At 37.6% G+C, this 144,179-nt stretch overlaps 5 protein-coding genes and 2 long non-coding RNA genes across 8 annotated transcripts; 1 reads left to right on the forward strand and 6 right to left on the reverse strand.

Moving 5' to 3' along the window:
• Positions 1 to 1,942: 1,942 nt before the first annotated feature.
• Positions 1,943 to 2,852, forward strand: LOC134823737 (plasminogen-like). Its single transcript, XM_063835271.1, has one exon. The coding sequence runs from the start codon at positions 1,943 to 1,945 to the stop codon at positions 2,807 to 2,809; it is 867 nt and encodes a 288-aa protein (XP_063691341.1). The 3' UTR covers positions 2,810 to 2,852.
• A 5,425-nt stretch (positions 2,853 to 8,277) lies between these two features.
• On the reverse strand, positions 8,278 to 15,444 carry LOC134823738 (solute carrier organic anion transporter family member 4A1-like). The gene is made up of 7 exons (XM_063835272.1): positions 15,308 to 15,444; positions 14,886 to 14,992; positions 9,647 to 9,785; positions 9,358 to 9,493; positions 9,043 to 9,218; positions 8,592 to 8,753; positions 8,278 to 8,368 (listed from the first exon to the last, which is right to left on the reverse strand). Exons 1-7 carry the CDS (start codon positions 15,442 to 15,444, stop codon positions 8,278 to 8,280), a joined length of 948 nt encoding a protein of 315 aa, XP_063691342.1.
• A 12,367-nt stretch (positions 15,445 to 27,811) lies between these two features.
• On the reverse strand, positions 27,812 to 32,440 carry LOC134822882 (von Willebrand factor-like). The gene is made up of 11 exons (XM_063834145.1): positions 32,137 to 32,440; positions 31,925 to 32,021; positions 31,685 to 31,809; positions 30,383 to 30,596; positions 30,115 to 30,216; positions 29,787 to 29,972; positions 29,365 to 29,567; positions 29,058 to 29,162; positions 28,684 to 28,927; positions 28,344 to 28,571; positions 27,812 to 28,178 (listed from the first exon to the last, which is right to left on the reverse strand). The coding sequence occupies exons 1-11, from the start codon at positions 32,302 to 32,304 to the stop codon at positions 27,955 to 27,957; spliced, it is 1,896 nt and encodes a 631-aa protein (XP_063690215.1). The 5' UTR covers positions 32,305 to 32,440; the 3' UTR covers positions 27,812 to 27,954.
• Positions 32,441 to 32,534: 94 nt separating this feature from the next.
• On the reverse strand, positions 32,535 to 34,998 carry LOC134822883 (uncharacterized). Of its 2 annotated transcripts, none has more exons than XM_063834146.1 (6): positions 34,926 to 34,998; positions 34,132 to 34,227; positions 33,794 to 33,964; positions 33,501 to 33,626; positions 32,964 to 33,092; positions 32,535 to 32,781 (listed from the first exon to the last, which is right to left on the reverse strand). In XM_063834146.1, exons 1-6 carry the CDS (start codon positions 34,968 to 34,970, stop codon positions 32,545 to 32,547), a joined length of 804 nt encoding a protein of 267 aa, XP_063690216.1. In that variant the 5' UTR covers positions 34,971 to 34,998; the 3' UTR covers positions 32,535 to 32,544. The 2 variants fall into 2 exon arrangements, with proteins under 2 accessions (XP_063690216.1, XP_063690218.1); XM_063834148.1 differs by having other exon boundaries at positions 32,663 to 32,729.
• A 1,602-nt stretch (positions 34,999 to 36,600) lies between these two features.
• Positions 36,601 to 69,851, reverse strand: LOC134823739 (IgGFc-binding protein-like). The gene is made up of 12 exons (XM_063835273.1): positions 69,614 to 69,851; positions 66,975 to 67,116; positions 66,602 to 66,735; positions 66,320 to 66,451; positions 65,912 to 66,035; positions 58,313 to 58,407; positions 50,227 to 50,389; positions 49,461 to 49,683; positions 49,227 to 49,373; positions 49,086 to 49,136; positions 36,984 to 37,089; positions 36,601 to 36,761 (listed from the first exon to the last, which is right to left on the reverse strand). Exons 1-12 carry the CDS (start codon positions 69,849 to 69,851, stop codon positions 36,601 to 36,603), a joined length of 1,716 nt encoding a protein of 571 aa, XP_063691343.1.
• Positions 69,852 to 78,555: 8,704 nt separating this feature from the next.
• LOC134822872 (uncharacterized) lies at positions 78,556 to 82,157 on the reverse strand. The gene is made up of 3 exons (XR_010161229.1): positions 81,824 to 82,157; positions 78,880 to 78,962; positions 78,556 to 78,699 (listed from the first exon to the last, which is right to left on the reverse strand). It is a non-coding gene; the product is annotated as an uncharacterized LOC134822872 (long non-coding RNA).
• Positions 82,158 to 83,348: 1,191 nt separating this feature from the next.
• LOC134822873 (uncharacterized) lies at positions 83,349 to 96,063 on the reverse strand. Its single transcript, XR_010161230.1, has 4 exons — positions 95,973 to 96,063; positions 94,735 to 95,716; positions 94,418 to 94,498; positions 83,349 to 83,654 (listed from the first exon to the last, which is right to left on the reverse strand). It is a non-coding gene; the product is annotated as an uncharacterized LOC134822873 (long non-coding RNA).
• Positions 96,064 to 144,179: the final 48,116 nt, after the last annotated feature.

Raw genomic sequence — 144,179 nt, forward strand, 5'->3', positions numbered from 1 at the left:
ATGGAGAACACTCCAGCCCAAACGGCTCTCTCTTTTTCTATTGAATCAGATAATTTATTCATTGGGAGATGGGGGAGACCTAGAATGAACTTGTTATCAGTTTTAAGAAGTGATTTAAGTAGTAGAAATTTGCGTATGGAAAACTCGTATGAATTGAACGAAATTAGAGATATAGCTGCATGCAACAGATGTTGGGAAAATCTTTTTCAAGGGTACAGTTTACCGCATTAAGGTATTTTTAAGAATCATTTTTGTCGGTAAGATCCTGTTTTATAATAATAATAATAATTGAAAGATATTGTGGGACTTCCATGTCCAGTCGGACCACGTTATCGAACACTGCAGACCGGATCTCCTCCTGGTAGACAAGGTAACCAACGCAGCAACCATCATTGACGTTGCAGTCCCAGGAGATACCCGGATCCTGGATAGAGAACAAGAAAAGATACTGAAATATCAAGACCTAAAAAGAGAAATTAAGAAGAACTGGAATTTACGAAAGGTCACAATCGTCCCTGTGGTGATAGGCGCATTAGGAACTATCACCATTAACTTTCGTAAACACCTTGACGCAGTCCACTGCAATCTGAGCATCTCTAATCTCCAGAAGACAGCTCTGCTTGGATCAGCCAGTATTCTCAGGATGGTCTTAGACATATGATATTATTGAGAGTATAATACACTGTAGATACTCTATATTTAGTTTATTCTTCACTGGATACTGTAATAAACACTTTTTACCTGGTCCTCTTATATCTCTTCCCTTGCTATGCAAGCCCTGTCTCTTGTTTATACAATTTTTAACTCGTATATTGGGTAGACTGTGTATTTGTTATGTATTTCATATTATACAGTTTTGTGTACAATTAATTATTGTTATTTACTGGACTAAGGGGTATACATGTGTTGGAGTTTCTCTCTTATTTTTCTTCTCTTGCTCTGCATGCCCTGATTCTTGTATAAACATGATGTTTGTTATATTGTATATTCTTGTATTGATTGTGGTATTTTGTGGGTCAGATTCAGCAATACCCAATGGGTACTTGCTGAATCACTGTTTTATACACTCTGTAGCCAGTTCCTGTGTTCCGTCCCTTGCCCTGCAAGCCCTGTTTCTTGATTATACAGCATTTATTTATCGTGTATTACATTGTAGTATGTAATAAACATTTGTAGTAGTGTAGGATTGTTTGAATTTCTTTTTGCTAGGTTTTATAATTTTTATTTGTATAATTTGTGATTGTTTCTCCCGGTTTTCTTCCCTTGCGTAGCAAGCCCTGTCTCTTGTAAAAACAACCTCGAAAGATTTGTAGATACACATAGTCTCTACACCTTTACCCTCTGGTCCCTAGGGTCAGCTGATCCCGGGCCAGAGGAAAACTACCGACTGCCAAGGTTTGACGCCTAGGCAGTCGAGACCTCTTATTGAGACCCTTTATAATAATAATATGTAAAAGTGTAAATCTAGTACTCTGCTACCCCTTCCATAGACAATATGATCCCCAATATTAGGGCCCATAAGATGGATAAGAATTAGATTGGCTTCGTTCCAATAAGCTGTATATAAAACTAAATAAAATGTGTTGGTAAAGCAATGACCTTGCTATATATGTGTTAACCATTCTATCCAAAAACAATAGTTTAAAACGGACCCTTGTTGGCACTACAGTAACCAAAAAGGTAGCTATTGTGAACAAAACAGAAACCAAGACTGCCGACGCGGCCGCCGATAACCTGACCGCTAACAAGAGAGCAAATTGTTAAGTCAGCTTTGTTAGACACACACTGACAATGCTTCATTTAAGCTGGCCTTTTGTTACAACCGAACGTTTTGTTGTGAACAGCGGTTGTCGTTCTTTAACGTTTTGCCTTATAGGCAAACAGATCACTTTACGTTCACTTCAGTTGCCTTAGAACAGCAAATATTTCTATTTAAGTTAACATGTTGAGAATTGGTATACTAACCCTGACTCTAGCTGCTATCAGCTACACAGCGGACCCAACCCAGACATGTTCGGATGGAAAGCAGACAGACTACCGAGGAACGAAGAGCACTACACGAGGGGGACTGACATGTCAAGCCTGGGCCTCCCAGACACCCCACAAACACACTCGGACTCCCGAGAAATACCCCAGTCTAGAGGAGAACTACTGCAGGAACCCTGATAATGAACCAGCTGCCTGGTGTTACACTACTTCCAGTAAGAGGTGGGACGTGTGTGGGGTCCCTACCTGCGCAGAACAGAGGGCGCAGGAGGTGTTGGAGACGGAGAGGGCCAGGGAGGAGGACGTGTTCCTGTTTGGGGAGAGTAAAAGGGCGAATGTGACTCTAGAGGGGGCTGGTGTGAAGCTTACTACTCGTGAAGATCTGGGAAGTTTTTACTGTGGGGGTACTTGTGAGTGGGTGTTCACTACCGATATAAATGATGATGCCTTGTGGAATATCATCTCCTTCAAGCAGGATGATTACCAATGTTACAAGATAGAGAAAGCCAGTGGTTACCACGCCGGGGAGAGCATGGCACCCGGAACGTCAACTAATGACTTGCGTAAGGGGGGACTTCTTGAGGGTGAGTTCCTGGTCCAGACTGATAGGTGGAGTGGGACAGAAAGGGAGTGTTGGGAGTTCGTACCTGTAGATGGGGAGGAGGACTCTTACAAGATCAGGAAGAGGTTTGGAAGTCAGAGTGGTAAGTTCTTGAGGGCTCCCCCTTTCACCTTCAAAGACGCTGATGTTCCCAAAACGAGGAGATTTGTGAGAGTTTCTAGCGAGGACTCTGATAATGTGTGGAAAATAACAACTGTTTAGATTTTTCTGACTTTTCTGTTTAAAACCGAAAATTTACTTTTAGATGGACATTAAAATAAAATGTGCATGTTTCTTTCGAAACATTGACAGAGTAAAAATTTCCGGGTCATTCGTATTTTAGCGTAAACTTATAAAAGAACTGAGTAAAATTTAGTTTGATTTGAAATCTTTCAATTGTGGTTTTGCTTCGCGGTTGATGGAGTTTACCCAAATATTTTGATGTTATTCTATTAAATAATATTTCATGTATATGCTTTTATTTTGTATAATTATACAAGCAAAATCACAAAAGTGTTCCACCTCCATCTCATCTTCCACAACATCGTACACCTGACTCCGAATTAGGGCCGAACACTCCAGAGAGCTTCCATTTACAGGAGAGCTCTCGATCGTCTCTGGGTTCATAATAGAACTGAGGCATCGATGAGAATGAACTGCAGTTGAAATTAAGAAGCTCGTGAACACCACATATTTTTGATTTTATTATCGTGTCGTAAATAAAAATTCAATACACAATATTATACACAAAACTAATAGACTTATTATACTAAACGTGAATCAATTGTGAACGATCTTAGTACTAACTAAAAGTACAGCGCAATACTGCAGTATGTCAAACTTCACAAGAATATACTATGTAGAAATAGTAAAACAAAATGGACACTAGCTACACCTCGCGCTAAGTTGATTAACTGAAGCTCACCATCTGCTCAAATGACGTCAGATGAATTCCGAATGGATGAATAAAACAACGAAAATTTAGCCAACTGTAACAGGGGAACACCAGTTGCAGATAGGGCCACTGTAACAACGCTCACAAAGGTGATACAAATAAGTTTACTGAATTTCTGACTTTGAGTTCATTGATCATCAGGTCCTTTTCCGACAAATATTGTTTTTTGTCCTCGATTGAGTTGCATTTTGTGATTTGAGTATTGACGTTTTTTATCGTCTGGATGGAAGCCTATATTATTTGTATCCTTAATTGTGCTACTGCTAAGCATACACAACGTGGCTGAAGCTGGAATCCGAGGAAAAGAATAAAGTTGTAAATGTTAAGATGATACCGTCAGTCAAAATAATAGTAAAAACTGGATCATATTCAAATATCATTATCATATCAAGTTGGCCTTTAAAAGTTTAAAGGATAAATTTGAGCATTTCGTCCCCAAAATCCAAATGAAAATAAAAAGTCCGTCAATATTCGAAGTGACAACTTAAATTGTCCATTAACTAAACCATGACATTGAAATTAAAATGAATGCAACTCCTACACAAAATATGTAACGATGTGTGTTTCAAAATATGTTTAAGAATTGAGATTAAATAATAAGATAAGATTTAAGAGTTTAGAGTTGATTTGTCAGCTACGTGTAAACCAGCTCATTCTGGATATAGTCCAATGCAATAAAGATGCAGATAGTTCCTGCTATTCTGGATACAGTCTCCATGCAATAAAGATGCAGATAGTTCCTGCTACTCTGGATATAGTCTCCATGCAATAAAGATGCAGATAGTTCCTGCTACTCTGGATATAGTCTCCATGCAATAAAGATGCAGATAGTTCCTGCTACTCTGGATATAGTCTCCATGCAATAAAGATGCAGATAGTTCCTGCTACTCTGGATATAGTCTCCATGCAATAAAGATGCAGATAGTTCCTGCTATTCTGGATATAGTCTCCATGCAATAAAGATGCAGATAGTTCCTGCTATTCTGGATATAGTCTCCATGCAATAAAGATGCAGATAGTTCCTGCTACTCTGGATATAGTCTCCATGCAATAAAGATGCAGATAGTTCCTGCTACTCTGGATATAGTCTCCATGCAATAAAGATGCAGATAGTTCCTGCTACTCTGGATATAGTCTCCATGCAATAAAGATGCAGATAGTTCCTGCTACTCTGGATATAGTCTCCATGCAATAAAGATGCAGATAGTTCCTGCTATTCTGGATACAGTCTCCATGCAATAAAGATGCAGATAGTTCCTGCTACTCTGGATATAGTCCAATGCAATAAAGATGCAGATAGTTCCTGCTATTCTGGATATAGTCTCCATGCAATAAAGATGCAGATAGTTCCTGCTATTCTGGATACAGTCTCCATGCAATAAAGATGCAGATAGTTCCTGCTATTCTGGATATAGTCTCCATGCAATAAAGATGCAGATAGTTCCTGCTATTCTGGATATAGTCTCCATGCAATAAAGATGCAAATAGTTCCTGCTACTCTGGATATAGTCCAATGCAATAAAGATGCAGATAGTTCCTGCTATTCTGGATATAGTCCAATGCAATAAAGATGCAGATAGTTCCTGCTATTCTGGATATAGTCTCCATGCAATAAAGATGCAGATAGTTCCTGCTATTCTGGATATAGTCTCCATGCAATAAAGATGCAAATAGTTCCTGCTACTCTGGATATAGTCTCCATGCAATAAAGATGCAGATAGTTCCTGCTATTCTGGATACAGTCTCCATGCAATAAAGATGCAGATAGTTCCTGCTACTCTGGATACAGTCTCCATGCAATAAAGATGCAGATAGTTCCTGCTACTCTGGATATAGTCTCCATGCAATAAAGATGCAGATAGTTCCTGCTACTCTGGATATAGTCTCCATGCAATAAAGATGCAGATAGTTCCTGCTACTCTGGATATAGTCTCCATGCAATAAAGATGCAGATAGTTCCTGCTATTCTGGATATAGTCTCCATGCAATAAAGATGCAGATAGTTCCTGCTACTCTGGATATAGTCTCCATGCAATAAAGATGCAGATAGTTCCTGCTATTCTGGATATAGTCTCCATGCAATAAAGATGCAGATAGTTCCTGCTACTCTGGATATAGTCTCCATGCAATAAAGATGCAGATAGTTCCTGCTACTCTGGATATAGTCTCCATGCAATAAAGATGCAGATAGTTCCTGCTACTCTGGATATAGTCTCCATGCAATAAAGATGCAGATAGTTCCTGCTATTCTGGATATAGTCTCCATGCAATAAAGATGCAGATAGTTCCTGCTACTCTGGATATAGTCTCCATGCAATAAAGATGCAGATAGTTCCTGCTACTCTGGATATAGTCTCCATGCAATAAAGATGCAGATAGTTCCTGCTATTCTGGATATAGTCTCCATGCAATAAAGATGCAGATAGTTCCTGCTACTCTGGATATAGTCTCCATGCAATAAAGATGCAGATAGTTCCTGCTACTCTGGATATAGTCTCCATGCAATAAAGATGCAGATAGTTCCTGCTACTCTGGATATAGTCTCCATGCAATAAAGATGCAGATAGTTCCTGCTACTCTGGATATAGTCTCCACGCAATAAAGATGCAGATAGTTCCTGCTACTCTGGATATAGTCTCCATGCAATAAAGATGCAGATAGTTCCTGCTACTCTGGATATAGTCTCCATGCAATAAAGATGCAGATAGTTCCTGCTACTCTGGATATAGTCTCCATGCAATAAAGATGCAGATAGTTCCTGCTACTCTGGATATAGTCTCCATGCAATAAAGATGCAGATAGTTCCTGCTACTCTGGATATAGTCTCCACGCAATAAAGATGCAGATAGTTCCTGCTACTCTGGATATAGTCTCCACGCAATAAAGATGCAGATAGTTCCTGCTACTCTGGATATAGTCTCCATGCAATAAAGATGCAGATAGTTCCTGCTATTCTGGATATAGTCTCCACGCAATAAAGATGCAGATAGTTCCTGCTACTCTGGATATAGTCTCCATGCAATAAAGATGCAGATAGTTCCTGCTATTCTGGATATAGTCTCCATGCAATAAAGATGCAGATAGTTCCTGCTATTCTGGATATAGTCTCCATGCAATAAAGATGCAGATAGTTCCTGCTACTCTGGATATAGTCTCCATGCAATAAAGATGCAGATAGTTCCTGCTACTCTGGATATAGTCTCCATGCAATAAAGATGCAGATAGTTCCTGCTACTCTGGATATAGTCTCCATGCAATAAAGATGCAGATAGTTCCTGCTACTCTGGATATAGTCTCCATGCAATAAAGATGCAGATAGTTCCTGCTACTCTGGATATAGTCTCCATGCAATAAAGATGCAGATAGTTCCTGCTACTCTGGATACAGTCTCCATGCAATAAAGATGCAGATAGTTCCTGCTACTCTGGATATAGTCTCCATGCAATAAAGATGCAGATAGTTCCTGCTACTCTGGATATAGTCTCCATGCAATAAAGATGCAGATAGTTCCTGCTACTCTGGATATAGTCTCCATGCAATAAAGATGCAGATAGTTCCTGCTACTCTGGATATAGTCTCCATGCAATAAAGATGCAGATAGTTCCTGCTATTCTGGATACAGTCTCCATGCAATAAAGATGCAGATAGTTCCTGCTACTCTGGATATAGTCTCCATGCAATAAAGATGCAGATAGTTCCTGCTATTCTGGATACAGTCTCCATGCAATAAAGATGCAGATAGTTCCTGCTATTCTGGATACAGTCTCCATGCAATAAAGATGCAGATAGTTCCTGCTACTCTGGATATAGTCTCCATGCAATAAAGATGCAGATAGTTCCTGCTACTCTGGATATAGTCTCCATGCAATAAAGATGCAGATAGTTCCTGCTACTCTGGATATAGTCTCCATGCAATAAAGATGCAGATAGTTCCTGCTATTCTGGATACAGTCTCCATGCAATAAAGATGCAGATAGTTCCTGCTACTCTGGATATAGTCTCCATGCAATAAAGATGCAGATAGTTCCTGCTATTCTGGATATAGTCTCCATGCAATAAAGATGCAGATAGTTCCTGCTATTCTGGATATAGTCTCCATGCAATAAAGATGCAGATAGTTCCTGCTACTCTGGATATAGTCTCCATGCAATAAAGATGCAGATAGTTCCTGCTACTCTGGATATAGTCTCCATGCAATAAAGATGCAGATAGTTCCTGCTATTCTGGATACAGTCTCCATGCAATAAAGATGCAGATAGTTCCTGCTACTCTGGATATAGTCTCCATGCAATAAAGATGCAGATAGTTCCTGCTACTCTGGATATAGTCTCCATGCAATAAAGATGCAGATAGTTCCTGCTACTCTGGATATAGTCTCCATGCAATAAAGATGCAGATAGTTCCTGCTACTCTGGATACAGTCTCCATGCAATAAAGATGCAGATAGTTCCTGCTACTCTGGATATAGTCTCCATGCAATAAAGATGCAGATAGTTCCTGCTACTCTGGATATAGTCTCCATGCAATAAAGATGCAGATAGTTCCTGCTATTCTGGATACAGTCTCCATGCAATAAAGATGCAGATAGTTCCTGCTACTCTGGATATAGTCTCCATGCAATAAAGATGCAGATAGTTCCTGCTACTCTGGATATAGTCTCCATGCAATAAAGATGCAGATAGTTCCTGCTACTCTGGATATAGTCTCCATGCAATAAAGATGCAGATAGTTCCTGCTATTCTGGATATAGTCTCCATGCAATAAAGATGCAGATAGTTCCTGCTACTCGGAATCCTAGCTGACTCATCGTAAACGTCACTATCATACTGAAATTGGATGAATATCAGTGGCAAAATGATAAAGGAACCAGTTCAGATCTGTTTCTACAGGTCAGTATACAGACTCAGATCGAGATGCGCTGAATTATCGATCCTTATTAGGGGTTGGATATAATGTGATAATTCAACCATGTCAGTGAGTGTGTTGCAACGAAGTGGTACTACAAACAGTCAATAATGGTGTGCTTTTTGAGAAATTCAGAACACATACTCATGCAGATCGTAGAGCCAGCAGCTTCCTCCACCTCTCCACACTACGCAGTAGTTGTCAATGATAGCTCCAAACAAAATGGGTCCTAACACGAATCCAAACGCTCGTGTAAAGAACTCTTTCAATCCCTGTGCTGCGGACCTGTCGATTTCGGGAACCACTCTGAGAATTTTCAAAGATTAGCCGCCAGAATTTTGACTATAATGTAAGATTAGTTTTGCCATATCAAACTTGGCTGTGATTTTGAGGAATTTAAAGCCTCTTGGAAGTGGAGGTAAACACTGCTTCTTGCGAACACATTATATCAATACTCAATAGTTGTATAAATGTGATTTGCAATTTGTGATTAGGAAAAACCATGTGAGTAACCTAGAACAAGATTTCAACCACCGAGCTTCCAAGCTTTGATTTTCATAAATATTTTAGTTTTGTTGAACAAAATTCTGCTCACCTGAGGTAAGCCACACTTATGGCAGGGTAGTGACTGAAGAAAAAGAGGGCTCCGAAGAATTGCTGAATTACAAAAACTATCCACTTCCTCGTCGAACAGGAATCTTCTGCTGGACATGCTCCCGGGACTAAATCTGCCTTACTGCACTCACAATTCTCATAGACCTTCTTTTCTTCCTGCAATAAAATAGGAATTATCAGAAACAATCCTCTGTATCATCAAACAATCGCTTATATGAGTAGGCTAAAATTAAACTTCTTAAACATTATGACCAAGAACATTTGATGTAACCGCCAATAAAGAGCTAAAACTTACGTTATATGAAGAACAGCCAGCATGGCAGGGGGAGAAGTAGGTTATCTTACTCTCCAGATCACAAACGGGCTCGTAGAAATCTGTTGAGCAACTACATTCACCGTTACACTTGTCTGTCAAGTTCCTGCTTCCCTTGCTGAGATTATAGTTTTACATTTAGTCGACCTCTACTGCTGCTTAAGATTCTCAACGATATAGCGAATATGAGTATAAGAATTAACAAGAGGAACTAAAAAGCTCAAAAGCCGTGTCTTAACACATTAAAATTGAGAATTGATTTTGCTTTTACTTCCAATCCAGGGAAAGGTCGGTCGGGTAGGAAACTGATATACCAGCAACATTGTCAGTTTCACAGTGATGAAGTGACATCGGTGGTGCAGGCAGTGCCAGAAACTGTGTCACTACTACGAACAGCAAACACGTTTTTCCTGAGTGATGTGGTCATAACTGATCTCGACAACTCTTTCAGATCTCTTATCACTACTTTCAATTCGTTTTAAAAATCTTGCTCTGCCTGTTTATTGAAATTTGAAGACATGTCTCATCATGGCAATTCTCAACAAAACTCGGATCGCCGACAGAGCAAGGCTTCCCGTAATTCCTACTGTCCCGTGACTTCTCAGTTTGGCAACGGTTATCAGCACGATCAGATGCCACGTCAACAACTACAACAGCCACAGCTACCTCACTTTTCCAACGGTGAGTCAGAACTAAGATCAGTTCAAGAGTTATGGAAATTTATGCAACATCTAGAAACCGAACTTAGTATAGCTCGTAGTGATCATGCTAAATTGTTGGACGACTTCGTGGAACTTCGACACGTTAACTCAAAGCTCAGCAAAGTTGTCGATCGTCAAGCGGATGCGATCTGCAAACTAGAAGTGGAACTAGATAATTTAGATCAATACTCACGTAGGGAAAACGTTTGTTTTACCAATTTGCTAGTTAATGAGAGCAATAGTTGTGAGGACCAAGTGGTCTTGTTGTGTGAACAGTTAGGTGTGGACATTGTTAAGGATGACCTTGTAGCCGCTCATCCCTTGAAGGGCAAGAAGGGTAAAGCCCCTAGGTTTATTGCTCGCTTCAAAGATAGATCAACAGCACAGAAAGTGTTTAGAAATAGGAAAAGCACTAAAAACATTTCCCCAGATAAAAAGAAATTGCTGTTTGAGAACCCCGAAAAGGGTGTCGGGGTACAGCCCAATATAACATATAAACGAGCGGCATTATTAGGGCAGGTCAACGATGCTGTCAGATTTGGTGGACTAAACTCTTGTTGGGTTGACTACAAGAATGGGAATGTTTTATTGAGAATGAATGCTAACGGTAATCCTAAGCTGATTAGGAATACTGCTGATTTGTTGATTTGTGTGCCTACTTTTGAACCTAAAGAGTTTTTGTTTTGTGAGAGCCCCTTTTTGAACAATACTGAATTCACACCGTGAGATGAATATTTCTAATACAACTATTTTTCAGATTTTAATATTTCTAACAGAGAGTTATGGATGACGGAGTTTCAAACATGACCCTTCCCAACATCCTCATTCCCTCTGACCGTAAGCAATGCGTCTTCTGTCATAAAATTTTGTACTTTCACCAATTCATTCTACGTTGCAACAACTGTAAGGACATATATCATGGATCTTGTTTAAAGCTAGACAATAGTACCATATTTATACTTCAGCAATTTGTATGGTATTGTAAAATATGCTATGACGATTATATTGAGTATTATAAGTGTGTGACATGTTTAACAAATATTGATATATTTAATGAAAAGATTGCACAGTGTAAACAATGTTTCAAAATGTTGCACAAGAACTGTGTTAAGTCTAATATTTGTTCGTCATGTATGCCCTTACCCTTACTCGACTTAAACACTGCTACTACCAGTACTGTTGAATATATTGAAACTGATTTTTATTCCGAACAACCGTTCTTTGCTCCTTTTGAATATTATTACAATGAAATGATAGATTTTATCCCGGATGTTGAAACTCTTAGCGAGAATTTACAAGATTGCAGCCAGATACTGCGTCAGTGCGTCTATTATAAGTTAGATGATTTTGAAGAAAAAATGAACGACAATGGATTATCGTTATTAAGTTTGAATATTGATGGATTCAGATCAAATTTTGACTGCTTTTTAGTGCACCATGGACGTTTCAAAGCTGATGGATATTTCCTTTGTGAAACTAATGTAACAGAACATGAGTCACAACCATTTTACATACCGGGTTATAATAAATTTGTACTTAATCGATTATTGAAGGAGGATGGAAAGCTTAAACACAAAGGTTCTGGTTTGGTAACGTTTTTGCGTGACAAATTTAATAATATTAATCAAAAATTTGAGCTTTGTTATTCTACCGTTGATTTTGAATCACTTTGTGTTGAAATAACAGTTAAATCTGAAAAGTTACTAGTTGTTAATTGTTATAGATCACCAAGTGGAAACTTTGATTCATTTATCGATATGTTTGGCAGTATCTTAAGTAAATTGAACACATTTAAGGGACACAAAAGCTATATTCTTGGTGACTTTAATGTAAATCTATATAACTCCAATTCTAGTGTTGTTAGGAGATATTTAGACTGCATGTTTAGTAATAACTTTTTACCAATTATCTCACGTGCTACTCATTTTGGAGGCTTAAATGGCACATGTATTGATCATATACTTACTAACAATATATCTAACATAATTTGTAACGGCCTTATACGATGTAATATAAGTCGTCACCTTCCTACATTCGTAGTTTTGGACTATAATTTTGATCCTAACGAAAAGTGTAGAAATAGAAATAAAGTAAATATTAATGACTTTTTATTACAAGGGTTTTTGAATGATTTTAAATTATTAAAATTTGATCTTGAAAGTGATTCTGCCGAAAATATGTATTCCTTTTTTGACAGAAATTTTAGAACACTGTATGATAAGTGGTTTATTAAAAGTCAGAAGTCTAGTGGTAATAATTCTCTTCTTCGCTCTGATTGGATTTCAATAGGAGTGGCCAAGAGTAGTGACACTAAAAACAAACTCTATGATATTTGGGTTATGAATAAAACTAGAGTTAATTGGAACAAATATGTTGATTACAAACGAGTGTTTGATGCTATTAGAAGTAAAGAAAAATTTGAGTATTTTGATAAATGTTTTAAAGCAAATCAACATGATTTGAAAAAGACTTGGAAACTGATAAACGGTTTACTAGGTAGGAAGAGATCAAACAGATTACTAGTTTTTCCTAATCAAGATGCAGCGCATAATTTTAATTATTATTTTGTTAATATTGCTAATGATCTTTTACTAAAAACGTATGGTGAAAATGCTAACGCGGATTTAACAGATTTTAATAAATATATGCCTGAGAGGAACATAAGCGAGCTATCGGATATTAATTTTTCAAGTGAAGAAATAAATAATATTATAAGTAAGCTTAATAATAGCAAGGGTACGTATTATTCTCCTAGGGTCCTCAAACTTTTAGCTACCACTTTAAGTCCTTTACTGGCTGATATTTTTAATAAATGTGCAAATGAAGGTTATTTTCCGAAAGAATTAAAAGCAGCAAAAATAATTCCTTTGTATAAGAATAAAGGATCTATTTCTGATATAAGCAATTATCGTCCTATTTCAATGTTACCTGTTTTTGCTAAGATTTTCGAGAAGTTAATACATAAAAACGTATCTGATTTCTTTAATAAGCACAATCTTTTCTGTGATAATCAGTTTGGTTTCCGCAGTAAGCACTCAACCTTTCATGCACTTGTTTCAGCAGTAGAAAATCTTCATGATGCTATCGATAATAAGAATTTTACATTAGGTATATTTATAGATTTTTCCAAAGCTTTCGATACAGTGCGGCATAATATCTTGTTAGAAAAGCTGGAGAACTATGGTATTCGAGGAAATGTCATTAAATTATTAAACAGTTATTTATCAGATCGGTTTCAGTATGTTAGCTATGGGGGATTCGAAAGTTGTCTCTTGAAAATAACCTGTGGTATTCCACAGGGGTCAGTGTTAGGCCCCCTGCTCTTCATTATTTTTATCAATGATTTGGCAAATATTTGTGAGTTAGCTAAATTTATCCTCTTTGCAGATGATTTAAACCTTTTTCTTCAAAATAAAGACCGAAATTTACTCTACAAAAATGCTAATGAGGTATTATCAAAGATTCACGACTATTGCTGCTTAAATAGGTTAATCATTAATTTTGAAAAATGCTGTTTTATGGAATTCGGAAGTAGTAAAGTTCCTAAGAATCAAAAGTTTGTTGGAATACTTAACAACCAGTTTAATCAAGTGAATAAGTGTAAATTTTTGGGAGTCATTATTAATTCTAATTTAACGTGGAATGATCATATTACCAATGTAATAACGCAAGTTTCAAAATCTTGCGGATCACTCTACTCCATAAGTTCTATAGTACCAGCCAAAGTGTTAAGACAAGTATATATTTCACTTGTTCAACCATATTTAATGTATTGTATACCACTGTGGGGTGCTGTTTTTCACCATCCTTTGCTGCAAAAACTGTTTGTGTTGCAGAAAAAATGTATTCGTATTGTGAGTAGAAAAACAATAAAGATTGATCACAAGTTTCAACATACGAAACCAATGTTCTTTCGTTTGAAATTATTAACCTTGTTTAACTTATTTACATACTTTACTGGATGTATTGCAATGAGGCTACTTAAAGAACAAATTCCTGTTGATGTTTATCGCCGGTTTAGCAAGTCAAGTAGATCATGCAGACTGCTATATCCTAAATTCTCAATGTCTAAGACCAAGAATAGTAATTTTGTTTTTAATGCATCCAAAATTTTAAATTATCTCCTTGATCATGATGTACCGTATCATATTTTGTCAATTTCACTATTTAAAAAGAGATTTAAGAACCATTTGCTTCATATACAAAACCTAGGGCTAATTGGGGATCATGGATGGCTACCATGTAATCACGATATCTTCTCGAATGTATCAATTTCATAAAATAAGTTAATTTCAACTAGGGAAATATAAATTGAAGTTAATGTTTTGGGGACGTTTGTGTGTTTTTTGTGTGTATTTTATTGTGAGTATTTAAAACAAGATGGGGGCTATAATTGTAACGGTTTAAGTGTATACGTCTTTATTAATGTTGCCTCCGATTTCACTACACTGACAACATTCACTTTTTATTTTTTGTGTTATTTTTTACTTGAGATCTCATATCATAAAATTTTACCATCGCGATACGGGTATTAATTTACCTCCCAGCGGTGAGACACCGCTTCCCTCCATCGCCATGTTTGAAGCTCTCCCATCATCTGTTCTACTTCAGAGGGAAGTGATTTATTTTATATTTTAAAATTGTTATTATTCCAGTATAACAAATACATTTTCTAATCGTGTAAATCGTGTAAAACTGTAATCGATACAAGAGAGATACAAGAGAGGCCGATATACCAACTTTTTTGGTGCAAGTATCTACTTGCATGATGCATCCAAGACGACTCAATAACTATCAGTTAGTAGTTACCCGATGGAGAGAATTTTCCCATGAAAGCCCCACCTAGGGCTAGTCCTAGAAGACTTCCAACTATCTTCATAATCCCGATAAGCGATCCTGTCTCTGTAACTGATATCCTGTAAAGACATAGTTCTAGATCTCTTATTTTTCTATATATCACCCGAGGTAACAAATAAGCTGAACATCGCACTATTTACAAAGTATCACCGCACCTACCTTTGGATATAACTGTATGTATATTAATCTAAAAACTTATCTTATACATCTGATACATGCTAGAGGTTATAACTATCAGAAGGTAGAAGGTGAGTTCACATTTAAATCACATTTAAATGTACTGGTTAGTGGGAGATATCAAAATATAATGATAATAATATACAATTTCATTACACCAATAAGTTTCACTTATCGATACTTTTCCCCCGACTTACTTGAACAGTTGCGACAATAATTTGGTATCATATGCCATGGAAGAGACGTATATGTTGTTAAGAGCTTGTCCTGCAAGAATGAATAACAGAGCCTTGTTTTTCATGAGACGTTTCAGAGTAGGTAACAAGTCATTCATAAGGTCCTTGAGTGACCGGTTCAGTTCAGAGTCCTTTTCTTGCTGACTTGCCTTCCCGATATCTATCTTCTTTCGTAGAACTACCTTCAATGTAACTAAGTTTTCTTTAGTGTTTCCGTTTGCTCTTAGAACCTATCTGCTCTTAAATCATATATCATTTATGCCATCCCTAGAAATTAGACTATGTTGATTAATCAAACCTTAGCTGCTGGCATCTGTGTAGGGAACAGTATCATGGGTATCCCAGAAAGAGCAAGCAAGAGTCCAGGTGCTAGGTACCCCATCCACCATGCCCCCACCCAATGACTGCTCCCTAGTGTCACTCCATCTGGGGGTGTACCCAAGGTGACATACTGTGTCAGGAGATATGCTCCAAACAGATAGGAGGCTGTATACCCCAGCAGACCTATAATGCTACAAACAGCAATAGACGGACCAAGCTTCTTCTTCGTCATCACTTCGTCTAGATACGTTATGCCACTAATTGCTTGAGATGTTCCTATACCCTAATTTGGAATTAATACTTTTCACATATATTTTATAAATATATATATATTTATAGTCACCGAAAGAATCATACTATCGGTGGCATGCTTGTACACAATAAGTATCGTGCTAATGGAACTGTAAGCAGTGATAGAGAGGGAGAAGCCACTGCTAGTCAATTTCTTGAACCAGACGCTGCAATATTGCCGGCTGTTCGGGAGGCTGACAACGCAGGGTGCCATGCCTGTGGAAAATGCTATGTTTGTAAGCAAAGTTTCATGTCCCCTTGTTCCAAATTTAGTAGTCACCATTCCAAACAAGTTTTCCCTATTACTAAATATATAACTTGTCAGAGTAATAACCTTATTTATTTAATGGAGTGTAGAACTTGTAAACAGTCGTATGTAGGATATACTACTTCCAATCTCCCTAAGAGATTTTCTAATCATAAGAGCCACATTAAGAAAGGTATCAGGAGTTGTAAGTTAGTTAACCATTTTTTAGATATTGATCATGATTTAGATTTTAGTTCAGTAGCCTTCTATAACTCTTCACTTAGTACCCACCTTTCTGTTATTATAGTGGACGCTCTAGAATTTAAACCTGAAATCAGTAAAGCAGATAGGGAAAAGGCCATGGAAGCTAGAGAGGGGTTCTACCAGACCCAATTGAAAACCCTTGAGCGTTATGGGGGGATGAACACCCTCGATAGTAACCACATCCTTTTTAAATTCGCTGGAGCTTAGTGTTTAGTTTATTTATTTTATGTAACATGATCTTAGCCTATAAACCCGTGTTTAGTTTACAATATTGCTATCAGAGACGTGTTATATTCATTACTATTTTAGTATTTTTACTGCTTGATTCAGAGAAATCTAGCTTTTTCCGGGAAACTAATTTTTAATAGATTAGATAAGATGTACTCAGCCATTCTTTTCGTTTGATAATTACTCAGTATGTTTTAGTTTTGTATCGTTTTAAGTCACATAATTTTGTACGTCTTCCTAAGATTTGTTTTCCTTTCCTAGTTTGTAAGTTATTTTAAAGATTTGTGTAAATTCCAGTTGCTTTTAGAACAATTTTATCTCAGATAACGATGTTTAATAAATGATGCAAAGAATTTCGAAGATCTAATCAACACCGACTTTTAATGTGTAGGAGTACAGCAACAAAATATATATATATATACAGGGTGTTTCAAAAATAATGTCCTGATTTAAAAAAACAATAATTTTTTTATAAAGGAGCAAAATATCCTGATTTAAAAAAACAATACATTTTTTTATAAGAGGATCAAAATGCCCATTATTGGTTGCGATTAGTTCATAAAGCTTACAAATTTAATTTGTTAAGCTCATTTGTTCCAGCGATTCAACTTTGTTAATTTTTTTGCGCTCTGTTCCAAAAAGTCGAATTTTAAGAAAAATGGGGTTCGCAAAAGAAACAAAACTCGATATTGTGAAGACTTATTGGATTTGTGAAGCCAGTGTATGGGTACTGACTTTTGGCCCACCCTGTATATATATTTAATTTTCTATATATAGAAAATGCATATTATAGGTTTCGCGTACTTGTGTTTTTTGATAAGTTGGAAGGAAAACTCTGTCATGCACCTACCATACTTTGCTTCTTATTGTATTCAGATTCTTAAGACCATTTTCTTTAATATCTTTCAGTATTCTTACCTGCAATATTCCGGCCAAGAAAAGGATCCAGAACAATTTGTTATTCTGGACAGCATAAAACATGGACTCTATCACTGAGTTTGTATTATCTTCATCATCAAGTGTACACATCTTATCTTCTTTTCTTACGTTAGATCCCGTCACGTCGCTTGTCAGTTCAGGAAGCTAAGATGATTGAGAAAAGACAATTTTTTTGAGAAAAGACAATTTTATTATTTATCACCAATTCAATACATAATCAATAAATATATATCCGAATAAATTTGATTTAAAATTAAATGATACAAGTACATGCTAGCAGCTAGCGCGCTTGTATTTGATAAATATCCACGCTGTTAAAATGGGTTTTACCACACATTAGATGCTTTACCACACATTAGATGCTCATATGAGATTCCTGTTCAGATTATGATACTATTTTCAATTTTATCAAATATCAGCAGTTGGCATCGATCGAGCGACTTGTTACGACCATTAGATTGACTTAAGATCCAACTCACTATACCGACCATACATTTAACTATCTAGTTCCACATGATTTTATCATACCTTGACAAAGAGCTGTGTTCCACTTTGCAACAGATTTGCTATAAAGCTGACTATCACCCCGAAAAGTAGCCACCTCATCTTTCCTTTGCTGGCAAAATGCCCGAATATGAACGCCACAACAAGACCAGACAAGTCATTTGCGATTAGTATCAAACCTATGTGGAATTCAAATAAAGTTGCTAATTTTATTCAATTTTAAGAGCGTGTTCAAACTTGCTTGAATTTTAAATCCTGTTCGACTTATAAAGTACCCACTTGGTATTGTAACCATCTATAATCTATTGTAAATGTAAAATATTAAAATCGTCTTTCTCAATATCCTGAATTATCAATTGCTTACCAATTTGCTTTGAATTCAAATTGAACAGTTCCTGAAGGGTTGGTATCAGCACTTGGTTCATGCCCAGAGATGTGGCTATAGCGAAAGTGGATATGGAGAAGAGGACCAGGTACATATTAGGAGTGTTGTATATCTGAAACAAAAAGATTTTACAACTTTTGCACACCCTCCTAGTTTATAGTCGCAAAATAATTGATCAGTGTTATCTCTGTCATTTTCTGGAGAAGTAAATATTAACAACAGGTCATCAATGCCAAATGAACCCAGTTGGAATGTTGTCCAAACCTTTAAAAAAGATGGTCTCCAACCCCATAGCCCGCAATTTGTTACTCGTGGACTATTCATTTCAACTTTCATGTTGGCACCTGTTTTGTCTAAAAAATCATAAGACATCAGTTAGTTTAATAGGATGAAAATAACGATAATATAACATAATATAATACACAATATAATTTTAGGGCCTGTCATGATATCATGGATCGTTTAGGTTCCACCAGGATCTGGTAGTCCTTATAATTCGGCGGCCTCTATGTATCGTCATCTCGCACAACTCCGTAAGACCCTTGTGAGTTTGGCATGTGAAAATTTGCAGCCTTCCAGACATTGATTGGGTTAACGAGTTGTCGTACGTCACCTCAATATCGGGTGACAGTGGGCTGACTAGGCCAGAACCCAATTGATTGGGTCTGAGGTAACGTTATTAGGTACCTGAGGTTAAGTGACTGTGACGTCACCAGAGCTTGTTCTCCGTTTCCCGCTCATTGGACCAGGTGAGCTTGCATGCTTGTGAATGTGGGTGTAAGTACAGCTGTACTGTAGTTAATATCTAATTACCCTTATTATAGAAACCGTAAATTTATTTTCTGACAGAAAGCTAGAAATTTACCAAAATATCGACATTGTTATAAACTTATTTTGATGACCATTCCTAACCTAACATTGCACGAGAAATCGATTAAACTTGGTTTCAGAGCTCAACAATGCTTCCTTATGCCTTAAAATCCATGTTTTATCGATACAATCAACATTATGATCCTGTTGATTAATTAGTAACAGGTAACAAATACGCAGAAACAACCATCACACCTACATTGCATTCTTAACGGATCGATTTTGAGTGACCAATAATCGTCGTGATGATACGTCATGTGATCCTGATCATCATAAGCAATCAAGAGACAGGAGCGGCAGTTGCTTTAAATCAATGGTTTACGTTATTTTTGTGAATTCGACCCCTGTTGAAACAGTTATCAAACTTTGTAACTGCATATGTATTGAGGATAGCTTTACAATTAATACGTTCACAGGCTACCACGTCTCGTGTAACCCCAGGATTTAACATGCTCAGAGGCTACCACGTCTCGTGTAACCCTATGACTCTAACACTTAACAGACTCTAACACGCTCACAGGCTTCCACGTCTCGTGTACCCTAGGATTTGGTTTTGGATCGGACACTCAAAACAACGATAGAGGAGCGGTCTACACGCTCACAGGCTACCATGTCTCCTGTAACCCCAGGATTTGACACGTTCACAGGCTCCCACATCTCGTGTAACCCCAGGATTTGGTTTTGGATCGGACACTCAAAACAACGATAGAGGAGCGGTCTACACGCGGTCATTATAAGTTAGCTGGTCACATTTCAATAAAAAATGAAGTTTTCGTCCTTAGTTGGAGAGCCACTAGAGTTAGCTCAGACCAGTCCTTCTACTAGGAGAGTGTTGCAGTTGCTACTGCTTACACGTGACCAACACCCAAGGGTGCAGATTAACAGGATACTTTAGTAGCTGAGGAACTCGTTACCTTCTATGCTGAATCAGACTTTTTGATATCCTTGAACAGTAAAGCTAACATTTTCAAGTATGTAGTTTCAGTTTCCCACAGTTTCAGCACAGACAGCAAACGAAAAAGCAGAAGAAGTGAAGGTACAATTAATCAGATATACTGTATTTCTTACAACAAGATACAAGGCTAGGTCACTCCCGGTGTTGGGATGGCCTGAGGTGCTTATCTCCTTTTCATTAACCCTAAGCCACTCTGTACCCTATACTAGTATACAAGCTGAAGGGGAATTAGTCCTACAGCTACGAGCCAGGGAGTGTGTATCACCAGCCGAAGCTGTACCAAATCACAGCTTGGTAAGTGGTAACTGGCCGACTTGCATCCGACCGGATTTGAACCCGGACCTTCTGCTTGGGAGGCGATCGTGTTAACACTACACCACCCGGCCGATTATTTCTTAAGTGGCTCACAAATAGAAGAGTAGAAGCTCAACCATAATTTCTTGTATCGTCACAAAAAAGGTCTGTAGCTTAATTAAATTTCAGATCACATCATTAATGGGTTATAAATATGATTAAACGGAACATTAGCCAGATTAAGTGAAAAGTATTATTTAGGCTTTTAACAACCATATGCTTTATATCTCACACCCAAGTGACGGAAGTGCCATTGATTTAACCTGTCGACAACATGATTCCCACAAGCAATTATGTTCTTCGTTCTGCACTGATCCCTACTCTGTAACTAACTGCTTCGTTCTGCACTGATCCCTACTCTGTAACTAACTGCTTCGTTCTGCACTGATCCCTACTCTGTAACTAACTGCTGATCCCTACTCTGTAACTAACTGCTGATCCCTACTCTGTAACTAACTGCTGATCCCTACTCTGTAACTAACTGCTGATCCCTACTCTGTAACTAACTGCTGATCCCTACTCTGTAACTAACTGCTGATCCCTACTCTGTAACTAACTGCTGATCCCTACTCTGTAACTAACTGCTGATCCCTACTCTGTAACTAACTGCTGATCCCTACTCTGTAACTAACTGCTGATCCCTACTCTGTAACTAACTGCTGATCCCTACTCTGTAACTAACTGCTGATGGACTTTGGTACGATTCGTTGATTTTTTGTGAAAATGTGTGTGTTATATTTAGATAGTAGATAATGATCAAAATTCAAAATTGGTTAGACAACTTTGCATGTAGTTAAAATGTAATTTTCAGCGTTGACAAGCTTGAAAATTATTGTGTTCGATTAACCGTTCAAAGGTTGATAAGTGTGGTTAATTTTTGTAAAATTCCGATATTCTTCGTCGTTAAAAAAATTCCGAATCTTATGGAAGTAAGAATTTCCAATATGTCTGATCGAAAGTGAGTGAAAGAAACATTTGTGGCAATTTTATTTACTGATCCTCTTATTTGTAAAGCTATCATCAATACATGATATGCAGTTACAAAGTGTGATAACCGTTTCAACAGGGGTCAAATTCGCAAAAATAACGTAAACCATTAATTTAAAGCAACCGCCGCTCCTCAAGGACAAAATAAAATCGCGATTATTTAGGCCAAAAATCGCGGCGCCGCGACAAGTCAAACTAGGCAAAATCGCGGTGAATTTGCGGCGAAAGATAATGTATTTGCAGAGCTAAGTTGGATGTCATAAATTAGTTAACTAGCTTGTTAGCATAGATGGATAAGGGAGCGACAGGCTCGTCAGGCAAAACAATAGCATCTATATTAATAATCTTAAGTGTTAAGATTTAATATTCCACAACTAGTTGGTTTGTGTGTAGATAGTAAGTCTGTGCGGCTTCTACAGGGTGAGTTGAAAATAGTGTGTGGAATGTAAATATCGATAATTTATTTTATGAAGGAGCACATTTTGAAAGGTGTATTGCTATCAGTTCATAAACGTATTATTATAATATGTATATATTTTCATTACCTAAATATCCAAAAATTTAGTGCAAATGTCATTTGTCAAAAAAATGATCGATCTTAACATTCCACACACTATTTTCAACTCACCCTGTAGTGATAATAAATAATTATTATAATTGTTACGTAAGAATTATTATAAAAGTTATGTTTATTTAGAAACAAGGATAGTAACTTACATATTGAGGCACTTTCCTTGTACCTATCGAGACTGACTCGGACCGAAAATTTTCTAAATCGAAATTATTTTCAAACTTTTTCTGGAAACTACTTTTGTTTATGTTTCATGCTTCCCTGAGCATTATGAGCCGACTTTTTCGGTCCGTACAGCTACATTCGGAAGGCTGTGGATGTGATAAGTTCAATATAATTATAAAGAACGTGATATTTGGCCCTCGGATTTAAAGGAGAATGCGCAAATTTGGTCCTCAGAGAACTAGAATAATCGCAATTTATTGCGAAGATCTGTTTGTCTCGGCAAACGTCAAAAATCGCGATTTGTCGCAGAGAATGAGAAAACTCGCGATTCTGCACGTGCCGCGATTTCTTTTTGACCGCTACTGTCTCTTGATTGCTTATGATGATCAGGAACACATGACGTCGACGATTATTGGTCACTAAAAATCGACCCGTTATTGTTAAGAATGCAATGTAGGTGTGATGGTTGTTTCTGCGTATTTGTTACCTGTTACTTATTAATCAACAGGATCATAATGTTGATTGTATCGATAAAACATGGATTTTAAGGCATAAGTAAGCATTGTTGAGCTCTGAAACCAAGTTTAATCGATTTCTCGTGCAATTTTAGGTTAGGAATAGTCATCAAAATAAGTTTATAACAATGTCGATATTTTGGTAAATTTCTAGCTTTCTGTCAGAAAATAAATTTACGGTTTCTATAATAGGGGGTAATAAGATATAAACTACAGTACAGCTGTACTTACACCCACATTCACAAGCATGCAAGCTCACCTGGTCCAATGAGCAGGAAACGGAGAACAAGCTCTGGTGACGTCACAGTCGCGTGACCTCAGGCTCATAATCACGTGACCTCAGACCCAATCAATTGGGTTCTGGCCTGGTCAGCTCCCTGTCACCCGATATTGAGGTGACGTAGAACACCTCGTTAACTCAATCAATGTCTGGAAGGCTGCAAATTTTCACATGCCAAACTCACAAGGGTCTTACGCCCTTACGGAGTTGTGCGAGATGACGATACATAGAGGCCGCAGAATTATGAGGACTACCAGATCCTGGTGAAACCTAAGCGATCCATGATATCACGACAGGCCCTAGTGACAATATTATACACAACAGTAATATGTGAATCAATTGTGAACGATCTCAGACTTATAATAAAGTGATTCATGAAGGAAACATCACGTAAACCGTAAAAATGGAACATGCACAATCACTACAAGTTGGTGTCTAACTGAACTCAATTGTTATTTAGCATAATTGATAATTGTAGACTAAGCTGAGAGATATTTGTTCAGTGACATTAAATCATGAGATTTGGAACAATGATAACATTGATCAGCTTCTTACAGTAAGATTCATGACTAGCCCTTGGTTGAGCAAACTGGTTACGCGTACGCAGCTCCAAACAATTAAATCTATATCATAGCATATCTTAGCGAACTCAATATGGACAATAGATCATACGCTAATAAATATTGACCACGCACCACACACTTCTTGATATATGCACAAACTATATCAATCTATTTTCATGTTTGCCAGACCGCAACCAAGTGGCAACAGGGGAATTAAAATTATGCTGAAAGGTTCTTAAATTTCCAAACGCTGGTTGCTAGATGTCAGAAAATTGGTTTAAAAATTATCCTAAACGTTTTGAAGTTTCTGATGTCGTGCACCTGCCATTGAAACCTTACCTGTGATTTTGTGATAGGGACCCGGAAATAGCCGTTGGATCACAAGCAGAAAACACTCGTCGAACTAGAGTACGCTACCTGAACTCTAGTTTGACACGTACCGAAGTTGGACAGGGGTGATTTCTGACGAACTTAAGTTGTCCAACTAAAATACGTGTATTAGTATTTTAGATTAATAGTTTCGTTGAGAAATACCCCAGTCTAGAGGAGTACTACTGCAGGAACCCTGATAATGAACCAGCTGCCTGGTGTTACACTACTTCCAGTAAGAGGTGGGACGTGTGTGGGGTCCCTACCTGCGCAGAACAGAGGGCGCAGGAGGTGTTGGAGACGGAGAGGGCCAGGGAGGAGGACGTGTTCCTGTTCGGGGAGAGTAAAAGGGCGACTGTGACTCTAGAGGGGGCTGGTGTGAAGCTTACTACTCGTGAAGATCTGGGAAGTTTTTACTGTGGGGGTACTTGTGAGTGGGTGTTCACTACCGATATAGATGATGATGCCTTGTGGGATATCATCTCCTTCAAGCAGGATCATTACCAATGTTACAAGATAGAGAAAGCCAGCGGTTACCACGCCGGGGAGAGCATGGCACCCGGAACGTCAACTAATGACTTGCGTAAGGGGGGACTTCTTGAGGGGGAGTTCCTGGTTCAGACCGATAGGTGGAGTGGGACAGAAAGGGAGTGTTGGGAGTTCGTACCTGTAGATGGCGAGGAGGGCTCTTACAAGATCAGGAAGAGGTTTGGAAGTCAGAGTGATAAGTTCTTGGGGGCTCCCCCTGTCACCTTCAAAGACGCTGATGTTCCCAAAACGAGGAGATTCGTGAGAGTTTCTAGCGAGGACTCTGATAATGTGTGGAAAATAACAGCTGTTTAGATTTTTATGTTTAAAACCGAAAATTTACTTTTAGATGGACATTAAAATAAAATGTGCATGTTTCTTTTGAAACATTGACAGAGTATCAATTTTCGGGTCATACGTATTTTATTGTAAACTTAGAAAAGATCTGAGTAAAATTGAGTTTGATTTAAAATCTTTAATTGTGGTTTTGCTTGAAAGTTGAAGATTGATGGAGTTTACCCAAATATTTTGATGTTTATTCTATTAAATAATATTTCATGGATATGCTTTTATTTTGTATAATTATACAAGCAAAATCACAAAAGTGTTCAACTATGATCTCATCCTCCACAGCATCGTACACCTGACTCCGAATTAGGGCCGAACACTCCAGAGAGCTTCCATTTACAGGAGAGCTCTCGATCGTCTCTGGGTTCATAATAGAACTGAGGCATCGGTTCAGAAACAGTTGGAGTCGGGATTAAGGGTGATAACCCTATAAGGCAAACTGTTGCTCCTCATCCATCCAGTTGAATGTGCTGAAACCAGCACAAACTGGGTCCTCCTCCTCTCGTTCTCCACTCCAAACTAAGGTAAAGCACCCCAACGAACTGCTAATAGCAGGTGGACTACTCCTCTCGTTCTCCACTCCAAAAGGTAGAGCACCCCAACGAACTGCCAATAGCAGGTGGACTACTCCTCTCGTTCTCCACTCCAAAAGGTAGAGCACCCCAACGAACTGCTAATAGCAGGTGGACTACTCCTCTCGTTCTCCACTCCAAAAGGTAGAGCACCCCAACGAACTGCCAATAGCAGGTGGACTACTCCTCTCGTTCTCCACTCCAAAAGGTAGAGCACCCCAACGAACTGCTAATAGCAGGTGGACTACTCCTCTCGTTCTCCACTCCAAAAGGTAGAGCACCCCAACGAACTGCTAATAGCAGGTGGACTACTCCTCTCGTTCTCCACTCCAAACTAAGGTAAAGCACCCCAACGAACTGCCAATAGCAGGTGGACTACTCCTCTCGTTCTCCACTCCAAAAGGTAGAGCACCCCAACGAACTGCTAATAGCAGGTGGACTACTCCTCTCGTTCTCCACTCCAAAAGGTAGAGCACCCCAACGAACTGCTAATAGCAGGTGGACTACTCCTCTCGTTCTCCACTCCAAAAGGTAGAGCACCCCAACGAACTGCCAATAGCAGGTGGACTACTCCTCTCGTTCTCCACTCCAAAAGGTAGAGCACCCCAACGAACTGCCAATAGCAGGTGGACTACTCCTCTCGTTCTCCACTCCAAACTAAGGTAAAGCACCCCGACGAACTGCCAATAGCAGGTGGACTACTCCTCTCGTTCTCCACTCCAAAAGGTAGAGCACCCCAACGAACTGCTAATAGCAGGTGGACTACTCCTCTCGTTCTCCACTCCAAAAGGTAGAGCACCCCAACGAACTGCTAATAGCAGGTGGACTACTCCTCTCGTTCTCCACTCCAAAAGGTAGAGCACCCCAACGAACTGCCAATAGCAGGTGGACTACTCCTCTCGTTCTCCACTCCAAAAGGTAGAGCACCCCAACGAACTGCTAATAGCAGGTGGACTACTCCTCTCGTTCTCCACTCCAAAAGGTAGAGCACCCCAACGAACTGCTAATAGCAGGTGGACTACTCCTCTCGTTCTCCACTCCAAAAGGTAGAGCACCCCAACGAACTGCTAATAGCAGGTGGACTACTCCTCTCGTTCTCCACTCCAAAAGGTAGAGCACCCCAACGAACTGCTAATAGCAGGTGGACTACTCCTCTCGTTCTCCACTCCAAAAGGTAGAGCACCCCAACGAACTGCTAATAGCAGCTGAGGAGCTGGAGGACTGCATATCTGATCATCATCACTATCACTCCACTCGATTGACGATAAGCTAAGATCGGCGATTTCAATTTAATACATGATATCGATGAGAATGAACTGCAGTTGAAATTAAGAAGCTCCTGAACACCATAAATTTTTGATTTTATTATCGTGTTGTAAATAAAAATTCGATACACAATATTATACACAACACTAATAGACTAATACTATACGTGAATCAATTGTGAACGAGCTTAGACTCAGAATAAAGTGATTCATGAAGGAAACATCATGTAAACCGTAAAAATGGAACCTGCTTTTTATTGCAGCCATTTTCCGTTATCTATATTGCCCTTCAAATCGAATAACATTAAAGTTATAACATCCATATTGTTACCAGGCTATATTAAACAATAAGAGAGGGGGGAAGGAGGGGGAGGGGGGTTACACTCGTTATGTTCATAAACATAATAGCCTGGTAAAGATTCGGCGGAATGACTGAGCGCCGCCCAGTAACCAGATTGTAGCTTTATAACTATAAGTTACATTAGTATTTAAAAACTTTACGAAGGTCTACATACCAGGTCACCGTATTAAGTTTGGCATTGCATGGGAAACTCTCAAAGTCAAACTTGGTCGTGACGTTTGTAGTGAGCTATAGTATCCGTACAAAATTCCCACAGACAGGTTTCTTGGATGGATATTTTTTTGGATTAATTTTCTCACAAACATAGTCATATTTTGAGCAGTTAGGATAGTAAAAATTGGTGACAAATATTCGGTTTTATCGTTTTCATAAGCAGAAATTAATCACAAAAAAGCTTATCAATGCTGAGATTTGAGTGAGACCATAAATTTGCAACGGGTGATAGTATTGTTTCTCAATCGTGAGTCCAATAGTACAGTTCAGTTGTTTTAAATTTCGTTGATAAAAAGAGAAACATCGTATTTTTTAAATGCAGAAAAATCTAAATATTTCGAAATTTAACGTCAACATCTAAAGATATAACTATATCTTACTTTTGAAAAACTAAGTCTTACTTTTGAAATGTTTTCTCTCAATCTTAAAAATATTTACTCTCAGTCTTTCTTTGATACAAGTTGTAAACCTCTTTTCGCACAACGAGTATCATGTCCTTCTTATTTCCGAATTCTAGTCCTTGTTCTTTTTTGGTTTCTTTACTTTCTTTACTTTTTTTACTTTTTTTTCTTTCTTCTTCTTCTTAACCAGAGTTATTTTGCCCTCGGCCAACTTCTTTCCATCTGCGCTAACTCCAATGCAGGCGATCTCTGATGGTGCATTTTTGTTTCTCTTTGTCTTGAATTTAGCTACAGAATACGTTGCCTCTCCTTTGCTGTTGGCAAACTTTGGTTTATCTGAAATTATATGTTAACTATTATAATACCTTACCGGACTTTATGTGAACAGACATTAATTAAACGCTGTTATAGGTCCCACATGGCTTTCACCTATTTTTAAATGCCGTTCAAATAAAGTTTGTCCGTTTACTAAAAAAAATGTTTCTGTTGCTTTAAACTTACCGCTGATAAGGTCCCCTTGCTTTCCATTCTTTATCCAGTAAAACTTCACCTCAGCATCAGCATCAAAAGCAGAATCCTTTATTTTACATACCAGGTTAGCCCTGTTCCTCTTGGGTGTAACTTCGTATTCTCCAAAGGAAACCTTTTCAGGACCAGCCTCAACCGTTTTAACACTGGTGACCTCCTCTTGTGTTTTGAAGCTAGCTCTAGCTTTGCATTTGTATATACCTTGCAAAAAACCCTAATGTTAGTGATACTGATATTTTGGTAATGTTATTACACCGACAAAAACAACAAACTTTGTCAATATTTAATTAAGTTAATTTTCCATTTCTCTCACCATCATTTCCCTCTGTTATTTTATTAATAGTGTACTCGAATTCATTGGCTCCCTCGATTTCCTCCCAGTTTTCCCCATCATCATTGCTAAACAACCACTGGACCTTAGCCTTCTGTACGGCAGCAGTACAAGATATAGTGAGGTTTGACAGTCTCTCGATGTCCTCATAAGATTCCTGTTCAGTTGACAACCAGTCTTCCACACATTTTGGACAACATTCACCATCCTCATATACTGGCAGTTCCTGGGTGTGCTATTATAACATGACATTTAAGTTAGAATTGATGTTGTCTTTTTTATAATCATGCAAAAAATAGTTTTTATTGGAAAATTTACTGACGTTGATTTGGAATCTTATTATGACTGGTTTTTACCTGAGCGGGACATGTTTTACATTTCATCTTCTCGCAAACGACTATTCCACCGTCCCTACAGACGCAATCTTTGCAGATGTCTTCATCGTCCCAGCTTGAACCAATCTACATTTTAAATACAGTTAATATAAACCTAAATGACCAGAACGGTCTCTTTATAGCTGGAGAGAGTCAGAGACACTAGAAATCTTACCCGAAATCTAAGAATATGTCCAATTTGTCCATAAACCTATGTAGTTTTCTATTCAATAGTGACTTTACTAAAAAGTAAAATAGCTGATGCCAAACAATCTATATCACTCCTTACCTCCTTAACTTCACCATCATGTTCACACTGACACCCACTTTCATCCACACACTCATCTCCAACCAAGAACATTCCCTTAGGACAGAAGCAGCCCTCGTTACACTGTCCCTCCTGTTTACCGCAGTCTGGGTCCTTGTCACCGCATGTTGCGGGACAAAAGGAACCACATGAGTCGTATGAGAACCCTTCAGGACATGTTAGAGCTGAGGAAATGATTATGAATAGAAGTTAAGATATGAAGGTTAGAACTTTAGAAAGCGTTTCAAGAAAGTTATCTGCACCAAAACTTTTTATATTTGAATAGAGTAGATTTATTATTTGGTGTTTGTGGAAATAAGCTGAACGAAGACACTTCACTCCTAACTCCTAGTCGCCATTGTTTATCCCAGGCTCACTGCTCTGATTGATAATGATGTACTTACTACAGTATGGAGCCTTGTCTCTCCAAGCACCAAGAGTGGCAACTCCCTTCTCCTGGCACTCCTTAACATACTCCTTAACCGCGTGGCACGCGCACGAGTTATCATAACAAGAACATGTGTCGTATTTACAGTTGTACAGAGCAGTCTCCACGTCTACTACCCCGTGGCAGTCAGAGAATGGTGCCGCTGTTGGGGGAAGTGGTGTTGTTATGGTGTTATTGATTGGCTGGAAATTTATCTAAAATTGGCAGATGATAATTTATGATTTTTCTCGTTTTTCGGAGCTGAACTTCCTGTAAACCGATAAATGGTATTTCTCTCTTCTTACCCATGAGGATATCACAGGCCTGGTCTGCGATAGGCTTGGCAGTAGGGAAGAAGGTATCGTCACAGGGGTGCGGTGGCTGGGGTTCCTCCTCACAAACGTCACCTTTAAGAGGTATCTTTTAGCTTTTTGAAGGTTTGTACAATTAGACTTATTTGTGCGATTTAAATGACCGCCGCTTTAAAGTAGATACTTGTATTTCTGTGCATGAAAGTTGTAATGTCCTTCTAGATCTGCTGCAGTTTGCACTTTGCAGTCTAATTATAATCACCATCTATCTTCCAAGACCACCCGAACTCGTTAAGATCGTTTTCCTCTCCCGCGCTGCTAATCTGATCGTTTTCAGCGTTATCGTCCCAGGATCCACATAGCCCGGTAGTACCTTGGTAGTACATGCCGTGGATGGTGGAGGATACTGTGCTGTTACCGTCCCAGATCAGATCTAGAGCTTCTAATCCGTCGTTGAGTTTCAGTTTTACGATAATCTGGTAAACTTCAGTTTAAGGATAATTTGCGGAGTTTTGAACAGCCATCAAACATCATATTTCATCATTCATCTGTATTTATAGGTACACACTACACCGCATTCTCTAGTTCCACTCGCACTAATGAATATTAACATCGGCAATTTTTATTTTTCATAATATTGGTTGTTGGCGGGATATAAACTCAATATTTCATTAGTTGAAGTCTATTCGTTTGTCTGCTGTTTAACTAAATCTAATACTAAGATCAAATTTCAGAATCCCCCCTTTCCAACTTCGGTACGTGTCAAACTAGAGTCTAGGTAGCGTACTCTAGTTCGACGAGTGTTTTCTGCTTGTGATCCAACGGCTATTTCCGGGTCCCTATCACAAGATTACAGGTAAGGGTTCAATGGCAGGTGCTCGACATCAGAAACTTCAAAACGTTTAGGATAATTTTTGAAACAATTTTCCGACATCTAGCAACCATGAGCGGTTGGAAATTTCAGAACCTTTCATAATTGATAATTGTAGACTAAGCGGAGAGATAATTTGTTCAGTGACATTAAATCATGAGATTTGGAACAATGATAACATTGATCAGCTTCTTACAGTAAGATTCATGGCTAGCCCTTGGTTGAGCAAACTGGTTACGCAGTTCCAAACTATTAAATCTATATCATAGCATATCTTAGCGAACTCGATATGGACAATAGATCATACGCTGATAAATATTGACCACGCACCACACACTTCTTGATATATGCACAAACTTTATCAATCTATTTTCATGTTTGCCAGACCGCAAACCATGGTTACTAGATGTCAGAAAATTGGTTTACAAATTATCGTAAACGTTTTGAAGTTTCTGATGTCGTGCACCTGCCATTGAACCCTTACCTGTAATCTTGTGGGGGACCGGAAGCAGAAAACACTCGTCGAACTAGAGTACGCTACCTAGACTCTAGTTTGACACGTACCGAAGTTGGACAGGGTTGATTTCTGACGAACTTAAGTTGTCCAACCAAAATACGTGTATTAGTATTTTAGTTATATATATATATATATATTAGTTAATTAGTTAATTAGAATTCGACCAAAAAACTTACGCTTTCGCCGGCTCTCTTGATCGTCATTTCCTCAGCGGTGCCAGGCCATATTTTAGCGTAAGGAGGGGTCTTCTTTTTACCGTTTACCGTCAGTTCTCCTTCTGGTCCGAGATATACTTTAACCTCTGAAAGATGAAGTGGTGCTAAAAATATTATTTTGAGCAAGGGGTTCACAGGTGTATTTATTTGTGGCATTAAAGTTGTATATTTAGCTAAAATTATAATTCGAAGAAGTCATACTATTGATGATAATTTCCACGGCATCATTCCAAGCTACATTCTTGTTGTCACCCCTGTGTTTATTTGTTCCAATGACCTCAAAGTCTTCGGTTTTTATCTGAAATAGAAGCATTTAAGGACGAGTTGATTCCAGCTGTGCTTCCCTAGATATCAACAGTTCACTTTCTCAGAGATTAAAGATCAATAGTTTCGTTGCAATTGATATCACTTACGACGGTGAATCTGCAGTTTCCTCCCTGGAAGTCGTGTCTGTGTCCATCAAAACTCTTGTAATGGGGATCTCCTGTTACCAGACAAGTAGCTGGTTCTGAAGGGGATTGGATGGTCAGGATATAATTAGGAACTATTAACATAAAATATAAATGATTTTTCTTCATCATTACATTGCAATGTTGAGTGGAGTTAACTGAGTAATGTCTATAATAATTGGGATTACGCGACAAGATACACGAGTATCGGCATTCAATGCAATTACAGTTTCAACACCGTGTTTTGGTTCAGCCGAAATGAATTTTACAATTATTTTTTGCATAATTTTTTTCACTCCAGCTGCAGTCTGGTAGTGCTGAGTATCACGATAATTTTTAGCTCTCTTATTCCATGTTTTTGTTTGCCTCATATTAGATATTTTGATTTTTGTAAATGCAACTGTAATGCATTAATGTAAAATTTATTTGAATTTTGAAATAAAGAAAAGGTTCCCCGCCTTTAGCGCACAGTTCCTGACAGTTCCCATCAGTGTACAACTCCTCGCCCTCCTCACACGTGACTCCTTGTTCCTTACACTCACACTCTATCTCTCCCGCTGTATTACACGTGCACAATTCAAACTCTCCTTCATCCCACGACTCCGTCTCCTGCAAAGTTATTGTATGTTTTGAATTTAGCTTTATCTTTTGCAAATGCCAAATCGGCCCTCCCAAAAAGCAATTCCACAATAAATTTGGTTGATTGATTCGGGTGCCAGAGTGAATCAGTAAACGTTGTAATAACTGTGATTATGTATTCAATTATTTGTTTAATTAGTTACCTAACGAACCTCATAATCCCCCACATCAGTGTAACAGACAGCGATGACCTTTAGTTCTATATCAACACAATCTGTCACCTCCTCTTTAGTTACACACGCTTTGTATATCCCCTCTTCCTCATTGTCTGCATCACATACCTGTTGTGGTTTTGTATTCATTTTCACTCGGTCAGAGTTATTGGGATTTTATCATTTGCTGCGCTGGGTAAATAATAGATATCAAATAATAATTATCAAATAATAATATGTAATGGATGGGAATATTTTAGCTAGTTTCGAAACCTGACAGCAAAAGTAAGGACGCTTTTAACTATTTATTGAAAAGCCCAGAATTTTGTTTTTTTCAAACAAAAGTAATCTTTTGGTAAAACAAAACAAAACTGTTCGTAATAAAAATCAAAAAATTCAAAAAAATCAAAAAAAATCAAAAAAAATCAAAAAAAATCAAAAAAATCAAAAAAATCAAAAAAATCAAAAAAATCAAAAAAATCAAAAAAATCAAAAAAATCAAAAAAATCAAATTAAACGACTCGATTAACTCATTACCTTGAGAGTTTTTCCACCATCTTGTAGTGTAAACTTTCCACCCTCGAAGTCTACTGGTTTATCAGCAGGTCCCATAAACCAGTTGAAGTTTTCAGCTTCAAACTCATCATCACTCAATATTCTAACCTGAAACAAATCAAGAGATTACTATCGTATCCCTTCATTTTTTGTTTCAAATGAGGAAAGTTTATTTACTAAAATTTCTTCATTGGTATAAAATAATCATGAAAATTCTCTTAATAATTCAATCAATTATCCTTGTTGGATCCTCACAATAATCCTCCTCCACTCACCGACATAGTCTGACACTCTCCCTTTATAACGACCCTAGGAGACTCTCCATCAATATCAATGTAATCAATTGCAGGTACTGGAATAACCACCATGTCGAACGTACATTCTCCTACCACACCGTTAAACACTATTTCTGTTTTGTAGTCGTTATCATCGTGTTTGTACACTGGCTGTGGGGTTGATGGGTTTAGCTGTAGACTATTATTGTAATTATGCTGTGTAATTATGTGAATTAATTTCACCTTGACAGTAGTGTTTTTATTTATTAGATACCCATTTAAGCTTTGTATATGATAGCTTTAAGCCAGTCCATAGAATATGGGAATATTTAACTTACATCAACGGTAAGGGTAAGTCTATCTTCACTGAGTTTGAAGTTGTCAGGTAGGCCCTCTGGGTCCAGTACGTCTCCGTTACTCAGCTTCCATGTGATCTGTAGTTAAAAAGAATAAAAAATGTTGTCTGGAATATTCCATAATAACTCTATTCAACTTCGCCTTAAAACTAAAATATATGTCTGCTGAGTGCTGATTTGCTTTTAACAGCTTAAGATCAATATAGCTTGTATTTCACGGCTGGGATGATAAACCATGTGGGCAAATGTCAGCTACGACAGTGATATCTTTTGTCTACAATTTGTTATCGTTTAGCCATTTTTTGATTAATAATCTTTATGAGACAGTTTTCTCACATATTTACCAATTTTGTCAGCATGAATACACAGTTGTTACTTTGAAACGTCGTTTATCCTAACAGTGCAGTATCATTTGTCGCAAGAAATCAGAATAATCAGAAATTATTTGGAACTCTCAACAACTGTCTATGGTGATATCTTTGTTAAGCCTCATCAGATATGATATCCTACGATCTATTCAATCAACTTGTTGACAATACGAGAACACCTGGTCATCATTGGAAACTGTGCCTCTACACACTACACACAATACAACAATTCGGAGAACGATTGAGATAATCAGAGCTAAATTGAGGAGTTAAAAACATTAACAATAAACAAACTAAGAACAGAAACCAGCTATTTGTCATAAAACCATTTACCCATTGGCAATTTTGATTTTTAACTGAGCTGCATTCTTTATTAGTTAAAAATATTTGATAAAAAGTAACACTCACATCATCAGGCGAAACAAGTACACTTTCATGTAGCACACACTGCATAGTTGCAGGTCCTTCGTATCATATCAACCCTCCTCACAACTATCCTTGCTTACCTTGCGGACAATATCAACCCTTATCACAACTATCCTTGCTTACCTTGCGGACAATAGCAACCCTCCTCACAACTATCCTTGCTTACCTTGCGGACAATAGCAACCCTCCTCACAACTATCCTTGCTTACCTTGCGGACAATAGCAACCCTCCTCACAACTATCCTTGCTTACCTTGCGGACAATAGCAACCCTCCTCACAACTATCCTTGCTTACCTTGCGGACAATAGCAACCCTCCTCACAACTATCCTTGCTTACCTTGCGGACAATATCAACCCTCTTCACAACTATCCTTGCTTACCTTGCGGACAATAGCAACCCTCCTCACAACTATCCTTGCTTACCTTGCGGACAATAGCAACCCTCCTCACAACTATCCTTGCTTACCTTGCGGACAATAGCAACCCTCTTCACAACTATCCTTGCTTACCTTGCGGACAATAGCAACCCTCCTCACAACTATCCTTGCTTACCTTGCGGACAATAGCAACCCTCTTCACAACTATCCTTGCTTACCTTGCGGACAATAGCAACCCTCTTCACAACTATCCTTGCTTACCTTGCGGACAATAGCAACCCTCCTCACAACTATCCTTGCTTACCTTGCGGACAATATCAACCCTCCTCACAACTATCCTTGCTTACCTTGCGGACAATAGCAACCCTCCTCACAACTATCCTTGCTTACCTTGCGGACAATAGCAACCCTCTTCACAACTATCCTTGCTTACCTTGCGGACAATAGCAACCCTCTTCACAACTATCCTTGCTTACCTTGCGGACAATAGCAACCCTCCTCACAACTATCCTTGCTTACCTTGCGGACAATAGCAACCCTCCTCACAACTATCCTTGCTTACCTTGCGGACAATAGCAACCCTCCTCACAACTATCCTTGCTTACCTTGCGGACAATAGCAACCCTCCTCACAACTATCCTTGCTTACCTTGCGGACAATAGTAACCCTCCTCACAACTATCCTTGCTTACCTTGCGGACAATAGCAACCCTCCTCACAACTATCCTTGCTTACCTTGCGGACAATAGCAACCCTCCTCACAACTATCCTTGCTTACCTTGCGGACAATAGCAACCCTCCTCACAACTATCCTTGCTTACCTTGCGGACAATAGCAACCCTCCTCACAACTATCCTTGCTTACCTTGCGGACAATAGCAACCCTCCTCACAACTATCCTTGCTTACCTTGCGGACAATAGTAACCCTCCTCACAACTATCCTTGCTTACCTTGCGGACAATAGCAACCCTCTTCACAACTATCCTCGCTTACCTTGCGGACAATAGCAACCCTCCTCACAACTATCCTTGCTTACCTTGCGGACAATAGCAACCCTCTTCACAACTATCCTTGCTTACCTTGCGGACAATAGCAACCCTCCTCACAACTATCCTTGCTTACCTTGCGGACAATAGCAACCCTCCTCACAACTATCCTTGCTTACCTTGCGGACAATAGCAACCCTCCTCACAACTATTCTTGCTTACCTTGCGGACAATAGCAACCCTCCTCACAACTATTCTTGCTTACCTTGCGGACAATAGCAACCCTCCTCACAACTATCCTTGCTTACCTTGCGGACAATAGCAACCCTCTTCACAACTATCCTTGCAACCAACAGGGAAAGGATCGGAACAGGTAGCGAAACATCCTTTACCACAACTATCATATACCATAGAATCAGGGCACTCTTTCGGACAGAAATTACTGGATCTCCAACCTGGAGTGGTTATATTAATGCTTTTCATACAAAGTTACAACAAAGTCTTCATGTTATGTATCCTGGGTTTGGACAGGATATTAGTTTCAGTAAAAATGTATTGATCACGTGACAGTCCTCTAAGGGTTATTTCAAATCTGGTTATTTTGAATTTAATAATAATAACTGCTTCTCTATTAGCTGGTTCTAGCTAAAAGATCGTAATTCAGTAATCTGTCTCACCTACTACAGGGTTTCCTGAATCAGCACATTGCTTAGCATAGATAGCAGCGTTCGAACATACATTAACATCACTGGAAGGATCGATGCAGGTATCAAACATACAATTCTGAGAGAAGTTATGATGTTATTTGGACACTGTAATATACGCTATCAAAGGATTATTATTATCTTTGAAGACCTTGAAGAACCATTTTTTTAGCGCAATGTTACAAATCATTGTGAGCGTGTGAAATTCCTCTTCAGAAAAGTGCATGCAGAGCACCTCCCTCGGCTTGGCATTCTTCAGTGCGCGCAATGTTGCTTCAGTGTGCACAATGTTGCTTCAGTGTGTACAATGTTGCTTCAGTGTGCACAATGTTGCTTCAGTGTGCACAATGTTGCTTCAGTGTGCACAATGTTGCTTCAGTGTGCACAATGTTGCTTCAGTGTGCACAATGTTGCTCCAGTGTGCACAATGTTGCTTCAGTGTGCACAATGTTGCTTCAGTGCGCGCAATAATACTTTCAGCGCTGCTATATAACAAATAATTTGAGTTCAGGAATAGCATGTACTAGTACCCCCAAAGGGGAGCCGTGAGTAATTCGTTGTTTGTTTGCTGTGCTGTCTTTATTAGCTGTGTGTTGCTTGGCTGTGTGATGTCAGGTACAGGTATAAAAACACCATCTACCGGAAATAGACGTGGCTCTGTGACAGGAACAGGGCAAAACACTAAAAAAGAGCATCATAATGTTGATAGATGCCCATGTAGCCATTCGAATGCTGGAAGCTTCAAGCTAGTATGCACAGGATGCAAACAGAACTGGCATGCAGATTGTCTGGGACTAAAGGGTATCACGAAGCCGTCAATATTGAAGCTGGAACAGTGGTTATGTCCATTTTGCTACGTAGCACCTGTACCAACCAACTCACACGACAACTTCTGCTACAAATGTCGGAACACCCTGAGTCTACAACAGTCCAATAGTGATTATGAGGTACACTCTGCCTGTCAGAACCTCAAAGACATAGAAACCTTGACAAAATCACTATCAACAATTGATGTTGATAAAATGAAAGAGTCAATCCAGGTGATCCAAAACCTCGACCTTCACCTGCAACACCTGCTAACCAATGAACATGGTTTGAAAGACCACCAAAACCGGGTCAAAAGCATAGAAGACCACTGTAAAGGAGAACTAAGTGAAGATGTGAATGGTGTTAAAACGGCTATTGAGGACCTTCAGAAACAAATCACTGATCTTTCCACCAAAGGTCTTGTCTCATCTACTGCTCCCAAGCTTGACACTGAGAAACTGATACATGATATCATTGACCAGCTTGATGAACATACTCGGCAGGAACCGCACATTTCTCTTGAAGGATATCAAGCAGTCTCTAGACCAACTGTCTACCCAACAGACTACAATTCCTCACGATAAGCCATCATCTGGCTCTGCATTAAATGATAAGCACCTTCTATCAAAGACCATCTTTAAAAATGAAGAAAAACCTGTGGCAGACACAGTGGAAGAATTCATAGACAGTGATGCTGAATCAGATCTTCTCCAGTACTGCGAATCTCTTCAGTTCAGCCAGGAGAATGGGCACTCAGTGTGTTCGTTTGGAGAGAAATACAAATACAGTGGATCCAGGGATGAGAACAAGAAAAATGCAGAAATACCGGAGAAACTGGCTGCGCTCATCCTGAAAATTAATGAGAAGTTCTGTGCAGAAGAAAATCCTGTAATGAATAGCGTGTTGATCAACCGCTACGAAGAAGGCGAGGGTTACCTGCCAGAACATTCTGACAACGAACCAGTGATACATCCAGAATCTAGCATATTGACTCTTTCCATTGGAGGTGAATGCGAAGTCCTCTTCACTGAAATGAACAACTCAGTTCACACACACAAGTGTACCCCCAGGTCAGTTTACAGGATGACCAGAAGGAGTCAGGCTCACTACAAGCACTCTATCCAGAAGGGGTCAGTCACTGGTGCAGTACGATATAGTTTTACTTTCAGATCAATAGACGGAAAGAATCGTGCTAGTACTTGTATCTTCTCTGATTCAAACGGATCAGGTATGAAATTTGGAGAGGATCACAAGAGGAGCTTTGGTAAATGGCTGCCTGGTCGGAATGTTTGGACTCCGACAATAGATGACATTAACCCATATCTTGCATGTGGATACAAGAACGTTGTTATTATGTGTGGTATTAATGATGTTAGAAGACCATCTGTTAAATCTCAACGTGAAATTTTTGCTATATTTAGTCTTTTAGAATTCAAGATTGAGCAAATCCAAGAGGCCAATCCAACTGCTCAAGTATTTCTTTGTCCACTTTTACCAACTCGAAATACTGACTTAAATAGGAAAGTTCTATACTTTATAGAGCTTATTCGACGTGAGCTACTTCCCAAAAACTTTGGTGTCCAGTTCGTTGATGGCTTTGATGACTTCCTGGATAATAACACTGGCTTACTTTGCCCAACCTTGTCCAGGGAGTTTGACAAATATGGCCGGACGGATTACCTGCACCTTAATTGGAAGGGAGTGGCCAAACTTGCTACTTTAATCCGTAATACTGTCCTTGTTAGGATGCATGGAGGGACTGATAGGAGGAAGAGGGGTAGGAGGGACGGTAAGGTTGGTTCAACACTTTATTCTCATGCCGCCGGAGGACAGCCTCATGTTGAAGGCTATCAGCCTCCAGTATGAATGTTCTTAAAAAAGAGGTCTGTGCCCACTGTTTAAAAAGTATCTATCTAGGTCAATCTATATTTGAATGCTACAACTGTAACTGTCCCATTCACTCTAGATGCTATAACACCAGTGACAAACAAAATCAAAAAGTTGACTTGTACTGCAATAATTGTCTCCACCTAGCAGTAATCCGTTATAACCCATTCAAGCTTCTGAATGATGACAATGATGATAACACTGATGCAGATGATGTTACACGTAAAATCTCTGAGGTACTTGAAAGCTGTGACTCATATTCTGTAAAAGGCATAAACCACACCTTTGCTCACGAATTACAAGTGCAAAACTCACTAATATTTCAAAATCTTGATGGCAACAAATCAAACTTTGACTCGCTGGCAATTGAAATAGCTAGATTTACTAACAAATTCTCTGTAATTGGTCTCGCTGAAACAAATGTTGGCCCTGAATTGAAAAACTTGTACGAACTCACAGGCTATGAGAGCTTCTATCAAGATACCTTTGACTCGAAAGTAAAAGGCTCAGGAGTAGCTCTATATGTCCTTAACTCCTTTAATGCTGTTAAAAATAACAACCTGTCACAAGTAACAGAAAATCTAGAAACCCTCTTTGTAACCATAGGAAGTATAGGAAATTCTACTTCTATAGGAGTAATATACCGCCCTCCAAGTGGCAATGCTGAGCAAGCTCTCCAAGAATTGTCGTCAATCCTTGATAAAGCACCAAAACATACACAAATTGCAGGTGATTTTAACATTAATCTCCATGGTAAACACAGTAACATTATTGCACAGTATGAAGACGTCCTATTCAGTAGAGGCTTCTTCCCATTGATATCATTAGCAACTCATGAAAAGCCTGGATGTAATGCCTCATGCATCGACAACATCATTACAAATGACCTAGACTCTGTTACTGCCTCTGGAGTCATAACTGATCACATATCTCACCACCTCCCTATATTTAATATATCTGACTGGGAAATTAGCAAGACCAAAAATACTCATAAGCACACTCAATATTATGACTATTGTAAGTCAAACACTGATAAATTTGCTGAAGTCTTGGGTAATAAACTAGATAATGAACCAATTATAGATTTTACCAACTTTCATGATATCTTTAAAAACAGCATTGACGAAACCTGCAAACTAGCTGTACCCAAAACCACTAAGCGCACTATCCAGAACAACCCCTGGATTACTGGCGGGATTATAGCCTCAGTAAACCACTGCCATGGACTGTATGATGACTGGGAGTTGATAAACGAAGAGGACCGACTAGCAGAGTTGACGGGAGACCCTTCAGTCCAGTTGCCAGAGGAGGAGGCGGGTACAGTTACCAGGTATGGTAACTTTCTCAAATAAGGAAAAATGCAGTCACTGCCTTAAGAGCTTATGTTTAGGTCAAAAATTTGTTGAATGTTTTAAATGTAATTGCATTATACATGAAAAATGTTTCAAAAACTCTGAAGCAACCGTGATCAACTCAAATTACTTTTGTAGTCAGTGCAAAGCGCTAATCCTTAAACAGTACAACCCGTTTAAAGATATGATTAGTAAGTCGGATAACAATAACAACGACCCCTTGATTCTGAAAATGTCACAAGTTCTAGAATATTGTAAGCCTTACTCCACCAACAAATTTAATAACGAACTTAGTGCCGATCTTCATAAAAATGGTGGCTCTTTCTTCCTGAATATCGACGGCAATAAAAGCAACTTCGACCATCTCATATCTGAATTAGAGTGCCTCAAACACAATTTCCCTATCATAGGCCTTGCCGAAACCAATATTAGCCCAGAAGAGAGTTCCGTTTACCCTATTAATGGATTCAATAGTTTCTACCAGACTACAATGCATAACAAATCGAAAGGAACGGGCGTTGCAGTTTATGTTCACAATGCTTTTAATGCAGTCGTTAATGTAGATGTATCAAACGTCACCAGTAATTTAGAAAGCCTCTTTGTGACTATTCATCAAGAATCTAAAACTATAAACGTAGGAGTAATCTATAGACCCCCTAGTGGAGACATTGACGAGTTTCTCGCTGAGCTACAAGTAATTATGGGTAAACTCCCAAAGTTAAATGTACATGTAATGGGTGATTTTAATATTAACCTCCATAACGGCAATAGAAGATGCACACAAGAATTAGAAAACATAATGCTCGGATTAGGGTACTCACCAACGATATCTATCCAAACACACGAAAAGCCTGGATGTAAACCATCCTGTATTGATAATATTTTCACTAATGAAATCGAAAGCACGTTGTTTACAGGAACGTTGCAACTCAATGTTTCTCACCACCATGCCATCTTTCAAATCAATAGTTGTCTTAATTTTGTAGCTGATGAACCTAAACTTAAACACGCACAATATTACGACTATAGCACCTCAAATGTAGACGCCTTTCTCACATCAATTGATAATGAACTACATACCAATCCTCCTGAAAACTTCAGTAGTTTCTGCACTACTTTTCAGAAGCACCTAGACGAGGCATTCAAACTTGACAAACCGAAATTATCTAAACGTAACGCTTTGAACAACCCATGGATTACTAGTGGTATTGTTACCTCAATTCGAACGAAAGACTCGCTCTATGATTTGTGGAAAAAGTCTCAGAAGAAAAAATGTTTATTGCTAACTAATAATAATAATATTAAACGCGAGGAGTGTAATTGCCTCACTTGTATGAATATAGCAAAAAGATACCTTGAATATAAGGATTACAGGAAGCATCTCAAGGTACTTATTGACCGTGTCAAGAAGAATCATCATGCAGGTAAATTAACTGACTGCTCTGGTGATAGTAAGAAAACGTGGGAAATCATAAACACTATTCGTGGAAAATCCAGGCGTGAAATAAAGCCATGTTTTATCCTTAACGATCAAAAAATAATAAATCGTAGGATGATTGCTAATGAATTCAATAAATATTTTCAGTCGATTGCATCCAAACTAAATGAAAATTATTCTGAAGATTATATAACCCTGGATGCAATTCCCTCATTCTCAAACTTCTTACCTAAAACCTGTGAGTCAAGTATATATCTAAGTGATTGTACACAGTATGAAATTATAGATATTATTAATGAGTTCACAAATGGTAAATCTAGTGACATTCCAATTCACGTTATAAAAAAGTCTGCTAGAATAATATCTCCCTTTTTAGCCAAGCACTTTAACCATTGCATGCAACAGGGGATATTCCCAGATGAACTTAAATTAGGAAAGATAAGTCCCATCTATAAAAAAGATAATCAGGAACTATTTGAAAACTATAGGCCAATATCAACCTTACCAGTATTTGGAAAAATTTTAGAGAAACTTATTTATAAACGTATGTACAGCTTCCTAATTGCTAAAAGAATCATTTATGAGAACCAATTTGGATTTAGAAAGGGTCACTCAACAAGCCACGCACTGAACTTATCTGTTAGCCATATCGAATCACACTTAAAAGACAGGAAACACGTTCTTGGCATTTTTATTGATTTAAGTAAGGCTTTCGACACGATATCTCACGAGAAGCTTTTATTCAAATTAAATAATTACGGAATTAGGGGCAACGCACTGAATTTGATAAAAAGTTACCTGTCAAACCGGAGCCAATATGTTCACGTCTTAAATGAAAACTCCGATAAACTTCCTGTTGAGTGGGGAGTTCCCCAAGGCTCTGTTCTTGGTCCCTTACTATTCCTCCTGTATATAAATGACCTATGCAACGTATCTAATAAAGGCAAGTTTATCTTATTTGCTGACGACACTAACCTATTCGTTTCTGCAGACTCGAAAAAAGACGTTTATAATGTAGCTAACGATATTCTTTCGTCTATTTCTAGATACATGAAATGTAATCTACTACATATTAACGCTAAGAAGAGCTGTTATATGTATTTCTCCCCAAACAAACGTGTAAATGAATCGTCTACATGCAGTACACCCGATGATTTAAATCTCTCCATAGACGGCTCCATAATAATACGTGTTAAAACAACTAAGTTTCTAGGTGTGCTGATTGATGATAAACTGAACTGGAAACCTCACATCGAATCACTAAATAAGAAACTAAGAAGTGCTTGTGGACGTATTTACCGCATAAAAAACTGTCTACCTATAAAACTGCACAAGCAGATATACCACACACTATTTGAATCACACCTTACGTTCGCCATCTCAGTATGGGGTGGTGTCTCTAACCAAGTTATCAACCCTATATTCTTAACACAGAAGAGATGTATTAGAATAATTTTTGGAGATGCAAACTCATACCAAAACAAATTCAAAACATGTGCTCGTTCTAGACCTATTCAATGTAAAATACTGGGTAAATATGAGTCTAATGTTAATAACTCTGTTAATCCACGTATTAAACCATGTGCAAAGTGTGTCCGCTCTAAATCGGTAGTTCATAATAAACTTGTTAGACCCTTATGTTGTCAAAAACTAGGAGCTGAATTCCATTCCAAGGAATCAACCAAACCATTATTTAACAGTCATAAACTCCTTACTGTTCATAATCTTTACAAACTTCGTACTATAACTGAACTTTTTAAAATAGTGAAATATAGGGTACCCATATCTCTCTACTCTTTACTTAACATGTCTGAACTGAGGGATGACCGTCTAATACCACCAAAGCCAAGCCATAACTTTATTTATAAATCTTCTTGGCTTTGGAATCAATTCAAGGACTCCAATCCACAGAATAAACCTGACTTTGTGAACACATCCTGTAACTCAATCAAATCAAGGCTAAACCGATCTCTTCTAGATGCCCAAACCAGGTTCGATAATGAGTGGCATAATGACAACTTTAGCAGTTTTGGACCATGCTAGATTATTGATAAAAACGTGGAATTTATGTAAACAAATACTTAATTACTTAAATATTGCCGTTTCCGTACGGCGCTATACGTAATATATGTTAAAAGCGCGCCGCAGCTGCTCCCTACCTCAACATTTGCGCGGGTTTCTTAAGCGCGCACGTACATTTATTCTTGGCCGTTAATCAGACCCATGACATAACGCTATAGGTGGCAGTGACTGTAATTTTCTTCAACAATTACTGAATTATCCATCCATAAAGTGATTTACAAAATGACACCTAAACCTCGTGTTTCGGTGTTCACTTAAACGGTACTTGGCGGCTGAACTGTGGTGTCTGACGTTTGCAGCTAAATCGGACTCTGCATGATATTGTATTAGCAAATTTGTATAGTGTATAATTGTTTAGTGTTTATAATACTCTGCAACCTGGTAGCACGGCTGACACAAAAACAAAATGTTGGCCTGGCTTGTGCATAACCAAGTAAATAACACGCACTCCGATAAAAGCCGTCTGGAGAAACTCCGCAAAATGTTCATTGTAGTCAACGGGCACAAAGAAGCACTACTGGCAATTGTGTCCTTTACCCTCCTACATAATTTGAACATTTTTGTGGCTAACTCATTGAACAACATCTGAATTAAAATGTGTCTAGTATTAAAAGATTCAGTAAGTAATTTTTTCATGTACGCTGTACACTGTAGTTAGTAAATCAAATCAAACTTTTTCGATCAGCCGCGCGCTGAACCAGTGTTGCACTAGGTAAAAATTGTGTATATTTTGTTCATTTTTGACATGAGTGTAAATTAATTTATTAATTTATCACAAATTATTTTATTATAATATAACCACTTATGTGAAATGGTTATTTTGACTTTAAATATTTGAACTAAATATGAATTGATTGTGGGTATAAAATAAAATTTGTTTTACTAAAAAAAATTTGTTTTACTGGGCGAAAGTCAGGAAAGTTAAGTGTAAACAAGGCGAAACTGACACAAAAGGGGGCACATGCCTGTGTTCTATCTGCTGTAATAAAAGAAACCATTATGATGACTACAAAGAATATAGAAAGGCTCTAAAAAAGGTTCGTAAAATGGCTGTATCTGAATATTATTCTGACAAGTTTCTTGAAACTCAGGGAAACTCCAAGAAAACCTGGGAACTTATAAATAAAATTCGTGGCAAACAGAAACGTGAGATCAGACCTATATTTACCATAGACAATGAAAAGATAACTAATCGCAGAGTTATAGCGAATGAATTCAATAAGTATTTTGTATCCCTAGCATCTAACCTTAATGCAGCCTACACAGAACTAGGAGAAATACAAATTAATCAGCTTCCAAGTTTCTGTGACCTCTTACCTAAATCGAATACAGCTAATATATATCTACATGACTGCTCACCTGAAGAGGTGGCTAAGATCATATCGGAACTAAAGAATGGCAAGGCTAGTGATATACCAGTACATATAGTAAAGGCAGTATCAGGCAAAATTAGTCCACTACTATCGGTATTGTATAACGAATGTATGCAACAGGGAGTTTTTCCAGACGACCTAAAAGTAGGTAAAATAAGTCCAATATATAAGAAAGAAAATGCTGAGCTTCTTGAAAATTACAGGCCTATCTCAACCTTAGCGATATTTGGTAAAATACTTGAGAAAATTATATTCTCCAGGCTTTACAGTTTCTTCCAGTCGCAAGGATTATTATATGAAAATCAATATGGCTTCAGAAAAAATCATTCGACAAGCCATGCACTTAACTTCTCTGTCGACTACATTGAAAAATCACTAAGAGATAAAAATCATGTACTAGGCATCTTCATTGATTTAAGTAAAGCTTTTGATACAATCTGTCATGATAAACTGCTTAAAAAACTGAATGATTATGGAATTCGAGGGACTGCAAATAAATTAATAGCCAGTTACCTCTCTAATAGGCAGCAATATGTTTCAGTACTTGGAGAAGAATCCGAAAAACTGTCTGTAATATTTGGTGTGCCTCAGGGGTCAGTATTAGGTCCCTTGCTTTTCATTATCTACATCAATGAAATATATAGAGTATCAGACCTAGGTAAGTTTATACTTTTTGCCGATGACACCAACATATTTGTTGTAGATAAATGTATAAAAACACTTTACTGCAAAGCTAACAAAATTCTTAAACTTGTTCATCAATATATGAAGAGTAACTTGCTGCATATCAACACAAAGAAATGTTGTTATATCCACTTTAAGCCGAACTGTAGAAATGAACCAGATTCAAACACTAATGAATTAGAACTGACACTGAATAATATAATAATTAAAAAGGTAGAGGAAACTAAGTTTCTTGGAGTCATTATTGACCAAAAACTGAACTGGGATGCTCACTTGAGAGCGTTAAATCGTAAATTGAAATGTGAGATTGGTAGACTATGTGGAATCAGACGCTGTGTACCTAAAACACTCTATAAGGACCTGTACCACACCCTTTTTGAATCACACCTATGTTATGGAATATCTGTTTGGGGAGGTGTATCAAATAATAAACTAGAAGCCATATTTAAAACACAAAAGAAATGCATAAGAATTCTCTTTGGTGATAATGATGCGTACTTCAATAAGTTCAAAACATGTGCCAGAGTAAGGCCTATCACTAGGGATAAGACCGGTAAAGTTATCAAGCAGATGTTAGGCAAAGATTTCTTTGAACTAGAACACAGTAAACCAATCTGTAACGAGTATAACTTCCTGACTGTCCACAATCTTCATAAGTTGCACTGTTTACTGGAAATGTTTAAAATTAATAAGTTCCAATCACCAGTCTCAATGTTCTCTTTATTCAACAGGTCACCAAGACGAGACAACTACTTCATCCCACCCACTCCGTCCTCACTATTCATCTACCAATCAACCAGTATTTGGAATCACTGCCGTAAGTCAACGAGTGAAATAGACTTCTCCACTCCTATCAGTATATTCAAGAATAATCTTAAGAAAGCTTTGTTAGAACTACAATCTAAATATGACAGACAACTATGGTGCAGTTACAACTTTGATGCAAATGAATTATCATTGAAATAGGTTAATTAACTAAACTTAATCATATGAGTAAACCACGGTGTTATTGCAAAGAACCATGACAAGGGTATCAGACCTATATATTAATCTAAGAGACGAAACAAAACGAATCATCATACAACAAATTTTAAAATCCTGCGGCACAGGACCCTGTTGTTTTCCTACTCTGCCTCTCCCAAACCCCTCTCCTTCCCCTTTCTTCAGGTTTATTCTTCAATTTTTTAAATTAGATAGCAGATATATTTTCTTTCGAATTAGTAATGGCATTATACATTATTTGGTATCGTATGTATGTTGTGTTTAGTGTTTGCTAACTAGGTATGTGCTGTATATTTTAAAGAATTTTGAGGCTCACGACGTCTCGTCCCATGGGTTGAGTTGTAAGCTGAGTATATGTTCAAATCGCCTTACTTCGTATGGTGAAACATCGACAGGTTTGCCTTGACCTTTCGGACGAGTGTTTGCCCACCGGGGATCAAAAAATATGATCACCATGAACATTACTTTGACACGTGAACTTATCAAACGACTGTAATGATTCCATTAAATTTTCTTAGTATATTTAGCTAGTTTATAGTAGATACACACGATCACAGAATAGAAGAGCACAATTGGGCTCTTTGTTCTGCGACCGTGTTTCCTCGGTGGGCCGACAGGTTTTTGTTGTGTAGTAGTGCTGGGGAAAAAACACGCTTTAAATATCAATGAATGTAAATATTGATAATTGACGTTAGTGCCACAGTTTATGTGGTAAAAACAAATTTAAGGTCAAACATTATATATCGTAGAAGGGCATGATTTACCCACATCACTAAGCATCTGGATGGATAATTAGCACACAAGGATAAACTGACCTTTAAACATGACCACCAGCTATACCACGTAATCATAGCTCCAAAATAAATAAATTGCTCTACATAGAAACATCTGGCCTGATCTTATCACATTGTGGTCCCCTGGGGTTCGGTAAAGCCCTTACAGGCAACTGGGTCCTTTTGCCAGCCACAATAAAACTAGTCATGCCAGTACTGTCATAAACTGTAACCAACTATTTAAAAATAAGATATCTTTTGCTAGAATTTTACATTTTAAGCCATAGAGCAATCTTCTCAATTTTAAAATTTAAAAATAACATTTTACCCTAACTATGATGTGGTGGCATTTCATACTTAACTAAAATTCAACTTTGAAAGTCAATAGATTATTAGTCACAATGAAATTATAGTTTAAGACATCCATTTTGCATTGTGTTTCCAATATTAGAATTTATGATATGTATTGATTGAATAATTGGTAATAAATTTAACTTTTGTTTTATTAACTTTTGTTTTATTAAATGTTGCTTCAGTGCGCGCAATGTTGCTGTACAGTGTACATTCAGAAATACGGTGCTTCTATGACACAAACTTCACAATCGTACTTCACTCTTTCAGCTCTTACATGAACACAGAAAGTGTTGACAAATCCTACAGAAATATTTGGTACTTGCCTTAAACGACTGAGTAACATCCACGGGACAGCTCTTGAAAGGCTCCTGCTTGTATCTAGAACAATATTGTTCAACCCAGTTCCTCACTGCCCTCGTAACAAGATCACATGGGTCCACTGCTTCGGGTGGGTTCGGACAACCGTCGTCGTTGTTGGAGTATCTGAAAGCCGCTCCCATGATATTGGGGCTATTTACTATTTGTCCGTCCTTGTTCCTGTAGTCATGGTAAAAGTTTCCGTCCCAGATTCCGCACATTCCTTCTGTTTTTTCGTAGTACGTCCCGTGGATCTAGGAATAAAGTAGTAGGGAAAAGTCGTCTAATACTCAGAGCATTGTTTCTTCACTTTATGTCGTTTTAATTATTTAATTAATTACCCAAAGATAGATGGCATTTCCAGGGTAACAGGTAACCGTCAACATCTTCTGGTTTTTAATGTAGACAGAGCACTCAGTGTTCTGCACACAGTCAACGTAATCCTGTGTATTATAATATTTCTTGTAAGGAGTTAGAACGGTATTCTGTGTACCGCCGGCAGGAGTGTAGAGTATTTTATTTTGCATCTTGTACTCATCACCTTCGAAGATGAGGAGGCAGTATCTGAAAAAAAATAGTACATGATTGTTTGCTGCTGTATGTGATTATTTTACTGCTGAATGTGATTATTTTACTGCTGTATGTGATTGTTTTACTGCGGTATGTGATTATTTTACTGCTGTATGTGATTATTTTACTGCTGTATGTGATTATTTTACTACTGCTGAATGTGATTATTTTACTGCTGCTATATGTGATTAGTTTACTGCTGAATGTGATTATTTTACTGCTGTATGTGATCATTTTACTGCTGTATGTGATTATTTTACAGCTGTATGTGATTATTTTACTGCTATATGTGATTAGTTTACTGATGTATGGGATTATTTTACTACAAATATTCAGCCTACTGTTTAAAGAGAGAGACGGGTGGAAACAGTCAACAAATATATTTATCCTGCATCTTGGAAACTGACCCAGAGGGGTGAATAACAAAAGATATTTTGACGGGCTGAAACAGACGCCAGGCACAGGAGTGAGCAGCAGTTAGCAGCAATTTCTTTGCACTATAGTGCATATTTAGCATATTTAAAGGTAAAAACTTACTCGGTAATGGAAACTGCACCACTCCTATATTTTTTATTCTTTTGCATGACCTGGAAGTCGAGCGTCTTCACCATAGTGTATGTGCAACTACCCTGGTAATCAAAAGCTCTGCCGTCCCAGCTCCTGTAATGAGGATCTCCGGCTCCGTAACATTTTGCTGACGCTGAGAGAGAGAGATATACTATATATATATATTAGAGAGAGAGAGAGAGAGAGAGAGAGAGAGAGAGAGAGAGAGAGAGAGAGAGAGAGAGAGAGAGAGAGAGAGAGAGAGAGAGAGAGAGAGAGAGAGAGAGAGAGAGAGAGAGAGAGATAGAGAGAGAGAGATAGAGAGAGAGAGAGAGAGAGAGAGATATATATATATAGAGAGAGAGAGAGATATAGAGAGAGAGAGAGAGAGAGATATAGAGAGAGAGAGAGAGAGATATATATATATATATATATATAGAGAGAGAGAGAGAGAGAGAGAGATAGATCGCCATGGCTGATCCGTGTATGCTCTCTCGCCAAATTCTAGAGAGCAATATACACAGATAAGCCGTTTTGAAAAACGCTTGAAAAAGTTGAAATGGCTTATTTATGTATATTGGCTGAATTGTGTATCGATAGAGAGAATTTCAGAGAGCAGATTTTCGACACGAATACACAGATAAGCTCTTTTTGTAAAACATAATGTGATGATATTATGCTCAGCAAAGATAATGACTGGACCACAACAAGTTGAAGTAGATGAATTACCACTTTTTCCCAATGTCACTACGTTCAAAACCTAGCTTGACCTCCCCTACCCTTTTTCGAGTACTTTTGGCTTTTGAATAATATAACGACTCAAAACACTAGTAATCGCACTGTAAATTGACACCCTTATATCGCCGTACGATTTACAGTGAGAGTAGCGCACTGTAAATCGACATGTAAATCCAGTCAATATGATTATGATATGTGAGCCGCCGTTGCACTGTGCAAGGTCAGCTTTGTGATCTGAATCTGAGGGCAAGTTGACGGTTTGTCTACACATAACGCACGGACACTTAACGCACGGGTTAAGGTTACTCATACTGTTAATAAGAAATGTGGGTTCTTTTGCGATAGCGGATAGTCAAAACGCGACAACTAGCGCTGGATGGCGACAACTGCTACTAGCGCTATCCAGCGCTAGTTGTCGCCATCCAGCACTAGTTGTCGCTATTCATTTTCAACGCTGGATAACGCTATCCAGCGCAAAATATAAATTTTGTAGCTGCGTCGTTCACATATTACTTAATCAGATAGCTGTGGGGGGTTTCCAAATGATGACGCTAGTATAATTTGATATTACGGAGTGGGGAGGTTAAAAATGTTCCAAAAAAGATTACTTAACAATGTCAATAATATGTGAAGTGAACGAACGACCCCTACGGCTACACTAACTGGCGCAATTATATATATATATGTATCCTGCTTATATATATAATATATATATCCTGCTGCGCAGCTGTATCGTGGCTTTCGCCACAACACTTGGCGCTAGCTGACGAGTAATATCGCAAATATTTGATTTTGAGTTATTGCGCTGGCCAGCGCTAGCTGACGCGACAATTATCGAAAATTTATCAAAAATTTATATTTTGCGCTAGTTGTTGCTATCCAGCGCTAATTGTCGATATCCAGCGCTAGTTATCGAACTGTTTTCTGCGATGGCCATCACAAACTATCGGGTGCGACCGTACGTCGTATGAGTCGGACTTTTTAAAGTTGCGTACCGCCGTACCAATGTTTGATCACTGATGTATGGTGGCTCAAACCCGCCATCGTTTTAAAATCAAAAATGAAATGACATGAACTTTAACGGCCAGGTAGCGCAGTTTGTTAGAACGCCTGATGTGACACGACACTTTCAGCGGGAAATTAGTAATAAAAAGCGGCCAGATCTCGCGTATAAGGCCGAGCGTGAGTTTGAAACGATTTTACTGGGCGGCGCTCAGCCTGTCATTCCGCCGAATCTTTATTATGAACATAATAGCCTGGGGTCCCCAGGTAAGAAACGATTATGTTAGTTTGGAGGAGCATCACGGCTCTCGACAGTCAAAGTCACTCTAATACGTGTTTATTTTAGCTTACGACCTAATTACACGTCCCCCTCTTTTATAGCGGGACTGCCCTCACTTATAAATTATATATATCCTTCGTAAAAGGCCAGTAAGTGCCGAAACGTCAGGTGCACATGTCCGTATTATTTCCATTCTTGTTATCACATTTGCCTAGTTTCATTTTGTACTTTTACTGTCGAGAGCCGTGATGCTCCTCCAAACTAACATAATCGAATAAAAAGCGGACAAACCAGTTTTGGTGAAGGATGTAGATGTCAGATGTAAGAACTTGGGAGGTGACTGTTTTAAATTGATCAGATGCTTGCGTATGTGCCCTTATCCGATTGTCTGTTTCCGTTTGTTTGCCATTTTGTACTCCCTTTGAAATTCAAAAGACCTGCAATTTCCTAATATTGCCTAGTTCATTGCAATTTTGTTAAGATCCAGAAAAATGGTCCAACACCCATATCTTCTAAATATGGACCTAAATAACTTACCTTATATTTACTTTAAGTTACCATACCTTCCCGGCTAAGAAAGCCTTGACTGTTGCAGAAAATCTCTACGCTGGATACAAAGTGATGAGAAAACGTGGTTATGAAGAAACGGACATACTGGGGTTGGGCGGGCAGTCGAACTCGAATTCCAGTGATTCGGAATAGACAATATCTTTTATTGTATTTTTTTGGGTTGAACCCCCCCCCCAACCCCCTCCAATGGTGTATTTTATTCGAGTATTTATTTTATGTTTAACCCAAAAGATATGACTTTTCTTCTTCCTCTTCTTATGCCAACTTTGTTTGTACACAAAACGCATATATGCAACATACACTCAAATCTATACAAACGTGCGTTTTATTTGTTCGTGTGCGGATCCAAAGGGGTCAGTTAAGAACGAGCCAAAAATTTTATCTTGTCAAAAATTTTTTATTGGAGTTTCACTTTCAGTGAAACTTTCATCACACTTTCGCCTTCAGGTGGAACTTTCACATGAAGGCGAAAGTGTGATGAAAGTCAAGTTAATTATGACTCGGATCTAAGGTATGGTGCTTCAACTCATTGTAATAAGTCAGCAAAATTAATACTAAGCGTTCCTCTCCACCCATACACGGATCAGCCGTTTATACACAGATAAGCTCATCTAAGATCAGCCCAGACCAAGAGCTTATCCCTGTATGAACAGCTGATCTGTGTATGACACAGAGAGCAACACTGTTTTTCGTTTTATCGCAAAATTAAGTCAGTTGATAGCTTTGTCTTTCGTTTCGGAGATCCTCGTACTAAAACTAATGACATGGAGTTGTGGAGGAATCTCTGCAAAACATAAAATATTTTTGGAGAAATCTGAAGCAAGGGGTAAGTAACACTGGCAAAATTTTCTAGCCAAAAAATTTTTATTGGAGTTTCATCTTGAGGCGAAAGTGTGATGAAAGTCACGTTAATTATGACTCGGATCTAAAGTATGGTGCTTCAACTCATTGTAATAAGTCAGCAAAATTAATACTAAGCGTTCCTCTCCACCCATACACGGATCAGCCGTTTATACACAAATAAGCTCATCTAAGATCAGCCCAGACCAAGGGCTTATCCCTGTATGAACAGCTGATCTGTGTATGACACAGAGAGCAACACTGTTTTTCGTTTTATCGCAAAATTAAGTCAGTTGATAGCTTTGTCTTTCGTTTCGGAGATCCTCGTACTAAAACTAATGACATGGAGTTGTGGAGGAATCTCTGCAAAACATAAAATATTTTTGGAGAAATCTGAAGCAAGGGGTAACACTGGCAAAATTTTCTAGCCAAACAATTTTTATTGGAGTTTCACCTGGAGGCGAAAGTGTGATGAAAGTCAAGTTAATTATGACTCGGATCTAAAATATGGTGCTTCAAATCATTGTAATAAGTCAGCAAAATTAAAACTAAACGTTCCTCTCCACCCATACATGGATCAGCCGTAGTCGTACTCTAAACGAGTGGTCAAAACCTAAATTCGCACATTAACTAGCTCGCAACATTATACATACGGCATTTGAGTTCGTTGCTATGGCGACCTTTTTCCCATGCCGACTGAGCGCGGAAATTTCAAAACAAAATCGAATTAGGATTTCATTGTGCGGCGCGATTTATATAAAATTAATTGTCGCTACGTGCGTCATTAGAATTAGATATCTTATAATAATTTTAATTAAATAATTCCAAATTCATTTAAGTCACATCACATCTAATTTATTAAATTATTGCCACAAATTTAATTAATTCCCCAGTTTATGCTATGTGTGTTCATAAGTCACGGCGCGGGTGGCCTTACCTGGGCCGGGACCTCAGGCTATTATGTTCATAAACATAGAGATTCGGCGGAATGACAGGCTGAGCGCGGCCCAGTAAGGGTGGCCTAGATAATCATAAACTTGAAGGTTTTATAATTATAATTATGGCGATAAAAATATATCTATATATATTTTTATTCGGTCACTACTGCCAGTAAAACGCGTAATTCTTGTTAAAATTCGAATAGGAAAATCTCAAAAAAATATTTATTATTAAAAATAATTATGCAAGAAAAAATTAATTTTAACTTTAAAATAAACCATTAATGTTATTGTTGGTGCATCGCGAAATATAAATAGATTTTTAAATACTAAGTCATTCATCATTTGTCGCTTGTACTAATTTTGATTTAGTTTTTTTATAAACTGTAAATCGCTCGCGTCGCCCTAACTTTTTCGAAAATCTTATTTTTGCCCTATTTTCAATGAAACTTATTTTATTTTAATGAGACGTATTTTTTTACGCTAAAAGTAAAACTAAAAGTAAAAGGGGTAAAAATGCTTCCCTGGCCAACAACTGATTTGGTTACGTGACCCGCTATTTTTGTCGTTTATTGCATTTTAAGCCTTGAGTTAGGGTCAGGGATTGAGGGATAGGGTCAGGGTCAGGGTCAGGGTAGGGGTTAGCCTTAGGAAGTAACCTGTGGGTTAGGGTTAGGGCTTAAAAATAATCATATCTTTCGTTTCGGAGATCCTCGTACTAAAACTAATGACATGGCCGAGTTGTGGAGGAATCTCGGCAAAACTTACTGGGCTGCGCTCAGCCTGTCATTCCGCCGAATCTCTATGTTTATGAACATAATCTCTATGTTTATGAACATAATAGCCTGAGGTCCCCAGGTAAGGCAAAACATAAAATATTTTTGGAGAAATCTAAAGCAAGGGGTAACACTGGCCAGCGCTAGCTGACGAGTAATATCGCAACTATATTGCGCTGGCCAGCGCTGGCTGACGAGTAATATCGCAAGTATATTATGATTTCGATACATTGCGCTGGCCAGCGCTAGCTGACGCGTAATCTCGCAACCAGCGCTGGATAGCGACAACTAGCACTGGATGGCAACAATTAGCGCTGGCCAGCGCTAGTTATCGCTATCCAGCGCTAGTTGTCGCGACAATTATCGAAAATTTATCAAAAATGTATATTTTGCGCTGGTTAGACTAAATTAAGTCAGTTCATAGCTTTGTCTTTCGTTTCGGATATCCTCGTACTAAAACTAATGACAGGGAGTTGTGGTTTTCATTCAGTTGTATTATTCCAAGCGTAGAACGTATTTAAATGTACGAGTATTTGAAAGGTACGTGTAGTTTTGAATAAGTAAGGTGCGTTTACTTATAGAGTTATAGTGCAGGTATGAGCATTCTAATTGAAGCTGTTAGTACATAGGTAGTAAGTTGTGGTGGTGCTGAGTAAATGGAGTTACTGTTAGAAGGATTTAGGAGATAAGTTTTCTTAGTATTACAAGGAACGTGCAGTTCTAAAGCTCTGAGTCCTGCACGAATTGTAGTAGGGACGGTCGTTTAAATCTTTGGATAGTGACATTGTCCTGATCATTTGGTCTATCGATGCTAGGTCCCCCAGTAGTACTCCTGCTGTCTCCAGTACTCCACAGTGGAAACTCTAGTCCCCAAGCAGTACCCCAGTAGTACCCACCTATTCCTCCAGTGGTACCCCTGTTCTACCTCTGCTCTGTAGCTCCCAAGTCGTAACCATGTAGTGTCACTGTACTACCGGACCCCTGCAGTCCCACAGCAGTCCCCTAGTAGAACCTCGTAACCCGCAGTAGTATTTCTGCAGTCTCCAAGTATATATATATATATATATATATATAGTACTCATGTAGTCCTAAGGTAGTTCCCTTATAGTACCCCAGTAATACCCCTTTTTTATCGAATACTTATTTTACTTCGGAGACATTCCAACAGCCATATTGTTACACTTGCGTGTAACGGCCAATTACCGGAAGCCGAAGGATTCACATATATTAGGCCAGCGACGGTTAATGTAGTGTGTACAATACTTTCTTCGCCACAGACTTCGCTGCAATGGGCAGCTACTCATTTAACCCTCACACCCGATTTCTCGAGTATTTGGCTGACTGGACCGAGGGGCTGCATAGATCACTCGGGATCCTTAGCTGAGCGTCAAAGACGTTAGCCCCGTGACTGAGTGGCACAGCGGAGACCAAAACCTGCTACCAACGGATGAAATGCATGCATTTCATCCGAGCTGGCCGATTAACGAATTGAGCCACTCAGCCCTGTACTCTGTATTCCCCTGTACATGTAGTACCCCAGTGGTCCCATCGCCAGTAGTACCACAGCACTCAAAAGTCCCACCAGTAGTTCCCTGACAGTTCCTTAAGTAGTTTCTAGAAGTCAGGTTTGTCCAGTGACCATGGCCTACACTTTAATCATGAAAAATTGACGAATTTGTATGTAATAGTCAGGTTTTCCATAATCCAAATGGGGACTTATGGAGACTTTTGGGGACTAAATTTCATAAGGACTGCAGGTAACTAGGTAAAATCATTGACTTAATTTTACATAGTCCCCATTACTATAGTAGTATAAACTTTAGAACTAATGGTATAATATAATTCTTAATTTCTTAACGAAATGAAACTCTTAAATCTCAAGCATTCAAACACTAACTGTGTTCATCGTCAGGCTAATGACTAGTACCAACTGGTAAACAGTTGCCAATAGCACCAACTATTTCTGGCGCGACTATAGTCAGTTAATTCATCTACTTGTTTGGTCCAGTCACTACTTATACTGAACGGACAAATGTCCATCACCATTATGTAGGGTTTATAATAAAGGCTTATCTGTGTATTCGAAAATCTGCTCTCTGAAATTCTCTCTATCGACACAAAGATCAGCTAAATATACACAGATAAGCCTCTCCGAAACTCGACAAATTTATCATGATACACAGATCAGCCGTACGGCTGATCTGTGTATACGCGGTGAACAGCTCTAGAGAGTGATACACGGATAAGCTGTTCATACACGGATCAGCCTCCAACTCCATACACAGATAAGCCGTACGGCTGATCCGTGTATAAACGGCTTATCCGTGTATAGAGAGCATACACAGATAAGCCGTTTATACACGGATAAGCCAATGCGAGAGAGGGAGAGAGAGAGAGAGAGAGAGAGAGAGAGAGAGAGAGAGAGAGAGAGAGAGAGAGAGAGAGATATATAGAGAGAGAGAGAGAGAGAGATATATATATATATATATATATAGAGAGAGAGAGAGAGAGAGAGAGAGAGAGAGAGAGAGAGAGAGAGAGAGAGAGAGAGAGAGAGAGAGAGAGAGAGAGAGAGAGAGAGAGAGAGAGAGAGAGAGAGAGAGAGAGAGAGAGAGAGAGAGAGAGAGAGAGAGAGAGAGAGAGAGAGAGAGAGAGAGAGAGAGAGAGAGAGAGAGAGAGAGAGAGAGAGAGAGAGAGAGAGAGAGAGAGAGAGAGAGAGAGAGAGAGAGAGAGAGAGAGAGAGAGAGAGAGAGAGAGAGAGAGAGAGAGAGAGAGCGAGAGAAATAGAGTGTTACTGTCAGGGTTAGCTTTAGCTTTATAATCAGTTTGACATTGGTCGGATACCTAAAACGTTAGGATTCAAGTTGTACTAATCACGTAACAAATAACCCTTATCCTCGAGGAAGAAATAAAATCTGTAATTATTTACTCACGAGGAACACATCTGGCACAACAGTCATGTCCGACAGCGGGGATCATATTACTCGTACAAGAAACACCTTGTTCATCTGCAGACCTACATCCACACCTAGGATAACATGTGTCATATCACCACGTGTGTTAGATTACACGTGTCATATCACGTGTGTTAGATGGTTCACCGTGTCATATCACGTGTGTTAGATAATAATAATAATAATAGGATTATGGCCACATAGCCATCTCGACAAAACTTGAAACCCAACTGCACTCTACGCTATTGCAGTTCGCACAATATTTTCAAAAAGAAAAATGTTCCTATCCGGAACATGTAATGATTAATTATTTTAAGGACGTTAACATGTAGTTCTGAATTTAACAATCAAGATACATTGATTCCTCGGTATTTAGCAATCAATGGGTTATTAGACATGAAATATGCATATGAATCATGCTCACATGTATTTATTTTTGACATCAAGGTTTCGCTGAGATCCCAGAAGTGACCCTTTGACGATGCTCCACTCGCTATCAGTTCATTTTTATAACATTGAAGTCGAGCTTTGAATGCGTCTACTGAACTGGCTTCTTTAACCGAACTTGGTACTTTGTTCCAGTAATTGGCAACCCGGTTACTGTCAGTAACCGGGTCAGTAACTTACTGAGGACCTGATTTCCTCTTTTATCTTTTAGGATCTTGGTACCACTACGTGATATCCTGAAAAGATCTTGTCCATAGTCCACTTTACCCGTCGTTATTTTAAAGGTTTCAATAAGATCACCCCTCATACGGCGCTCCAGTAGTGTTGTTAACTGAAGGATTCTCAGTCTCTCGTCGTATGGTAGGATACCAATCCCGTCGATTATTCGTGTAAATTCTCTCTGAACATCTTCTATCTTTTTAATAGTCCTCCAGTTTCCGTGGTCTGCTGGTAGATTCCACACTTGCACAGCGTATTCGATGTGAGGTCGAACTAGAGTTCAGTAGACATTTAGCATAACAAATTTGTTACGGCAGATCAAGCTTCGTTTGATCCAGCCTATAACAGACTTTGCTTTTTTCACGGACTTATCTATATGGTCACTCCAGTCCAGGTTTCTGGTAGTTAGAACTCCAAGATCCTTTTCTGACTTCACTTGGGGGAGGCATTCCCCATTCATGAAGTACTCATGCATTGGATTGTTACGCCCAATATGTAGAACCTTACACTTGCCATCTTTCACATTGAATCTTAGGAGCCATTCCTTCTCCCACGCATTGAGTTTCAGTATATCATCTTGTGCAACACTGTGCTTAGCTGTGCTCGTTACTAGCTTAAGATCGTCAGCAAAGAGTGATACGAAGCTCTCAATTCCATCAGGGAGATCATTTATGAAGAGCAGGAAGAGCAGGGGGCCCAGCACGGTTCCTTGAGGGACCCCGGATGTTACAGCAAAGACTCTAGAAAATGATGATCCAACCCTGACGCGAAATGTTCTTCCTGTTAGAAAGTCTTCCACGACTGCAAGGGTGTTACCAGATATTCCAAAGGATTGCAATTTTCTCAGCAATCGTTTGTGTGGTACAGAATCGAAAGCCTTCTGAAAATCGAGATACAGTATATCAGCTGACCCGTCCTTCTCTAGTATCTCACTGACAATGTCCATACATTCCAGGAGGTTCGAGACGCAGGATCTTTTTGGTAGGAAACCGTGTTGTTCATTCACAATCATGGGGGATACGTGAGCTAGAATATGGTTTCTTAAAAACCTCTCAAAGATCTTGGAAAGAACACACGTTAGGCTAATAGGGCGATAGTTGCTGGCTTGGGATTTATCCCCCTTTTTATGCAATGCAGTGACATTTGCTTGCTTCCAGATTTCGGGAATCTTTCCGTCGTTGTAGCATTTTTGGAACAGTGCTGTGACTGAATCAGCAAACTGTTTGTTTTCGGATAGTGTTTTCAAAAGCTTGGGGTGTATATCATCAGGTCCAACGGATTTCCAGATGTTAACTTTACGAAGTTGATCTTGAACTTCACTTGTATTGAATTTCAGGTCAGGAATCGTCTCCTTTGCGCTGTCTCCGGGTAGTGGGTCAGGTATTGAGGCCTGATCCTCCTTTACAAACGTGATCTCAAAGAAAATCCCAAGTTGGTTAGCCATATCATGTGCTGAGTGGAGTTCATCCCCACTAGCATCTCTGATTCCAGATATTGCAGCCTTAATCTTGCGCTTGGAGTTCATATAGCTGTAGAAGGCTTTTGGATTTATTTTTAGCTGGGCTGCTGCTTTATTCTCATAGCATATCATGAGCTGCTGTTGCTTCTTCTCGTAAGCACCCTGCTGATGTAGTGCATGATTCAGGTTTTTTGATGTCGGGTCGCTTTCAAAAATAGACCACAGTTTTTCTTTTAGCTTCCGTGCCTTGATTAGACATGGTTTGTCCCAGACCGATCGTGATTTTATTGCACCTGCACGATTTATCCTCAATTTGACGACTGGAACAGCTTCAGCAATGGTGTTGGCATTGGCCTGAATCAGATTCCAGTGCTCTTCAATAGTCAAGTCATGATTAGCACTCCATTGCAGCGGCCCTGCTGTATCAATGATTAGGTCTTTGTTTGCTTTTGACCAATTCTTCTTCTGTTGAGTCACATATTCATCATGGTTAGCAATTGACCACTTACTGATAATTCCCACATGGTCTGATTTTCCCAGCGGTGCGGTTATTTGAACTTCCTGAAATATGGCGGGGTCTGAAGTCATAAAATTGTCAAGAGTTGACGATTGCACTGTTGTTAAAACCTTCCTTCTGCGAGTTTTAACATCGTCTCCGATAACCCAACTGAGATCATGTTTTGCGAAAAAATCAAGATAACACTGTTGAATCAGGAATTTTTGATTAATTGTATTATTCGGACATTTAACTACACCTAAATCCCACACAACATCAGGAAGATTGAAATCTCCCATCATGATCAGTTCGGTATTAGGGGCTAGATTTTCAATCGCTACGGACAGATTAGATAACATAGATTGACACTTATCGATTGTTAATGAAGGGGATAGGTATATAACAAATAACGCAATATCAATACAATCAGAATTTAGCATGACACATATGCAATCAGGTACATTTATTGTTACATTGTGAGATTGGATAGAATCATGCACATATATACAAGAACCACCACCTTTCCCCGTTAATCGATCTACTCTATACAGCCTAAAGTTCGCTAATGCTACCTCTGCATCATACACATCTGCACTGAACATTGTTTCTGTAATTCCCAAAACCTTGCAGTCGCTGGATTCGGCTACAATTTGCAGTTCACTGATTTTATTCTTCAAGTCATTTGCATTTGAATAAAAAACTTTCAGAAAATGACTAGCATTGTTTCTTAGTTTAGAATTATAACTAGAGACAGCTAACCGGTCGCAACGTTGTCGGAGTTTTCCGATTCCGTACCACCTGTCAATAGTCCCTTGGAATCACTGTTCTTCGTCCGCTCCCGTCTTCTTTGCCGCGCCTCGTAGTTCGCTCTTCTTTCAGCCTGGGATAAGTCTGGATTTATCCAGTAGTCCTCACCATCCTTGAAAACCTTGCAGCCATTTCCGTACTTGTGCTTGCTACGGGCAAGATCTGGTGTCGCAAGCACAACAACAAGGGGTCGTGGCTTTGTTCTTTCCTTATTAGAGCCAGACCCGAGAGGGGGACCAGCTCTGTAGCAGCGTTCTATCTGGTCGATTGTGACATCTAGAACCATGGCAGCTATAAGCTTGTCGGCTGCGATCCTGTCCTTTATCTCTGTTAGTGAGCTCTCAGGAACAGTAGTGATCACGACGTTCCTGATACGCTTCTCTTTGTCGAACACATCAGCTTCCTGTCGAGCTGTGGTCTGAGATACAATCTCAGACTGGCTTTCCTTAAGCGCAGAGGCTAAACTGTTCTCGAAACATTTCTTTGTCTCGCGGCCAATAATACTTTTTGTATTCTTCACAACGTCAGCAAATGTTTTTGTCATTTTGTCTGTTTTGACTATCGTGGAGACAGTTTCGGACATAATCTCTTTCAGGTGATCTTTAACGGCCTGATTCACTTCTTTCTTCATATCTATACCTGATACATCGAGATCTTGCTTCCAGTTTTCCAAAACAGTCTTGACTTCACCAACAACGTCACTATAGGTCCCAATTAGCGTGTCTGCTCGGGCATTCAAGCTTTCGTTTTCCGTTTGCAACTCTCTGATTTTGAGCTGAAAATCCTTGATCTCAGCCGATACTCGCACATTCTCCTTTACAATGTAAGTGTATGATGTAGCACCCTTATCAGTGATAACAGGCAGAATGCTTGTCTTCATGAGGTTGAAAATCTTCAGCTTTGATTTATCAAACGCCTTTTGACTGTCTTCCTTCGATCTGTTGCTTTTATTTATAGTCGGGAAACTATCCAATATATCGACAATTTCATTGTAGGCCGTCTTCGCCTTGGCTATATGGTCGGGCATCAGGTTACAAGTACAAGGGGTGCAGTACTGTTAGTGTTAAAACGAAGAGAGAGAAATTTGACGCAAAACAAAAACAGATTTTCAGAAAAAAAGGATGGTATATTATGTATCCTAATTCGTAGTTGTGAACTTACTAATACAATTGTTTATGAATAAATTATAAACCTTCAGCCTAAGTTCCAATGATTCAATGTTTGTCGCCAATTTCTGACGGATTAACGTACTCTAGTTCACTTATCTAATTAGACAACTTAGTCTAACTAGATAAGTGAACCACTGTCGAACTTCGGTATGTGTCAAACTAGAGTCCAGGTAGCGTACTCTAGTTCGACAAATAGTTTCCTTTTTCTGCTTGTGATTCAAGGGCTATTGCTGGGTCCTTATCTTAGGATCACATGGTTCTTACTTTGGTTACTTTGGTTGTGTTTATCCTCGTAGCAGGAAGGGTCATCAGATTTCTGACCACCTCGATGGCGAGTAGTCTACCAGGGAATTAGACCAGCTGCAGCTATAACCGGAAGTCGGAGGGTTGTCCGGTATCAAAGCAATAAACTTGGACAAACTAACTTTAAACGACTCAAAAGTAGCTTCAGCTTTAATATTATCAGGCACTTTGTTCCACAGTTTTGGTCCTCTTACAGCAAATGAGCTGTCGTAGAGTGTCTGGTTGCTCGAGGAACTCAACCTAGACAGGGAAGGGATGATTGCTCGGGTACCATGTCTGGATGTTTTTGTGAACCTTATATTGCTGCAATTAGGGACAACATTGTGAAGGATCTTCCACATCATCAGAATAGTGTACCGTTCCCTTCTGCGCTGCAGTGACATTAGCTTTAGATGTGAAAGCCTCTCCCAGTAGTTCATATTTTCCAGACCGCATATACGATCGGTGAATGTCCGCTGGACCCCCTCCAAAAGCTGGATCTCAGTCACCTTAACAGGGTCCCACAGCGGACAACAGTATTCTAGTAAGCTTCTGACCAAAGACTTATATAGGGTAGTCAAACTAGTCATTACGGTCCTATCACGAGTTTTGAAGACACTAAACACCCATGAAAGTGTGCTTAGCTTTCTTGACCATATTACCGATCTGTTTGGACCAGTTCAGATCGCTTGATACCATAACTCCGAGGTCTCTAACGTTCTCAACGGGATGTAGTATTTCCTCGCTGGAGACCTTGTAAAGTAGAGTTTCCACGTAAAAAGGGAGTTCAGAAAAGGTACTCTTTCTGTTGTGGAGATGATTCAGGAGCTCAAACTTCTGTTCGTGGAGCTTCATGTTGTTGCAGCGTGACCAGTCGAGAATACCGTACAGATCAGCCTGAAGCAGCAGACAGTCCTCAAAGCAATCGATACGTTTGGAGACCCTAGTATCGTCAGCAAAGAAGCTTACCTTAGAAGAGGTAACAGCTAGCTCTAGATCGTTAATAAACAAAATGAACAATAGTGGTCCTAACACACTTCCCTGAGGGACACCACTTAGAACCCTGGCACGGTCAGAGAGAAATGACTGGATCCAGCTTAAAAGTTTGCCATGGAATCCGTATCTCTTTAACTTTAACAAGAGAAGGTCCAAGTCAACTTTGTCAAAAGCCTTGGCGAAGTCGAGGTAAATGGAGTCTGTGTCTTTCCCCTGAGTAAACCCTTCAAAGATGTCATCAAAGTGATCGAGCATTTGGGTCAAGCAGCTTCTGTTCGATCTGAAACCATGTTGTTTGTCAGATAACAAATTTGTTTCCTAACCACTCTTTCATAGACTTTGACTACATGTGAGGTCAGAGTAACCAGTCTGTAGTTAGCAGCATCACACCTGCTACCTTTCTTGAAAAGCGGTGTGACATATCCAGTCTTGTAGAAAGTTGGGACTATGCCTGTATACATGGACTCAGACCAGAGGACATGAATCGGAACACTCAAGCTCAATGGCAGGTACACAAGATCAGAAATTTCAAAACGTTTAGGTAATCTAAAAAACTGTTTTCTGATATCAAGCAGCCAGCAGTTGGGAATTTCAGAACCATTCACTATAATCCATAATATTAATTGTAAATGTAACCTGGTTACCTGGTTACCTGGTTACCTGGTTACCTGGTTACCTGGTTACCTGGTTACCTGGTTACCTGGTTACCTGGTTACCTGGTTACCTGGTTACCTGGTTACCTGGTTACCTGGTTACCTGGTTACCTGGTTACCTGGTTACCTGGTTACCTGGTTACCTGGTTACCTGGTTACCTGGTTACCTGGTTACCTGGTTACCTGGTTACCTGGTTACCTGGTTACCTGGTTACCTGGTTACCTGGTTACCTGGTTACCTGGTTACCTGGTTACCTGGTTACCTGGTTACCTGGTTACCTGGTTACCTGGTTACCTGGTTACCTGGTTACCTGGCTACCTGGTTACCTGTATCAAGCAGCCAGCAGTTGGAACTTTCAGAACCATTCACTATAATCAATAATATTAATTGTAATTCTCCTACTTTACAAGCTTACTCTACAATCTAGATTTATAAAACGAAGTACGACTACGAGTTACCTGGGGCACCGCTTAGTTTTCAATTGTGCTAACTAACAATTGAGTCTGAGGTCATAATATCATTATGATAATGTTAATTGTAATTCTCCTACTTTACAAGCTTACTCTACAATCTAGATCTATAAAACGGAGTACAATTTACCTGGGGCACCGCTTAGTCTACAATTGTGCTAACTATAAACAATTGAGTCTGAGGTCAGTTACGCACCAGATAGTAAAGAAATTATCAGATTATAAATTAAAATATATATATATATATATAATATATATAATATTATAAATTCTTTCGACCACTCTCAATAAGATTACATAATGTCGAAGTTCTTTTTTTGAAATTTAGTACGTGTCGAACTAGAGTACAGGTAGCGCACTCTAGACAAAGTCGAACTTAAACTTAAGATTTTGCCGAACTTAAATTATACGTGTTGAACTAAAGTACGTGTAAAATACACGTAAAGCACGTGTAAAGTACGTGTAACTTCTAACGGATTCAGTGGTAACCAACGTAACCAACGTAACCAACGTAACCAAAGTAACCAAAGTAACCAAAGTAACCAAAGTAACCAAAGTAACCAAAGTAAAGTAACTTACCTTATCTGACCGAAAAGCTGACAGGTACAAGCCTCACATGCACTCATTCCCAAGTCTTTGTACGACTCAAGAGGCTTGGTGATCATAGTCTTGCCTGACTCCGACCTCGATACACATTTTATCTCTGTAATAATTTGTAATATTAGTAATATTAGTAATATAAAAGTGTGTCAATTGCTACAAATACCACTTCATCTATTAAAACTTCAGATGTTATCTGCATCATCAACATTCAACATGTTAAAACTAGAATTATCTATATTATGTAATCTCAGAACTGGTATACCAGTGTTAGTGTTACCATGGTCTCAGAACAGCTGGTATACCAGTAACATATACCAGTGTTACCATGGTAACACTGGTATACCAGTAACATATACCAGTGTTACCATGGTAACATTTACTAACCTTGGCAGATTTGCAGGTTTTTGGTCTCCATTTTAGCCTCCATGTTGTTCCTCATTGCAGTGGCGACCTTGTTTGATGGAGGGAAGAAGGGAGTAAAGTCTGACTCTTTTGCTCCATTCACATATACCGCACCTTGTGTAGTGAAATGTGTTCAAATTATTAAATTTGTAAGCTAAATGAAGCGTAGCTTGATGATTATTTGTAGATTCATATTAGAAAGGTTTCTGATGTCAAGTTTAGGGGTGTATTATGTAAGGTGCATTATTTTTTGACAAAACAAACCTTCTCCATTTTCGATTTTCACGGCCAGATTGAATTCTTTCAGGATTTTCATGGTACATGTTCCAAAGTCCCTTCCAAATAAACGTCCATTCTCGACGTACCCTAACTCCCAGCAGTGGTCCTTTGCATGGGGTCTGATAGTTGGTGACAATTAGTATCTAGCTAATATAAACATTTAATTCTGTATAAGATGTCGTTCACATATTACGTAATGATGTATATTACTAATTATGTATTGTTTGAAAAGATTTAGATTTTTTAAATAACTCTCGTATTTGTCTCACATGATTATCCTCGGTGAAACACTTACAAGCTCAAAATTAAGAACGGACACCATGTTAAACTTGTGAGGCCAGATTTTATTTCAAAATACCTGACATAAGCGATATCATAGTTTTTGGAGTCCATCATGTTGAACGCAATACCCAAGAAACCATAGCTGGTCGAGAATTTTCCGAGATCGGTCATTTTTAGGTCAGCTGATACTGCGTAGTTCTTAGCCTTTCCGAAACTACCTGTTGGAATATGCAAATGTAACGGTTGTAACCTGGTAACCTGGTAACCTGGTTACCTGGTTACCTGGTTACCTGGTTACCTGGTTACCTGGTTACCTGGTTACCTGGTTACCTGGTTACCTGGTTACCTGGTTACCTGGTTACCTGGTTACCTGGTTACCTGGTTACCTGGTTACCTGGTTACCTGGTTACCTGGTTACCTGGTTACCTGGTTACCTGGTTACCTGGTTACCTGGTTACCTGGTTACCTGGTTACCTGGTTACCTGGTTACCTGGTTACCTGGTTACCTGGTTACCTGGTTACCTGGTTACCTGGTTACCTGGTTACCTGGTTACCTGGTTACCTGGTTACCTGGTTACCTGGTTACCTGGTTACCTATTTACCTGGTTACCTGGTTACCTGGTTACCTGGTTACCTGGTTACCTGGTTACCTGGTTACCTGGTTACCTGGTTACCTGGTTACCTTGTTACCTGGTTACCTGGTTACCAGGTTACCTGGTTACCTGGTTACCTGGTTACCTGGTTACCTGGTTACCTGGTTACCTGGTTACCTGGTTACCTGGTTACCTGGTTACCTGGTTACCTGGTTACCTATTTACCTGGTTACCTGGTTACCTGGTTACCTGGTTACCTGGTTACCTGGTTACCTGGTTACCTGGTTACCTGGTTACCTGGTTACCAGGTGTGTGGCGTCTGATGGTACTAAACAATTAAGCAAGCTATTTTATAAAACATCGTACTGAAAATTATGTTGTTGAATTGTGACTCACAATGTAAGTGGAACCGAGTACGACATTTCGGTAAAAAACACTATATGTTACCTGGTTAACTGGTACACTAAACAGGATTAAACAGGATTAAACAGGATTAAACATAAATTTGTCAATGAGAGCCCTAACACTCACGTCTTGACTATACATCAATATATTATTATGTCATATTATTATGTCATATTATTATGTCATGGTTATTGCAAAAAACCATGACAAGGGTATCAGACCTATATTAATCTAAGAGACGACACAAAACGAATCATCATACAACAAATTTTAAAATCCTGCGGCACAGGATCTTGTTGTTTTCCTACTCTACCTCTCCCAAACCCCTCTCTCCTTCTCCTCTCTTCAGGTTTATTCTTCAATTTTTTTAAAATTAGATAGCAGATGTATTTTCTTTTAAATGAAGTAATGGCATTAAACATTGATTGGTATCGTATGTATGTTGTGTATAGTGTTTGCTGACTGGGTATATGCTATATATTTTGAGGCTCACGACGTCTCGTCCCATGGGTGGAGTTGTAGGCTGAGTATGTGTTCTCCTTACTTCGTATGGGGAAACATTGACAGGTTTGCCTTAGCCTTTGGGATGAGTGTTTGCCCACCGGGGATCCAAAAATATGATTATCATGGACATTACTTTGACACATAAACTAATCAAACGACTTGAATGATTCCAGAAAATTTTACTAACTGCATTTAGCTAGTTTATAGTAAATACACACGATCGCAGAATAGAGGAGCACAATTGGGTTCTTTGTTCTGCGACTGTGTTTCCTCGGTGGGCCGACAGGTTTTTGTTGTGTAGTAGTGCTGGGAAAAAAAAACCGCTTTAACTATCAATGAGAGTACAAATTTTTAATTCTTGACCTTAGTGCCACAGTTTCTGTGGTAAAAACAAATTTATAGTTAAACGTTATATAATGTAGAAGGGCATGATTTACTCACATCACTAAGCATCTGGATGGATAATTAGCACACAATGATAAACTGACCTTTAAACATGACCACCAACTATACCACGTAACCATAGCTCCGAAATAAATAAATTGCTCTACATAGAAACATCTGGCCTGATCCTATCACATTGTGGTCCCCAGGGGTTCGGTAAAGCCCTTACAGGCAACTGGGTCCTTTTACCAGCCACAATAAAATTGGTCATGCCAGTACTGTCATAAACTGTAACCAACTATTTAAAAATTAGACATCTTTAGCTAAATTTTAAATTTTAAGTCATAGAGCAATCTTCTTAATTTTAAAATTTTTAAGAATTATATTTTACCCTAACTATGATGTGGTGGCATTTCATACTTAACTAAATTTCAACTTTGAAAGTAAATAGATTATTAGTGACAACAAATTATAGTTTAAGACATCCATTCTGCATTGTGTTTCCAATATTAGAATTTATGATATGTATTGATTGAATAATTGGTAATAAATTTAACTTTTGTTTTATTAACTTTTGTTTTATTAATAGAAATAAATAAATAAATAATGTGCAAGAGTTTTCTTAAAATAAAAATTTAAAAATCATAAAAATTTAACTTCGTCACAACTTTTGTTGAAAGAGAAACAAGTGCAAATAAAATAATTTAATTCCCATGAACATGTTCCAAAATGATATGATATGTTGATCGTGATATGAAATGAAATGAAGCCCGACTTGACCGTCACGTGTCCGCAGAGGAGTTCCGTTGAGGTGTAGCGGTGACTTTACAGCTGGACTTCAGCAGATCCTTCTTAGTGACTTCCTTCTTCGGGAAACGCCTGTTGTTTGCTCTCACCAAGAACCTCGCTGTCTCTCTTATGAGGCTGGTATCTGTGAATAGCCCCTCTAAGTTAGCGAAAAGACAGGTTTTGGCTCTCTGACTAAAGCGGTGTCGGTAGTCTTCATACAGGGAGCAGGTCCGGAGGACGTGTACCTCATCTTCGATGATGGGGTCGAAGAATGGCATTTCTGCGAAATTTTCGAGCATGTCCATGTCCTCTGTTGAGCAAGCTTTACATATCCGAGGTACGATCTGGTTTCTTTTGTGGGTTCCATGACGTCCTGTCTCAATATTGGCCGCCGCGGTGGACACCATTCCTGGTCGAACTTCTGGCTCACGGAACGTCATCCACGAGGGATACCGGTAATTCTCGGACAGAAAGCGTGATAAGAAGTCATACTGGAAATGTGCCAACAGCCTTTGCGGCGGCTAACTTTCTTTTATAAGTTTCTAGTGTGATGTCTTCGACCCAAATTCCATCTCACGTGTTATCGCTTAGTTCAGCCACTACAACGGCAGCTGCAGCTACAGACTCTTCACAACCAGCCACAACTATTTGTCAAGAGTTCCTAAACTGGAATTGTCCACACGGAATCAGTGGAAAAAAGAAGATCAACGGGAACTCTTGCCCTTCTACTCATCCAAGGGTCTGCAATCAGTACCGAGCATCTGGTTTCACGGGAAGGAGTGGTTGTAAGGAAGGTTAAAACTGTACATTCTTTCACCCTGATATCTGTAGAGCTGCACTTGAGAATTGTTCGTGTTCTAAAAAGGACTGTTTAAAGTTTCACCCCCGGTCGACCAGGAAGAGTACAAAGGAGCGTCCTGAGAGGGGAGAGCGTCCTAAGAGTAACACTCTTAACACGAATCAGAGGTACAGCAAACAGAATAGTGATGCCAACACGAGTGATTTTTTAAAGCTACGAAACTTGATCACTGGGATGGCGGCCAAGTTAGAAGCATTCGAGAAAAAGATGGATCAAAGTACCCCATCCCCATCCCAAACTGTTACACAGCCAATGGGAGCATCCATGATCTACCCCGTTCAATCAGCTCCCCCAATGATGAGTCTAGGTGTGCCCAGGCTACCACACCACCAGATTCCTTTCTCTCATCACTCTTATTATTAAATGCTAGGAATTTAAATCCATCTGCCCACAGTACCTGCAGATGGAAGCTTAATGACCTTGTTGGTCATGTAGACGATAAACGACAGTCTGGACAGCTCTACCCCTTTATTGCTATCACAGAATCTTGGCTTAAGTCACATATCAGTGACGCTCAGCTTCAGTTACCCGGATACTCACTTTGTCGAAGTGATCGCAGTAAGAGAGTTGGCGGAGGAGTAATACTTTACTCACTGTCGTCCATCCCAGTCTCGGTGTCAGAGACTTACGACGACAGCATTTGTTAGGGAATATTTAATGTCTACCCTTCTGCTAAACTTTGCATAGCAGTTGCTTATAGGCCACCTGACGCAAGCTCAAGTAGTTTCTCAAAACTAATAGATAGATTTACATTCGCTATTGAGAACCTTGCACCTAGTGACTACGACGTCTTTATAACAAGCGATTTTAACTTTCCCCAGATTGACTGGGAATCACTAAACTTTATGAGCGGTGGGACCTCTGATTCAAATCTCTCCGCCCAATACCTGCTAAACTTCATGTCAACCCATCTGCTGAGTCAGGTGGTTACTGTGGTTACCAACCAGGGGAAACAGTACACTAGACCTCGTCTTGTGTAACAATGATCGGTTAGTATCTGATGTAACTTGTGAAGCAACAGAAATATCTGATTACGACATGGTTAATGTACTCAGTACTGCTATCCTTTAACCCTGGTCTAATGGAGGAGGCTCAGGCTTCATATCTTGACGAAATGAGCTTCCGAGCCCTAGATTTTAATCGGGCAGACTTCGAACCGATTACTGAGATCCTGAACAGATTGAATTGGAAGGACTTGAGAGATGCAAGCACTTTTGAAAGATTTCCCGCAGAGTTTACACGGACAGTGCTTAATATATGCCTGGAAAATGTTCCTCGGAAACGACCACCAACTGGCCAGCCGAAGCTTTATAACTCGCTGAGAAGGAAGAAGTCACGACTTAAAACCCGTCTCTCTGCTGCAAAGTGTGCCAATGACCTAGCTCGAATCAAGAAACTTGAGGACGAAATTGGATTAAATTGCTATGAGATCAAGGAAGCTATAGTCCACCATCTTGATCAAGGTGAAAAGAGAGCAGTGGATAAAATTAAAGTCAATCCTAAATACTTTTACTCATACGCAAAATCCTTTTCTTAAGTTAAGCACAATATTTCAACTCTTCTAAACTGTGATAAGAAACTGGTAACTGAACGGAAAGAGTTAGCTAATATACTGCAGCAACAGTTCTGTCTTTAGTGACCCCAACTGCCCGGATAAGTCACTATCTACATTTACAGTGCCACCTCTCACTAGTAGGGATACAGAACTGGTACTCACACCTAACCACATCGTGGAAGCTATATCTGAGATTAAGTTGGACTCTGCACCCGGATTCGATGGTATTCCTGTTATTCTCCTTAAAAGATGTGCTTCAAGCTTGAGTGTACCGATTCATCTCCTCTGGTCTGAGTCCATGTATATTGTATACAGGCATAGTCCCAAGTTTCTACAAGACTGGATATGTCACACCGCTTTTCAAGAAAGGTAGCAAGTGTGATGCTGCTAACTACAGACCGGTTACTCTGGCCTCACATGTAGTCAAAGTCTATGAAAGAGTGGTTAGGAAACACATGTCTCAGCGTCTCGAAACCAACAATTTGTTATCTGACAAACAACATGGTTTCAGATCGAACAGAAGCTGCTTGACCCAAATGCTCGATCACTTTGATGACATCTTTGAAGGGTTTACTCAGGGGAAAGACACAGACTCCATATACCTCAACTTCGCCAAGGCTTTTGACAAAGTTGACTTGGACCTTCTCTTGTTAAAGTTAAAGAGATACGGATTTCACGGCAAACTTCTAAGCTGGATCCAGTCATTTCTCTCTGACCGTGAACAGGTTGTAGTCCTAAACGGTGTTCATTCGGACAGTGCCAGGGTTCTAAGTGGTGTCCCGTAGGGAAGTGTGTTAGGACCACTATTGTTAATTTTGTTTATTAACGATCTAGAGCTAGCTGTTACCTCTTCTAAGGTAAGCTTCTTTGCTGACGATACTAGGGTCTCCAAACGTATCGATTGCTTTGAGGACTGTCTGTTGCTTCAGGCTGATCTGTACGGTATTCTCGACTGGTCACGCTGCAACAACATGAAGCTCCACGAACAGAAGTTTGAGCTCCTGAATCATCTCCACAACAGAAAGAGTAACTTTTCTGAACTCCCTTTTTACGTGGAAACTCTACTTTACAAGGTCTCCAGCGAGGAAATACTACATTCCGTTGAGAACGTTAGAGACCTCGGAGTTATGGTATCAAGCGATCTGAAGTGGTCCAAACAGATCGGTAATATGGTCAAGAAAGCTAAGCACACTTTCATGGGTGTTTAGTGTCTTCAAAACTCGTGATAGGACCGTAATGACTACCCTATATAAGTCTTTGGTCAGAAGCCTACTAGAGTACTGTTGTCCGCTGTGGGACCCTGTTAAGCCCTTAAGGTGACTGAGATCCAGCTTTTGGAGCCGGGGTCCAGCGAACATTCACCAATCGTATATGCGGTCTGGAAAATATGAACTACTGGGAGAGGCTTTCACATCTAAAGCTAATGTCACTGCAGCGCAGAAGGGAACGGTACACTATTCTGATGATGTGGAAGATCCTTCACAATGAATTGTCCCCAATTGCAGCAATATAAGGTTCACAAAAGCATCCAGACATGGTACCCGAGCAATCATCCCTTCCCAGCAAAAGTTACTGGCTGGTGGTGGTACTAGAGGTGGTTTAATTTAAACAGACGGTTAGACCTCGCGCGCGACATTAAGCATGATTTGCACGCAGAGCGCATTCCAATCTTCAAGCAGCCAGCACGTGACACAATTCAGCCAATCATAGTACAGGAATCTGCAGAGTTAAAGTTGCAAACTTTTGATCGGCCCAAAATGACTTTTCTGGAGATTTGTAGATAACTCCAAATCTACGTTGTTTTAAATGTTCCCCCCAATTATTTATACAGCTTCCCTACTGAAAGCTGTAGCCGGTCATTCTAAAGACAAAACTACCAAAGAGGGAAAGAGAGTAGAGCTAAACTTTAAGATAGCAGTTGATCAAAGCGATCAGAGCGATCAAATGGATCAATGGACAACAGTTTGATCACTATAGTGATATTGTATTCTATGAGAAGCAGAAGGAGCTTAAAATTCTACCGATTAGATCTAAGTTCATCCACAATTCAATTACGCTCTTCTATAAAATAGTAAATGATTTGGTAAGTATATCTCTACCCGAATATATTACTGTTGTTGAAGCTGGAACAATGAGGTACACAAGGAGCACGGCGTCAGTCATTGAAGGACTTGACACCAGGCATATTCAGGGTATTTGGCTAAATTGGGCCTAATTTGGACCAAATATGGGCGTGGCTGCCTTGCGGGCACCGTTTGGCTGTTGGGGTCCGGGACTCCCTCAAAAGTTCGGTCACCGCGGTCCTAGTTTGTTGGTCAACTCACAACTGCTATCTCGAAACCAAGTTTCACAAAAAAATCAGGGTGAACCCCCCCCCCTTAAAATCAGTGTTGTGAGTAAACAGTATAATTAGTATTTAAATTAATATAATAAGTATTTAAATTATTATAATTATTATAATTAGTGTAATTAATGCAATTAGTAATTAGTAATAAGTACAATAAGTATAATTATTATAATTAGTATGATCAGTATGATTAGTATAATTAGCAAAATTAGTATAATTGAAATAATTAGTAAATTTAGCATTATTAATATAATTAGCATATTTAAATAAATTATCAGAATAAGTATAATTATCAAAATCAACATAATTAGCAAAATTAGTATAATTAGCAAAATTAGTATAACTAAAAAAATTATTATAATTAGCAGAATTATTATAATTAACAAAATTAGTAAATTAAAAATAATTAGCATAATAATCTAAATAGTATTTCGTTGACATTATCAAATAGTAAATTACACAATATTGTGGTCGCTTTCTGCCATAAATGATTTAAACAGAATATTTTCTCACTCTTTAATTTTGGCCAATAAGTTCATGTCGTGAGCCACTAATTTTGGATCTTATAGTGGCATTTTGTTTAAATGGTGAGTTTAGAAGCACTTACAGTACCTTGTTCAATTATTTATTTGTTTATCATATATATATGATGTATTATTTTAAGGTCTTGCTGAAATGTTTTATTCGAAAGAGAGTTGTGATATTACACATTTAATTATTGCATCTGTTTGAAACAAATCATAGTCATTACTAACGAAGTAATGTAAAACTGAAAAGTCAAAAGTAATAAAACTATGTGCTTTTAAATTATTACTTTAAAAAAGTAACGTAAATTGTAAAGTAAAAATGTATTTAAATTTCTTATTTAAAAAAACACCAGTTAAAAATGGTAAGTAATAATATACACTTAAGGGGGGGGGGGGGGGGGGGGGGGGGTTCACCCTGATTTTTTTGTGAAACTTGGTTTCGAGATAGTAGTTGACCAACAAACTAGGACCGGTGACCGAACTTTTGAGGGGGTCCCGGACCCCAACCGCCAAACGGTGCCCGCGGGGCAGCCACGCCCATATTTGGTCCAAATTAGGCCCAATTTAGCCGAATACCCTCAACATGCCCAAAACCCAGATTTTAGGTGATTTACTTGTAGCTAGTGGTCCCTTGAACTCGTATATGAATTTTCATCAGGATTGGACAAAAAATGACTGAGTTATGAGCCAAAAACCATATTTGTAAGCACTGTTCTTCATCAGACCTTGAAGCTGTCGGTATACTGGCCGAGCTACCAATGTTTGAGCCGATCATTGAAGATGAGAAACACGTTCTCACGGATTGTTCGCTTTACGACGACCTGAGGCGAAACATAGGTCAGCAGGCGAGAACCATGATCACCTCTGGAGCGGAGACCTTGGCCGACCTCTTCAAGGATATCTTATTGATCAGAGAAACTGCCAGATTCTTGAGTAAAGTGAACAAGCGGAGGTTCCCCCCGAGTGACAGAAAAGAAAAGGAAGGACTAACAACATAACTCACGGACTCAACATGCGAAACGTGGATCCGACAGTGTGTTATTTTTCTTGTGCGTTTCACACTTTTGATTTAGTGTGGAATTTATGTGTGGATCTTAGGCATGGACACATAGGACTGGTTGTTCGCGTCATGAACATTCCTTTTTAGAATAGCTCGGTTTTTAAACTCTTTAGACTATAACCGTCAACCGTGCATTTTTCAGGACAGGTTTCGGTTTTTTCGTTTTTGACTTTCATTTTATCTTTATTTTTTTAAATTTAGATCCGACACAATGTTTATTGTAATGATCTTTTTATTTTGAAATCCTTGAAATCCTTGAAATCCTTGAAATCCTTGAAATCCTTGAAATCCTATGCCCATATTTGGGTATACGCACCGAATTTGGTCGATTTTGGCCCATAAATTGGTCAAATATCAATATTTTTGAATGAAACCAACTTTATATGGAAGGTTAGCCTATACTACACATTCTTTATGATTATCAGCTCAAATTTCATAATTTGGCCGCCAAATTTTTTTAAAGGCCTAACTCAAAATTCCATATTAAAACTTAAGGTCGAAATGCGATTCTACGTTGATTCTGAAAATTTCATGTAAAAATATTGAAACCCTATTGAGTTCTATTGTTTTGAACGAAATCAGTTTCGCAAATATCGCGAACTGAGATATAGGCGATTTTGTTCGTTTTTTGCAATTAATTGAACACAGAATTCTACAGTTAGGTAGATACTGAGCTGATAATCAAAGAGAATGTGTAGTATAGGCTTACCTTCCATATAAAGTTTCATTCAAAAATATTGATATCTGACCAATTTATGGGCAAAAATCGACAAAATTTGGTGCGTATACCCAAATAAGGGCATATGGTTTTTGGCTCATAACTCAGTCATTTTTTGTCCAATCCTGATGAAAATTCATATACGAGTTCAAGGGACCACTAGCTACAAGTAAATCACCTAAAATCTGGGTTTTGGGCATGTTGAGGGTATTCGGCTAAATTGGGCCTAATTTGGACCAAATATGGGCGTGGCTGCCCCGCGAGCACCGTTTGGCGGTTGGGGTCCGGGACCCCCTCAAAAGTTCGGTCACCGGTCCTAGTTTGTTGGTCAACTGCTATCTCGAAACCAAGTTTCACAAAAAAATCAGGGTGAACCCCCCCCCCCCCCCCCCCCTTAAAGAAAAATAATCACACTTCACACAACATTTATTCATTTTTTAAATTTTAAAATAAATCTCAAAATTTCTCGTTGAATGCCGATTTTTAAAAACGTTCAAAATGATTTAAAGTTATATTTCTCAAAAAAATCCGATTCCATTTATCAATCGGTTGCATTTCTTAAAATGTTAAAAGGGACACCGGTTCTACTGTTCGGTACGGTGTACAATGTTTACCATCTTCAGTGGTAGGTTGATACTATTACTAGTCAAATTGTTCATTAAGATAGCTTGAAATGTCTGGTTACAGCAGTATCTCACAGTGGCCGAGGTTTGTGTCTTTTCTCGTGATCTTCGTTTCAATATCATGAGGCTCGTTGCTGGATTCTGAAATGGTAGAGTGACAAAAATCTGGTATTATATATAGAATAGTCTTTGGAAACCACACAGTTCGTGTTTGGAACGTAAAAGTAGAAATGATCACATTTCATGAAATAATAATTATTGAACAGTTTGTAGAAAAATTTAAACGAGAAGAATATTTTTCACTTCTTGTACTTACTATTCACAGCTGCCTAAGAAGGTTTACAAAGGGTTCACATTTTGTTTTGTCAGTTGAAAGGTTCGTTCCTACTGAGTAAGGGTCTGAAATAAATTGTTATAATATGATATAATAGCAATCAGGGACAAAAGGATATCGCGATTATTTTGGCCAAAAATCGCGATACCGCGAAATTTAACAGGCTAAACATTAAACTATACATAAAATTTGTCGCAAATAATGGAAAAAATCGCGATTCCGTACATGCCGCGATTTCCTTTTGTCCCTGATAGCAATACATGCAGATTTATGAAAACGTTTAAAATGATTAATCTGATTCCATTTATCAATCGGTTGCATTTCTTAAAATGTTGCAAGGGACACCGGTTCCACTGTTCGGTACGTGTACAATGTTTACCATCTTCAGTGGTAGGTTGATACTATTACCAGTCAAATTGTTCATTAAGATATCTTGAAATGTCTGGTTACAGCAGTATCTCACAGTGGCCGAGGTCTGTGTCTTTTCTCGTGATCTTCGTTTCAATATCATGAGGCTCGTTGCTGGATTCTGAAATGGTAGAGTGACAAAAATCTGGTATTATATATAGAATAGTCTTTGGAAACCACACAGTTCGTGTTTGGAACGTAAAAGTAGAAATGATCACATTTCATGAAATAATAATTATTGAACAGTTTGTAGAAAAATTTAAACGAGAAGAATATTTTTCACTTCTTGTACTTACTATTCACAGCTGCCTAAAAAGGTTTACAAAGGGTTCACATTTTGTTTTGTCAGTTGAAAGGTTCGTTCCTACTGAGTAAGGGTCTGAAATAAATTGTTATAATGTGCTATAATAGCAATACATGCAGATTTATCTATTTATGAAAATGTTTAAAACGATTAATCCGGTTCCATTTATCAATCGGTTGCATTTCTTAGAATGTTAAAAGGGACACCGGTTCTACTGTTCGGTACGGTGTACAATGTTTACCATCTTCAGTGGTAGGTTGATACTATTACTAGTCAAACTGTTCATTAAGATAGCTTGAAATGTCTGGTTACAGCAGTATCTCACAGTGGCCGAGGTCTGTGTCTTTTCTCGTGATCTTCGTTTCAATATCATGAGGCTCGTTGCTGGATTCTGAAATGGTAGAGTGACAAAAATCTGGTATTATATATGGAATAGTCTTTGGTAAACACCACATGCAGTTCGTGTTTGGAACGTTAAAGTAGAAATGATCACATTTCATGAAATAATGATTATTGAACAGTTTGTAGAAAAATTTAAACGAGAAGAATATTTTTTACTTCTTGTACTTACTATTCACAGCTGCCTAAAAAGGTTTACAAAGGGTTCACATTTTGTTTTTTCAGTTGAAAGGTTCGTTCCTACTGAGTAAGGGTCTGAAATAAATTGTTATAATATGATATAATAGCAATCAGGGACAAAAGGATATCGCGATTATTTTGGCCAAAAATCGCGATACCGCGAAATTTAACAGGCTAAACATTAAACAACAAGACAACATGGAGATCCCCAAATGGTAACACCGTCACTCAAATTGACCATATGTGTATTTCGACGAGATGGAGCCATTCTTTGCTTGATGTCAGGAGCATGAGGGGAGCAGATATAAATACTACTCACTATCTGGTAAGAGGATATGTATTTATTAAACTTAAGTGTCCTCAGAAAAGAAAGAAGCGTGTAAGACAGCCTGCTTTAGAGCACCTGCGTGATAGATCTAAGAGCCAGGAATATAGTAACAGAATAGCTGAAGAGTACTATAACAACGATCAGGAGCATGGAAACTCTCCTTTAGAAGAACAGTGGAAGAAACTGAGAGATATAATAACTGATGTTTCATTTGAAGTGCTGGGTGAAAGGGGCCGGAAAAAGAGAACAGAACATCTCTCAAGGGATACTAAAAATCTCCTAAAAGAACGAGGGGAGATTAAAAAGAAACCCAGTACTGCTGAGAACCGTGCTAAGTACTCGCGGATTAACGGCCTTGTTAGGCAGAACTGTAAAAGAGATGATAATGCTTGGGCTGTTAGAGTAGCTGAGGAATTAGAAGATGCTGCCAAGCAGGGTCAACAAAGAGATGTTTGGCAGAAAATAAAATCCTTAACAAACAAGAGAGTAAGCAGATCTGCGGCAGTGCGGGATAAGAATGGGACACTTATATCAGATCCCGAAGCTCAGTCACATCGCTGGGCCGAATATTTTGAAGAACTCTTGACGCCAGCAGCAAATGCGGTGGATTTCTCTATATTGGATCAGGATGAAAAGTTACTTTCTTTTGAATACCTTAGTAATGATGATGAACCACCGTCCTTGTTTGAAATTGAGGAAGCTATCAAGAAGTTGAAGAACTACAAGAGTGCTGGAATTGATGAAATTTCAAATGAGCAGTTAAAGTACGGTTCTTCTGGACTTCTGCCTTGGTTAAAGGATCTTTTTGAAACTGTGTGGAAAAGTGAGGATATTCCTAATGATTGGAGAAAAGGAATAATCACCATCATCCCAAAGAAAGGGGACCTCACATATTGCAACAATAACAGAGGTATAACGTTACGTTCAACTGTATCAAAGTTATTCCAAATTGTGTTGTTAAAAAGACTGAGTAATGGGCTTGAAAAATTGCTCAGAGAGAATCAGTGCGGTTTCAGGAGAAACCGTTCTTGTATAGATCAGCTATACTCCCTTCATTGTATAATACACAATTGTATAGAATTCAACGTCCCTTTGTACATAAACTTTATTGATTTTAAAGCTGCTTTTGATTCAATCAATCGTGACTTTATTTGGAAAGCTTTTGAACATTATGGTCTTCCGACAAAATATATCAATGTTTTCAAAGCGTTCTTTAGAGCAACTGAAAGTGCAGTTCGTGTCAATGGAGAATTGACAAGATGGTTTGATGTCGATTCGGGGACTGGACAAGGTGATGTGCAAGGGCCCCCATTTTTAATCTTGTACTTAACTGGGGATTAGAACTTGCAGAGAAGTTTAAAAATATATCCCGTGGTTTTACTCTTCAGTACAGACAAAGTTCCAGACAACCGGAAAAATGTGTCATTGATCTGGACTATGCTGATGACATCGCAGGAATGGATGACACTGTTGAAGGACTGCAAGAAACTACGGACAATATTGCGAAATACTGTGGGCTCGGGGGTTTAAAGATGAACGCAAAGAAAACAGAGATCATGGTCATTGGGAAAGATACATCGCAGCACCCACTCCCAGAGAATAGGACCATAGATATAACTGTCGATGGAAACTCTGCAAAGCAGGTCACTCAATTCACTTATTTGGGTGCCAAAATTACATCAGATGGCAAGATTGTTAAAGAAATAAGTGTCAGGATTGGAAAAGCAACTGGAGCTTTTAACCAACTCAACAACATTTGGAAGAATAAGAACATAAGCATTAACAACAAAGTGCGAATCTTCATCGCAGCTGTTCTTACCATTCTGACCTATGGATGTGAGATATGGAACACGACTCAAGTGCAGACAAGAAGATTGGAGTCTTTCCATCAGTACTGCTTAAGAAGAATCCTGAGAGTGAGGTGGTTCCATCAAGTAAGTAATGAGGATGTTTTAAGAAGGGCATCAATAACTGCTCTTGCTGACATAATAACAACAAAACGGCTGCGTTGGTTTGGACATGTCAGTAGAATGCCTAAAGATCGGTTACCCAACTATTTACTTGAATGGAAACCCAAGCATGGGAAGAGATCAAGAGGCAGGCCTAGGAAGAGCTTAAATGATGTATTTATTGAGGATGCTGAGCAGAGATTGGATCGGAATGGACTCACGATTGATTGTATGAGAAGATTAGCTGCAGACCGAAAGGGATGGAGAAATGTTACCCGCCGAAGTTGTATAATACAAAGTAATGACGCAGTCGACGCAGACTAATCCTTTTGGATGGAGATCTCGCCATGTAACATGTATGTAAACATTAAACTATACATAAAATTTGTCGAAAATAATGGGAAAAATCGCGATTCCGTACATGCCGCGATTTCCTTTTGTCCCTGATAGCAATACATGCACATTTATAAAAACGTTTAAAATGATTAATCCGATTCCATTTATCAATCGGTTGCATTTCTTAAAATGTTGCAAGGGACACCGGTTCTACTGTTCGGTACGTGTACAATGTTTACCATCTTCAGTGGTAGGTTGATACTATTACTAGTCAAATTGATCATTAAGATAGCTTAAAATGTCTGGTTACAGCAGTATCTCACAGTGGCGGAGGTCTGTGTCTTTTCTCGTGATCTTTGTTTCAATATCATGAGGCTCGTTCCTGGACTCTGAAATGGTCGAGTGACAAAAATCTGGTATTATATATATAATAGTCTTTAGTAAACACCACAGTTCGTGTTTGGAACGTAAAAGTAGAAATGATCACATTTCATGAAATAATAATTATTGAACAGTTTGTAGAAAAATTTAAACGAGAAGAATATTTTTCACTTCTTGTACTTACTATTCACAGCTGCCTAAAAAGGTTTACAAAGGGTTCACATTTTGTTTTGTCAGTTGAAAGGTTCGTTCCTACTGAGTAAGGGTCTGAAATAAATTGTTATAATGTGATATAATAGCAATACATGCAGATTTATCTATTTATGAAATCGTTTAAAATGATTAATCCGGTTCCATTTATCAATCGGTTGCATTTCTTAAAATGTTAAAAGGGATACCGGTTCTACTGTTCGGTACGGTGTACAATGTTTACCATCTTCAGTGGTAGGTTGATACTAGTCAAATTGTTCATTAAGATAGCTTAAAATTTCTGGTTACAGCAGTATCTCACAGTGGCGGAGGTTTGTTTTTTTTCTCGTGATCTTCGTTTCAATATCATGAGGTTCGTTCCTGGATTCTGAAATGGTCTGAAATAAATTGTTATAATATTATGATGTAATTGCAAAACACCAAAACTTTGTTAAATCTTTTTGTAGATTTTGAATTTTGATTAATGTTAAATACATATTTATAAATAGTATGTATTTAACATTGAATAATGTTAACAAATGTTTATAAACACAAATATGTCTCACAGTGATGGAGTTTAGTTTCTTTTTCAGGGTATTCATCACTTATCAATGCCATGAAGCTCGTTTCTGTAATCTGAAATGGTGATTTTATTGCCGAGTGACACATTATTTTTGGTATTGTACATGTAATTTATAGTGATCAGCACAGTTCATGTTCAAAATTTGATCACAGTCAAGTTCAAAATAAGTTAGATAAAAGCGATGTGTGTATTAAACAGCAATTGAATTTTAGGAATTCAGCACAATAGAAGTGTTATCACGAAAAAGCACTTTAAAAAGGGTCATTTTTTACTAACCTTCAATTCTCATTGATTGGTTGAAGCTGATATCATCTCTTTATTCCTGTTCAACATTCGTATAGTCTTTATACAGCATCGTCTTCGTTCCTGGAGTTTTTTATTAATAACTTAAAATTAAATTGAATTATCATTAATTGACGATATAAAGATCTTCTCGCTTTTGCCATTTGAAATGGAAAGCACCGGATTTCCAGTCAGTTTCTAATATTTGCTAGAAAATATCACGAAGCTATCAATGGTGTATGTTATTACAATTAACTAGATTCTACGTATTAAGTATAGGTACGTACCTTAATTTTAGCTGCTGATAAAAGCTGAAAGTAGGTTTAAAAACGAAGGCAAATAAGTTTGCTTTTCTAAGTTTGTTATATTTTAGGGCTGGATAAACTTCAGCAGTTCAAAACTAATTACAACACTACAAATCTATTACATTTATTGAATATTATGTATCGCGATGGAAATATTTTAAGGGGATAATATTATCCTGTCCAAACTCAGGATACATAACATGAAGACTTTGTTGTAAATTTGTATGAGAAGTATTACTATGAGCCTAATAACTTAATAATGTTAAAATTTTTGGATATTGATTGAACAGTTTTTTGATTTCGACGAATAGAGTAATTCTCCGCTTCTTGTACTTACTGCTCACAGCTCATAACATGGTCAACAAAGGATTCACATCTTTTCAGTTGAAAGGTTCGTTCCTACTGAGTAAGGGTCTGAAACAAATTGTTATAATATGATATAATAGCAATACATCAAACCTTTGTTAAATCTTTGAATAGATTTTGAATTTAATTTAATGTTAAATACATATTTATAAATTTGACCAAAACCCATAATCATGGGTAGAGTGTACCGCTGCCAGTGTCTCTCTTTTCCAAACAAAAGGAAATGATATTAATTTGAATAACCGTCCGCAAATGCAAATTGATACCGAGAATGAAATCGGTCGCTCGCTTTTTCTAATCAATAAGCTTTATTACCAATTACAATTCGTAAGCCGTGATCGAATGGAAAAAGCGAGCGACCGATTTCAATATTTCATTCTCGGTATCAATTTGCATTTGCGGACGGTTATTCAAATTAATATCATTTCCTTTTGTTTGGAAAAGAGAGACACTGGCAGCGGTACACTCTACCCATGATTATGGGTTTTGGTCAAATATCATCTCTTTTTGATTATAATGTCAGGATAATTTACAAAGCCGAAATGTAAACTCATAACTTCATTAATATTTATATTAATAATTAGGAGGTAATTTCATCGATTTCGAAATTTTACCTGACTGAATATGGCACTTTTTACTCATTCAAGTTGGCATTAAATTCATATATAATTCCATTTAAATATCGCGGGAAAGCAGAATTTATTCGAAATCACGAATGAGCAAAATTCTCACCTTTCGCACGTGCAAACTTTGAGCGGACGTTGCGTGCGCATACAATATTGAATCACCGTAAATCTTTGCATAGCAGTATTTTATATATAATTTAATAAGCATGCAAAGTTTCAGAAGATTTCATCTAACACAATTTAGACCTTTAAGAAGCACAATCGAGCTCCACAACCCAAGGGATGGCCTAACACCAGAGAATACTAATTCACAACTTTTGTATTTTTATAAAATTATTCTTCAAAAAAGCACTAACTTCAATAGCGAATATCTTTATGAAGGAGCAAGGTAGGAAAATTTTCCGGTAGATTTTCAGAATGCTTGAACAATTATCTTAGATGAAAATATCCTCAGATTTTGAATAAAATTACTCCTTAATGGTTTAAAATCGATTTGAAAAGTTGTTATTTTGTTAAAAACCAAGTTTTAAAAACACTTAACTTGATGACGTCATCAAGTGATGATGATGACGTTAAATTACTTTTTAATATAATGGAAACTGGAGTGTAAACGATTATCTTTAAGACCTGTGGTTCGAAATGACTGTATCTTTTGTACTTTTGAATCTACGGACACTTAAATGTAGGCTATAATTGACTGCAAAAGCGTCTATATATATATATATATATATATATATATATATATATTTGACCAAAACCCATAATCATGGGTAGAGTGGACCGCTGCCAGTGTCTCTCTTTCCCAAACAAAAGGAAATGATATTAATTTGACTGACCGTTCTCAAATGCAAATTCATACCGAGAATGAAATCGGTCGCTCGCTTTTCCTATATTCAATAAGCTTTATTACAATTCGTAAGCCGTGAATGAATGGGAAAAGCGAGCGACCGATTTCATTCTCGGTATGAATTTGCATTTGAGAACGGTCAGTCAAATTAATATCATTTCCTTTTGTTTGGGAAAGAGAGACACTGGCAGCGGTCCACTCTACCCATGATTATGGGTTTTGGTCAAATATCATCTCTTTTTGATTGTAATGTCAGAGTATTTTATAAAGTCGAAATATAAACTGATATCTTCATTAATAAGGAGGAATTTTCAACAATTTCGAAATTTTTCCTTTAAAAACATTTCCTTGTGTTTAGGTAAGCATATCTGTCGATCACTGATTGAATATGCAACTATATAATCTATCAAGTTGGCACTAAACTCAAATATAATGTCATTTAACTGTCATGTTACTGTTAAAGCAGGAACTAAATCTAATCGAAATAAAGAGAGTGAAGTTCTCACTTTTTGCAAACTTTGAGCGGACGTTGCGTGCGCATCCAATATCAAATCACCGTAAAATTTTGAATTTTCGTATTTCTTATGTATTTTAATAAGTGTGCAAAGTTTCAGAATATTTTAACAAGAACTCGCATCACAACGGGACTCCAAAGCTGATAAAAATCGTGAAAATAACAATTTTCAGTGATTTTAGCAATTTTCTATCAATTTGGGCGTGTCCCCACGTGTGCAACTTTTCGATTTTCAACTTTAAAACTAGCCTATAACACAATTTAGACCTTTAAAAAGCAAAACTGAGCTCCACCACCCAAGAGATGGCCCAACACCAGAGAATACTAATTCACAACTTTTGTGTTTTTATAAAATTATTCTTCAAAAAAGCACTAACTTCAATAGCAAATATCTTTATGAAGGAGCAAGGTAGAAACATTTTCCGGTAGATTTTTAGAATGCTTGAACAATTATCTAAGATGAAAATTTGCTCAGATTTTGAATAAAATTACTCCTTAATGGTGTTAAATTGATTTGAAAAGTTGTTATTTTGTCAATAATCAAGATTTAAAAACGCTTAATTTGATGACGTCATCAAGTGGTGACGATGACGTTAAATTGCTTTTTGATATAATGTAAACTAAAGTGTAAACGATTATCTTCAAGACCTATGGTTGGAGATGACTGTATCGTTTATACTTTTGAATCTACGGACACTTAAATGTAGGCTACAATTGACTGCCAAAGCGTCTATACATATATATATACCATTTGACCAAAACCCATAATCATGGGTAGAGTGAACCGCTGCCAGTGTCTCTCTTTCCCAAACAAAAGGAAATGATATTAATTTGAGGAACCGTCCGCAAATGCAATTTGATACCGAGAATGAAATCGGTCGCTCGCTTTTCCCATTCATTCACGGCTTACGAATTGTAATAAAGCTTATTAAATGGGAAAAGCGAGCGACCGATTTCATTCTCGGTATCAAATTGCATTTGCGGACGGTTCCTCAAATTAATATCATTTCCTTTTGTTTGGAAAAGAGAGACACTGGCAGCGGTTCACTCTACCCATGATTATGGGTTTTGGTCAAATATCATCTCTTTTTGATTATAATGTCAGGATAATTTACACAGTCGAAACTTCATTAATAAAGAGGTAATTTCAACGATTTCGAAATTCTGCCTTTGAAAACGTTTCCTTGTGTTTAGGTAGGTATATCTGTCGATAACCGACTGAATATGGCACTTTTTACTCATTCAAGTTGGCATTAAATTCATATATAATGCCATTTAAATATCGTGGAAAGCAGAATATATTCGAAATCACGAATGAGCAAAATTCTCACCTTTCGCACGTGCAAACTTTGAGCGGACGTTGCGTGCGCATAAAATATTGAATCACCGTAAATTTTTGCATAGTGGTATTTAATATATAGTTTGATAAGCATGCAAAGTTTCAGAAGATTTCATAAAGAACTTGGATCACAACGGGAGTCCGAAGTTGATAAAAATCGTGAAAATCAAAATTTTTAGTGATTTTAGCTATTTTAAATGAATTTGGGCGTGTCCCCACGTGTGCAACTTTTCGATTTTTAACTTTAAAACTAGCCTTTAACACAATTTAGACCTTTAAAAAGCAAAATTGAGCTCCACAACCCAAGGGATGGCCCAACACCAGAGAATACTAATTCACAACTTTTGTGTTTTTATAAAATTATTCTTCAAAAAAGCACTAACTTCAATAGTAAATATCTTTATGAAGGAGCAAGGTAGGAAAATTTTCCAGTAGATTTTCGGGATGCTTGAACAATTATCTAAGGTATAAATGTCCTCAGATTTTGAATAAAATTACTCCTTGATGGTGTAAAATCGATTTGAAAAGTTGTTACTTTGTCAAAAATCAAGTTTTAAAAACACTTAATTTGATGACGTCATCAAGTGATGATGATGACGTTAAATTATTTTTCAATACAATGTAAACTAAAGCTTAAACGATTATCTTTAAAACCTGTGGTGACTGTATCGTTTATACTTTTGAATCTACGGACACTTAAATGTAGGCTACAATTTACTGCCAAAGCGTCTATATATATATTATACATATAAATAGTTGTTGTTTGGTTTCCCAAAGAGAGTGCTCGACTGCAGTTAAGCAGGAGCATTATAATTCGAACAATTGAAACAAATCAAATTGGCGGGCAAACGATCCGTTTCATGATATGTATAAAAACAATACCAATCATCAGTGCCAAATAGAATAATGAATTGTAGCGCTATGACATGTTGCTCCTTTATAAACTGCGTTGGCCTTCGTGTAGTGGTAGAGGAAAATTCTTTACTGAGTTCCGTGAAGCTGGTAGAATTAGGATCCGTATTTGAGAGTTAATTGTTGATTCTGGTTATCAAACGAGAGTGCTCAACAACGACGAGTCGAAGGAGCATAACTAATAAATAGTTGTTGTTTGGTTTCCCAAAGAGAGTGCTCGACTGCAGTTAAGCAGGAGCATTATAATTCGAACAATTGAAACAAATCAAATTGGCGGGCAAACGATCCGTTTCATGATATGTATAAAAACAATACCAATCATCAGTGCCAAATAGAATAATGAATTGTAGCGCTATGACATGTTGCTCCTTTATAAAATAATTTTTAGCACTCTCGTTTGATAACCAGAATCAACAATTAACTCTCAAATACGGATCCTAATTCTACCAGCTTCACGGAACTCAGTAAAGAATTTTCCTCTACCACTACACGAAGGCCAACGCAGTTTACAACTTTAAAAGCCAAAGATATCTTACTACCTTACTTCATAGACAATTTTAAAATTGGGACGGACACAATAAACTGTTTTTTTGGAAATTTTGTAAATTTTGATAATTTTGAAAATGTTTCATGATCGATAAAAATTATTTTATAAAGGAGCAACATGTCATAGCGCTACAATTCATTATTCTATTTGGCACTGATGATTGGTATTGTTTTTATACATATCATGAAACGGATCGTTTGCCCGCCAATTTGATTTGTTTCAATTGTTCGAATTATAATGCTCCTGCTTAACTGCAGTCGAGCACTCTCTTTGGGAAACCAAACAACAACTATTTATTAGTTATGCTCCTTCGACTCGTCGTTGTTGAGCACTCTCGTTTGATAACCAGAATCAACAATTAACTCTCAAATACGGATCCTAATTCTACCAGCTTCACGGAACTCAGTAAAGAATTTTCCTCTACCACTACACGAAGGCCAACGCAGTTTACAACTTTAAAAGCCAAAGATATCTTACTACCTTACTTCATAGACAATTTTAAAATTGGGACGGACACAATAAACTGTTTTTTTGTAAATTTTGTAAATTTTGATAATTTTGAAAATGTTTCATGATCGATAAAAATTATTTTATAAAGGAGCAACATGTCATAGCGCTACAATTCATTATTCTATTTGGCACTGATGATTGGTATTGTTTTTATACATATCATGAAACGGATCGTTTGCCCGCCAATTTGATTTGTTTCAATTGTTCGAATTATAATGCTCCTGCTTAACTGCAGTCGAGCACTCTCTTTGGGAAACCAAACAACAACTATTTATTAGTTATGCTCCTTCGACTCGTCGTTGTTGAGCACTCTCGTTTGATAACCAGAATCAACAATTAACTCTCAAATACGGATCCTAATTCTACCAGCTTCACGGAACTCAGTAAAGAATTTTCCTCTACCACTACACGAAGGCCAACGCAGTTTACAACTTTAAAAGCCAAAGATATCTTACTACCTTACTTCATAGACAATTTTAAAATTGGGACGGACACAATAAACTGTTTTTTTGGAAATTTTGTAAATTTTGATAATTTTGAAAATGTTTCATGATCGATAAAAATTATTTTATAAAGGAGCAACATGTCATAGCGCTACAATTCATTATTCTATTTGGCACTGATGATTGGTATTGTTTTTATACATATCATGAAACGGATCGTTTGCCCGCCAATTTGATTTGTTTCAATTGTTCGAATTATAATGCTCCTGCTTAACTGCAGTCGAGCACTCTCTTTGGGAAACCAAACAACAACTATTTATTAGTTATGCTCCTTCGACTCGTCGTTGTTGAGCACTCTCGTTTGATAACCAGAATCAACAATTAACTCTCAAATACGGATCCTAATTCTACCAGCTTCACGGAACTCAGTAAAGAATTTTCCTCTACCACTACACGAAGGCCAACGCAGTTTACAACTTTAAAAGCCAAAGATATCTTACTACCTTACTTCATAGACAATTTTAAAATTGGGACGGACACAATAAACTGTTTTTTTTGGAAATTTTGTAAATTTTGATAATTTTGAAAATGTTTCATGATCGATAAAAATTATTTTATAAAGGAGCAACATGTCATAGCGCTACAATTCATTATTCTATTTGGCACTGATGATTGGTATTGTTTTTATACATATCATGAAACGGATCGTTTGCCCGCCAATTTGATTTGTTTCAATTGTTCGAATTATATATACATATATATACTTCACGACAATCTGTTGTAAAACAGGGGTTCCAGAAAACCCACTTGCCGATACTGCTGAAACATGAAAAAATTTTTGCAGTCGATTTGGACGAGGTCTGTTTGTTTGTTTGTTTGTTTATAGAACCCGTCCCCAATCTCGTATTGGAAAATGACTAAACTCAGGTCTGAGTGTGAATACGGGTGGTACCTGCAAGAGTGTTCATTAAGCATTTAGAGTTCTGTAAAACTGCAGTTACAATTGTGCTAGAGTATTTTTAGTATATACGATTGGTATCAGAAATATATCCCTACATGCTTCCAAAATTTGTAAAGCCGTAGTACATACATATCACATTACACCAGAGCCTACACAGTGCAATCTCCTCCAGTCTATCTGCGCCGCGTATATTTGTATAAGCACACGGCGCAGACTGGAAAAAACCACACTCTGCAAGTTCAATCCAGTGCAATGCTACATGTACGTACTACGGCTTCATCTCCAACTTTCTGCACAATGTACTGGAACGTTTTGAAGGAAAAGAAAGAACAAAAAAAGTGATATATATAAATAAAATCAGCGATTTAATGTTAGCCTTGGGACAGTAACTTTAATTCCCTGGTTTCTAAAATCAGCTTTTTAAAAAAAAATAATAATAAAGTATGTAACGTCGATACCAAACCGATTATTGAGCGATAATAACTGAGTAGTTGATTCCTGGGTTGCAGAGTCATTCAGATGTTCCAGTCTTCGAATGTGGTTCTTGTTCAGTTCTTGACCAGAAGTGTCTAATGAAGTAAGTCAGACAAGCAAACTCTTCCTTAAATGCTCATATAAGTCGTCTCAATCCCAGAAATTATGAATGATGACCCAGTGTAAAAGTGCAGAAATCGGCCAAAAATAACAAAGACTAAAAACAGTTAAAAAGTGAAAGGATTCAAACACAAGGAAAATTAATAACTTAGAGCGTAATAAGGAATATCTCCAAACGGAGTTTTCTGAGAGGGTGAGAGGTTCTTTAATTAGAGCTAATGATTAAATGAGACCCACTAAAGGTACTAAATTAACCGGACTGCTAGCAAGGAATCGAGAGTGGGAATAAAACTAAAAGCGGAATAAATTTTAAGATAATGAAACAGAAACTGAAAGCTAAAATATATACCGTTCTAGAATGCCTCCGCAAACTATTGCTCCTTTGTAATGTGCACGTGTTAGTAAGTGTAGTAAAAAGATAAAAATAATAAAGCTATACAAATGAACGGAGCGGTGAAAATCTGAGAGGGTGAGAGGTTCTTTAATTAGAGCTAATGATTAAATGAGACCCACTAAAGGTACTAAATTAACCGGACTGCTAGCAAGGAATCGAGAGTGGGAATAAAACTAAAAGCGGAATAAATTTTAAGATAATGAAACAGAAACTGAAAGCTAAAATATATACCGTTCTAGAATGCCTCCGCAAACTATTGCTCCTTTGTAATGTGCACGTGTTAGTAAGTGTAGTAAAAAGATAAAAATAATAAAGCTATACAAATGAACGGAGCGGTGAAAATCTGAGAGGGTGAGAGGTTCTTTAATTAGAGCTAATGATTAAATGAGACCCACTAAAGGTACTAAATTAACCGGACTGCTAGCAAGGAATCGAGAGTGGGAATAAAACTAAAAGCGGAATAAATTTTAAGATAATGAAACAGAAACTGAAAGCTAAAATATATACCGTTCTAGAATGCCTTCGCAAACTATTGCTCCTTTGTAATGTGCACGTGTTAGTAAGTGTAGTAAAAAGATAAAAATAATAAAGCTATACAAATGAACGGAGCGGTGAAAATCTGAGAGGGTGAGAGGTTCTTTAATTAGAGCTAATGATTAAATGAGACCCACTAAAGGTACTAAATTAACCGGACTGCTAGCAAGGAATCGAGAGTGGGAATAAAACTAAAAGCGGAATAAATTTTAAGATAATGAAACAGAAACTGAAAGCTAAAATATATACCGTTCTAGAATGCCTCCGCAAACTATTGCTCCTTTGTAATGTGCACGTGTTAGTAAGTGTAGTAAAAAGATAAAAATAATAAAGCTATACAAATGAACGGAGCGGTGAAAATCTGAGCGGGTGAGAGGTTCTTTAATTAGAGCTAATGATTAAATGAGACCCACTAAAGGTACTAAATTAACCGGACTGCTAGCAAGGAATCGAGAGTGGGAATAAAACTAAAAGCGGAATAAATTTTAAGATAATGAAACAGAAACTGAAAGCTAAAATATATACCGTTCTAGAATGCCTCCGCAAACTATTGCTCCTTTGTAATGTGCACGTGTTAGTAAGTGTAGTAAAAAGATAAAAATAATAAAGCTATACAAATGAACGGAGCGGTGAAAATCTGAGAGGGTGAGAGGTTCTTTAATTAGAGCTAATGATTAAATGAGACCCACTAAAGGTACTAAATTAACCGGACTGCTAGCAAGGAATCGAGAGTGGGAATAAAACTAAAAGCGGAATAAATTTTAAGATAATGAAACAGAAACTGAAAGCTAAAATATATACCGTTCTAGAATGCCTCCGCAAACTATTGCTCCTTTGTAATGTGCACGTGTTAGTAAGTGTAGTAAAAAGATAAAAATAATAAAGCTATACAAATGAACGGAGCGGTGAAAATCTGAGAGGGTGAGAGGTTCTTTAATTAGAGCTAATGATTAAATGAGACCCACTAAAGGTACTAAATTAACCGGACTGCTAGCAAGGAATCGAGAGTGGGAATAAAACTAAAAGCGGAATAAATTTTAAGATAATGAAACAGAAACTGAAAGCTAAAATATATACCGTTCTAGAATGCCTCCGCAAACTATTGCTCCTTTGTAATGTGCACGTGTTAGTAAGTGTAGTAAAAAGATAAAAATAATAAAGCTATACAAATGAACGGAGCGGTGAAAATCTGAGAGGGTGAGAGGTTCTTTAATTAGAGCTAATGATTAAATGAGACCCACTAAAGGTACTAAATTAACCGGACTGCTAGCAAGGAATCGAGAGTGGGAATAAAACTAAAAGCGGAATAAATTTTAAGATCTTGGACGAGGTCTAGACGCCCTGCAAAGTTTCAGATCTCTAACTTAATTTTAACATGGTTTTTAAGGCACCTGAATATGGCGATTTTGGGTTTTTTACCTAATTTCGTATAACATGCTGGCGCGTATTTTGCGCAAATTTCTTAAGAACCTCCACATAACTATTTCTTATTCCTGTCATCTTTAACATTGAATTAGAATGTTTTGAACTTAAATATACCTGCTGAACTACTTTCGATGAGTCTTAATGCCTGGAAAACAATAAAGGGGATATAATAGTATAGGGGGTAAATAGTGTTGTGAATATAAGGGCAACGGTTATGCTTGCCAGCATTGTGACTATACTATACTTCACGACAATCTGTTGTAAAACAGGGGTTCCAGGAAACCCACTTCCCGATACTCCTGAAACTTGAAATTTCATTTACACTCGATTTGGTCAACGTCTAGACACCCTGCAAAGTTTCAGATCTTTTACTCATTTTTAACGTGGTTTTTGAGGCACCTGAATATGGCGATTTTGGGTTTTTACCTAATTTCGTATAACATGCTGGCGCGTATTTTGCACAAATTTCTTGAAAATCTCCAAATAACTATTTCTTATTCCTGTCATCTTTAACATCGAATTAGAATGGGGGTAAGCAGTAAGGGGGGTAAATAGTAAAGGGGGTAAATAGTAGAGGGGGTAAATAGTAAAGGTGGGTAAATAGTAAAGGGGGTAAATAGTATTGTGAATATAAGGGCGACGGTCATGCTTGCCAGCATTGTGATATTATATATATATATATATATACTTCACGACAATCTGTTGTAAAACAGGGGTTCCAGAAAACCCACTTCTCGATACTCCTGAAACATGAATTTTTTTTACAGTCGATTTGGACAAGGTCTAGACGCCCTGCAAAGTTTCATATCTCTAACTCAATTTTAACATGGTTTTTAAGGCACCTGAATATGGCGATTTTGGGTTTTTTACCTAATTTCGTATAACATGCTGGCGCGTATTTTGCGCAAATTTCTTAAAAACCTCCACATAACTATTTCTTATTCCTGTCATCTTTAACATTGAATAAGAATGTTTTGAACTTAAAAATGCCTGCTGAACTACTTTCGATGAGTCTTAATGCCTGGAAAACAATAAAGGGGATATACTAGTATAGGGGGTAGTATTGTGAATATAAGGGCGACGGTAATGCTTGCCAGCATTGTGATAATATGTATTTAACATTGAATAATGTTTATGAATGTTTAAAAACACAAATATGTCTCACAGTGATGGAGTTATGTGTCTTTTTTCAGGGTATTCATCACTTATCAATGCCATGAAGCTGATCGTTTCTGTAATTTGTATTCTGAAATGGTGATTTTATTGCCATGTGACACATTATTTGTTGTACATGTAATTTCTGGTAATCAACACGGTTCATGTTCAAAATGTAAAATTTGGTCACAGTTAAATTGAAAATAATTTAGATAATAGCAATGTGTTTTAAAGAGCAATTGAATTTTAGGAATTCAGCACAATAGGAGTGTTGCAGTAAATGACGAAAAAAAACAAACACTTTAAGTGGACATTTTTCTTACTAACCTTGAATTCTCATAAATTAATTGGAGCTGATATTCTCTCACTTTCTTCCTGCTCATCTCTATTCTGTCGACATTCGTATAGACTTTATACATCATCGTCTTTGTTCCTGGGGTTGTTAATTAATAACTTGAGATAGGATCGAGTAGATTATCATTAGACCTTAATAAGATCTTCTGGCTTTTGTCATTTGAAATGGAAATCACCGGATGTGCGGTTAGTTTCTAATATTTGCTAGACTATAATATCATCAAGGGTTTATGTTGTAACATTGAGCTGGATTCTACGTACATCTCACGATTGTATTAAGTGTTTTAGTTTAAATTTAATGTATTTATGAAACAAAGTGTTTTACTATGTTATAATGAAAATGCATTGCTTGTTAAATTTTTGAATTTAAATTGATTTTACATTTTATTTTGCTTTGTCAAATGCTGTTGTGTTGAGATCTCAGAGCAGGTTACCTCGATAACTTTTCTGGGGACTTATGGGTACTGGGTTTCTGCTGTCATACTTTTCCACCCGGAAAACTCAAACATACATTTTCTTATTTGGATATCTAAGTTAGATTGCAGTATCATCTGAGCTATTTGTCATAGCCCATCAACTGTAAGATTAAATTAAATCAGTTTTCTATAGTAATATAACCATTAACCAACTCTCCCCCTTACGACATTATTTTACCCCCTTTCGTCGGTTATGCTGATACTACCCTGGTTGTATGAAGAGTTTAGTTATCCTTTTGTAGTGATACTATGGTCATTTAGCATATCCGCTTCTAAAATTATACCTGTATTTATACACTCGGGTTCATTAAAATCGAAAATAAATTCCGTTCCTGAGGTGCAGGTCACCTCGCTGCTCCCTTTATTGAGAGCTCTGGATTCAATACAATTCACTTCCACCACAGTTCCTGGGACTACTGGGAACTGTGTTGTTGTTCTGATCGCAGTTCTCCACTCAGCCTTCAGTCCCGTACAGCTCACTGTCGATATGTCATATTAAATCACGTAAAACTGATTAATAAGGGTTATTTTGACGGTTTCTTATGTTCTCTTACGCAGTTCCGCGATTTAGTTTTCCTGTCCCAACCCCAACCCTTTCAAGCAACCTCAAATATAACTATACTATCGTTTGCTTGGGGGTCCAAGTCTCAAATACTATATACAATTTACCATTCTGTAGCGCAGTTAAATTAAATTTAAAACATAACAATAATATAAGATTTAAAGTTATCTTACCACAGGCAGTTTTGTTAGTGTTTGGTTTCCATCCAGCGTCACATGTCTCACAGCTTGTCATAGCATCATTCCGATATGTTCCTTCCCCACACGGCTCTGGAATTATAACGTTATTTATTATTACAACTGGTAAATCGTTGTGGAAGATAAGGAAATCGTTATTATATAAGTACACTTCAGATATGTTACAATTAAATTAGGTTTAAAACAATAGGTGAATAATTAAATATCCACACAACCACGGTTTTTTGATAGAATTATTACCACCCAGACTCTTATTACAGTTCTTGTCTTTTCGTACCACAAATTTGCCTTCTTGATTCTAAGTCCTATCTGGCGCCTTATCCTTATCCCGTCTTAACCCTTATCTTTGCCCATCTATATAATATACATATAATCATCTCAGCTCGGTTCTTGTTAACAATTCTTACCACATTTTGTTCTCCCTGAGTTTCGTTCCTGGCCAAGTTCACAAGCTGTACACAAGGCTGCTCCTTCTGAACTGATTGTGTTATCAGAACATTCTTCACATGTGTTCATATCAATGTTCTTGTAGCTTCCAGCTGGACATGACTCTGAAGAATTAGGAAATCTTTAAGCAGCAATTCGTTTGAACTACCTTATTTAGAAGTTATTGTGAGTACCAATATCCTTGGTTTTCATTCTATAGCACAGTTAATTCAAATTTAAAACATAACAATAATATTAAATTTTATAAGCTTTAAAGTTATCTTACCACAAGCTGTTTTGTCAGAGTTTGGTATCAATCCAGCGTCACATGTCTCACAGCTTGTCATAGCATCATTCCGATATGTTTTTTCTCCACACGGCTCTACAATTTTAACGTTACAAATGGCAAATCGTTGTAGAAGATAAGAAAATCGTTATTATGTATGTACACTTCAGATGTGTTACAATTACATAAGATTTAAAACAATAGTACAGTTAATTCAAATTTAAAACATAACAATAATAATATAATATTAAATTTTATAAGCTTTAAAGTTATCTTACCACAGGCTGTTTTGTCAGAGTTTGGTTTCCATCCAGCGTCACATGTCTCACAGCTTGTCATAGCATCATTCCGATATGTTCCTTCCCCACACGGCTCTGGAATTAATAACGTTAAAACTGGCAAATCGTAGTGGAAGATAAGAAAATCGTTATTATATAAATATTTAAGTACAGATTAGATGTGTTACAATAACATTAGATTTAAAACAATGTGTGAAAAATTAGATGTCCACACAACTTTGACCATCTTTGACCATCTACAGGGTGTTGCAAGACTCGTGTCCAAATTTTGAATGGCTCTCAAAATCTAAAAAATAAGACAAACGGTCTAATTTTTGTTTTAAATTGTAGACAAATTATTACATTTCAAAATACATAACAAAAATAAATCTAATATTTTAACAATTTTTCGAACCAAGCCCCCTTTCTGCATAGAAGGTTTTGAACCCTCGGAAGCATATTGTCTATTGCACGTTTTACCATGTCAATTTTTAACTTTTTAGCCTCCCTTCTGATATTGTTTTTTAGCTCATCTACTGTTTGTGGGACTGGGTCTGAATAGACACGTCTTTTCAGATAGCCCCACAAAAAGAAATCGGCCGGATTCAGGTCAGGGCTGTAGGGAGGCCAGCTGAACTCAGCTTTCCTCGATATCAGTCTTTCCCCAAAATGCTCCTTCAGCCAAGCCAAACTTTCGTGCGAACAGTGTGGAGGGGCCCCGTCTTGTTGGAATATACAGGAATCAAGTATTTTTTTCCTTTTAAGTACTGGGATAACTTTTCCACGCAACATAGCAATGTAATTTGCTGTCCTTATCGTCTCTGCCTTCTCTTCTTCATTCTTGAAAAAGTGGGGTCCGAAGACACCATGGTAACTGAGGCCCATCCAAACAGTCACCTTTTCTCTGGTTTTTGGACCTTCCACGGTGGCACAGGGTTGCTTATCTGACCAGATTCGGGCATTCTGAGTATTTTCCTGCCTGCATTACCGTATTTCTTTGAAAGTGCCCTCCTAGCAGCAGCCCCACTACTTCCGTTGACATAGAAAAGCTTGACCATGTCTACTCTCATTTCGTCTGATATGCCAGGTTTTGACATTTTTTCGAAGAAAATTTCGAAAGGATACAAATTTGCGAAAAGATGAGTTTTGAAACGAATTTGTGAGATATAACTAAAATTTAAGGTATAACCAGCATTTTAAAACCGATTGCATCTAATTTTGCTCCTTCATAAAATTAAAAATTAAAATTTTAAATTTGGACACGAGTCTCGAAACACCCTGTATATAATATAGATATAATCATCTCAGCTCGGTTCTTGTTAACAATCCTTACCACACGTTGTTCTCGCTGAGTTTCGTTCCTGGCCAAGTTCACAAGTTGTACACAAGGCTGCTCCTTCTGAACTGATCGTGTTATCAGGACATTCTTTACATGTGTTCATCTCAATGTTCTTGTAGCTTCCAGCTGGACATGGCTCTGAAGAATTAGGAAATTTTTAAGCAGCAATTCGTTTGAACTACCTTATTAATATTAAGAAGTTATTGTAAGTACCAATATCCTTGGTTTTCATTCTATAGCACAGTTAATTCAAATTTAAAACATAACAATAATAATATAATATTAAATTTTATAAGCTTTAAAGTTATCTTACCACAGGCTGTTTTGTCAGAGTTTGGTTTCCATCCAGCGTCACATGTCTCACAGCTTGTCATAGCATCATTCCGATATGTTCCTTCCCCACACGGCTCTGGAATTAATAACGTTAAAACTGGCAAATCGTAGTGGAAGATAAGAAAATCGTTATTATATAAATATTTAAGTACAGATTAGATGTGTTACAATAACATTAGATTTAAAACAATGTGTGAAAAATTAGATGTCCACACAACTTTGACCATCTTTGACCATCTATATAATATAGATATAATCATCTCAGCTCGGTTCTTGTTAAAAATCCTTACCACACGTTGTTCTCGCTGAGTTTCGTTCCTGGCCAAGTTCACAAGCTGTGCACAAGGCTGCTCTTTCTGAACTGATCGTGTTATCAGGACATTCTTTACATGTGTTCATCTCAATGTTCTTGTAGCTTCCAGCTGGACATGGCTCTGAAGAATTAGGAAATCTTTAAGCAGCAATTCGTTTGAACTACCTTATTAATATTAAGAAGTTATTGTAAGTACCAATATCCTTGGTTTTCATTCTATAGCACAGTTAATTCAAATTTAAAACATAACAATAATAATATAATATTAAATTTTATAAGCTTTAAAGTTATCTTACCACAGGCTGTTTTGTCAGAGTTTGGTTTCCATCCAGCGTCACATGTCTCACAGCTTGTCATAGCATCATTCCGATATGTTCCTTCCCCACACGGCTCTGGAATTAATAACGTTAAAACTGGCAAATCGTAGTGGAAGATAAGAAAATCGTTATTATATAAGTATTTAAGTACAGATTAGATGTGTTACAATAACATTAGATTTAAAACAATGTGTGAAAAATTAGATGTCCACACAACTTTGACCATCTTTGACCATCTATATAATATAGATATAATAATCTCAGCTCGGTTCTTGTTAAGAATCCTTACCACACGTTGTTCTCGCTGAGTTTCATTCCTGGCCAAGTTCACAAGTTGTACACAAGGCTGCTCCTTCTGAACTGATCGTGTTATCAGGACATTCTTTACATGTGTTCATCTCAATGTTCTTGTAGCTTCCAGCTAGACATGGCTCTGAAGAATTAGGAAATCTTTAAGCAGCAATTCGTTTGAACTACCTTATTTAGAAGTTATTGTGAGTACCAATATCCTTGGTTTTCATTCTATAGCACAGTTAATTCAAATTTAAAACATAACAATAATATTATAATTAAATTTTATAAGTTTTAAAGATATCTTACCACAGGCTGTTTTGTCAGAGTTTGGTGTCAATCCAGCGTCACATGTCTCACAGCTTGTCATAACATCATTCCGATATGTTCCTTCCCCACACGGCTCTGGAATTAATATCGTTAAAACTGGAAAATCGTAGTAAAAGATAAGAAAATCTTTATTATTTAACTATTTAAGTACAGTTCAGATGTGTTACAATAACATTAGATATAAAACAATAGGTGACAAATTAAATATCCACACAACCACGGTTTTTTGATAGAATTATTACCACCCAGACTCTTACGGTTCTTGTCTTTTCGTACCACAAATTTGCCTTCTTGATTCTAAGTCCTATCTGGCGCCTTATCCTTATCCCGTCTTAACCCTTAGCCTATCTTTGCCCATCTATATATTATACATATAATCATCTCAGCTCAGTTCTTGTTAACAATTCTTACCACATTTTGTTCTCCCTGAGTTTCGTTCCTGGCCAAGTTCACAAGCTGTACACAAGGCTGCTCCTTCTGAACTGATTGTGTTATCAGAACATTCTTCACATGTGTTCATCTCAATGTTCTTGTAGCTTCCAGCTGGACATGACTCTGAAGAATTAGGAAATCTTTAAGCAGCTATTCATTTGAACTACCTTATTTAGAAGTTATTGTGAGTACCAATATCCTTGGTTTTCATTCTATACTTCTATAGCACAGTTAATTCAAATTTAAAACATAACAATAATATTATAATTAAATTTTATAAGTTTTAAAGATATCTTACCACAGGCTGTTTTGTCAGAGTTTGGTGTCAATCCAGCGTCACATGTCTCACAGCTTGTCATAGCATCATTCCGATATGTTTTTTCTCCACACGGCTCTACAATTATAACGTTACAAATGGCAAATCGTTGTAGAAGATAAGAAAACCGTTATTATTTATGTACACTTCAGATGTGTTACAATTACATATAATAAGATTTAAAACAATAGCACAGTTAATTCAAATTTAAAACATAACAATAATAATATTAAATTTTGTAAGCTTTAAAGTTATCTTACCACAGGCTGTTTTGTCAGAGTTTGGTTTCCATCCAGCGTCACATGTCTCACAGCTTGTCATAGCATCATTCCGATATGTTCCTTCCCCACACGGCTCTGGAATTAATATCGTTAAAACTGGCAAATCGTAGTAAAAGATAAGAAAATCTTTATTATTTAACTATTTAAGTACAGTTCAGATGTGTTACAATAACATTAGATTTATAAAAATATGTGAAAAATTAAATATCCACATATTCCACGGTTTTTTGAGGAAATTATTGCCACCCAGACTTTTAGGATTCTTGTAATTTCGTACCACACATTTTCCTTCTTGGTTCTAAGCCCAATACTAATTCAAATTGTTATCATTCATTAGGATTAATGCTAAAAATTCTTCTCATCAACAAACTATAAAGCACAATGCACATTGCACAATGCACATATTGTGTAAACTCTGCAAAATAAATATTGAACCAAAAAAGTTTTGAGTTTGTTTGGTAAAATACCTTACTGCTTATGTTCAAGATATTTTGTAAAAACGTCAGTTTTCAATTGATAATTGTTTCAACCTTTAGTAGCTGAAAATGGCTTGTCTCCATGATGTCTACTACAAAATATGCAATATTTCTAAATTATAGTTAGCTATTTTGCAATCTTAAAGAACTTGATTTTATCTCATTCGGAGAACAGTAATTGATAAAATTATGACCACTTTATTAAGTTATAAATAACAATATGTACTAACTATCCTATATCCCATATCCTATAATATATGTGTTTATGTTAAATAACTAAATGGCATTCTTAAAATTTAGACAGAAAACACGTAATCACGAGCTTACGAGAGAATCAGCAAGTTGGCTTATTTTTTAATTAAAGTTATTGTTTGTTAAACCAAAGCTTGTTGTTATTAGTCACCTGGTTGTGTTCCGTAGTAATCAGATGCTGTGTCGTATCGAGAGAAGAATATCGTTGCCACGTCTTTGTTCCAGTACGACCTCCAGCCACTGTAACTACACGTTTGAGAGAGCAGTATGTTGAGCACCTCTACCTCGTTACAGTGTATCACTAGTCTAACACCTGCAGTTTCGGTTATACGCCACACCTTGTCAGTAGTAGAGGGGGGATTAACAGGGAAGTTAGTGATGGATGAGCAGTAGGTGAGCCTGTATTGTGGAGTAGAGGTGAAGTAGAGGACGACTCCTCCTGCACTCTCTCCCCCAGCAGAGTAGAAGAACACATACACCTGATCGCCACTCCCCAGCACACTATTAGTTTGAATTTCTAAAGGTGTCGACTCAAAATCCCACTCTATTTTCACGTTACGTTCGACTGGTAACCAACCTGTTAATTGTATGTTTAATTCATGACTACTGAGCAACGATTAATGAATATCATGAATTTAAAGAAGAGTTGTTCTAGCAAAATTGTAAAGGAATTGTATGAATTTCGCCCATAGTTTATTCTCAGAATTTAAGGGCCCGACCAGTACTCGTGCCAACTGTCATGGATAACGTGACGTCACGATTACCTAGTAAGGTCAATATTTTGCGTGATATGGACATTTGCAGTGCAGAGTGCAAAGATAGTACTATAGTACAAACAGATCCGTCTGAAAAAATCGATATACTGACAGAAGAACCTTCCAGAGGATTTATGAGTTTTTAGGTTCAATTTTAAGTTTCATTCGGGTGGCCAACTTTTCCAAAATTGTCCACGTGTCTTAAGGCCACTTTTTACCACTTTTGCCACTTTTTACCTCCTTTCTTGTTTGTCAAATATCTTCAGCTTGAACATCGTTGAAGGATACGAATTAATTGAGGGTAATTATCATATCGACGAGAAAAACTTTTGTAAGACAAATTTTCATGTCAGACAATTAGATAATTGGATAGTTACTAATTAGCAAGTAACCAAAAATCATAAAAATGTTTATTGGCTCAAAATGATCGGAATTTCTTCAGTTCAGCCCTACACTAATAGCATACGTTTGATTAATTTGCTATCTTATCTGCTTTCTTATCTCGCCTTGTTTAACGGTGAGATTTTGTGCCTTTCACCTTGTGGCTTAGCCTCGCATCATGGCAGCTGTGGACGACACGGAGATTGACAGTATTATGTTTAAAGCTGAGGATTGGATGACAAGAGTTATGGATCAGTTCGGTTGTGAAGAACCAATTCACATAACTTCTGTATTGTGCAAACACTTTTTGACTAAAAGGACATTGAATCTAGAGGATAAGGAAAAGTTTGCAGCGTTTTTTTCGGAATCGTTTCATTTGGTTCGCTTTCAAAATGAAAATTTGAAGAAGATGAAAAACAGATTGAGCTCAATCAAGGATCAGTTGATTGAGAATCAGAAATTGGTCATCAGCGCTCAGGAATCAATAATTGACTGCAAAGAAAAACAGTTGCAGAAACAGTTGCAGGCAGTGCAGACCGTCGTCAAAGACACGGTAGAAAGTCAGTTTAAATTGTACAGCGATACAGTTCAGGAAAACGTCATGGTTTGTCAACCTGAAAGTTCAGTTACCGCCGAGACTTTGAAGGAAGTCGTCAAGTCTGTGGTGCAAGCAGAAGACCGGAGCAAGAACATTATGATTTTTGGTTTGCCTGAAGATTCCACTTTCCAGTAAAGACTTGAACAAAACTGTCGAAGAAATTTGTGAAGAGATTGGACTGAAACCAGCAATGGAGCTCAGTAGGGTTGGCAAGTCGAAGGAGAAAACTACTAGGCCAGTCAAGGTTACTCTGTCTAGTTCCAGTACAGCCTATCAATACTCAGTCAAGCTCGAAAGCTGCGACAATCAGAGATGTTCAGCTCAGTCTTAATTAGTCCAGACCGCTCTTTGAAGGATCGTGTCAAAAAGAAGCTGAGCCAAACAAGCACCACTACATCAAAGGAGGGACAATTCATACTGAAGACAAATCAGTGAGATGAGTGTGGCTTTCACAAGAGTGTATGTTTTACAATTCATGTGTTGTTATTTTATTAGGGACGATAGTGTTTGTTTGAAGATGGGGAATTGTCCCGTTGTGATACAATTTTTTGTTTGATTCAGTCATTAATTCTGGCCGTTAAAGCACAGAAAACTTTAAGTTTTCGCGATATTTGTCAGATGAGGTTTAAATTCCATCGTAAAGTTGCTGTTCTACACAGTGTGGCATTTTCTTATTAAGAGTGCAGTGCCCTAATTGTGGGGGATTGTTACAATTTTCATAATATATTTGTTAAGATTTAAATTAGTCATTAGAACCACCCGGGCACCGTCTCGGTTTACAATCAAACACTGGGAAAGGTAGGTAGTTTTTGAAAAAACTTTCGAAAATTTTAAATTTTTTTCCGCCAAAAGTTTTTTCGAATAGAAGTTCTAATGAAAACATCAAACCATGGTTTGGTGGCCGAACTGCATCCGACCGAATTGGTCACCACTGGGAACCAGATTGGTCCCCACTGGGAATCGAACCCCAGTCGTCCGTGTGGGAAGTAAATGTATTAAAACCACTAAACCACCCGGCCGACGTGACAGCACTCACATTTTACTATTTTCATCCCAATTATCATAGTATGTTTAGAGATCGAGCCTAAAATCATGACAAATGGCACAGTGTGTTAAGAGGCCGTGCCTTTACTCGTGACAACAGTCATAGTATGGCTCTTACTTCCTTTTCCTATTATTATAGGTACTGGTAGTATACAAATTTGCGAAATTTGTGACTAAAATTATGGCATTACCAAAATGTTTGTAACCAAATTTATTGTGAACCAAATTTATTGACCTTAATGTATACTTTTATGCGATACATCGCATAAATATCATTATGGTAAACTTTTAATCAGTATATTATGTAATCATTTGATTTAACCTGTTATCCGGTTTGCAGGAACCATGTAATTCAAATTTTTCCCGATTACTTCATTTCCCGATTACTTCGCTGCCTATTAGGTGCCTTGCCGTCACTCGATAGGCAGCAGTATTTATGCGACCGGCTCTGTAAAAAAATTTTCTTACAACGACATATTATACTATCTTTTATAATCCGGTGACAATGTGTTCAACCTGGTGTCATGCTTAAATTGGTTTTGGACCTCTTCATGCTTTTGATTTATTTATTACTGTTATTTGGTATTATGAACTAATATGTACATATACACACGGTATCTAAAAGTTAAGTGTATAGCGAGCATATTTAACAACTTTTAAGCTATAATGAATAATGTATTGCGAGCAGCTGTAACTTTACTGGGCCGCGCTCAGCCTGTCATTCCGCCTAATCTCTATAATAGAGTATATTCTGTTTATAAAATAAACATGATTGCCTGAGGTCCCCAGGTAACTGTAACTTAATTATCGCATAAAAATCATATAACTCAAAACTAAAATTTTACTGGAATATAGGGAAAACTAAAATAAAATTAATGTCGGACCCGTCGCCACTCTCAGCAGTCAACCAGGGCTCATAAAAGCTTAACAGCGCCTGGGTCCGTTCACCAACTGTGCTAATGTGAGTGGTGGTGTGGTAAGACCCATTTTAACAGCGTGTATATTGATCAATTAATACAAGCGCGCTAGCTGCTAGCATACTTGTATTAGGCAGTGCGCCATCGACAATAAGACGCGCGCGCTGACCATTGAATGGTTTTTTAGCTCTTATTTCGGCCAGCACATTATTTTAGAAACAATCGAAAAGTTATAATACTTCCCATATATTATATATATATATATGGTAAGACCCATTTTAACAGCCCACTGCGAGCTGATCATTCGCGAGGTGAAAATGAGCGCTGGGGACGATCTCTCTGAAATTTTACCTGTTGGTTCAGTGGATGATTTTAGCCACAGCGCCTTAAATTTAGCACGATCGTCCATAATCACACAAAGTTACAGCTAATTTAGTGATGTAAACACTCGTCGCAATATACTGGAATTGAATCGAGCGCGTTACTATGGTTACTGCGCGTTGATATGGTTACTAGATTTAGATTAGATTCATCGTTTTAGCGCGCGTAGCATGTAGCATTATTACAATTCTATCATATTGTCATATTATTGATACATGTTTCGTATCCCAATATCAGAGATATTGTGGCATGCAACGTATGTCAATCATATTATTATTAGATGCACGAGTTTAGCTGCATTTTACATTTAATTACAGGAATCTGCAAGATTTGTAATCGATTAGATAATATTTAATTTCGTTCTTCATTCCTTGCTTGGCAGTCCTCATTTATGTATGTATTTTACCTGGGAGCGGGAACTCCAGGCTACGCTTTTCATTAACCGGGATGTAATTTTCAGAAACCGATTGGAGTTTAGTCAGTATGACATGCTGATCGCCGCCAGACAGTTGAAAATTTGTTTCATACACATAAAATTGATTGTGTCATATCTGAGTTCTTGGCTGTATTTCGAAACCTCAGTCAGTTGTGGGTTTTTACCGACGTAAATAAAAAGTCAAGTTTACAGGACATTTCTGGGGAACCTTACTATGTGTTTTACTTAACAAGATCAAAGATGCGAAGGTGAGGAAAAGGAAGCGTGCATTCGAGAGCGTATCATTTTGTACATTATAAATATATTACCCCGATCTGAAGCAGGAGGTGACCGGGATTGGCAATTTTGAGTTATCCCGGTCCCGGTCAACCGGGTCAAGTCACATTTTTCATCCCGGTCGCGGTCAAATGCTGATTTATGATCCCGGTCAATTCAGGATTCTTGGTCCCGGTCCCGGTCAATCACTCAAATTTGCCGGGATTTTGACCGGGATCTTTTACATAATTTCATTCACTGTGATTTTAAGTTTTTACTTTCATTCATTGTGAATTTCATCTTAAAACAACCTCTGAGCCAAATAAAACAATGTTTAAAATTGCTAAACAAGTTTAGGTAACTAATATCGTTACATAACTCATAAGTGCAAACTAACATCAAGTTTTCAACTCGGGCTACGCCCAATTGTCAATTGGAGAATGAAACTGTTGAATAATGAGGGATCATTGACTGAGGAATGAGGGTGAACTTGAGTAATCAGTACATGAACATTATTGGTGTAGTACATTAGGCCCATGCCCCATATTGACGGGTTTTTTCTATTTTTTTCTAATTTAATATTCTAGTTATTACTTATTCAAATTGTTCAATTATAATGTTAATGAAAGTTGCAGCTTTCAATATGAGAATACCAGTTTAGGTCCCGGTCATCCCGAAAAAATTGTATTGTTGGTCCCGGTCCCGGTAAGATAGAAATCCCAGAAATTATTGGTCCCGGTCCCGGTCACGGTAAATTGATAATCTCAGTCCCGGTCCCGGTCAAGTCACATTTTTTATCCCGGTCCCGGTCCCGGTCAGGCCTAAAATCATGTCCCGGTCACCTCCTGATCTGAAGTTTGATGACTAGAAAACAGTGAATACAATTAATGTTTATTAATATTATTATCGAACTTCATATTATATTGTTTATCCTAAGTAAAGATCTGATAACTTTACAACAGGGAGCGGTTAAACTATAAATGGAAACAATTTAAATACTGAAACATAAACTAGTGTTAACATATCTATAATACGTTAACTTAAAACTTAATTACATCAACTTGCAAGATTTAAAAAATTTTCTCTATAAAATACAGAGGCAATATCAAATATGGCACAGTTCAGTCAAATGAAAAAATCTGTTTGTTGATGGCACTGAAGAATATTTTGAAAAAAGCTACGATGAAAGTTGAAGGAACAGTTAAAGGAACACTATACCAATTTCAGAATGTAAATTTTCGTGTTTAAATATCATACTTTATAAGGTATAAAGTTTCGTATTATTAATCAAAAGTTGGTGTAATATCACACGTAACACGTTTTAGATATTAAACAGAAGAAAGTTTTTTGTCCTAGATCAAGAGCTGCTCATTTCTCACAAGCAGTGTGGTCGGGGTTCTGTTCTTCGATTCTTGCTGCCTTTGTCTTTCGCACGCAAGTAGGAGTACCCTGAGGATTAGAGGCAATAATAATAATAACGCTTTATTTGTATACCGCTTAGGCCGTATAATCAACCATGAATTATTAAAATTTTATAGTTCTACAATTGGAACCTGCGACTTGTTTTGCAGTGAATCACAATCCAGACGAAATGTGTAATTTTAAAAAGTATAGGTACACACCTGTCCGTAGTTTCTCGTACATCACGCGTGACGTCCGGCTAGAAGGAGTTTCTCCCAGGTCTGCTGTCTAGGAAGAGAGAATGGGAGATGAGAGCTGTTTGAGCTTTATGACTTCACTTAACAGCCAGAGGTGCCATAAGCTAACTCGTCGTAAATTGCGAGCTCTGGCAGGTATCCTCGGGTGATTGTCAGATCAGATGGTGGTCCAAAAGAAACTGCTGGGAGCCTGACAGAAAACCGTATTGCAAGCCCCGAAACGGTGTCAGGTTTGTGACTGAAGATTCTGATCAAGCTCAGGGTTGAGTCTACACAGTGTCGCCACTTGCCGATGCCAGTTGATGCGACAGGACACTGATTTAAGTGGGAAGTTGTGTCTAAGAAACAGCGTGTGGTTCGGGTGCCGGTTGAACGCATGTAATAGGGAGGGTATATCCGTATTTCGCTGCTAGGAGGTGGTCCGCAGATTGCGTGAAGATGCCTACTTTTAAACCTATCAATAGGTTCAATAGGTAGGTGCTAGTGATGCAGTCCTTGACCCGGAAGCTAAGGCTTCCCCGTTTCTCGCTCATTTGTGCTCCGATGTTCTTGTGACCTCTGCAGGGGTCAAGTGCAGGATGAGGGACATGGCCGACCAGGAGAAGGTTGTTTTAGAGAGGTATTTTTATACAGTTTAACTGTATCATTACCCTTGGAAATCTCTCGACCCAAACGATGCCAAATTCTGCCTCCGAGCACAAGTACTTTGTAGGGGGTCAGCGAGTCATTTCATGTCTATTGTTCAATGTCGTTGAGTACAGGGGAAGTTAGCTGCTGTCTACTGCCGTTATTCTCCAATTCTTAGAGTTCGTCTTTCGCACGTGAGTAAGTTTCCTGGGGAAAATAAATAGTCAACCAAAAATTATTAATAATAAACATAGATGGACTTCCCACAATTATAACCAGTAAATCTGACACCTGCTAGCTGGCGTAAATTTAAAATTTAACACGCAGTGCGCGCGCCGCGCGCTAAAAATATCTCAAATTTGAAAACTGATGTGGTTTTTACCGAAAATCGAATTCGCGGCAGCCGCCATCAGAAGATGCAGTAGATGAATTCATAAATTTGGAACATGGGCACATCACAGTATTGGCCGTATTTGAGTGCTGGGAAGGCTCAGTTCGGATTTCTAAGATGGATATAGCCGTAAGCTAGGCCTAGGAACCATAAAAAGTCGTATAAAACTACCCATGGAATGACCAGAAATGAACGAAAATGAACATTCTTCTCAAAGTGCTCAGAATGGTTTAAAATGGGTCGGAAAGTGTTTATATTAGTCCTAGGACCACTCAAACCAAGTTTGAGAATCATTACATGTCTAGAACCGATGTTACCAATGTTCCAAAATGTCCCAATTTTGGCACAATAATCCTCCTGAGAATCCAGATTTTTGGAACATGGGCACATCGAAGTATTGGCTGTATTTAAGTGCTGGGAAGCCTCAATTCGGTTTTCTAAGATGGATGTAGGTAAAAACTAGGCCTAAGAGCCATCAAAACTCAAATAACATTACCCAGGTTCATGGAATGTATGGAAAATGAACAAAAATGAAAATAGTAGTTGAGATGGTGGAAACATTTGATACAATTTTGGAAACATGCTTTTACAGCCGTATTTATGCTTGTACTGACTTGGACATGTTCATAAAAAGGTGGCACTAGAGATTGATTTTTCACTGCCAAAATTGTGTGAAGCATTTTAAAACACTTGTATCTCAAGGAGTATGCTATGAAAGTTAACCAAATTTTAATGTGGTCCAAAAAGATTCAAATGTCACATAATAAAGTCATTCATCTCTTTATATCTGTTAATTGTGCAGATATGAGCCAGAAATCACAAAATATTCATTTCTTGCACCTCTAATCATGAATTTACATTCTGTGAGTGTGTCCTGCTTCTCAATGTGATTATTGAACCTTTTTGAGATAGCTGAGTGTTAAAAGTGCAAAGAATCACCGGTTAAATGTGGAGTTACGATGCAATTATCACATACAGGGTTAATTCTGACTAAGTATTTTAGAATGATGAATGTGATATGAATATCAACGGAATGATTGTAACAATGAACTCTATCAATGTCAATTATATCATGCTAACTAATATTTAGAGAATTTAGATGGTTAAAAGTGCCATAATGAGTCAAAAATCACATAAATGAGCATGTATTGAAATTATGCTGTATCAGGGGAATGTACACTGTCCATTAGTACTCCGATGAAAAAGCGATGAATGTCGATTTGCCGTGATTCTAGCTTTGTGTGTTATTGTGTGATTTCAATGCACGGCAATGAAGGGACTCCGGTACCACGATCTGGCAGACAAACATGTCTGAACAGACATAGCGAGTCAGATCTGGTTCAGGAAATTTTATCGTTTAAGAGATATTCATATTTCATATGAATCAATACTCAGGTTTCTGATTTTGGACTCGCCCGGGGTTTGATTATGATACTTTGAGGAATGACATTTGATTTATAAGTTGATTTCAAATCCCCTATGGGTACCAGAAATATTGGTTTCACAACAACAACATCACTTTTTGGCTCTATATCAGGTTGGTATTCATAGTAAATCTGCAGTAATTTGTTGTGACACTGCACTTGTTTATGGTCATGGAGAAGTTCGTTATTAGAGTAATAGTGGAATCAATAATCACAAAACACTGATTTTAAACTGATTAAACTAGGCAAGTACTTTTACTACTCAAGCCATGATAATTTTGTCTCCATACTGTGACAAATGAATCAATCAGTTACGTATAATACTTAATTGAATTTTTGAAATGTGATTATCGATTCATTACCTTTCTTTTCAAAATGTCATTACAACTTGAACATTACATATGATTCAATTGTCATACTTTAAAGAAAATTACATAGTTGGTAGCCAGATTTGTGTGATTTTTGAATCATTTAACCACCCAGATCAAAAATTATCGCTCAAAGGCCTTCAATATGGTATAAGCTTAGACATGGATTCAAAAATCACATAATAAGAACCATAGAATGGATATATGTTGTCATATTGTGCACTTAATTTAAGGCTTACTATAGTGAGACTTAATAGCGCACCAATAACGAAAATGTGATTTTTGAATCATATTAACTGGTTTTAATACTATTTAATACTATTTTGTACCCTAACAAATGATAGAAAGCCAATAAAAACGTAAGATGATTCAATAATCACTGCTCAAAATAGGCTCATTTCCAATGTTTAAGTTGTGATTTTTGAATCATTTTGGCACCAATAACAATTTCAGATAAGACATTTTATTCCTTACATGCATTATAGTCACCATATCAATTTTGGCGTCTTTGTGAATAGTACTTTTCAGATTATCTAGTGTTGATTCATCTTGCATTTCTAATTGTGTGACTTTTGACTCATTGGCACACAAATAACGATAACTCCTGTGATATAAGCACTACAGACTCCGTGATTTCAGGATCATGAAATTTAATCGAATTTCTAAAGGTATAGATAGATATATCAACCAACAAAGAGCAATGACCATTTTTAAAACTCATTTAAAAAAAATCAATCTCTAGTGCCACCTTTTTTGAACGTGTCCACTTGGAATCTATCTGGTATGGTAGAAGGACACATGTACTAACATTTCCAGCCACTTAGACTTGCAAAATACTCCCCTGGTTCATGGAATGAATGAAATGAACACAAAATGAACATTTTCCTAGAATCCCCTGAATTGGGCTAAAACCAATTGGAATCGGTCGGTATTGATACCAGGAGTGTCCCTGAGAAGTTTGGTGTGCCTAGCATGTTCAAAAAGGGCTCTGGGGCAATGTTTCTATTTTGGTTTCAGAGTAGTTGAGATGGTGGAAACAATTGACACAAATTTAGAAACATGCTTTTTAGCGGTAATTATGCCTGGACTGGCATGGAATCGATATGGTATGGTAGAGGGGCATATTGTTTACTAACATGTTCAGCAACTCAGAAGTTTTTTTCTTTGAAATTTAATACTCCACCGAAGGGATAGGGTGCGTCAAGAATCATCCAGTTTCACATCGAAAGCACTATTTTCACACATCAAATTGTGACATTTTTTGTTCAACTTTAAAAAAACCTTTTTAGTGCAAAATGATCCCCTGGTTCATGAAATGAACAAATATGAACTTGGTAACTCGGTAATCTGCCGATGCACACCTCGGGCACACCTCGGGCACACCTGGGGCACAAACTCGGGCACACCTCGGGCACACCTCGGGCACACCTGGGGCACAAAGCACACCTCGGGCACACCTCGGGCAGAACCACCTGGGGCACACCTCGGGCACACCTCGGGCACATCTCGGGCACATCTCGGGCATGGTAATTGGGAAACCTTGGGAAAAGAACCTGGGCACACCCGGGGCACATCTCGGGCACATCTCGGGCACACCTCGGGCAGAACCACCTGGGGCACACCTGGGGCACATCTCAGGCACACCTGGGGCACATCTCGGGCAAAACCACCTGGGGGCACGGTCATTCCGGCAATATGGATTATTATTTATTACTGTGATGATAGATATCATTATTTATATTACTTATATTGGTGACAGTATTAAACTATATGTATGAGCAATATAATTTTCATGGACACAATTTTATTATTAAAAAAATGTATTTATTAACGAGCAATTGAAAAATACGATTGATCTGTTCATAATGTATCTAATAAATTTAATAGGTAAGCAATATTATATATTAAAGTATCAATCGGAACATCTCATAACCATTAAAAACTATAAGTATTACTGTAACTACAAAATAAATCAGTATATCCTCTTGGGAGGGAGTGCTTCTCCTGAAGCGTGGAGTGTGAGGTTCTGCCCGAGGTGTGCCCGAGGTGTGCTTTGTGCCCCAGGTGTGCCCGAGGTGTGCCCCAGGTGTGCCCGAGTTTGTGCCCCAGGTGTGCCCGAGGTGTGCCCCAGATGTGCATCGGCAGATTACCGAGTTACCATGAACTTTACCCTAAAATCGCCTAAACTGAGTTGAAGGCGATCAGAATCGATTGGTATCGATACCAGGAGTGTCCTTGAAAAGTTTGGTGGCCCTAGCATCCTCAGAAAAGGCTTTGTGGGCAATGTTCCATTTTGGTTTCAGAGAAGTTGGGATTCTGGAACAGAATTGAGACAAATTTGGAACAGTCTTTTTGGGCAGTAATTATGCCTTGGCTGACTTAAAACGATCTGGTATGGTGGAGGGGTATATTAACTACATTTTTGGGTGTTTTCAAATTAAAGATTTCAAAGCCAGATTTTCGGCTTAAGTTGCTGGGGACATGCCCAAATTGTATATGCTTTGATCGTGATCGGGTTTTCAAAATAAACGATTTACCTTTCGGCATATGATGGACTTTTTCCCGAAGAAGGTGGGTATTTTATCCTTGTAGTTTTCCAGAGAAGGACGTAGTCTTTTCCACATCTCTGTCATCAGTGAAGTCCTCTCGATTAAACGGTACCTTTTTGGCACTCCTGAGATAATTGACTGTCTTATACACAATGGTTTTACCGTTTACAACATTTGCAGTAATATTTATTACCGAATTTAATTAGAATTTAACCCATACATTTTAAACACATGAACTGCTGTATCAGTAACCATCAAAATAGAGACAAACCTATGAATTTGATGTTTATCTTGTTAAGTGGGAGGTTAACCTCTTCTTGACACAAAATACCAAGTCGTCTCCTGAGATCTCCGACATGACAGAGGAAGCTACTGTCGAGTTCGATATTACAGCTAACCTAAGATAGTCAAACTGAGTGGGATCAATTTTAAGCATTACAAATCAGCAGTTATCAAGCAAATGTGATGAAAGCCATTATTGAAATGTAAGGCAGATCTAGAGCTAGGAATGTGTTTCGGGGCATCAAAGAATAAGTATCTGTGTACTGTTCTTTACCATACCATTTAAACGATTTAATACATGGAAGTATCACAATAATATACTTTTTCAAAAACATAAACACATTTAAAAAAAGGCTCGAATGGGTTATCGATATTTCCATATAATGCAGGATTGAAATAATCTGTTTAGGAGTAATACGTTCAAATTCGATCCTGATCTACAAAAGTGTAACATGATAGCAAAATCCGCTGTGCTTTTCTATACTGGAACAAGTTTTAGTAGTCTCCAGCACATCACAGCTTAAATGTTAAAGGCAGTAACACTAAATCGAATTAAATTAAATAACCTCTCAAGATCATTTAGTAATATCTGTATTTCAATGTGCAACGAAACAGCTTCTATACTACTTTTACTACTTCTATACTACTTTACTATCAACTAGATATACGGTTTGAGCATTGAAGCTCTATGCTGTGAGCAGCAACGAAAAGAGATGGGATTGCAATATATCGACTCACCTGTGAAAATAATGATTAAATCTCAAATCTCACTTGTTCAGGAACAATTACGATTTCTAACTGCGCGGCGTAGTGCGTACTTTGAAATCCAAAAAAAAATTATTTTTGATCAAAATATTGGAAAACAAAATTACAACATGATTCAAATCTTGTGTAAAAAAATGTGATAAACAATATGCTGTTGAAAAACTTTCGTGAAAAATTTTAAAAAGCATGATTTCCACCCGATTATGTGAAGTTATCATTTTTATGACTTTTACAGGTTATAATTTTTGTCAAGAGCTTAGCCATTTGTCAAAATTTAGGTCATGGTATCATGTTATGTGACTATACAATGAGATTATAATCCGTTGATGTATAATATCTTGGAGTTTATCAGGGGATAAAATTATTTGTAGGTTTATAACTACCAAAACGCGCGCTGGGTTGGACTCGTTGTATAATAATAATGTATAACTATCAATACATGATACACGATAACGTAAAACTATATAAATCGATAACATATAAGATCAAATAAACCATATGGTACCAAGTTACATTAATTGATGAAATCTTTCCATGTTTTAGAATGAAAATCCATATTACACAAATATTCCTAGCTTTAAGTATGACACACATTATTACATGATAACCGAATTGATTTAACGCGCATATGCAAAATATATTGTAATTGTAGAAGAATCGACCTTGTTTTTAAAGATTAGTCATTTAAAGTATCGATGAGAAAATCCCTGTACAAATAGCTTCTACTTATAATCCGATAATTTATGTTGTATGATGCAATGAAAATACTCATACCCGCGCGCCGCAGCTTGAACTACGACATACTGCATACGCAAGCGTTCAGTTGCAAATTATAAGGTCTACCGAAGTTTGTAGGGCGCGAAAAATTTTATGTTGACGTGCTCGCGCATTCTGAGTAGTCAGCTCGCGTTGGGAGCGTGTATATTGATCAATTAATAACAAGCGCGCTAGCTGCTAGCATACTTGTATTAGGCAGTGCGCCATCGACAATAAGACGCGCGCGCTGACCATTGAATGGTTTTTTAGCTCTTATTTCGGCCAGCACATTATTTTAGAAACAACCGAAAAGTTATAATACTTCCCATATAACAATTTTGTTGAAATTTGGTCAGCTTACGTAAACACTTATGTTCTACTGACCTAATTTAGTTTGAGCAATTTCGATGGTCAAAATTTGAGTTATCAACGAATTATACCTATTTTGTCATTTTTAGACCTCTTAATCAAGGCCAATCTCTCCCAACTAAATTAGGTTCGGTAGTTAAGTATGATTGAAAGGTTCTGACAAATTTTCAGCATGATTCATGCTTAGGAACCGAAGATATGACAGAATAATACGACAAAAATCAACGAATTTCGTCAATTACGCGACTTTTACACCTAATTTTGCTCCAAAAGCCGCGAGCGTACTAAATCACTCTACAGTCGATCTTCGAGATTGTTCTAAAAGGGCCCCCGACAGTTGAAACCAACTTCGATCGATGTATTTTCGGACGCTGATTCCGAATCACCCCCCATGACATAGGGTTTAAAATGCTCCCCTGACGAGATATAGGCGAAAAACTGTCTCGATCACGTGATATGACCGTATAAGGGAAGTTAGTCTACTTTCTCGTTAGGGTTAGGGTTTCAGCATATGCTTTTGTTAAGGATTGGGTTAGGGTTAGGGTTGGGATCAGATAAGAGGGTTAGGGTTTCGAATAGTCTTTCAGGACCAGCTAGAGAACGGGTTGAAAAAGTCACGTGACAGTCGAGTGAAGAGTGATTAATTATCATCCCAAAAGCCGCGCACATCAAATATGGCACCTAGGCGAAACTCACTGATCATTCCAAAAAGGTATAATAAATTTGGTACTGTGAAAATTCTCACAGTCTTTAGAAAACGGTGGTACAAAAATTTTGAAAATCCGAGCAAGTTATTTTTATCGTGCACCGCCTACTTGTATCATTTAATTTTAAATCAAATTTATTCGGATATATATTTATTGAAGTCAGAGTCAGACCCCTGTTTGTTTCAGCTGTTAGATTTAGCATGAAGCAAACAGAGGAGTGAAGTACCGAGAATTTAACAATTTGAACTTATTGTAATGAAACCAGATGGATTTTCAATGTTTTCATTTAGGTCTTGATTCTTTTCTGTTTGAATATCCCTGTCACCCTGTGGTCAATTCAAAGATAATACTTTTCGACACTTGCACTTCTACTGGATAAACTTCGCCTCATTGGACACACTACCTACAGCTCTTATCCCGACGTACACTAAGTATCAGCCCGAAAGCAGCTCAAAAAGATTTCTACTGAGTTTGATTGATGTAGTAAACCTAAATTCGTTACAATATGCAGGCCGTGAATGAATGAGGAAAACGAGCGACCGATTACATTCCCGGTATCATTTTGCATAAATTGAGAACGGTAACTTTAATTGATCTACTTCCTTTGTGTCAAAGGAGATACGGTCGATGGTCCAATCTACCAAATTTTTGGTTTTGGCGAAAAATATTTAATAGTTAATACTATATTATACTCATTTCACCGGGTATAAGTGGTACTATTTCTATTTTCTATAACGATACATTATTGATCTATTTTTGATCAATGCTAAGTAAAATAGCAGCTCATGCACATGTTACGTAGCTTACCACAGAGAGATAGCGAGATGATTTGTAGGAATATTAACTTCGTTTGAAGATTCCGCATGTCTACCATTCTACATTGTTAGAAAAATCGATGTTTAAACGAAATATCAACAACTGAAGATTGAGGAAAGTACATAATACAAATTTACTAATTAACTCGACAACGTGCTATCACGTGACTTAAATGAATTTGTGGACACTACGTCACACACTACGTCACACACTACGCCACACACTACGTCACACACTACGTCACACACTACGTCACAACACTACGTCACTCACTACGTCCCACACTACGTCACATACTACGTCACACACTACGTCACTCACTACCGTCACTCACTACATCACACACTACGTCACACACTACGTCACTCATACGTCACACACTACGTCACACACTACGTCACTCACTACGTCACTCACTACGCCACACACTACGTCACTCACTACGTCACTCACTACGCCACAACAATACGTCACTCACTACGACACTCACTACGTCACTAAATCATTGCACTCTTTCGGACACAAGCTGAAGAGCGGTAACTTTGATTTCGGAGTGAAGAAAATCTACTTCTACTGGCTGTGTTCCGACGTTTCGTGTATTTGGCTATTCAAAACATATTTGCCCCTATAACACTCCCTACAGGAACGAGATACATTTATAACAAAATAATTCTCCCAAAGCTAGGTTTTGTCACCTTTGTGTGGTAGCATCGGACAAAGCCCTGTACAAAAAAAAAAGGATGCAAGCAGTACAAAGACATGCTAGCATCATGATAGTTAGATCTAAAAGCACGGCTCTAGATAATCTGAAGATTATAATAGGGATCAACCCCATTCATCTCAAGAAAATGTCCATACTAACAGCCAGGAAGTTACAAAAATAGGGAAATGTTCAGGAGCAAGATACTGTGTGGATTCGAGATATATAAACAATAAACATATAATTATATGCAAAGGACCAGAGACAAAATTTTCACACCGAGGCAACTGTGTATTATCGTTTTGACGAACACAGAATTAGAATAATTCTATAATAAGGCAAAAAAAAACGTAGGGAATAAGTAATCGGATTTGGATATATAAGGTGGCCCGATGGACCTGCGTTGTCGATAAAAGTCTGCTCCTTCGCAATATGGACCACTCCCCTATAATTATGTGTATAAAAAGAGTATATTTTACGCGCTTGACGCTATAAGCCATGTGTTAATTAATTACAGGCTTAGCAACCAGTTTTTGGTGCTTGACGACTGTTACACACGGATCAATCATTAATTTAAATGTTATTTTGGTGACACAAGCTTTATAAAATTACCGAGTGATAAAATTCAGCGATTCAAAACAAATAAAATTATGTTATCAGCTGATACTGATAGACCATAGACTCGTGGCTGATTATTTCTTTATTTAACAATTAATCGACACTGAATGGTAAAAAGCGAATACAAAGCTGAGAACAGATGGTATTTTACATGTACATTGGAGAAGCAACTAATATCAAAATTGCGGTACGCTTTAATAAGAATCCTACATCAAATAAAAAAGCTCGAAAGTCGATGGTGCTGTGATGTGTCGAGTAAGCATCAAAATGTATTAGTTTATGTTAGATACAAATAATAACTAAGACGAGACAGAATATTTTATCACCATGCTGGCAAGCATTACGTCGCCCTTATATTCACAATACTATTACCCCCTATACTATTATATCCCCTTTATTGTTTTCCAGGCATTAAGACTCATCGAAAGTAGTTTCAGCAGGTATATTTAAGTTCAAAACATTCTAATTCAATTGTTAAAGATGACAGGAATAAGAAATAGTTATCATGTGGAGGTTTTTAAAATTTGCGCAAAATACGCGCCAGCATGTTATACGAAATTAGGTAAAAAACCCAAAATCGCCATATTCAGGTGCCTTAAATCCATGTTAAAATTGAGTTAGAGATCTGAAACTTTGCAAGGGCGTCTAGACCTTGTCCCAATCGACTGTTTAAAAATTTCATGTTTTAGGAGTATCGGGAAGTGGGTTTTCTGGAACCCCTGTTTTTACAACAGATTGTCGTGAAGTAAAGTATAAGGACACGTTCATTGAAGTTTGGAGGATATGGTAAATATTAGTGACCCTACTAAATGGCACGATGAGATGTAAATGTGTCACACTATAAAACTATATAAACCCTCAATGGTTAGGATAATCGTTTCATCCTCTAGATAAACTTTGTCGCATAACGATATCTTTATCAGGACGATAAGATATCGCTTAAATGCGGCCGGCAGTGAGTTGGTAAACTTTGTCACACTATAAAAACGTGACGGAGTTTATATGGACCCCTTGTTGCCGTGTTTGACAAAATTTTCGAATTTCCAATTCATAGAATAGCTGTATATGACTATTATCTACATATTAAGCGACTTTTTTCTTAAATGGTAGCGCCATGTAAACTCCGTCACACATTTAAGAAATTTATATGAGGGATGTTTAATGATATCCTGACAAGAAATGGCCGAATAGTCTAGCATTATTTTGTGAGCTGAATGTGTTTGGAATAGTCCACATATTTCATTGTTATAGGCAAATACAATACAGAAGGCAGAAATAGGTAAATTTAGTCACATAAATTTGTATGATATCTCAACATGTGTGAAATTGAGTAAATATTAGTATACCAGCTTAAACACCCTATATTACGTACTATGGATCAATTAACAATATTTCAACCATACGCCGGTCATATAAAATTATTATATGGGAGTGATATGTTAACATTGGATAAAATTTCAACACCTGAACAGGGTAAAAATTGTAAATTTCGTCACAAAAAAATATTATAACTTTATTTGCTCCGTGTTGGCAAAATAAACTAGTTTATCGACATAGGATGGTGATAAAGTAAAATTATATCCTATTCGAGGTATGATTCTTCAAAATAGGGGGCAAGAAATGTAAATTTCGTCCACATCAGCCCTTGCATTAGTTAGATAGATTTTCTTTCATATTATCAGTCCTTGTTATAGTTAGAATGGATTTACACAGGAAATATAGAAACCCATGCCAATTTTTCATCACATTGAAATTATACTGTTGGGGCAGGAAAAGTAAATTTCGTCACATTTCAGTAACTTAGTAAAATTAAAACTCAGCATTGTGAAACTTGAGTTCTAATTTGCTGAAACAATAAAACCAAAAAAAAAAAATTTCCCGGAAGAAAATTTTTATTTAACGGGTTGGTTCTCAAGTAGGGGGAAGAAAAGTAATTTTCGTCAATACGTTTTTTAAAAATTTTTATAGTTTTCTTTCTTCAATATCCTTTTTTAGTTAAAGGTTTGTCGGAAAAAAAACCCATGCCAAATTTTTTTCCCCCATTGAAATTATACTGTTTGGGGGGGAAAAAAATAAATTTCGTCCAAATTTTGTAAATTGTAAAATTAAAATCGCTTGTTAAACTTGAGTTCTTTTTGAAAAAAATAACCAATATAATTCCCGGAAAAAACTTGAAATTTTTTCCCCAGGTATGGTTTTCAAAATGGGGAAGAAATTTAAATTTTTTGTTTAAAGGTACGTCATTTAAAATTTAGATTCATTTCTTTCCGGAAAAATTTAAAAACCCCCCCCCCATTTTATAATGTATGTAATATGTTAATACAGATATTTCATTTATAATCATTGTTTCCATTTTACTTTTGATGTTTATATTTTTTGGGCGATGTTTAAAACAAGTGCCCTTATTTGAAACAAGTATCCGTGTATCGTCCTTATTGGTTTCCGAAAATTTTTAACTTATTTCGTGTCGTTTCATTTTGTGACGTTTTACTCAACTGCCCCTTTCTTGAATTTAAAGATCCGTGTTGTCCCTTATTTGGTTGTCCGCAAAGTGTAACCTATTACCCTTGTTTCTTTTTTGACGTGTTTTTTTAAAAAATGCCCCATTAATTGAATAAACTGTATCCCGTGATCGTCCTTATATAAATTTTCCCCGCAAAAAAGTAACTTTTTTCGTGTTATCATTTTGGGACGATGTTTACATCAAAAGCCCTAACTGGGAAACAATGTTCCGTGTATCGTCCTTTAATAGAGTTTCCGCCTTCCAAACCCCAAACGTTTAAATATTTCGGGAAATTTCCCCGAATTTCAAATTCCATAAATGTGACAGAATTTAAATATTTCCCCAAAAACCAAGTGATGTATTGCTAAATTTTCAAACAACATATTTTTTGGGCTGTGATTGGGAGAAAAAACTTAAAAAAAAAAGATTTAAAGGGTTTTTTGGACACCCAAAAGTAGAAAAGAGGTCTCGTATTTGAGTGTCAAAATTTACGAAATATTTGCCTTTAAAAACCCTTCGATCCGTGCCCTTTAACCACTGTTGTTTCATTTAAATTTTGATTGACCTTTTCTAATATTTTAGACCAAGGAATGATAATTGGGGAGTTTTGGTAACAGTCACAAAAAATTGACTTTTTTTTTCATTATAGTGCCTAAAAGCAATAATTTTATTTTTGGCAGTGTTGGGGGGATGGGTCCGTGGTAATGTTCGAACTTTGAACACGTATATTAATAGATGCTAAAAAATTTGCACTATCGTCAAAAAGCATTTTGAAATTTTTCCAATATCCTAAACTTTTGAAGTGTCCATTATGTATGTTAGAGCTTTAGCGCAAAATTTTAGCTCATTTAGTGCCTGATTCAAAGTATAAAAGATACAGTTTTTCGAAACCCCAGGTTTTAAAGATAATTGTTTTTACTTTGTTTACACTATATTGAAAATAATTTATCGTCATCATCTCATTGAGACGTTCAATTAAAATGTTTTTTTTAAATTGATTTTGACAAGTTTTAACTTTTCAAATCGATTTTAAAAATTAAGGAGTAATTTATCAAAAATTGAATCATTTTCACCCTAGAAATTGTTTTAAAGCATTCTGAAATTTTCCGGGGAAAGTTTTTTCCTACCCCTTATCCTTCATAAAAATATTCGCTATTTTTTTTTAAAATGTTTTTTTTTAAAATATTTTAAAAAATACAAAAATTGTGATTAGTTTTTTGGTGTTGGCCCTCCCTTGGTTGTGGAGCTCAATTTTGTTCTTAAAGGTCTAAATTTGTTTTGGTGTTAATATTCAACAAGACTTGAGAACATCAAAGATCGATTCCTCTCATCACAAAGATTGATGACCCTCCTTGCATGTTTATTCACCACAATTCAAAAAGCTGTCACTGAATGCATCTCATGTTGGGAATTGTGGGATCCCCGTTAGGTAAGGCATACTGTTCGCATTGAGAGCGGAGTGATATCAAGCTCTGGAGGTTGGGAATCTGAGCAAGTCTAAACCCCACGTGACCGTCTACTTCTTGGCGGAACACACGGAACAGAATCCGCTCCCAATTTGTCGTGGAGTTACAAGAGGTCAGACCTTGTCACAAAGAAGCGATAAGTTCCGGCAAGTCAGGAAAAACTGGGTCAATATTGCCACAAAGTACACCTGCCTGGTACCATAACAAGACGCCACGGAGACACTCTGGCTACAAGCCAGCAAAACGTCCGTCCTGACAAGAGTAGGGAGTGAGTTTAAGAGGGGGGGGGGGTAGTTACTCCTTTTCCTGGTTATTGCTTTTGTGGGGCAGATGTATACCGTCAGGAGCTTCTGGATTTGCCTCACTGATTGGAGACAGCAACAATCGGGGAGCACGGTGCTACACCGCTGGTGCTGGATGGCACTGCCACGGTCAAAGTCTGAATGGAACGCGACATGCACAGCAAGACAGCTGCCTGACCTGTCCCAAGGTAAGGGGCCTGGTATGGTGTCCCCGTAACTTGCAAAAGCCTTCAACTATGCCAGGATTTATGGCATTCCTGGGAAAGGGCTGGCAAGGACACATGTTTGAAAAGACTGCCTGCCAGTTCTCTCTGAGAAACGAAATTTGTCAGAGTATTGACAAATGTTCGCCACACAAAAGGTAACGAGCTGCACCAACCACATAATCTTGGTAAACACAGCTCTTCTAACAACGGGATCGATGTTGAAGAACATGCTTTCTTCTGCTGATACTTACAAATTTGTCAGCAATCACGGGCTACAATCGATTCCAACTGAGCAAAGCTCGTACGTCCGGTACGCAGGAGGGACAGAGTCGGCTATGTTCAACAAACTAGAGAGATAGCCAGGTCAGAGCACCCTGCCACACCCTTCCCTAAAAGTGTAGGATAACCAGAACTCTAGAACCCCAGTGTTATCCAGAAATCCTACAGCTGAACAGTAGAAATTAATTGGGTAGTACAGTCCAGTGCGGTAGACTTTCTCCACCTGCTGCTCGTCACCATGAAATGGTTGATGTGCGAAGTACAATATTCATGCAGGTTTGCTCCCTCAGTATTCCACGATGAAGTCCGGTTTCACCGTTCCTCTTAATACAAATACGAAGCAGCACTGGCTCTACAGATAGCGAACCTGCTCCCTAGATTCCTTCTTTTCCGCTCAGCTTGGTATTCATGACTGCCCAATAATGTTGGGCGTTCTTCAGTGGTAGACATTGAATCGTTCCTCGAGGAAGAGTGTGAATGATGAGTGTGTTTACTCCTCAAATCCTCACGGTTTGTCATTTCTTAAGGGAAGAACGCAGGGAAGAACTAATATATTTACTCTTTTGGAGAGGGTTCATGGTTAAAGGCTCGTAAAGAACCTGCCTTCCTTAATTACGGTACTGATCAGCTTAATTATTTGTTATTAATATTATCATGAAGGTTGAATATTATTTTCTTGTATAGTCTTATATATTTGCTACCCCTTACTTCCTATTATAAATTAAATTTGCAATCTTATTTTTATCACATAATATCTCTATCTTAGATCTTGCTAGACATAATATGAAAGTTATTAAATAAATACCTGAAAACTTATTATTGCTTAATCTTTTTAATTTTATAAAGATTTTAATTTTCATTTATATAAAACATTTTATTACTTACGTGTTTTCCTTGTTTACTACTACATTGACTAGTACAATTGTATCTTAGTACCTACCGGAAACAATGATAAATACAATTAAAAATATAAATCTGCACTCTTTTACTTACTCCTCATTTTGTCGTACATTCGAATAGATTATTAACAAAGCAGGATGAGTCTTAGATAATAATCACAATATTTTTAACTTTATGACTTCATAAGTATTTAAAGTATTAACATAGAAATGGAGTTTTCCCGCATAAGGCTGATATGGGACACCAACACTAGCTGGGATACTGATCCTGCTCTGCTCTCTCTGTTCAGTTGTGCTCTCATACCTGTGACCAAACAGGTTATCAATTATACATAAGTGTGACATCATTAAACATACATTATACTTTATCTGTTATCATAATGTTGTTATATGGCAAGTTCAAGTGGAAGTATACAAATACATAACAAATTATGTCAGTTTTGTTATTTATGTATGTAACATAGTGGACCATCACACGGGTTTGTTTTCAGTTTTCCCACACTCATCAGTAATCCAGGATTCTGCCTGGAATGACACAGCTAAATTTCATGTGTGACATGGCAGATGATGGACTCATTAAAGAACGCTGGCAGAGCAGATCTGGAGAATGAATGGAAGGATTGTTTAATGAGAACAGCTTCCTGATCCAAACTGTTGGACCACTATATGGGGAGTGCTATGTTGGCTGTCACTATTTCTTTCTTTTGTAGTTGACTATACTGTCGTCCGACAGTGGCGTACAAGTTAATAAGAAATCAAGAGGAAAATAACAATCCTGTAAGTGCTAATATCTTCTGAATTAATATTTGAATTTTTTATATGTCGTCAAGACCATTGCTGAACTGATTTATCATTTATTTATTTGGCACAATCTTTTAAACCTCTAATTCCAACTGCAGGCAGACAAAAGAAAAGTTCTGGTACATTTAAAAACGGCACTCTACAACATTTCAGTGCTAAAACTTAGTGGTTCTGACTGTAATATATTACCCGAACACGAGATGGTTGGGCTCACTCGATCCACTGTCTGTTACCCACATTTGGGGAACTTGTTCATCAGATCTGGGCATTTAAGATCATGGAAGAGTTGGCAATTACTACGGAATAGGTTAGTGCTTCTATACAATAAATTCCGCAGGGTGTGTCCATTGTCCCACTGAGCATAATCTTTTACTTGTTTTTGCTATATTTATTTCTTTCCCTGAACATCAAGAAATATTATCTTGTAATGGTAAACATTGGTCTATAATACAGAAATTTTTTTTTTCTGTCCTATGGCTCCAGACATATATTTTCTCCTTATGCAGGATACTACACATGCCTTCAGTTCTACCATACCAATAAGAAGCATACAATGGACGGCCCCCCATAGTATCGTATCGTCTCACTGTGGAACTGGTTGAGCATAACCTAGGAAACATCCTCCCAGTACCAGCGGTCCTTACATCTTCAGGTCTCATCTCTTTGTGGGATGATTGGTAAAGCAGCTAGTATTGTATTATGGCAAGGAACATGGTAGTATGCTTACACATGCGTCTAGTTCTGGTAATGAAGTAATGACCTTTAGGCTAAAATGTAGCCCAATTTTAATAACACGCAAAGTGACATTTGTTTCTCATACCATACTCTTTCTTACTGTTTAGGTCACTCTGGTACTGTTTAACACAACTGTATAGCCAGCGCAGCGGATATCACCTTCCTCTCCTCTAGCAGTGCTGAGGGACAACGACTATCCATCACAAAACGTTAGAGATCAATAATTGGATTCAAATGTATTTTTATTCCTCTCAATAATCTGTATTACAATCTATATTACTAATATTGGGTATTTCGTACTCGTAGCCTTGAAAACCATAACGTTGATTTACCAGTTACCCGTTATCATTACCAGTTTACCATTTACCAGTTACCAGTTATCACCGAAATTACTATTTCCCAGGTTCACTTCTTGGTACGGTACAATGCAATTTCCGTAGACGTCCTACATGGTACTGATAAAACCCTTCAGTGGCACAGTGATGGGAAGAGACACTTCATAACCTGTACTCTGACACCTGTTGACTGAAACTGTTTCTGATTAGAGAAGATAGTTGCAAGGTGGAATGACGGGATGAATCAAATGGTCTATTTTCAAGGAAAAATGTCGCTTAAGACTACACTCTTACACATAAAGCACAAGTTTAAGTGTTTTTTTCGAGAAGTTTTTCATATCCATTTTAATTTTAATTTCTTTTGTTCATAATGATATAGACATTAATAAATATTTTAAACATATATGTATATTGAAGTCTATATGTAATGTACAGACTACAATATATATTATTTTAGAGATATTTTAATATAAACCTTGATCCCGCGATTATTAATACACCACCCCTTATATTTTGAGCAAATTTTATTATATTATTAAAAACTTTATTTAGATTTCAGTTTAACTAATTTTTATGCATTTAAATCCATTTTCACATGGACATTCATAATTTTTTGTAAATCTAATGACAATGTTTCGGTATTGCAGATTGAACCTAGTTTTGTGGTATGACATAACTTTCTTATACTTTTTAATCTTAAACCATATTGATGATCCAATTTACGCTGTAAGTAACTTTAATTAATCCACTTTTATAATAAAACGTGTCGTTATTGATGGATTTAATTCATACAATTGGTGGTAAATCCGAGGGAACCTGTTGGTATATTAGAGCCCAGATCAATAATTACAATATAATAGCTAATAATAACTAGCTAGTTTATATAGTGTACTAATTTCTCATAATATTCAGTCCATAAGGGAACCTAGTAGCTAAATAAAATTCCAGATGTTCAATTTCCTCCCCCTGAAGACAAATTTTAACATGTGACAATCTCAAAGCTTCAGTATTCAGCTTCCCGAAGTCTTGGGTTAGGTAGCAATGGAACTAGTGTGTCTGAAGGACCATTTGAAGGCGAACCATGGGCTATAAAGCGAATTCCCAGACAAACGTTTACTGATTTAAAGGAATAATGCTTTTCGAACATGGAGAAGCAAACATTAATGAACTCAGATACTTTCGCAGCATGTCCATTCAAAATGTCATCAGGTATCATCTTTTCGATCGTGATGATTTACTCATTTTCGTGGCTCCTCCCGAATTGGTGCAAGGGAAAATCTTGCAGAATATTATCGACATATGGCAAGCCCTTGAACCATTACCCTCAGGAGATGGTAGAATCATCATGAGAGTCATTAGTACAGGGAAATTCTTAATGGTATAACACTATTTACACGTTGCGATATTCATTCATGGTGATATCAAACCTCAGAATATCTTCTGTCGGACAACAAGTCCTATTCAAGGACATAGCATCCCATGAAATGAAGTTTAACCCAGTATTATCTCAGAATTTGGACACAGGCCTAAGAATAGACCCTGGAAAAAGAGTAAAACTGCGATAGATTGTCTTATTGGAACTGAGGGTGGAGGAGGCCCATAGAATTTGTTGTTAGGCTTGAAGAGATAAACACCAGAAGAATTCTGATGAGATGAGAGAAACAAATAAAAGCCACAAAAGATGTCGACATTTTTGCTTTCGGAAGCATCATTCAGTATTGATGGCAGAAAAGGACATGAGAAACCGAGAGTTTTTTATATGCATCCCGTTGGCAATGAAAGCAATACGAAATAATAATATAAAAAAGATCACGACTTGCTATTATTCTAAAAGGTTATCCACAGTGCTTGAAGGAATTTTTAGCTGCCTTACTGAGAGGTATTGTGGTGACACAAATCCCTCAGGCCGACCTAAAACAAAAGATATAAATGGTCACCTTTCTTCTGGAAACCAAAGCGAAGGTATTATATCATCGAAAAGTTGCTAATTCACATCAATTCAAGCGATGATTTATGTCAAGCGGCTAGATGACAAATGGAAAAAAATACATCCGAGGTCTTTATGCAAGGAGAAAAGAATGCTGTAAAATATACAAGAAACGACCGTGAAAAGAACAACGGTTATTAATGATACTAACAGATGTTTTATCCATATTATATGCTCTTCTCAAAGATATAAGAAAACATAAACAGCATTATGACGGAGATTAAAAAAGATAATTGAAATGATGGTTTGGTATCCGATTTATGGTGAGGGCGCTGAGTGACGATTTGACCGCTTACTTTCACTTTCTTCAAAAAATTTTGCAGATTGTTCCAGGTCGTTTAACACGTGTCTATACACGATTCCACGAAAGATTGAGAGCTTATAGAGCGCGAGCGAGAGAGTAGTGATAAGGAGGACTCGGGTTGTATTTAACTCCGTGAAAAAGTCTACTGGAATACACTTGACGTAGATATTTCCCCTGACTGGAAATCAAAAGGAAAACAAACCAAGAACTACTCTCACCACAACCTAAAAACGTACAACGTGTAAACTGAATACCGCTGTACCAAGACTCACAATCGCTTTGAAGGTTTCTGCAACCTGCCTGCGCTCATATAACTACACCATAACTCTAATTATTATCGGAGCCGGAAAGCCCAATCAATTGAATTCAAGAAACATTTTAAGTTTAATTTTTAGAAAATGAAATAGTGGTTTAATTCTTGTAAATTTTCAACCATATTAAATTATTGCAGAGAAATAATTATGCCATAACTTTTTGCCATAACTTTTTGCATAACTTTTTGCCATAACTTTTTGCATAACTTTTTTTGCATACAATTTTTTTTATTGGTTTGCTCTTTATCTAATTTAAACATATTATAAAGCCTTTAATTTTCAATATTTCAGAATACAGACATGATACGGGTAACGGCCTTACAAAATGACACGAAAAAAGGAGTTGGCTCTGAAATGCACCAAAATGATTTGTTCATGTTTTTATTATCCAGATAATGTAGTTTCAACGGTAATGTTTTTCTTCCCGGGGTTGATTTGATTGCAAAAAACCCGTAAAATTTTGGCGATAAAAATTGCCATCTTTAAATCTTCACAATGAAACTGCCTTACAAAATGACAATTTCGTTCACGCTGTCATTTTTTAACAGCAGCCATAGACATTTGATTTCACCTAGGACAGTTTAGATAATATAATAGATTGAAGATTAGACTAGCTTTTACAGGAAAAAGGATGATAAAAAAAAGTTGGCAATTCGCGTGAGATAGTGCCTTACAAAATGAACAACCCAAAACGGCATCACTCACTTCAATCCGATTTGGGAAAAAGTTTCATTAATCTTTCACGTTCTTACTGTTAGTATATATGTTGTTTATATTATACCAGTTCTGTTTTTAACCAAAATTTAATTTAAAAAGGAACATTTTTATACTATGAAAAAATTTAAAAAATGCATTTTGTGAGGCCTAAAAATCATTTTTTGTTTTCATAACTTGAACACTGTCAATTTGGTTATATTTGAAATTTTTCTATGACTTGGAAAGATCACTTTTCAGTGTTTTACTAACGTTTTTGACATTTTAGGAGTTGTTATTACTCTCTGCCTTTCACAAAATAGAACTTTATTCGTTGAGTTTTGAAATCCGAGTTTGACATCAAAGAGTTTGAAATCAAATTTTTGATATCAGAAGTTTCACTTTTTTAATGTCACGTTAATTGTTAGACTGTCACATATGATATTTTTTTAACTCCTTCCTTGTATTGACTGTCTCTGAACATTTTAGATGATGAAAATAATCAATCTGAACATGTTCATTTTGTAAGGCATTTCGGTGTCATTTTGTTAGGTCATATTGATCAAAATATGATGATCAAGACTAACACAATTAGCTCATTCATGAGCTTACTGGTTGGAAGAATACCAATAAATAGGCAAGTGGCATCCAATATAATATCCATCTTTGTATATAAGATATAGAAAACATGGGGGTCATTGGGGGTGTGGAGGAATAACAAGGGGGGGGGGGTTCATTGGTGTGTGAGGCTAGGTCATTTTTTTGTCATTTCTTCTACCAAAGTACTAAATCAGTTTTTTGTTATCTGACCAGAGTAGTCTTTGATTGACATAAGTCAGGTAGTACCCCTGGTTTTCTGGGGTTAAATTCAAAACAGTGGTCTCCATTCTGGGTAACAGTTAGGTGGGCAATGAACTGAACAGCAAAATGTCCCATATTATGTAAGAAATTTTGATTATATTCATTATCTTCCGCTTGGAAGTGTTAATTAATGCTTTCCTTTCATCAGTAAAGGAATGAGGGTTAATGTATAGGGAACCTAAGCTACAACAGCATGTCTAAGGGGGCTGTCATTTTTGTGAGGCCTGCATTTTGTAAGGCCGATAACCCGTAATCAAATTTATTTACATTCTTATAAATAACTTGATTTTCATTATTTTATTGTAAAATTATGATGTACCTAGCAAAAACCGTTATCTTAAAAAATCCTATTAGCATGTAAATTGAAATGAAGAATTTTGGTTTTTTGTTAAAATATGGTCCCTTTTGCTCTTTTGATCCTGTTTTTTCCTTCATCTAAAAAAATGTGAATGATAAAATTAGATTAGTCTGTTAGTCTGTGTCTCACCTTTGTTTCATCATTAATTAATTACTACTTTTTAATTCCGTAAAAACGACCCTACGTGTTGATATTTATTAACTCAATATTATATTATACATACTGTAACTTGAGCTACCTCTTAAGATTATCTGCCTCATTATTCCATGCATAACCAATGGCCAATCACAAAAGATCGAAAAAAATTTACCAAATAACAACCAACTAAAAATCTACTCCATAACCCTTATAGCAATGACAAAGCAGGGACGCAAGCACTCTCGTTCAGTCCGGTGTACTTGCAGCGTTTGGACCACTGACCAATTGTGTGCGGTTCAGTTTCCCTCTCCGACTTGTACCGGACATTAGCAGCCTGGTATTTGAGGCTATTTAGCCGCTAGTAGTATAAATAATGCAGGGTGATTAAAAGAAATTTTGGGATTTTAAATGGCCATAATTTATGAGATAAATCAATTAAATCCATTTTTTACATATAAATTAGGGTATATTAGGGACAAGAGAAACGCCATTGTCGGACAGAGGAAGGAGTGAGGACTCCTCAAACACATTACATATAATCACCAACGCGCGTGGGGTGGACGGGATATCCTGGTGTGGACTTTTATTCAGCGCGTATTGTACCTGTTTTTCAACTTGAAGTATTGATTCGTTACTAACTCAATGTCACAGATACACAGAATGTGAGTGGATCATCTTAAAGAGAACGTCCAGCTTTCACCTGGTGTAAAGTTTATCATTAGTACTCCAAATAAAGCTTCGCTCAGCGTGCAAATAGAAGTTGACACTACAATAACCCCGTCCTGCGACCGGGTCGTTCAGATACCGGAGTGTGCACAAAAATTGGGTCCCTAAATTAAAATTCTATGACGCCGTTTACCATGCAGAAATGTCTGGAGTAACCTTTGGTGAAAAATTGAAGGGTTCTACTGTAAATATTGCAAATGTTATTGAAAACAAACTAGCTTAAACAGAAGTTTTTGGAAAATTTTCAAATTTTTTGGTACGTAGTGGGGTCTACAGGGGTGGTACTCTTGCGGCGACGCATCTGACGGAGTGGCTTTTCAACAGCCGTCAGTACGGCCAATATACTGAGCCACGAAATTATGTGAGTAAACCTTAATGATCAGCATGCAACCCCACACTAGAGTATTAACCGTATCTAAAAACCAAGAAATGTTTATTCCGTCAAAGGGCTCAAATTTATTTAACCCCTCTCAGTGCAGTTAGTGTTAAACTATGAAGTACTAGCTAAGTAACGTTGACGTACTGCATTACACAGTAGAAGAAACCACGGACGACTGCTGATTAACGAACACTTTCAACTGAACCGTTTCCAAAATACATAATCAGGCGACGATATTCAACTTGAACCTTTATAGTTTTTTACAGTCTAAAATCACAATAAAATCCGTGAACTTGCAATCACAAAATCAAATCACTCAACTCCTGATATCCCGTTACAGTAAACGCTTTATGACACCTCAAACGCTTAAAAATAATTATTATCCAGTCTTGTGACCACCGATGCCCAACCGCTCCCATGTCCGCGGGAGCATCGTGGCACTGGGGTTTCAAGTTCTTTGTATCCTCCCACTCGGCCTTCGATAGATCGAAATGGCTTGGAAGTCATCTATCAGAAAGACCTTTGTCGAACTCAGGGGCGTGGTAAATGAGGATGTCGGAAATAAACTTCCTGAAAAGATTGAGACCATTCACCTCGTCTGTTGTAAATATCAAATAGTCCATGTAGGCAAGATTTAACTTATGTTGGTTTTGATAACTAGAAAGGGCGATTTGATAATCCATTGATAGTAGAAGCCTATAAGCATAAGTGGATTTAGTTTATATACCCGTTTATATGGTACCTCGAGGCTCCGAAAATCTTGTATTCAGTAATCATCACTCAAAATCAACTTATTAAATTTATTAACTAAACAAGTTAATGTATTACCGTCCTAGAGAGGTTTCTGAGAATTTGAAGTCTCTGTAGGTGCTGCATGTCTACTAAGCTCTACGATTGGAGGAGTTTTGGACCCCTCGGCGTTCCAGAAATGATTATAAAGCAGTGGGCATTTTCAACATCTATCGAGGTAAACGCCCTCGCAGCATAACCGTAGAGAATGAGAAATGTCATCATGTGTAGTTCAATGAATTAAAATCAGAGTGGCCGAATTCAAAACGGGCAGAATTCTAAATAACATGGCCGGGAATGACTATTTTTTTGTCGATTTTGCAAACCAACTGGCAAAACGATTGTTGATTTATCGTCACTAGTCTAAATGAATGCAAAACGTCGCCGAAACAATTTACAAGATTAGAAACTAAACCGTTTCTTTTTCGTTATTATGTACAGACATGGCCGGGCTTGGGTTTTCCGCATACGAATATCTTCCTATCAATTAAAGTTGAACCCACACTTTGTACCGCTCGTGGAGGAGGAAAGCAAACGGATACCTTTTCCATGAGCATCTCGTGTAGTACCATCATCAATGTCGATTCCTGATATCAGCTGCAAAATTCCTCTAATACAAAATGCAGCTTTACGAACTTCGTATCTTGAAATAACAACTTCTCTGAAAGAACCCCACACGAGAAACACACACACACACCCACACATAACACACACACCACCACACCACACACACACACACACACACAGACAGATACACACACCCACGAACACAAACAGACCTAGACAAAACCACACACACAAGACACAGACATACAGGCATACAGGCATAAACACAGACACAGACGGACATCACAGACAGACACACAAAAAACAGAACACAGTTAACACACAGACAATGACACAGCAGACTCACACCCACAAACACATACAGACATAGACACACAGACACAGGCATTAACACAGACACACACAGACACAGGCGGCACACAGACAGACACAGAACACACAGACACACACAGCACACACAGTCCACACACCAACATAAACACACATAAGTTCACTTCAGTGCACTACATTACAATTACAGACACACGCAGTACAATCAAAACTCCAGGAACACACTACACGATTACAAAGACAGACACATACCAAACACACAGAGTACAACATGTATTCAGTACAATCACAGACGCAGGCACAAAGACAGATACCAAGAAGAACAAGATTGAAGTACCTTCATTTGCAGTGTTGACCTATTCTGTTATACTCTCCTTTTGTCGTGTGCTTAATGGATCCGCTTTAAATATCGAATTTTACAGCGTTCCTGCGGGATTTCAGCACCCAAAATGGTGCAATAACCACTAAACGCTCCATATTTCTCTCAGAAAACCCCGTACGTGAATCTAATCGGCAATCTCATAACCCTATTAACCACAGTTAATTCAATCCACCGTCCTTAGCTCCACGCTTGTTCCTACCAGGATCGTGTTTTCATTATCCAAGTTCTACATGTAGAGATATCAACACATCGTCCTAAAATGTGACGGCCTGTTATACTTATATCAACACATAGTACTTTGTTAAGCGCATCTCGAGCCTGCAGCTCCTTAGCTGACTGTGTTCTTTTATTGCAATTTCCATGCTCGTATTTTAATGACTTTACTGTTCGTTTTGTTTTTTGTTATTTGAATATCGCCAGGAAATTGCCCGTTCCATTTCCCCGATTATTGTCGAAATCGTTTTGTCTCGCCAGATATGCTCGACGTCGCGTTTTAATATATCTTGGCATTGAGTCAAATTGCAGCAATTTTAAGGGAAGTGATTACTCATGAAAGAATTCTAACTACCATGATCCAAAGCTAGCAAAGTTCATTACAGGACACAAAGCATTCATTAAACTTTCGATTAAGTTAGCGTGACAGGTGGTTAAAGGGAACTGGCTAAGTAGTAGTCAAATCTGTTCAACTAAACCACCTTAATAGTGCCGATGGCGGGCCTGAGCCACCATAAACGTGGTCAAGATCAATGCTTCCCGTAAATCATTAAACTGCTGATTTGTTAGTTAGACTTAGAGTTAACGTGATCTCAAGATCAATGTTTCCCGCAATCAAGCAACAAATGAGTTACAGGTGGCTAAGTAGTATGCCAAACAAACTGCCAACTATTTACCTTTAATTTTAAACCACCTTACAAGTGCCACGATCTATTACTAGTATCATGGTTCTCAGAATTTGGGTGGAGCAAAATTGTAACAATTCTCCCAGGAAGTAATATCACGTGATCGGATTTGAACCACCAGATTCTATACTAGTATAGTGAAATTACCACTTTACCCGCTTTTTGAAGAGAGCTCTGTATAGCACTGGGCGTTCTTGGACTCGTTCCAACTACTCAGGTATGTAATAGCTGCACTGCAACACGAATTAGTGGTTCAGGTTACTATTTCTCCCTACAACTGTTCTCTCTAGCGACGCTCTTTCTCATCGGATAGTTTTACTGTTGTAGATTGTAGTTTCAATAAGTCTGGTGATACCAGACTATTTTTGATACATATATATACATATCACCGGAGACTCGCGGGCGGAACAAAATATTGCACGCGCGTGCGCGTGCAATATTTCATATGTCCCCGAGGGCGCTAGCCCGAGGAGGACATATTTTCGTATAGCACGGAGGGCCCATCGGGCCCGAGTGCTATACGATTTTTCCGCCCGCGGGTCGAGGTGATGTGGATTATATCCACCAGCGTGAGCTTTTTCTTACAGATATTAGTTTTTACTTTAGTTTCTTCAAGAGATCCGTTTTTAATTTAGTTTCACTTTTACTTTCAACATGTTTCTAATACGATAGTTCCGCCCTCGAGGCGAGGAATGATATCGTGTATATCCATCAGCGGGCGTTTATCACGAAGCTTCAGTTTGCAACAATCACAGCAAATTAATGTACAAGATTTCAGAAAAGTTACGAAAAAATCATGTTGCTTTTGGTTTAAGATGTAAAACAGGCCAAAATGACTGACTATAGAACGAAAAACCGGCTGCTATCAAACAATGTTTCAGCTCATTGTTTCAGGTACATATTTTAATGTAAACGATCAAAATATAGGCCCTCTCTCCCTCTCTCCTTCTCTCCCTCTCTCCCTCTATCCCTCTCTCACTCTCTCCCTATCTTCCTTTCTCCTTCTCCCACTCTCCTTACGTCCCTCTCTCCCTCTATCCCTCTCTCTTTATCTCCCTCTCTCCTCCTCTCCCTCTCTTTCTCTCCTACTCTTCCTCTATACTTCTCTACTTCTCTCCCCTCTCCCTCCCTGGAACCAGAACAAGCACCACCAGTCGCCACAGAGCCCTCTACTACCAAGTTAGTTGTCATTATCATGTCAGTTACCTGGGTAACCAGGGTTACCCGGGTAACCAGTTACTACAGTTTCTGTAGCAGCTACTGAGTGGCTGGACACTTAAAAGTAGTAACCCAGAGAGCTCGAGATCACAGTCTGATCATGGACATTTAATATGAAAGTTAAAGATCAAATTCATAACATCAATTTAAATGGCAGTTTCAAAACAAAAACAGGGCAAAATATCTTTCGGGAACACAATATAATAACACGTAAAATTTCGGCCTACATTTCAAGATTTATCGACTGAACTAGTGAAATGAAAATGGTAAACACAACTGAAATGGTAAACACAAAACAATTATCGATACTATAATAGAGATCACCGGCTTAGACTTAAGTCTGAACGTCTCCACGAATTTGGTAACCATAGTAACAGTGTGTCAGTGTCACGTGTTAATTATGAGCCAATCATGGCAAACTGCGTGACAACTGATATAGCGTCCGATAGAGGGTGAGCTCAGAGTTTACAGTTGATACATTCTTTACATCCACAGCATATTGCCGTGGGAATTTAGAAACAGAAACTACACCAATTAGCTCACTGTACGATTATTGCAATTGAATTCATCGTTAATGAATTAAACCGGTTTCAACTATAGTTCTAAGTAACTTGTAAGTTGTTGTCTTATGGAATTTCACATGGAGACGATACAGAAACTGAAAATATTTTAGAGAACTCCGGGCTATATTGCTACTGGTCAAATTAAATGTCACTTGTTAGCGGGCTATATCATGAGCGGGCTGTAGAGATATCGGGCCCTTTGACAGCGGGCTGGTGAGAGCCCGCTATGCGAAAAAGCGCACGCTGGTGGATATAGTCTAGTATCATCAATACCAGTGGTATTGATTCGAAATAGTGATGATTTTAAACTAAGCTATGTAACAATATTTAGTACAACATTTGCACGAGAAGCGGTAATTTCAGGCTATTAAAAACTATATTTTAGCTTTACTTTTCAGTTAGTCTGCAGAGGCTACCCTTAATTTCCAGATGGTCATCCTAGTGAAGGGTGAACAATATGGTCACATTCAGGTTTTCGGCAGACATTTGACGAATTTTAAAAGAACTAATAAGAAGGTTCGGAAAAATTTTTGAAACAGTTAAATTTCATCGGCCAACACGAAATTTTAAAATTTAGGTACCCATAAAACACACATTTGACACAACACATCCTATCCGCTATTTATCCCAACAGCACGTGGGCTTCTTTAATCTGCTGTCATTTTATAACAGAGGTTACCTGGTTGTAAGTCGTTGTTGATAGTGAATAAATTGTTATATTTGCATTAAATCTTCGACATTGATTTAACGACTCAAATGAACCTCAAGCTGTATGGAACGAGAACAGCTAAAACCAAGCATATTTTTGATTTTAAACACCTTGCTCTTGGTCATGCGTTTTTAAAAGGTTTAAGAAAGTTTGCCGTCAAATACCGACTAAATAGCTACATGTGTCGGATCATAAAATGTCTTTTAATCATAATTTATGAGAAATTCTTTATTTACTCTTACGTAAATTTACTGTCACATTTGATCGCGTGACTAAAATAAAAACAGCGTAAAATTGATATATTTCCTCACCAAAAAGCCTTCAAAAGCCTGTTATTATATTGGTAATGACGTTAATTATTTAATTACATAACCAAGATTATGGAAGGTTTAAATACCATCTTGACAATGAGCATCTCGTCTAGTGCTAGTAGGTGTGTGATTCCGGAATTGTTGGAATTTTAGAATTTCAAGATTTAACCGGTTATCACTAAGTGTGTCCCTCGAATAACGGTGGTCATTGGTTTTTGTTAATGGTATTTTACCTGACCCTTATATGTTTCCTGAGTCCTGACCCTTATATTTTACCCTTATATTTTACCTGACTCTTATATTTTACCCTTATAAAGATATAAGAATACTGTGATCCTAGTCTAACTGATTAAGTTGTCTACAAGTTACTGACAGTGTGACATTCCCATAACATGAGCTCTCAATACACACATATATAGCTCTCTTACAGTGCAGCAGATACGACATATTTATTTTTGCGAGGAAAAACAACGCCAGACAGATGCTTCTTTATTTAGCCTCTATATTTGGATTGTTGAGACTCTAAAAGCGACACAAACGGACAACAGCTAAATCATGGCGTACTGTTTCTTCCCTGTTCATGTTTATCAGACAGCCCAGGTTTCTTCCCTGTTCATGTTTATCAGACCACAACCTATAATTAGTATTTTGTTATAATATCCTGCCAGTCTGTTTCAATATGACACCGGTCTCGCCGATTGGGTATACCACATTCACACGTGTCATTTGAGCATTTTAAAACTCTGGAATATTCATTGTAGTCTAGACGAATGTTGATTGGGTGTGGTACTACCGGTTAATTTCATCCTACCAGTCAGTAGTCAGACTAGTCACCCATATATAAACTCGGACGAGTGCGAGGTTATTCCCTAACAATACATTGACGTAAAGCTAGCGATCGTAAAGCTAGCGATCTTTGATAAATTTGCCATCTTTTGGGAGTTTTTATATTGTTATTGTCTAACTTATCTGCTTCGTTTTTATATTGTTATTGTCTAACTTATCTGTTCCTTAAAACTTTAAAACTTTAAAACACCTCGATTGCACCAGATGACAAAAAGTTTCGAAATGAGCGTTCAGGCTTGTAGTTTATACGCATTACTGCTCTAAGAAGTTCCATCAAATTACTGGAATATTCCCATTGTATAGTGTTATTCAATCAAATCATATTTATTTAATCAAATTGTATTTATTTAATCAAATTATAACTTCAATTTCAAGTTTGCTACCACCTGTTTGACCTCGTACTTCATTCGCAGGCACACAATAGTAGAGTTAATTCTAATATAGAGTTAATTGTACTACTGTATATATAATTAATTGTGCGCTTACTTAGATTATTCTGTGTACAAATTGGCTTGGAGGCGTGGCTGTATGGTCACCATTGTAGTTTATTAATCAGCGTAAATTAAGTCACACTATATAATCTGGTCACACTATATAATCTTGTGTAGTAAAGTAGGATTAGGGTCAAATATTACCAAGCTCACACTATATAATATAAACTTGGTAATAGTATATTTGACCAGTGGCGTAACGAAGGGCCCCGCTGACCCCGCTGTGCGGGGGGAGGGGGGGGGGGGGGGGGCAAATCGTCGTTTGAATGTGGGACAATTTTGAAAGACTTAACCATGGTACTAGCAAAACCGCGCGTTTTGCTCTAGAAACACACTTTTTTAGAGATTTGTGCTAATTTTGTCGCTTGTGTAAGAACCCTGGTATAATCTGACAGGATCGTTTATAATATGATTGTAGGGGAGTGTATAATAGCGGGGATACTAATTACATAAAATGTACTTCGCTACACTCCACTTGTAACGTCATAACAACGTTGTAACGTCATAATAACGTTGTGACGTCATAATATTATTACTACGTCACTGGTATGACGTTGTGTATGACGTTGGGAAAATAGGGCGTATTGTTTACGTAGTTCAAGGAAGCAAGGGTTTAGTTGAAGTTATTAAAGCGGTTTTATTTATAATTCTAAGTACGTATCTTTGTGACCACTGTCTTTGATATTCTTATTATACGGCACTTGTCTATACTATAAGCTGGGTAGTGTGTATTATTATACCTTCCATACTACATTACTCAAGATGTAGTGTGGAAGGTATAATAATACTAATCCAATGGTTTGGATTTAACTCTGGATTTCCGGTTGACATGTAAGGACAGCAATATAATTTATGTCGCCCAATGCCAAATTTGTAATAAACTTCCCCAGAGCCTAAAAGACGACACCTATTTCGGCCAAACGGTTTCTCCATTTCATATCAGAATGAATGGACACAGAAACAAGTTTAAAATTGATAATGAATTGTCATTTGAGAAGTCGGCACTTTCCATGCATTGTTTTCTAGCGCATAAATCTGATTTCACTATGGGAGTTTTTAAATTAGGTGTAGTAAGAAAAGTCCGACCAACAGCACTTGATAGAGAAGAGAGCATTCTTATTTCAAAATTTAGAACTAATATTTTTGGGTTAAATAGGATTGTAGTTACTCGCTGAATAATCTGTTATGCTCTGTTGTCCATTCTACCTAGCACATTGAGCTCTTTAGTAAAGTTTCAGATTAAAATCTGTTTTGAATTTTCAAGTTGTTAACTTTTAAATTGCTTTCATTAGTCTAACCTAATTTAATTTTATAGGCTAGTGATGTAAATATACGAAGAATTCACCTATATTTGTGCTGTCTTACTATGTGTCCAAACCAAATTGATTACTCAAGATATATACAAGAGAAATGATAAATTGCTACATTTGCTTAAACGCCCCGAGGGAAGCAATATCGATATTTCTAATTAAAGATACAAATTAACCTCAGTAAAGATTGCTAAGCACCTTAATAAACATCTTCAAAGATCACATACATCAGCAAGATTGCCGCCAGTACTCTCCTCTCATCCTTTTAAAGTTTAAACACATTCGCTCCGAATCTGAACTGCTTTTTAACAAAATCTTAACCGATTAGCAAAGAAATTAGTGGAAAATATAATAGTGGACTGCTGCTTCATAAAATTGTTCATAGACATTTAAAACCGTTCCAATGTATCGTGAACACCCTGTACATCAGCAAGATTACTCTCCACTCATCCACTGTTAACCGAGTAATGTGTTTTACTCTCCTGACATCACGTGACCATCTTTTTCTCTCCACTTATCCACTGTTAACCGAGTAATGTGTTTTGCTCTCCTGACATCACGTGACAATCTCACTTTGAAAGTGCGTTTATTTGTGATATTCGTGTCTCAGCTTACCAGTTACCACTGCGAGCTGGACCACTATCAAGCTTATATGTGCGAGCCTGCGTATTAAGTTTAAAACCACCACGTTCAGTTTTATTCCGACTAATATACTTTAACTTTAAAATGTGTATAAGACATTTGTGTAATAGACAGTTTTTGGGAGTTCCAAATAGTTTCTGATTATTCTGATTTGCGACAAATGATATTGCACTGTTAGGATAAACGACGTTTCAAAGTAACAACTTCTTATACATGCTGACAAAATTGGTAAATATGTGAGATAACTGTCTCATAAAATTTATTAATCAAAAATGGCTAAACGACAACAAATTGTTCAAATACTCGACTAAAATTAGAATCAAAATCTATATATATACACCACTACTCGATCTGCTATTCAATAAACTTAAAACATCCACTAAACAGCAAGTACGTGATTGTGATCGTGTGATGGAATGACATGTACAGTGATAACAGATGATAAGGTAAAAGATACAATACATGTAAGATCACTATCAAGCTTGTATGTGCGAGCCTGCGTATGTTTCCTTGTGGTTTAAAACCACCACGTTCAGTTTTATTCCGACTAATATACTTTAACTTTAAAATGTGTATAAGACATTTGTGTAACGTCATTCTGACTAAGTGACGTCATTCCCCATGGCCACAAAGAGTTTGACGGGTGATCGCAGCATGCTTAAAAACGAGAAAATATTCTCGAGCAACATAACTTAATTACACTTGCTCGTCCATTATCAGTGCCGCGAAAATATTAAAGTATTAATGGTTTCGAATGATGTAAAGAGTAGCGAGTGAATCAGTTTGAAATCACATAATTACTTCACAAAGTTTCATGATGTTGAATTGTACTCCTCCCTTTCTCTTATTACTCCCTTTCTCTTACTACTCGGCGATATTATAGCGGTGAATACTTTGGTTTTATTTTCACGTACCGAAAATACGACATGTGCTGTAAAGTAAAACTTGAGGTTATCTATAAGGGTCGAGTATTTCTTAAGGCTTTTAAAACAGTTTTTACCGATATCTGCATCAATATAACAGTGCAATTAATCCAGGGTTACATTTAAATTAAGATTACTTTAGAAATAGCGATTAGAAATTATAGCGTTTAGAAATAGCGTTAATTTCAGGGTAGGTTTATCTTATATATGAGTAGTTGCGGTGAACACCCTGGTTACTCTCGCTTCCACATACCTTGAACATGTTCTGAGTTATTAAAACTTTGACACATCTGACGTCACTGTGACGTCACTGTGTTAGGTTTGCTATTCTCAGGTATAATGCAATCGTGTGACGGCTGAAATTAAATCAGGAGTTGAAGCCACGCCGAAAAATGTTTCCTGATGCAACGCTTGGATGGTTTAATTTTCCGTTTTCCTGCTGGGTTTTGTCTAGTTCCATCATTTATTTATTCTTGTAAAGCTGCATTTTCCGTCTAAATTGGGAGGATCTAGTTGATTTAATCGAGGGTTTGTATTTTGTGGTAATGTCGCAAGAGTCCACTGTATGCAATATACAATATTATGGCACATTATGAAAGTGTAAGCTGTAACAAAGGTAAAAAACATAACATCATTGTTCTACTAACTTGCTCATCCGTCACTGTAACTTCTGGCCAAAACACTGTAATATTTCCTTCAGCACCATCCATGATATTTGTGGTCAAGTATGTAACACTTAAATCTGTGTGTTGCAGAGACAGAGAATGATGTCGACTAACTAAAAGCCTTCGAAAACACTTTCCACTTTTTATCATGCCGTATACTAGATTTATATAATAACTTGTTTTGTTCCCCTGTAAAATTGTAGCTGTAGATAAAAGTAAGATTAGGGTTAGTCCGTCCATAATTTTAACTTATTAAAATTTGAAAAGTATTTAATAATTTTAAAAAATTATTACCTCTTTTATCCTTAGTCATCCTACAATAAATTTCTTACAAACTTTCCTTTCTAAACATCATTGAATTATCTAGACTGTTTTGTCTTGATTCTGGTTTTATACACTAAATAATTTGTTAAAACCTCTCATAGTTTTATATTTACAGGGTTTAACAAATTGTTTTTAAATCGGGCTTCGTTTCCGGTAATTTAGAATAATGTTGTGGTCTTCCAACGCCCTCTTATTGTATATTACTTGCTTATGAGTCACTTCCCCGCCCCTTTCTATAATGGGTATAATCATTTCAAAAGTTCCACTTTAAAGAGTCTTCCAAATATAGTTTTACTGCTGCATCTGACCATGGCACTGTAGTATAGTTATAAAATGCTATGAAGATCTTAGCACTCTGTGCTCTCAAACGTTTCATACCAAGGTTGCAGTGTTTGATCCTTTAAGTTTATAAGGCTCTTGTTATTATATGATGAATCCCCACCCTCGAATCTACCCACTACCCAGGCCAAGATGGAACCAGACACAAGAGTAGAACCAGACACCACACTGCATTAGTGTGTTATAGAAGTCTGTTCTAAGTTTATCACACGTGTTTTTGCTGCTCCTTTTTGACTAATGTGTGCTATTACACTTCCTGAGTATGTCGTTTTACATCATCATAAACAGCTTTTTGTTATCGACCTTACTCCTTTATCAGGTTACTGCTCCTTCATCAAGTTATTTGTAATTACTAGCCACCGCCGGACTGTGAGCTGAGGTTATTAGTTCTGCCGTAAGTGAAACTACAGTCGGTTTTTGAACCTTCGTTGCAGCAGTATTATAGCCCTAGCTGTAGAGTGTGGTCTTTGATCAATCCTGATCATTTATCTTGCTCAATTCCTGTCTGTTTGAGGTTATTTTGTGAATACTATATATAGTATTCACAAAATAACCTCTATATATAGAATTTACCAGATCCACTCATTTGCAGAATATTCTTTTGCCTTCTAAAACCTGCTCCACTAGACGACACGGTGGTGCACGTCTCTGACATCAAACTATTTTCATCGGTAGATTTCCCTGAAGCTTCATGAGACTCACTAAGTCTCACGCAGAGTATTCGTTTCACTGTATACTTGCAGGGTCCGCGGAGACACAATCATTGCTGCGTGAGAAATTTGCTTGCCAAATATTTGCTTACCAAGCAAATTTTGTGTCAAACTTTTGGAGGGAGACGATTATCTTCTGTGTCGTCTTTTAACACAGGATACAGCTGATTAACCCATCCCGGAAGGGACCTTATATTGGCAGTTATAAACGATACCCTCAGGACCCCTCCCACTGCAAGGCTATTTAGGGTTCTATATTAGGCTATTTAAGGTTCCATTATGGCAGCATTAAGTAGATCAGATAGATAAAGGATGTGTACATAATATTCTGCCGCCCTTATTAGTTAATTATTACCCCTGCTATTTGAGTCTAGTGATTGAAACGTGCCGCTCAAATGTTTCTATTATATCT

This window comes from Bolinopsis microptera, chromosome 11 (assembly GCF_026151205.1).
Source record: "Bolinopsis microptera isolate Bmic1 chromosome 11, MBARI_Bmic_1.0, whole genome shotgun sequence".
Lineage (NCBI taxonomy): Eukaryota > Metazoa > Ctenophora > Tentaculata > Lobata > Bolinopsidae > Bolinopsis > Bolinopsis microptera.

Excerpts from the sequence above, each read along its gene's own strand:
- LOC134823737 (XM_063835271.1), top strand. The coding sequence starts at position 1,943 with ATGTTGAGAATTGGTATACTAACCCTGACTCTAGCTGCTATCAGCTAC.
- LOC134823738 (XM_063835272.1), bottom strand. The coding sequence starts at position 15,444 with ATGAATGACTTGTTACCTACTCTGAAACGTCTCATGAAAAACAAGGCT. Across the intron at positions 9,786-14,885 it reads GGGAAAATTCTCTCCATCGG|GAAAAACGTGTTTGCTGTTC; the intron begins GTAACTACTAAC and ends CACATCACTCAG. Across the intron at positions 9,494-9,646 it reads GACCTTTCCCTGGATTGGAA|CAAGGGAAGCAGGAACTTGA; the intron begins GTAAAAGCAAAA and ends CTATAATCTCAG.
- LOC134822882 (XM_063834145.1), bottom strand. The coding sequence starts at position 32,304 with ATGATGAAGAAAAATCATTTATATTTTATGTTAATAGTTCCTAATTAT. Across the intron at positions 30,217-30,382 it reads GTGGTCTTGGAAGATAGATG|GTGACGTTTGTGAGGAGGAA; the intron begins GTGATTATAATT and ends TACCTCTTAAAG. Across the intron at positions 29,568-29,786 it reads AGACAAGGCTCCATACTGTA|CTCTAACATGTCCTGAAGGG; the intron begins GTAAGTACATCA and ends TCATTTCCTCAG.
- LOC134822883 (XM_063834146.1), bottom strand. The coding sequence starts at position 34,970 with ATGCAGTGTGTGCTACATGAAAGTGTACTTGTTTCGCCTGATGAT. Across the intron at positions 33,965-34,131 it reads GACTTACCCTTACCGTTGAT|CCAGTGTACAAACACGATGA; the intron begins GTAAGTTAAATA and ends TCAACCCCACAG. Across the intron at positions 33,627-33,793 it reads GAGAGTGTCAGACTATGTCG|GTTAGAATATTGAGTGATGA; the intron begins GTGAGTGGAGGA and ends GATTTGTTTCAG.
- LOC134823739 (XM_063835273.1), bottom strand. The coding sequence starts at position 69,851 with ATGCCATTCTTCGACCCCATCATCGAAGATGAGGTACACGTCCTCCGG. Across the intron at positions 66,736-66,974 it reads TATGATATCGCTTATGTCAG|ACCCCATGCAAAGGACCACT; the intron begins GTATTTTGAAAT and ends ACCAACTATCAG. Across the intron at positions 49,684-50,226 it reads GGTGCAGTTTCCATTACCGA|ATACTGCCTCCTCATCTTCG; the intron begins GTAAGTTTTTAC and ends ATTTTTTTTCAG.